The sequence below is a fragment of the Sinohyriopsis cumingii genome, chromosome 5 (genome assembly GCF_028554795.1).
Source record: "Sinohyriopsis cumingii isolate HCF-2022 chromosome 5, ASM2855479v2, whole genome shotgun sequence".
In the NCBI taxonomy this organism is placed as follows: domain Eukaryota; kingdom Metazoa; phylum Mollusca; class Bivalvia; order Unionida; family Unionidae; genus Sinohyriopsis; species Sinohyriopsis cumingii.
Genome location: NC_142965.1, coordinates 60,327,157 through 60,436,387, shown reverse-complemented (window position 1 = coordinate 60,436,387; position 109,231 = coordinate 60,327,157). Strand labels below are relative to the sequence as shown.

Sequence of the window (109,231 nt, the reverse complement as noted above, 5' to 3'; positions counted from 1 at the left end):
AAAGATTCTCTGGAGTGGCAATTATAGAAAGAGAATTAATAAGTCACTGACGGTACATATATAATAACAGAAGACTATTTTAAATAAAGGCTAGTACACATCAATGTATATATATATATATATATATATATATATATATATATATATATATATATATATATATATATATATATATATATATATATACCATCAGGCTTGATCAAAATTTGTATTAGAATTTACAAACTATCTTAATAATTATTTGTCGCAATGCACTATAGAAAATATTTAATAGGAGGTGATTTTAAAGGCATAGAGAAAATGTAGGCATGAGTACAGGTTTAAATGAAAACGGTAGAAAAATGATTAAAAATATGTTTAAGCTTTGATTAGTGATAATAGCTTAATAGATACATACAGAATTATCAACGATAATAGCCTAGTAGATACATATCGAATAGTCAACGATAATAACCTAGCAGATACATATCGAATAGTCAACGATAATAACCTGGTATATACATATCGAATAGTCAACGATAATAACCTAGTAGATATATAACCTAGTAGATGCATAACGAATAATCAACGATAATAACCTAGTAGATACATACAGAATAGTCAACGATAATAACCTAACGGATACTTACAAGTATAATCAATCATACTAACTGAATAGGTACATACAGAAACATCAATGATAATAACCTAATTGATGCATGAAGAATTATCACGAAAATAACCTGGTAGATACATATCGAATAGTCAACGATAATAACCTAGCAGATACATATCGAATAGTCAACGATAATAACCTAGTAGATACATACAGAATAGTCAATGATAATAACGTAATGGATACTTACAAGTATAATCAATCATAATAACTGAATAGGTACATACAGAAACATCAATGATAATAACCTAATTGATACATACAGAAACATCAATGATAATAACCTAATGGATACATACAGTATAATCAATGATAATAACCTAATAGATGCATAAAGAATTTTCACGAAAATAACCTGGTAGATAAATATCGAATAGTCAACGATAATAACCTAATAGATACATATAAAATAGTAAACGATAATAACCTAGAAGATACAGATAAAAAAATCAACGATGATAACCTAACCGATACGTACAAGTATGATCAATCATAATAACTTAATGGATACATACAGTAAAATCAGTGACAATAACCTAATGGATACCTACAGTAAACTCAATGATAATAACCTAATGGATACATACAGTATAATCAATGATAATAACCTAAAGGATACATACAGTAAAATCAATGATAATAACCTAATAGATACATACAGTAAAATCAATGATAATAACCTAATTGATACATACAGTAAAATCAGTGATAATAACCTAATGGATACATATAGTATAATCAATGATAATAATCTAGATGCATACAGCATAATCAATGATAATAAACTAACGGATACATACAAGTATTATCAATGATAATAACCTAATGGATACATACAGTATAATCAATGATAATAACCTCATGGATACATACAGTAAAATCAATGATAATAACCTCATGGATACATACAGTAAAATCAATGATAATAACCTAATGGATACATACATGTATAATCAATGATAATAATCTAATAGATGCATACAGCATAATCAATGATAATAAACTAACGGATACATACAAGTATTATCAATGATAATAACCTAATGGATACATACAATATAATCAATGATAAGAACCTAATGGATACAGACAGAATTATCACGAAATTAACATAATAGATACATATCTAATAGTGAATGATAATAACCTAACGGATACATACAGTATAAAAAATGATATTAACCTAATAAATACATAAAGTATAATCAAAAATATAAATATGATATATGCACACGGTATAATCAATGATAATAATATAATGGATACATATAGTATAATCAATGATAATAACGCAATGGATATATGTACAATAATCAGTGATAACTACTTCACGAAAACATACAGAAAAATCACTGATAATAACATAATAGATAGAAAAAGAGTAATGAATTATAAGATCCTAAAGATTACATACCCAATAATCAATAATAATCGATAATAATCGATGCATAAACAATAATTAGTTGCATGTGTGATTGTGTGATTTGGATTTTTAACTTTAACAATTTTTTCAGTCATATCTATGAAGTGGCGCAGTTTAGGTTGAAGACCAGCATTGGGGCATCATGCCTCAGACATGTTTCATCATGTCCCACCCAGTCACATTATTCTGACACAAGTGACGATTAATTAATTCTTGCAATTAGCATGTCATCGATTAATGTCTTAACGATAACTAATAGCAATAATGCGTATGTATCTGGGTGTGTTTCCGGTTTCTCGTGATGTCAAAACTTTTTTGTGTACTTATTTAATAGAGAAATGATCATAATCCAAAGAATAGAACCACATCTGCTATTCTCATGTTTTATCAACACAAGTGAAAATAAAAAGGAAATATAAACATTGTTTCATAACATAAAAGTATTCATTTAGATATATTATTGCAACATACTATAAACGACTTGAGTTGTTAACCATTAAATAACGTATTCTCCAGAAATTCAGAAACGAAAGAAGTACCCAAGTATGTGCAATTTGGCATATTTTCAACCATTTCAAATTTGTATAGCTAAACATAAAACCCCTTTTCTGCAGTTACCTTCATCAGTGGTCAGTGTCATGTTTAATGCGATTACTGTCAAAACAAATATATTTGTTTTTTTAATATTTCTTAGCAGCAAAATGTAAAATTTAAATGTTGGTGCAATAATATTGCATGTTCCAAATGACAACATTTTATTCTGCCAGACACTGGTTTAAGTTAGAATTATGGCTACTTTTACATGAAGAGCAGACAGCAGTTCAACATATGGTCATCCTCCGAAGTAAACGAAAGCATAAACATAAGCTATGTAAAGAAGCTATAAAAATACAGTGTTTCTGTACAGGTAGAGAGAAGAACATGTGTAATCGATTTTAACAAGATTATATCAGCTCTTTTTGGCATGAAAAACTTTGTCTTGAAACTCTTCTAGTAAGAGTAAGTCTGAATGACATAAATGCACTTCAGCAAAATTCTGAGTACATGTATGATATACTCGTTATAATGCAAGCGTTCGTCCACAGGGTTGGCGTTATAATGAGTTTTGGCTACGAAGTTTCTGACATCACGGATGCGTAAGAGTAATGATAGATAGGAAGGTAGTTAAATATAAAATTTAAAACATGAAAAATGTACAATAAAAATGTAAACACAAAACGATTTAATAATGTAAATTGGATTGTATTGAATGTAGTGGCGAAGCTATCCCCCAGGCATCCCCGGCAACTGTTGTGATGGGGCTAAAGCCAAACGATTACCCAACATTCTTTTTATTTGCAGGAGTCCCAGAAATAAGTTTTGCGAGCGGAAGGGGAAATGCGTGATTAAAAATCACAAAACGTAAAAGCTTTTATTGTTTTATTTAATCAATTTTAATAATTAGCAGATGTCATATTAAACACATTGCAGAAGCCCATGTAGCTAAACAGAAAATGTTAAAACGTCGAATTGTGTTTTTGTTTTCTGCTTTATTTTGGTTCTTGGTTTTTTGTGCTTGTTTTGGTTTTGTTTTAATTTAAGATAGCATCAATAGCGAAGCCGTTTCCTGTTATTCTCTCAAACTTCTTATCCTCATATCAAAGCTGTGTATCATTAAAAACATTTCTGGTAAATGCTTTACTTGGAACGAGTCCTCTTACAACTGCATCTCAGACTATGCTGAGAATCTGCAGTGAATTCAAGATTTCCGCTTATCAAATGTCCTTCAGCACCAAGGCGGACGCCGAAAATTGCAAGAACACACACAATGCAATTAGTGCTTGAACGATATATCAAAAGACTGATGGCAGATTATAATGCCTGGCAACATTAACTGGTCTTAGAACTAAGGTACTTAGTGAAGAAATAAATGTTATGCTGAAAAATGATGGTATGCAAGGATACGCTATGGAGAAGGAATTCTGCAGTCAGATAAATCCGTTAAAGGCATTGTTTGGCAGTTAGTGCGTTATAACCAGGGACGTCATTTAGCCTATATACGAAAATTAACAAGTTCGTCAAATTTTGCCTCCCCCACGAAAACAATTGAAACGAAGTCCTTGCTATTACAATCTCTCTAATGTGTTATTCAGCCTTAGCCAGCGCGTTGATATTTGCATGAATCAAGTAGTCCCCCCCCCCCGCCAAAAAAGTTGAAATGATGTCCCAAGTTATAACAAGTTAGTGGTGTTACAAAATGTTAGTGGCGTTATCACAGGTGAGTTGAGTTATAACAAGTTAGTGACGTTCTCACAAGTTAGTGGCGTTATAATAAGTTAGTGGGGTTAAAACGAGTTAGTGCTGTTGTAAAGATGATCGACTGTATATATACATTTCTATAGTTATAGAAGCAGTCGTGACCAAAGGAGGTGGACAAAATGGTGTGGATCAGAGCATCGTTTTGATGGTGGTTATGTTGCTTATACGTCTGCTGATATTGGATGGTACAATAGTGGCATTGTAAGAACATTTGATAAGGAAAAAAATAATCAACGCTTATAACACATACTTATTCAGCGTTTTCAAACCCCAACATACATCCCGAAAAAATGCCTGAAAAAAAGTTTAATATTGTCATCTACAAGGTACAGAAACGCTGAGTAATATAGTTCGAGATCCAGATATTTATTTTTCATCTCATTTTGGTATGAGAGGGCAGACACATTATAGAATTTTCCTGTGTATGAAATTCATCCGTGGATTTAACAATGTAGGGATCGGGTGTTCTTTCCTGGGTTTTCCTGGGTTTTTCCTGCACTAAATATGCTATCCGCAATCTATACTCTATCCTGTGATGAAAGGTGGCTTTAAAATTCCCCCAAACCCATACCTAATTTTAGAATATTGCTCAGGTAATGATGTTGTTCTGCAAAGTAATTCTAGTCCTATTTACATTATCAGACACGACGAAGATTTCGCAGGACGAATATCAAAGCATAGTAGTCCCAGTGCAATCATTTTACCATAAGATATAACATTAGGCTTACAACATGTGTGGCACGGCAAATAGTTTAATGATTAATTTCAGGTCAAAAATTAGAATATCTTCCTTATCGACGATTGCAATAGGGCTTAAAGCCCTCATGCCGCCGTTTTTCATATATTTCACCATTCATCCAATCTGACTAAAGTTTGGAAGAAACGTAATCATTTGTTGCTTTTTTAATAATAAAAAACAAGACTATCTGAAATTGATCGTTCTTTGTAATAATCAAGATGTTAGATTTAAACAACATTCCAATATTCAGTTGAGAATTAAGAGGTACCGCTTCTTAATTCAATCGCCGAAGTAGTTCGTAATTCCTTTCTTTTTCGGGAGTGTTCCAGAAGTAGTGAAGTCATGCAGTTGATGAATTCCGCAGTGACTAATCTAACAACAAAGTTCGCATATGATGGACAAACTGATTCGAGAGGTAATGTGAGATAGATATGCCCTTTTATATGCGCATCTAATAAGTTTGAACTTAAATAAGTTTGTACACATATCAAAAACAATATGTGTGACCTTTTTCCTTTCATTCTTATACAATTTATTAATATTTGTTACAGAATAATCTAGAGTCAATATCACATAAGGATCACTTACCGTATCCGACATAGCGTGGTGTTTGCTTCTTCTGTTCACAACTGTGATGTTATCAAACCTTGGGATCCAACTTTCGACTGAAATCGGTTGACCCACGGATGTCGCCGGAAAACGTAAGATTAGTTCGTACGTATGTGAAAAATGTCCTCGATTCTCAGGTCGAGTGAGAAGTTTACATGATTCATAATGTGGTGATTCGTTGACATTATCTCGTTGTAGGCCACCCAACGATGTTTAGAGCCAATATCTTTCAAGATTCAGTATTATTCGGATAATTTGAAATATACGACATTTTGCACGTAACGGCGGCATTAATAATTTATGTAAACATAATAACATAAAATATAGCAAATGAGAGACAATGCGAAATTTCGATCTGTTTTTGCAATTGTTCACTTTCAAAACATTTTTGCGGGAATATTGAACATCTTTGATGTGCTAAAAGAATACAAATCCACGCATGTAATTGGCGCATATCTTTACACGGAAGACAAAAAGCGTGAGCGCGCGCTTGGAAATACGCACCTGCGGATATAAAATCAAAAGTTATGATCGAGTCTCCATCGATTGAAAATATTTAGCTTCTAAATAAATCTGGGTTAAGTGACTTTTTCACATGCAAGTAGTGTAAAGAATTAATTTGCGCATCTTATGCTTGTGATAAATCCATTTCCTAGTAAGCACTGTGTTATTAAACCAAACATTGTAACGTTTTACGCTAAAATATAACTTTATATTATAATTCTCGCCAAAGATAATGTAAGTTATCTATTTTCGCCGTTGAGTCATCATTGCAGTTAAATCATTTGAACTTTTATATGAGCTGGGGCCTGCACAGTTGGCATTTAATGCAAGACAGCATACGATACCCTTCTTGCGGTATTTTGGATACAAAATTCGGTTTGCTACAACGCAGATACTTTTGTTTTTATAACCTCATGTTCCCCATAAGCCTAGAATAGAAGCGGACAAGAGCGGGCACTTTGCCATCATGCAAGAAATATAGAACAAACGTAGGATTTTACATCGCATACATCATCAATATATTTGTGCTGTTAAAATGATGGACGCATATTATAATCAGTTAACTTCAATGATGGTAATATTACATGTACAATACTCAAGTGTATATTATTATTATTATTATTATTATTATTATTATTTTCAGCATCAGCAGCATCTCACGCAATAAAGGGTTAGCACTGTAACGAATTGAAAACCTTAGCACCATCATGCCTGAAAATTTAATAAGAAGTTGCTGTATGCGTCTGAATGATTAAATTCAAATATGTTTCACATTTTGTTTTTCGCTGATGAACGAAGTTTTAAATGAAAGAGCGACAAAGCGGTTACGAATGTACTATACATCTTTGTTATTCAGATTTTTTAACCTCGTAGCTGCTATCCATTTGTAAATGTTTTCTACTTCTGCGGTATTTTGTCTTTTTATCAACAATCGTTCTACATGATAAACTTTTCCTTCCGTGAGTATATTTTAGCTGCGTCCAATGGTAATTTGAGTGACACTGTATCGATTGGCATTTCAATGGGGATCCGGTATAGCAGTAAGACAGCTTTGCTCAAGAAAGCACAATTTCAAGACATAGAGAAAAAATATAATATTACAAACTGTGAAGTAGAGAAAATAAAACATAGTGTTATTTCACTGTGAAATGGGACAAAATAGTGTTACTACACTGTTAAGTATGGAAAATAAAACAGTGTTATAAATCTGTGAAATATGGAAATTAAAACAGTGTTACTACACTGTGAATCCAGAAAGGTTAAACACTGTGAAGTAGGGAAAATAATGATACTACAATGCGAAGTAGGTGGAACTATTGTCATTACACTTCACTGTTAAGTAGGAAAAACAATATATAATGTTACTACACAGTGAAGTAGGGAATATTAAACATAGTGTTACTACACAGTGAAGTAGGGAATATTAAACATAGTGTTACTACACAGTGAAGTAGGGAATATTAAACATAGTGTTACTACAGTGTGAAGTAGACCAAAATAAAACTTAGTGTTACTACTTTGTGAAGTTGGGGGAAAAACATTGCGTTGCTACGCTGTGAAGTAAGGAACAGCTTTGTGTTAGTTCACTGTGAAGCAGGGGAAAATAGTGTTAATACATTGTTAAGTAGGGAAAATAAAACAAAGTGTTACCTCACTGTGAGAATGTTCATTCCAATGACCTATTGGATAGAGCATCCGCCTCGGATGCAGGTGGTCGCGGTTTCGACCCCCGCCGAGTCATTCCAAAGACTTATAAAAATGGTACTAGCGGGCACTCAGTATTAGGAGGTTAGTGTTAGGACTGGAAGGCCTGGTGTCAGGATAATGTGAATGAGTGGGACAAGATGGTACAGGTCTGCGGCATGACATCCCGTTGCTCGACACCACTATAAACGGCCACACTACATATATCGTAGCGATATGACTGAAAAATTGCTATAGCAAATCGCGCACACACGCTCACACCAGACCACACTATGGAATAAGGAAAATAAAACAGTGTGACTACACTGTGAATCAAGAGAAAGGGTACTGTTACTACATTGTGAAGTTGGGGAAAACAGTGTTACTATTGTGTAAAGTATGAAAAACAGCGTTACTACACAATGAAGTAAGGGACAACATAGTGTTAGTTCACTGTGAACCAGGGCAAAATCGCGTCACTACACTGTGAAGTAGGGAAAATAAAACATAATGTTACTACACTGTGAAGTATGGAATATAAAATATAGTTGCTATATCGTGAAGTAGGCAAAAATTAAACATAGTGTTTCTACATTATAAAGATGAGAAAAGAAGAAACTTTGATGTTACTTTTATATCAATTACGCATACAGTAAAATACAAAGAAGACGCAGGCTTCATAACATAAGTAAGCGGTATTGAAAGAAAATTAATTGTTTTTTGTTGTTGTAGTTTACATGAAAATTCGATTATTTTTTCAGAGTCATGCATGAATAATATAACATTTATATATTTTGCTTGTAACATTTTCTTATCTTATTATTTCCTCTAAACCGTGTATTATTTTCAAGCCCTTAATTTAATCTGTAGATGCGTGCATACAACCTATATACTCAATAATTTTGGAATATTAACCCATCTCCAAAGTTAAAATGTAATGGAACTCTTAAGGTTTTAACTAGAAAGTGTCCCGATCCTTCACAAAATTCAAATAATGCAGTAACAAACAAACGTTATACACATTAACCCAGATATACCGGCACACAACTGCACAAATTTGCATAATTCAAATAAAACTAAATCCACGTTTTCATGATGTAGTATATGCTTTCATATGCATTTCTCACGGTAGATTTGCCTTCAAATAAATACTTTTGTGCAGGCTACTTTTGTGGCGTGCATGCATGTACAAGACATTATTTCGCACCAACATCCTATAGTGTAAGACTGTAATTTACAGTCAGAGATAAAAATAGGCGGACCAAAGTGTGATATTTTCATGGGGCGAAGCCATCACCGGCTTGAAATAGCGCTGCGAATGATTCGTCCCATCATTCGAGACTTCTCGTGGCTAGTTTTCACTCATTCTGCTGTATACCTACAAGGCGGCATATTGCCAGCTGAACATCACTCTAAGACTTCGAGTAGAGTAGATTAAAATCAAGGTAAGAGTTTTTCCATATTTCGTTGCTCTGCTTTCTATAAAAGTATTTACTGTCTCAGTCTCATTCGAAAAGTACAGTACAAATTTGGGATGAAACATTGACATCTGGTGAAATAAAGTACGAGAAGGCAAATTGTGGTAGATTTGTAAACACGTATCACCAGATGATTGGTTAATTGGTTGCATTCTGATAATATTAAAAAAAAATGTTTTTATCCACTATATACCTGATGGGATTGTCGGATCGAATTAAATATGCAGTTAATATGAGGTGAAAATTTATAGATTGTATATTCCTTCATTGCCCTTTTTCTAATCAGATGTCATGTGAATAGCGATAAAATATAATATCAAAGAAATCGATTTATTGAACACCTGTCCTCCAAATTTACAATCAATTATTCAAAATATCTGTCTTTTCTAAGACCAAGACCAATGAAACATTTTCATTTATCGTTTTTATCGTCTAATATTTAGTCGCAGCTGTGTTTGCTATTAGGGAAATGGTTTGTATATTTATTCATTCATCACTTTTAAAAAAAAATTTTTTAAAAAATCAGTTGCTATAACGGCATTCAGGTTTCGATATAATCCGTTTTCCTTTAATTCATTCCAGCGGAATTTATCCATGCTTAATTCTATTTAAGGAAGATATGGTCTGAATTTAAAATGGTGATACCATTATGTATATTGCATGTTAATACTGATAATACAAATCCGAGCTCTGTGTTATTTTAATCGAGTCCATTTATATGCCGAAGTTCGAAACCGATCAGTCACTAGTAAAGCTTTGTAATCTTATGCTAACATATGAATAATGATTGGTCGAATAGGCGAAACTTAGTTACGTAACTTTATCAACCAAGATGGCAGTAGGCACCAATTAATATTGAAAGTCATTTGGGTATTAAACTTCAATTTGTCACTATGTCAGCAGTTGCCAATGTCTAACAGCCAATCAGCTCACGATCAGGAGCAAACGTTATTTTAGATCTCTTTTGCAAAGCTCTCGCTGAACGAAGCGAGCAATCCGCTCCTTTTTAATTTGAGATTTCAACTTTAATATGCTTTTCCTTCTCTTTATTATTATTTATTTTTTGGGGGGTGGGGGTGTTTTTTCTTTTTGGTCGTTTCCTTTTTCCTTTATACTGTGGGATACCTAAGCTTTCAGTGATGCATATATTTAAAGAATTAGTGGGTGAGTTTCAAGGGAGAGGACGTGAATATGCCAACTTGAACTTTTCTTTACCTGTTGATGTCTCCCCTATAACAATTACTGCATCTATTACTTTTTATCACCATGACTTCCTCGTTCCTCCCAAAATACTTATTATTGACAGACATTCTGTCTCACTAAGAAATATTTTGAAAGTAGCTTATGACTTGGCCTGTCAAATAAACTAAACGCATGATGTAGGCAATGGTCCTGACATTCGCTATCCTGGAATCTAATATTGGAATCTAATACTGGAATCTAATATTGGAATCTAACATTAGGTACAGGTAGCTAATAATGACGATCTGTCTATATCATACCCTCATAAACACGTTACCAGCAGGTCGACGGTCTTACGGGCTCTCCATTTGTGGCAAATGTGTAACTTGCACCCCACCCCCACCCCCCGATAATTGGAAAGAGATGGGTATTAGCTGGCAGTCAGTTAAGAAAAGAATGAATGAGTAGGAAATATGTACAATTAAAAGACAAAACAGAATCTCTCTCTCTCTCTTTCTCTCTCCTGTCTTTAATATCTAAGTTGAAAGTTGATAGTATATTGCCATATATGAAAATCGACGCAATTCCAATACGATTAAAATTAAATCTCCCAAGCACTGACCAATCTTATCTTCTCTCTCCTACTTTTGTGTTTCATGCCTTTCACAATATTATAATCTCTTGACAAAGGGTGGCATTTGTAAGTATTGTCTTTGTTTCCGTACAGTCAAAAGCATTTCAAGTAAGCTAAATTTAATACATTCTTGGGGATTGGTAACAACACAAAAGATAAAACGCATATATGACAGAAAACAATATAATTAGATTGTGCTCGAAAATAATAATGAGCCCAGAAACTATCTACGGGTGATTTCTTCTTAGCATTAGTATACTGTTTTTGTGAATATTACTGAACCCTCGTTGGGTGACTCTTCTTGTTAGAAATCAAATGCTAATATTGGGAATATGAATCTCTCCTTAAATGGATTCCTAGAAGAAACAACAGCAATAACAATAATAATAATAATAATAATAATAGCATGTCTTTGAAATAGTTCTGCCACTGTTGTGTAATATTAAAAATACTGTTGTAGCGCAGCATAGCACAGGATCATTAATAAAACATTTTCAGTAGGTTTTATTGGAAATGTTGCTAGACTTTCAGGATGATCAATAATTTCGTAGACTTTAATTATCAACCACTTTACAATTATATTTGATATATTAATTAGAAATATCCATCCCTAACCTAGTTAATATAATTACGTTTACCATGTAGCACATCATAGTTTCCGAGTACCCCACCAAACATCAAGTACATTGGAGTTGCCCTAACGTTCTGGTCAAAAATGAGTAAAAGTCCTTCACTAGACCTGACTAAATTGTTATTATTAAACTTACATATACGCATGTATGTATCGATTGTAAGCTTAAAGATTTGTAACATCAACTCAATTAGGGGATTTTATCATAATCTAACACCGGTGATCATCTTGGGTATTTTGAGAGAAAAGGATTTATATAAACATATTTTAAGGATCTTGTCGTATCTTCTTGCCTTAGTATTTTATTTCATATAACTTTTACAGAATTCTAACATATGCATCGCTTATTTTGCACGTTGTAGTACTGTGTGTGTTGCTTTTATTTGGAAAACATTATCGTCCTTAATTATTGGTAGACGAGCGCAGTTCTTTATATCTACATTTCCCAAAATTCAATTTTAATCCTCGCTATATAGTCAGTATTGTGTGACGTTAAATCCTGTACATAAATATACATACATATCGCCTCTCACAGATTTTTGTACAAGTAGTATATAGTTTTAAGTCCTGGCGTTTCTTTTGAATAGCGCTTCTTTTACGCGAGATTCCCTACATGCAAGGTCTATCACAATAAGCCAATTATGTACTCTTTATTATGAAAGATTTGAAAATGAACGTGTCAACAAAATTTGAATTATCAAGCCTTCGCATACTTGGTCCTGCAACCATTCGGTTGTCTTAACATTCCACCGTCACATTGACTGATGTTTACTGGTTCAGGTAGAGGCCGATAAAGCAGCCTCACGCCTGTATGGTACTGAATGGCGCTTTAGGGACTGATTTCGCCTAGTCATTAAAACCTCCACAAATCTGCTGACAATCTTGTCTGTACAAATCGGTATACATTTATACACTTTACCGGTGTTTTTGGCGGCTGTTGAGCTATCGTCGGCTGAAGGGTTCTTTTGGCGATATGTACATAACATTTCCGTATCAAATTCTATTTTTGGCGACTTGTAAATCCACGTGAAATAAATAGCACAACCATCTGTCATGTGGCCATTTAAAATGTCGCGCTAGGTATGGCTATTACCAAATACTGGTATTTGTCTAAACGGTCTGTGTGTTCCGGAAAGAACTGTACGCAGCAAAATTGCACATTTTAATACACAATTGACATCAGATCCATATTTCGTCCATCAGTATGAACACAGATTTGGGGGGTCGATTTATCGGACTAGTTTAGGTAATACTAAAGTAATGACCCAAATAATTTAATTAGGGTGTTATCGTATCTGACAATTATTTTATTCATCATTGGCTTTTATTAGGAAGGGGTCTTGGTTATTGCTGGAGTTTTTATTGCCTTTAATGCTAATTCAAACGTATTAACGAAAATCGAATCATATTTGCAAGGATGCTGCTATATTTATATATAAAGTGCAATAAAGACCAAAATATACGTTGATATCATACAACGAAAACGATATCAAATCATTAATTCGGTGCTATCTTTTTATATCTTTACACTATTGCATACAGCGCTGTGCAACAAAAAAAAACCACATGATAGTAACTGATTTGTTTAGCATATTTATTTAAAGGAGAATGTAAATAAGTGGTAAATAATAGTACTTGAGAATTATATCACGTTGTCTGTGTTGTACTCTCACTTATTTATTCTAGCTAGTGCTGCCTCTGGCCCACAGTTGGAGTTATCAAGTGGTGAAATTGATCCCTGCACTAGGCATATTGGTGTGCGCGCATAATTTTGTTTCGGTATCACTACAAAATATATGACGAATACAAGCTGGAATAGTTATAATTTATTGTCTAACTGAAAAATACCAGATGTTGACCTGTGCATCTTGATATGCCTCATTTTTAAAATAAAATAAACATTCTGTTTAAAAGAAACCCACCTGCAAATTAGCCAAGCATGGATATGTTGAGATCAGCTGAATGTTTCGTACACAACTACCTTGACTTTTCCTCTTTTCTCTTTATCGTGTTAACAACTCGTGCTGCTTGTGGCGTATTTGTTTCTTCAGTTTTTGTTTTGACAAAAGGAAAATATACTTTGATACAGTTTGCTAAATGCTCTATATCTGAGGGAATATTTCCCGAGTCGTGCTTTTATTGGAATGAATGTATGTGTCTGTTTATTCAAGAAGAATTTTTATTTCGTAGTAAAACGTCGAAGGTAAACGTGATATAATGTATATAATAGTACAAATAAGCATATCAGTATTTGCAATAGTTGTTAATATGCACATCGTTGCATTCAACAGTGTTAATATGCACGGCATTGTATACAACAGCGTTAATGTGCACATCATTATGTACAATATGGCTAATATGCACAGCGTTGTATACAATAGGGCTAAAATGCACAGCGTTGTATACAATAGGACTAACATGCACATCGTTGTATACAATGGGGCTAGCATGCACAGCGATGTGTACAATATGGTTAACATGCACATCATCGTATAAAATGCAGCTAACATGCACAGCATTTTATACAATATGGCTAACATGCACATCATCGTATACAATATGACTAATATGCACAGCGTTGTATACAATAGCGCTAGTATGCATATCGTTGAATGCAATAACAATAATATGCACAACATTGTATACAACGCTGTACAGAGTTGTATACGATGATACTACTAATATGAACAGCTGTATATACGATAGCGCCAATGTGCACAGCGTTGTATTCAGATGTGTTAATATGCAAGGCATTGTATACAGTTGCGTTAATGTGCACAGCGTTGTATTCAGATTTTTTAATATGCAAGGCGTTGTACACAGTCGCGTTAATGTGAACAGCACTGTATTTAGAAGTGGTAGTATGCACGGCGTTGTATACAAGAGTGCTAATATGCTAACGTTTCACATTGCATACAGCCAATACTTGTTTCTTAAGAACTCAATTCTTCATAAATACGTTTAACTCTGATTGGCATACATTATCGCATGCAGGTTTATAATGTTGTTTCAGAACTGCGATTAGTGTTTCAAGTGCTTGCCATAATCTTAGCGCCCATTTCACCAATAAGCCCAATTTATCAGAGACAAACATCGAGTGTAGATATTACATGTGTTAAAGAAACTTGGGTGGCACAAAATGCCAGAGTACGTTTTTCTCTTGTGAGGGATAAATCAAGGATAATCTTATCAAAGCATTCAAGAGATTATGGGTATGAAAAGCGTACAAGCAGATGCAGAAGGTGCTAATGTTAACGGGATCTTCTGGAGTTTTTCTTTCACGAACAAAACTGCCATTTGTTTCCTGTGCATAAACTGCATTCCACTTACATTTCTGCTTAGAAATGATGACCATAGCCAGAATAAAATGCATACGTGTCATATCCTCAGGATCACGTAAAGTTAAAATAGCACTTATTGCCAATTCAAAGTTATGATAAGTGTGAGCACGATAAAACAAAAGCCCAGATAACATGACTTGAAAAAAGTGGCATGGACACTACTAGCTGCATCCGGGTATTTGTATTAAGTCTGCATTATTTTCCAGTTTTCATCCACAATGAGAAAAATACAAAGGAGGGTGGAATTTACGATTAATAGGAAACTTCCAAATTCTGCTTTATCTTGTTCAGTGTTCTGTATTTAAATTATGCATATAACATTACACACTGCTTAACCTATTATTAGTAAACATGCAGTGTGATGTATTATATTTAACCATGCAGTGTTACGTATTATAATTATACATAGAGTGTAAAGTATTATAATCATACATGCAATATCATGTATTATAATTACACATAGACCTTCAGTATAATATACATACAGTGTTACGTATTATAATTACACATAGACCTACAGTATAATATACATACAGTGTTACGTATTATAATTACACATAGACCTACAGTATAATATACATACAGTGTTACGTATTATAATTACACATAGACCTTCAGTATAATATACATACAGTGTTACGTATTATAATTACACATAGACCTACAGTATAATATACATACAGTGTTACGTATTATAATTACACATAGACCTACAGTATAATATACATACAGTGTTACGTATTATAATTACACATAGACCTACAGTATAATATACATACAGTGTTACGTATTATAATTACACATAGACCTACAGTATAATATACATACAGTGTTACGTATTATAATTACACATAGACCTTCAGTATAATATACATACAGTGTTACGTATTATAATTCCACATAAAGTGCTACTATTAGCATGCAGGTGCAAGGAGTTAGATGTAGATGGAACAGTCTACATATAACCTCATTGTTTGTTTTTTTCTTCACTGAGAAATACTCAAAAAGAAGCAGCTTACGAGGAATGGCTTAAAAAGAAGGTATCGATCCTCTGTCCACATTCTAACTGCGACATCTACCTCGAACAAAAATATTTCAGCCACATATGTTGGTCGTCTTACTTATGTGGTCGACCCAAAGGAAAACTTTTTTTACAAGTCGATCGCAACAGAGGAATCACAGAATCAACAACGTCTTCAAAAAGACTGACCAACATATTCTAGTGTATGTATGTATGTATGTATGTATGTATGTATGTATGTATGTATGTACACCTTCCTCTCCCCACCCCAAAAAAGAGGCCCACATCAACAACACAATCTTGTCTTTCCTTGGTGGTGAAGGTTGCGAGTTGTATCAATCATTAGCAAGCACAAACATTACTTTGCAACTAAACCTTTTTTCATTATGTTTGTATATTTGTATCTTTCATAATACAACAAGGAACTGTATACATGAGTCAGACTTTGTAAGGCCAACAATTCTTGATTTATCACATTTCATAGCTGGAAGCGCATGACCGGAATTGACGTAAGGATACACCACATTCCTTACATGTGACATGAGATTATATCAAAGTACTATCATGGTTATCTGTGTTTCGCCGTTAATCGCACAGAGCAACCATATTTATCTGAATCGGATCTTGACAATTATAACTGGTTGAAGGACAACCTTGCCGTTTGAAATAATTAATATAAAAAAGGTTATCCAGCTTGGTGACTGGCTGCTTTTTTTCCTACACCCGAGAGTTTGGCCTTTCATTAGAACTGCAGATAAACAGTTTGGAAAATCGATTCAGTCGGAGTCTACTATTTTACCAAACAGGTTTTCCTGCTCTGAAATATGATGATAGAATGCATTTTCTCCATATGTGGACTGTACTATGAATATAACTAAGAATGAATGCTCGCTATCTTTGGAGGATTTGGACCCCGTCTGCAATTCGCTCTCTTAAAAGTGCTATCAATTATCTCTCTATCTGAGTCATTGTAATTTTATTACAAATGTTTCTATCACATCAAGCTTTTAGTAGCGCTATCTATGCCTTACAGAACCTGCTTAAAGCTCTATATTACATTTGACAGGCAGGAGCCAGTACGTGGCGGTTGCTTACGTTAAAGGCACAAAAAAGATAGATGCGCCGTGTTTTGATTCCTGTACCGTTTATCTGGTGCATTACATGCTCGACAAAGTCATCACTGGTATTTGTAGAAGCTCAGTCATTTCTCCCTGGATGCAACATGCGCCTCTTGTATGGAAGTGTGCGTGTGTGTGTGATTTGGGTTCTTAACATAGCTTTACAAAAAAATTTAGTCATATCGCTATAATGTATCCAGTGTAGCAGTTCATAGCGATGTCTAGCATTGGGGCATCATGCCACAGATATGTAGCATTATGTCCCATCCAGTCACATTATCTTGACACCAGGCCGACAAGTCCTAACTCAAACCTCTTAATGCTGAGCGCATAACGAGGCAGCTGTTGGTACTATTTATTACGTTTTTGGCATTACTCGACCAGGGTTCGAACGCACGGCCTCCCGCATCCGATGTTGACGCTCTAGGCCACCGGAGCGTTGTGTTTGGATATGGGTCAAGGTACTGTTTTCCTTACATTATTTGTTTATTAAGTCTTTAAGATACAACACTAATTACAAGATAAAAAGCGGGGGGGGGGGGGGTTGAACTGGCTCCACTAAATGACCAGGACTAATACAAGAACTAATCTTCATATCATTGCCTGCATCAATTTTCACATAAACGCACAAAAAGACAAATGTCAAACACGGGAAACAAAGCTCTGAGTACTGTAGTTAAAACTTAGTTCACGTTGATTCATCGAAGGACGATGTTATATTGCACTGAAATTTAATCATGATTATGATAAACATGGATCCAAAGCGCATTTTATGGTTCGATAACGGAAGGGGTGTACCTGTGTAGCTCATGCTCATGTTTAAGATTGCCCTTTGGGTCAAACGGTTTTTTAACAGGCACACTGTTCACCAGAATTACTATAAATGTATGCAAATTTAAAGCCATTACTTTCTATAAAAAAAATATTGCTTTCCATAAGGAACGAACTAGGCTCCGAATGTTAAGAATAATATCCTTGTTACACTCCTTGTTATCCTCCTTACTACCCTCCTCTTAATATGTAATATTTTTGTCTTATTGAAAACAACTTAGTCTACCGTGTAGACATAAATCATATTTACGACAACAACAAAATTCCCCTCCAAAATAATTTTGGAACACCACTGTTTTCAATCAGCGTAACAGATTGTCACGATAGGTAATCGTTTTTCAGACATTCCAAACCCTGGAATACGACCTCCACAAACAAGTCCATCGCTAAAAATTGTAAGAAATTCTAAGCCTTCCTTCTGCACCCTTTTCCCGCTTAAATCTGTCGGCTTCAGGCTCAACCTTCGCAACAAGTATGAATCAGGTGTATATTATCATGTATGCTTAATGTTGACAACAAATGTGTGTGTGTGTGTGTGTGTGTGTGTGTGTGTGTGTGGACAGAGATAGAGAGAGACGGACAGAAAGACAGAGATAGACAGACAGGGACACAAGCAGAGAGAGATGGGAAGGGACAGCGAAAATCGATTGTCATAAAATAATAAATACTATATTCCGTAGCTACTTCTTATTTGACTGATTTGATTGACGTATTAAGCACTAGTTTGATAATGGCGACAGCAACCAATGGATTGTTCCGTATTTGGAAACGTTAGCTTCAAAGATAACAATATAATTCAATTTTCATTGCCATGAACAATAATTACATCCATGTTGATCCCTTTTCCAGTTTTGGCAAAGTAATAGGAAATATGATTCAGACTGAATCTGTTGCGATAATTGCAACGTATAAATGCATTCCACAATAGGAGTACTTATTCAGATTCAATCTATTGCGATAATTGCAACGTATAAATGCATTCCACAATAGGAATACTTATTCAGATTGAATCTATTGCGATAATTGCACCGTATAAATGCATTCCACAATAGGATTACTTATTCAGATTCAATCTATTGCGATAATTGCAACGTATAAATGCATTCCACAATAGGATTACTTATTCAGATTCAATCTATTGCGATAATTGCAACGTATAAATGCATTCGACAATAGGAATACTTATTCAGATTGAATCTGTTGCGATAATTGCAACGCATAAATGCATTCCGTAAAACCGCATGAAAGCTGTGAGGGGTGAATTAAAAATGGGGAATTTACTATTGTTAAATAGTTTACTCGAATGGTCCTATTGATATCATACGTCTCTATTGGGAATTCAACATGACCATTTAGATGAGATTTCCAAGTTTTATTAGGTATTCCTGTCATTGTTTGATGATGAATGTATGCATATGAATCGGACCCGCAAACCTTCTCTAGATTGTTACTGTACAGTGCCCGATAAACAAGAGATGGGGTTTGTTACTGTAGAGTGCATGATAAAAAAGATCAGACTTGTTACTGTACAGTGCCTGATAAAAATGATATGGAAATTGTTACTGTATAGTGTCTGATACAAAAGAGATGGGGCTTGTTACTGTTCAGTGCCTCAAAAAGTAAATGGAGCTTGGTACTGTACAGTTCCTAATAAAAAAAAAACAAATGGATCGTGTTACTGTACAGCGTTTGATACAAAGGAAATGGAGCTTGTTAATGTCAGTGCCTGATAAAAACGAGATAAGTTTTCTAATGTACAGTGCCTGATGAAAAAGATATGGATCATGTTACTGTACAATGCCTGATACAAAATAGATGGAGCTTGTTACTGTACAGTGCCTGATACTAAAGAAATGAGGGTTGGTACTTACAGTGCCTGATACTAAAGAAATGATGATTGGTACTTGCTACTATACAGTGTCTGATAAAGAAAGATGTGCGCATTATACTGTACAGTGCTTGATACAACAGAGACGAGGCTATTGCATGCGGTTGCATCCAAGACTTCTTTTTAAAAGTTTGAAGAAATAACTCGCATGCAAGATATCTCCCTTAAGGATAATAACTGGTGAGTTAATTAATTTTTTTGTTGCAACATTAATGCATGTGCATTACTCAGAGCCGCAATAACCCAACAAGTCAAGCCAATTCATATCTGTTCACAATATTGCAATAGGGTTTACAAATGTATGCACCATTAAAACCAGCGTTTTCTGTATTTAAAATGTTCTAAACTGTCCCTGATCAGTGATCATATATTATTCTTAGTTTATATTTGCTGAGTTGCTGAGTGGATTTAAGTGTCGCTATTTCATTTGTATTAGGATCGGAAGCTGTATCGGTAAAATACGGTGACTGATTAAAGGCAGATGGTCTTCTAATTTCAACAAGTTCCAGGAGCTTTATGTCGTTTTCTCTCTGTTTTTTTATACATAATTTTTTGCTATTCTGTTTCTTTTTTATTTCTTATATTGCGAACATTGATTTCCTAACAGCGCTTTGTAGTAATAATATGCGACTTGTCGAAATTTTGCTCTGTTGGGACTTGTTACTTGACAAAGTTTTGCTCTACTTTGACTTGATGATGTTTAACTATGTTAACACTTGTTAATGTTTAGCTCTTTTAAGACTTGTCAATCCTTTTCCTCTGTTGAAAATTGAGACATATCGATATTATGCTCAAGTGAGAATCGTCGATGTTTTGCTATCTTGAGACTTCTGACTGTTCGGCTCTGTTGAGACTTGTCAATATTTTGCTCTATCCAGACTCGTCTATGTTTTGCTATCTTGAGACTTCTGACTGTTCGGCTCTGTTGAGACTTGTCAATATTTTGCTCTATCCAGACTCGTCTATGTTTTGCTATCTTGAGACTTCTGACTGTTCGGCTCTGTTGAGACTTGTCAGTATTTTGCTCTATCCAGACTTGTCTATGTTTTGCTATCTTGAGACTTCTGACTGTTCGGCTCTGTTGAGACTTGTCAATATTTTGCTCTATCCAGACTCGTCGATGTTTTGCTATATTGAGACTTGCAGATGTTTTGCTCTGTTGAGGTGATGAACAATGCGGTATAGCATTTGGTCTCACTGCTATTATAGCCAACATCGGAATTTCGATCGATTGTTGAGCAATCTCGACTATTTACACGAGCGTGCCACTGATTAAAACGGATACGCAAACAAATAAGAATCATGGCATGTTTTGTGTGTTAACCATCATAATTCGATTAAATCGATGTAACCATCTCAATGTGGTTAATCGTCTTCAAAGATAATCAGATTATGTCAGAATCCCGAGTAATTGTTTGTAATTGTGGCTGTGTCTAGATTCTTTGGAGCTTCCCAGAAACCTACCGGTACTTAGTCACGTCTGACTGCAAGCGCACAGTAGATAATACACGCTTCAAAGTAACTCAGTTCTAAGAGTCTGGTTTGGAACTTTAGAAAACTCTTGCATTGTCATTAAAATGTATATTATCGTATAAATTCATTTGTTATTGTCCGTCCATCCCATGATGTTAATTAGCGTCAGCATCCGTTACCCCATCTCCTCTTTTGTCTTTCCTCTTCTTTTTCTGGTCTGTAGAACAAATGTAAAGCTTGCTTTTAGTCGCATTTATCACAAGTTCAGACGTTTAAGAAACAAATACATGATCGGTCATCGTATAAGTAGCAATGAAGTATTATTCAGCTGTTTGCAAGTTTATATTTGCATGTCGAGAGATGTATTACAAGTCGATAGAGAGGCAATTAATACCTTCATTTTTAATAACACTAATTGTTTAGTATTCGCAAAAATCCCTTGTACATAAAATAGTGTGTACATTATAAATGGGGGATATTTAAGTCTGTATAACAAATATGAAAAATAGGATGCAAATAAAAACAAGATATTAAAAATAATTTTAAAGATTTAAACTGCACATTGCATCGTCGATGCTAGAAAGTGGCAGTGCTAGGAAACAGTTTCAAAGACTAATTTGATCCATTTACCAATAATGGAAACTCTCATATTCTAAACGTATGTCAACGTTTAGTATTAGGGATGAACAAGACCGATGTTGTTGACACCATAGACACCAGATAAAGTGAAAATCATAACTATCCACTTTATTAAGAATCTGAGACAGGGGGATGTAACGCCAGAATAAAAAGTGGAGCTGTGTCCTGTACTTTTCAACAAAACAGGTAAAGTGTGATGGAAAGATTATATTGTATGCTTGGCACACAAACGATTGCCAAAACATGATTATTATAACTGATGTTCCACGTGTGAATATGGGACTTATATCATTATCATGCATAAAGAATACACGGTTCTCTTTGAAGTAAGTATTGAGCAGAACGTGGAAATGAGAACATTGATGTTTATTCCCTGCGGAAAACACACACACAAAACTAGATACGTGTTTGTTCTTGGTTAGCGGGGTTTAAAAAAAAGAGTTTATACTTTCTAGCGATAAACAAGATGTAATAATTCACTGTATAAAACAAGTTCTTCGCAGATGGCAGTGAAAACACCTCAAAACATGTATTTCCATTGGTTTGCAATACTGATATACGGATCAAGCGTGCGTATCTTGGGAAATACAGATCGTGTAACGTTTAAAGTTATGTAACAGGATTCCTTATTTGACGTGCACGACTAAAAGGCAAATGTAAACATTACTTGCGTATTCACGGGAATATCTGCAGATAGATTTCCCGACGTCGTGGTATTTTTATTGTACTGTAGTCATTTTGTTTTCACTCAGGAATCGTCTTATACATGTTGACGGTATGTTACATATTGAACAATATAAGCATTCTTAAAACTATACAATTCATTAGTTACCCCATATATCAGGCAGTTGGATATTTCTAGACACAATCATCTGAATATTTCTCGTTAATGAAATCATAATAAACTAAAATAAACACATCATAAAGACACATACAACTAAGATAGAAATGTCACACATAATTGTTATACCATCTCGTCAATTCTTGGGAATGTTCCCTTTCTAGATGGCATAAGTCGAAGTTTTCTTTTCTTGGTTACAGCGTGTGTATACTGTGATGTTGGCATCCGTTAGTCTCGAGAGACGATGGAACTGCGCCCATGAGAGATGTCCCGGTTGGTGGTTGTGCAGCGTCTGCTGTGAGTATGTAGTCCAATGCGGGAGTGGCAGTCACTGCTGCACTTGCTGCACTTGAAGGTTGCGTCTGGTGTTGGTTGGAGCTGCTTCTTCTTCCTCTGCGATCTTCTTTCATCAGCTAGCAAGCGTAGCTTGCCCTCTCCGGCTTTCAGACCAGTGATCAGAGCATGTCGCCAGCTCGATCTGTCCAGAGCGAGCTCTTCCCAGGTGTTGACATCGATATTAAGGGCTTTCATGTCATTCTTGCAGACATCCTTGAAGTGGAGATGTGGCCGTCCAATTGACATTTTGCCAGAGACGAGTTCCGAATATAGAATGTCTTTGGGGATCCGTCCGTCATCCATCCGACGTACCTGGCCCAGCCATCTGAGGCGACGTTGGCGGAGGAGTGTGATCATGCTGAGAATCTTGGCACGCTCTAGCACCTCGTTGTTTGTTACTCGATCGTTCCAGGTGATCCCGAGTATGCGTCGGAGGCATTGCATGTGAAAGGCGCTCAGTCTTTTCTCTTGTGAGGCGTACAGAGTCCAGGTTTCACTGGCGTACATGAGAGTGCTTAGCACGCAGGCACGGTACACGGTGATCTTAGTGTTCAGGGTCAGCATGCTGTTGTTCCACACTCTCTGCGACAACCTGGAGAGAGTTGTTGATGCCTTTCCAATCCGCTTGTTGAGCTCAGCATCGAGCGAGAGGTTGTTGGTGATGGTAGAGCCGAGGTACATGAACTGACTCACCACCTCAAGTTTGTAGTTGTTGATGATTTTAGAATTGTGATCCATAAATTGCTAAGCAAACCTGATTGGTATGGAGAATTCTATCTATATGTAAAGAGAGGGTATGTATAAGTTGGAATTATTAAGGTTGCTTTGCTAAAGACTTCAAGTTCGACGTGTAACAATCTTTCAAAACCTTAGCATGTGTAGCAGTAATATTTGTTCAAAATACTACCTATTGACATACGACATAGTTTATACTCAGTTCCACAATGGAACCGATGAAGTCCGTGAATGAATAAATTTAGTAATTAAAACGCATATACGAATTACCCTGCAGACAGAAAATATTTCCTTCTGAATGAATGAATGAATGAATGAATGAATAAATGAATTCGCCCTTTAAAATAAAAAATGGGTACCAAGTATGTAGAACTAGATCCAAAAGGATTACTCAGTAAATATAAGTTATTCATGACGGGAAATCAGAAGCTTAAAAGCATCATGTGATTCCACCACCACCACCGCAATCCCAAAACAAAATGTCGGATAATTGCATGTGCTAGCAGCTGGTCTCGAAATTGATGTATGTTAATTACGAAGCAACGAGTACACCAAAAAGGCAAGACAAGGTATTTCTTATCAATACTGAAGACAGGCAATATGTAAGTTACAGGGCGAGCAGTCAGCAATCGATGTCAATGATCTTGTCTACATGTTCTTTATCATGAAACACGTATTTATTATTGACCACTGTATGCGCACAGCTACGATGCAAGGAAAACTCCGACTAACAAGGTTCCGTCGCTTCTTGGAACATCAATTGCTTCAAAATAGTAAATCTCACTGAATCGTCAAGGATTTAAACTAATTACGAATAAATAAATCTTGCTAATTGATGAAGTAAATGATATCAAAAATTAAAATTTTGTTTTAAATTACCTTTCCAATTATTTCTAAACAAAGGGTACAGATTGTATTTTTACAGTTCAAACCTGGAACAAGGTGAAGACCCTCAAAAGATAAGGCAAGGAAGAGAGGAAAGACATTACATACCCATTTAATATTTACATGATTGATCTGACGTTTGATGCTGATATACATCGGTATCAGAAACACAGATTGGCTCTAATTTGTTATCTTCCATGACGTCCGCGCGTTTGTATTTTTAAGCCACTGTTAATCTGCTTTATAAATAAAACATGTTCATGAATTAAAAAGTGCGACATTCGCACATAAAAGCGGGACTGTAGTGGCTCCATTCCTACAGTCCCGATCAATTAAAAATCTCGACCTTCGAGACTTAACCAGTCTCGAAAGCACTAGTTGCGTAGGCGACTTAAATTCTTTAATTGATTGATTGATTGCTTTATAAATCACAACTCATTTTGAAATGCAGGTGTACTGTATAGCGAAATATGTTTGAAACGCGTTTCAAAGGCGGTATATAATAAATACAGAATCGCATTCGTGTTTTATTCTGAGTCTCCGGAAAATAGCTAATTTGACATGGTTTATGAACGCGTTTGATCTAATGACATCAACATATTTCTACGCCATATCAAACTGGTTCTTTCCTCCAACTTAAACAAATCATATATGTAGTTTTGTGTATATATCTGAATAACATTAACACTCATGCAAACATAAATTCCTTGAAAGCATTATCTTCACACACACACACACACACACACACATGCTCATACACACACGGATCCTTGATAACATTACCAAATTTTAGTGAAGATTTTTACAAAATAAATTAAGCATTCTAAGGTAAGTCAGAAACGAAGAAAATTATCCCTTATGCCACCAAAATCGACAGTTTAAGAAAGCACCAGCATCAGATAACCCTTATATTAAACGCGATTAACAATTACCGTTTTTTTTTTTCTTTTTATGAGTTCGCCAATTTCTAGGAAACTCGTAACAGTCGAGGAGAACTGTAGAACTCATTATGACCTAGATTTCGAGATCAGATAAGTATACGATATATTAGGAAACGAAATAGTTCGGATTCCCTTGGTGTTGTACGACACATCATCAGAAATAGCTTATTTCGGGCCATTGCAATTGTAGGACACACGGTACTAATGGTATGGAAAAATGGGAACCATCCTGGAAATGGGTGAACATAAAATAGAGTATATATGGGTTAGGCTGACCAGAATTGGTTAATAATGTAAGTTATGTTGTAGGTAAAAGAATCTTTTGAGAGCTTAGCCTAGTTGTAAGTGAAACAAATAGAGACATTGTTTTGTTGATGGAATTTCAGTCCTTTAACAGTCTTGAGTAGGAACATATATTACTAAAATTAGTACCTGACTCTTTGGTACGGAAGTGAAAGCACATAGATCAAACACATGCAGATTCAGAAAATGCCGCGGCTATTATTTTTTCCTCTTCACAGAAGCTGACATCCAGGTTTCGTCTATACTGATAAGTATAGGTTTGATCATGAGCACTCCAAAATTTTAAGTTATTGAATTTTGAATATCATGGTGTTTGCATATGTTTACTATGGGAACTGAATTAGTATCATGAGTCACCACTGAGTCACAACGACTTCAGGGAACTTAATAGAGCCTGATGGTGATTCGCTGACATTTCAGGACGAAGCCACGCATTGACAAATGTATTAATATTGTTTAGAAATATGTTTTGTATCCTGTTAGTTTATCAATACACAGAGGTTTTCAATCGCGCACGCTTGCAGTATAAAAGAGATTATTGATGATAGCAGAGAATCAAAATGTATCACCTATTTCAGCATTTACAGTTATATCTACATCAATCGTGCCTCGCACATGGTAACATAGTGTACGTACAAGAAGGTATACAGAGCACTGGATTCTGGACCTGTGATTTGTCCCGTTCGTAACAGAAAATGGGTCATTTGATCCCTAGAATGTGTGATGTGTATATTATTGATAATGCTTACGTTATTGTTGTGGAATAGTAAGTACTGTATGTAAGAACTAACCATTACATTTTTCTCAAGAAACATTTAGGTTTTAGACTTAGTTTAGAGATCGCTCCGGTGGCCTAGTGGTTCGAACGTCCGCCTCGGATGCGGGAGACTGCGGGTTAAAGTCAAGCGAAAAGACTTATAAAATGGTACTAACAGCTGCCACACTAGACGCTCCGCATTAATAGGTTAGTATAGGTCGGCCTGGTGTCAGGATAATGTGACTGGGTGGGACATCATGCAAATGTCTACATAATGATTCCCCAATGCTAGTCATCACTATAAAATGCCACACTGCAGACACCTTAGCGATATAACTGACATTTTTTTAAAGCAATGTTATAAAGCCAAATCATACACACCGACTTCGCTTACTAATCTGAAATTTATGTTTTGCTCAAGTGTAGCAATCTTACATAAAATCTACTTGAAACATGTCGACCAATCAAATGTCAGTTATGTTATTGACAACTCATTTATGATAGGAATTGTATAGTGTTTAACACGTTCGAAATCAGAGTAAATATCGTGACATTAAATATGTTTCTGGTAAATTGTGACCGTTCATCGTGTCGCCAAGAAAGAAAAAAGCCCTACGTTTATATCATAAACACGTAACTTGCAAACAAGAGTCCAGTCACAGTATGCATTGTTCACGTGTACTCAAAAAACGATTAATCAATCGTTGCATCATCCGAGTAGCTCTAATGCTCGAAACATGTGAAATACCAACACGTTTCATTTTGCAAATAGTGTCGTGAACGACCGAGACGTCTGCAATGTGAACGAAGTAAGGTAATTTGTCAAGTTTATCTTTGTAGTTTCTTGTCACGACTGGAAAATATACCACCCGAGGAAGAAAAACCTAATCACGATAGCAAAAATTATATAACTGACGAGTAACCTGTTTTAATAGTGTTGTCTTCTTTCTCGTGAAGAAGAAAGAAAATGGTTTCTAAAGCTGTACTGCTCTGGAAGATCTGATAGTGTACAATTGCACATTTCTACTCATAACCGGATATTTAGTCATAATCTGTCAAACTGTGTCACTTGTTAGGATGAAAACACTCTTTAAAGTTATAATTCATCGTCAGTTTGTTTTCACACTGTAAGTCATCAATGCTTAGGTTTAATCAATCACCGTTATTCTTGCATGTTCATAACATAACCTGATTATCTATAAAACGTGTATAACTGTTTCACCTTTGTGACCATAACTTATTGTGCAAACATTCCTACAATTCTCTTTTGTTTCAATTATGATAGGGTAGAGGGGGGCAAAACGCACCGTTTAACAACTTTTGGTAATTTATGGCATGATTTACATGATTGTGTTCGCAATTGGACAATTTATTTACAGGATGCTTTACGTCTAACGTAATGGAATGACGTTTGGTTACAACGAAGAAACTATTTACGAGAAAAATGAAAAATGGTAAAACTTTATAAAGGGGCATTTTGCCCCTATGGTGGGGCAATAAGCCCCCTCCAGGGCATCTTGCCCCACAATGCATTCAACATCTGTAAAAGTCTGTAAAACTACAGGGATACTATTGAACTGTAAAATCGAGGATTATTCCTATATGGACATTTTATACATGGCAAATATGCTAAAACTATATACTGTTGCATCATTCAAATTAGCACAACAATGCGGAATAGCAGGCAGCTACAACAATGCTCAAATCTAAATAGCCCCTAATTTCCATAACTAATGAAGACAAAGACAAAGCCCAAAAGTAGTGAATGCTCCTGGAAAATTCTTTATTACTGACACTTAGCACAGAAAAATTGCATATTGAGGGTGGTGCCACATGATTCACGGCACCACCTGGAACATTTCTTACATTGCGACCAGGAATCTTCTATTAAGGGATCATCACTTTCTCCATACTCAAATTCGCAGTTTCCACAAATGTTGTCTTTATTATATGTTGTGTTTGCTGACAAGGCAAAATCATGTTTAGCAACTGACTTTGGACCCGAAGCCTTTTTTCCCTTTTCATGGTCCTCTATACAAGTTGTCTTCATAGTCTTATATGGTTTTCTACCTATCTTTTTGTCCTCTCTACATGTCTGTTTCTTTTTCGTCTGCATTTCTTTCTGTTTTGAAACTTTGGTTTCATTCCGTTTGCTCCAACTTGCCTGTACAGTCCTATAACATTTGCCTTTTGTATTTGTTATCGTCTTTCTTTGCTTTTCAATAAGCATCTATTTATATGGTGATGATGTTAAGTTCATGGCTGATTCTGCCTTTCGCTTTCTTGTGCGCTGACTGGATATTCTAGGCTTTGGCGAAAGTTTAAACAATATGTTCATAAATGCTGAATCGTCTGCACTTTTGCATTCGTTATCAGATACCCCCAAGGTAATACATTCCGTTCTTCCAGCAAGAATAACTTCGTCAAACATTTTCCGATTACCTCTCTCCTCGACGGTGATGGCAGAGTGATGTGTTTGTTGATTATCAGGTGACTGAGTATAAATTGTTTGGTCTGTCTCTGGATTACCCGACCCATCCACAATGGCAGAACTTCAACCGTTTTGCTTGGTTCAGTCAATGTTTTTGCATTGTCAGAAATGATCATAACCTTACTAATCCTTCGAGGATTTCACAAAAGAAGTGAAATGTTCCAGCCATTGCAAGAAAATATGACTGACTGTCCACCCACTTGGGCTACACAAGCCTAGTGATCCGGCTGGTGCGTCATTCATCAGTGATGGAACCATTTGTTTACGTGGGTAGATAAATGCTGGCGATGCAAAGGTACCGGTCACATTCATGGCACATATTACAGTAATAGTTTGACCACGTTAACCGCTTGTAACTTTACCAACTGATCTAACACCTTTTGATGCAATGATGTTTACTGGCTTGTGGACAGTTCTAATGTCCGTTTCATCCATGTTCCATATTCTGAGACCATCAGCAAGTGTTGCGTCAAGAGATTCCTTATATACTTGGTAAAAATTAACTACCTGTGACCGGTTAAAGCCCATGGCTCTGCTGACACTGGTTGCCTCTGGAGCTCTGATGGCTAGATTTGGATGTCTTTTCCTAAAGCCTTTCAGGATATTTTTTTTAATATTCAGATGAACCGCTAAGTTGTATGCCAAATGCCGTACGTCAGTTGTGGTAAGTCCAAATAATGCCTTTTCCATGGACTGGATGTGCTCAACTAGAAGTAACTCATAAGCAGGCTTGAAAACAGTAGTCTTCCTTTCCAGTTTTGACACTCCAGGTTGAGAAACCTTCAAATCTATATGTCTATGCAAAGTTTTAGCTGGAATTCCATAATTCCTGGCAGCAGCTTTCAGTGAAATTCCAGAATGAATTGCTTCAAGAGCCGCTTTTAGAGCTAATGTCCCATAATTTCCTCGATCAGTTTTCCTTCTGTAAGTTCGCACCATCTGCAAAAAAATATAGAATAATTTCAGGCATATGAACGGTTAGTTAAAAAGTGTTTAACATTTAAACATTTATGGGGCAACACGCCCCCCTGTAGGGGGCATTTTGCCCCTATCGTACAGCATTGACAATTTAACAATATGCGGAATTAACAACTGCTGCGAATCATGAAATATTATACATAATGCATCTCTATACTGTGTTGTTTAAAAACATACATACCCTGTTTTCTTTAGGTAGTTTCAGTCAAAAATACTGCAAACAAATGGATGGAACATTTTTACAGGAAGATGCCAACAAAGTAATAATCTTGCATAAAAACCATGCGTGCGGCTGCATCCAACAATGGCCGCCATTCACAAGGCCTATATAAACTGGGCAATCTTGCTGTATAAAGACCAGGTCATTTTCTAGCGCAGGGGCGTCAGGATGGCTTGGGGGCGTTTTACCACCCACCCCGGAGGCGTTTTGCCCCCCCCCCCCACTTGAACAAACTTCACAACTTTTTTTGTCTTTGTTTTGTGTTGTGTTGTTTCTCCTATTTGTTTTGTTTTGTTGGGACGTGGGTGTTTTTATTTTAAGCCGATCACATCTATTTAGGCATTATGGGATTGCGAACTTCAAGCAAGATTTACTTACCTCCGAAACTGAAGAGCTTTACAACGTGTAAAACAAGACCCCCGAAAACGATCTGACAACGAAAGTGCTCCAATAAGCATCGGCAAATTTAAGCTTTACAAAAAACACGTTTTATCAATGATTTGTGCTTAGTTTAATATTACTTTCAAGAGACTGACTTAAAAAAAAAGTCATGAAAATTAACAAAGTAATGGGGCCACGTGTTTAGAACTAATGTCTTGCTCTTACCATACTGACGTGCCCTCGGAGTTGGTCGGCGCAGGTATATTATCTAAAATTGGATAGTAAATCGCCAGATAGCAGAGTCGCTTATCTAGCGACTATGGCACAACGTGATATTGAACTGTTACTTGTATTAATGAGGGAGGGGGGAGAGAGGAAGGGAGGGGGAGGGGGGGGGAAGAGATTCTAAACAGTCTATCATTTGCCTGAATAACAATGTAAAGAGTTTGCTGCACATTTACATATCATAGACGAATTTGGCACGAAATGAATGTGTCTTGGGTACATGGAATTGCACGTTTAAATTCTTCCTCAGTGTCTAGTCTATGTATATCGCAGGCACTTTACGCATAACGTATGTCAATCGCAGCTTGTAAAAAATCATGGGAAACATGGAAACGAAGTATATTTTAAAATTCATGCATGTTGATATATATGTAAATTATCAGTATATACTTCATTACATTGTAGGTTATTACGCAAGGGGACATTTACACGTCTTCAATATAGATCCGCACAATGGAACCGGATTTAGGGACAATAGACTAGAAAAGGTTTTATTTATTTATTTATTTATTTATTTATTTTGTTTTGTTTTTTATTTGGATTTCTTTTTTTTGTTTTTTTTTTTTTTTTGCTTATTTTTTTGTTTTGTTTTTGACCTAGTTCGAGGCGATGAAATTATTCTCAGAATGTTAAATGGAAACATGTCGTACTAATCAAGTTGTAGCGTTCCAGAAGAATTACCTAGATATATAGATTCGACTATACTCTACCTGTCATGATGCAGTTTCCCAAGAAAAGATCTATTTGGATTCCACACAACTGGCCGAACCTTTTTCAACATTAGACGTAGGCACTGGTGGTTGTTCTACAGAAAACCATCCTGGTAACTGAATGAATCATTTCCGCTAAAACAGATACAAAACTACGTCCTTGCTTTGTAAGACAAATGAGCCCTTCGTTATACTTGGAGTTGATGGTATGCATTGTTGTACAAAAAATCAATGTTTCGGTTGTTTAGGACTCGCGCAAAGCTTGCTGTAAATGCAAATTTGTGTTCGGCATCTGAAGGATGATGTCAAACAACAGACTAGAGACTGAAATGGAATTCATATTTGCCGTCTAGACAAACCAAACACTTGACGAGAGAGAGAGAGAGAGAGAGAGAGAGAGAGAATGCTATTAAAAGTTTCATTGCTGCAAAACATCATATGCTGGCACAAACATTTTATTTTGACCGTTTACATGCAATGATAAGAAGATATGTCCAGAATAACACAAATGACGTTTGGTATCCGACTTAATTCTTAGTTTGTAGAAAGAGTCAGATAAAAAGAATTTCACGAGTCTCTGTTTCCTCAACTGCAACTTATAACAATGACTGCAGACTTTATTTTGACTTCTGGGGTATTTGTTTAAGCACACCTTGCATAGAATATCAGTCCGCACAAAGCAAAATATTTAGAATATTGAAGACCAAGATTGTACAAACCAAAGTAACCATGAAATATAATTATTTTAACCATTAAAAGAAACATCTAGGCTAACTTCAGTAACAAATTTATGGACGCAACAAAGATAGCGTGCGTAGCAATGACGTAAAACTGTATGATTCACTGTGATTCAATCATGATCACTACCCTCAGGGGATTTGTACTGAATTGTTATCAAGAGCGAGGTTCCAGTGTTTCTGGCGAGATCTTAGCCTGAGACGAACAATAATCTTAAATAACACGAGCCCGGCAAGGACGAAAACAAGATTTTATATATATATATATATATATATATATATATATATATATATATATATATATATATATATATATATATATATATATATATATATAAATGTTTGATGTTTTACGCTGAAATAGTTGTTTTATTCAGGACAAACACTTGTGTGGTTACTTTCAGAATTTGTAGAGAAGGTGAATTTTTTTTAAAGCTTTTGGCGAAAAGCATCCATTTTTTCATCTGTCGCCACCTTTTCTATGCGCATAGAAATTAATACTGCATGCATGTAATACATATATCTTAGTAAATTATTTACACCAAAGACAAGCAAGGCGGGAGATGAAAGGTAAGGGGAAACAAAGTTTGCTCTCGTATATTAAATAGTCTCTTTTCTACATTTCATTTGCATTCTCTTGCATTTTTAGTATACATGCTGAAGTATTTGGGTTATGAAAAAAATGAATTCTGACCTCGAAACTGATAGTAATACTCAGTCTCTCAGTATCAGTGGATTTTAGAATCAAAACGCAAAATACCCACGACAACAAAAATCAATTAGATATTCCATAATTTTCCATCATCTCATCCTACTCCCAACAAAATTACATCAGAACATTTTCATTAAACTTGAATAGGAGTTTTTGACTACGGATTTTATTAGATTTACAGCCGTACGTTTTCTAAACTTCAAACGACCATTGCACATTAAAAATATCAAGCTTTCAATAACATATATAATGTTTGCTCACGTGGCTAGTGGTATAGATTATCGGTTAATCCACAGATAATAATTGTAAACGACCCCTGCAGACAAACGATATTTGTATGTATGTCTGTATGTGGATCTATCTGCATTTACTTGTCTTTCTCTATCTATATATTTATCTGTATAAATTAACGAATAAGAACGAAATTTGAAACTATACGAAATCGTATTTATTCCATGTATATATATTTATGACACAGGTGCTACATTTACAATATTTCTCAATTTCAATATCTCCGAATATGGAATGTACCGTACTGGTTACGAAACTTTCAGTATCAATGAACATTAAAACTCGAATATCATAATTTTGGATTGTACAATACTGTTTACAAAACTTTCAGTTATAGTTATATATATTATAGTTTGGATTGTATTATATTGTATTATATTGAAACCGCTCCGGTGACCTAAGTGGTTAGAGCGTTCGCCTCAGATGATGGAGGTCGCGGGTTCGAATCCCAGCCGAGTCACACCAAAGACTTATAAACATGGTACTAAAAATGATTCGCTAGGCGCTCAACATTAAGAGGTTAATGTTCGAATTGGTTGGCCTGGCGCCTGGATAATGTGAATTGATGGGACAGGTTGCTACATGTCTGTGGCATCATGTCCCAGTGCTAGACATCACTATTTACTGCTACACTGCAGAGAGCGAGCGATATGACTGAACAATTGTGAAATGTACCTTAAAAATCCAAATCACACACACACACACACACACACACACACACACACACACTATGTATATTACTATACTGGTTACGCAACTATCAATTGCATTAAACACCGAAAATCGAACATTATAATTTTGTATTGTACCATACTGGTTTCATTTGATTAGATAACTTCCATACGAAAGATGAGCCTTCAGTTGAGTAGACTACGACTTTCAAACCTCTTTTAAACCTATTAAATACTTTGCTAATTAATATCAACAACTGTGTTTTAATTAGTAGTCAAGTTGAAGAATTTCTTCAGTACGGGAGCAGAATAATTAAGTCAGACTAAGTCAGACTAATGAAGTAAGTTAAACGTAATATGCCTCTCACATCTCTCCAAAAGATTTAACTCACTCTTAAGTTATAAAAGATGCATACATGTGTCACGCACACACATATACACACACGTACGTATGTATGTATGTATGTATGTATGTATGTATGTATATGTGTGTGTGTGTGTGTGTGTGTGTGTGTAGTATTTTTCACCCTGATATAAACCATTTCCCCTTTCCAAGACAATTCATATACATTATCATAAAGCGTTTATTCTGAGAAAGTGTGAGCAGAGACGGATTGAGTTTAAGGCATCGTGATGCTGTTTCTGATATATTGTGAATACAAATAGATCTCGGTAAATCATGCTGCGAGACTTAACATCATTGTAACAACTTACAAGGCTATTGTAACAAAGATCTAACATCATTGTAACAAGGCTATTTGAGTTACTGACTGAAACTGAGAACCAATTTAAATTCATGTTACATGTTTCTTTGTGGAGAATCGTAGTCGTGCCAGTCTATTCGATCGACTGAAGCTATGATGATTCCGAAGATTTTAATTTGGATCTAATCATAGACACGAAGATATTAGTGAAAAATATAATTTAGTTAAGATTAAAGTGAACATGCCCAAAAGATTTTGGTTTATCGCAATGTTTTTGCCATCTTTAATAGATTTTAGGGTGAAGCAGTTTGTGACATAGCCGCAGATGTTACAAAAACAAGTTACAGTTTCACATTTCCACCTGACACTCAGCAGTTAATGCATACGAGAATAAACTGACTGATTATAACGCAATGGAGTATGCTATTTTACAAAGACTGTAAACAAAAATAGATTTCGGATACAGTCTGAAAAATTTACATAATTACACCAATCTTACTTAGCATAAAACTTAATAAAAAAAGTGAAAACTATTTCATTTTGAGGATATATAGATAGGTACGTACATATGTCCGTCTGTCCGTCTGAACATACATACATACATACATAGAAATAGCATATCTAAATGTATATCATAAACATCACCTGGTGATTTGTCGATGTTTCGTTCCAGCTAGTTGTTGAAATATAGAGTACTCTTGTTTGTAATCATATGTTGCGTATATTGATGGGAATATTCCACGTTTAATTTGTTATTAGAGTCGGGATGGCAACACCGGTCACTGTTGCGTGTAAACATAACCTTCAGCGAGCCTGTCAATCATCAGTCGGATACGCAAAGGTATCGTTTATGTTATTGTTTGTTAACTAACAGGGTTAAATTGCATTTAAACATAAACTTGTCAAAATAGCTTTTCTTCTCCGAAGAGCAACAGATTCCGGGCCTGCTCTTGATGTAATTACTGTAACAGGTGCTTTGAAACTCTCTGTACAGATGTCGTTTACAATTCTTCCGAAACACATGAACCCATGTTTCAGATCACTCACATTCGCAGCTATTTTAACCATTACCATCGTCTACATCATCAGCATCGATGTTGTTGTCGTTGCCGTAAACGGATTTCATCGTAATTTTGTTCCTTTTTTTTTTTTTTTGGAAGATCTGAGCAGTAGTAATATGAAACCGTTTTTTTTTTTATAAATTAAAACTTCTAGAATAATTTAAAGTAATTTTTAATTACTGCTCAAAACGTAAAAGGTGTCTATCTGAAAACAAGAGCCATGTGCTACGTTTAAGAAGAGACGAGCACTTTTCTTAATGGAAGCTAATCCATCATCCTAGGCAAGACTTATGCATTTTTCATAAATATTTTGTTATGGACTTTGCGTTTCTTTTGACTAATAGAAGTCAGAAAATGAGCCGTGACTAAGAAAGATAGTGTAAAAACGAAAATAATTCTAATTTAAATAATTTCCTCTCACTGTTATATTTTAGGCATATATTGCCTGCCGTAGTCACTAAACGTTTTATTGGGGCCCCGAGTGGCCGAGTGGTCTAAAGCGCTCTTCGTTACGGATCACTGCCATCTCACCTCTGTCTGCGGCGGTTCGATTCTAAGATTCAGCCAATGTGGGTATGTGAGAAAGCTTGCCAGTAGCTTCTCGTGGGTCGGTGGTTCTTTCCGGGGTTTTCCCGGGTTCTTCCTCCACCATTAATACTGGCCGCCATGTATAGCCTATCGTGTGCTGACAAATGGCGTTAAACCCCACAACAACAACAACAACTAAACGTTTTATTAACTGCCACTTTCATTTTCAGTCCGTACTCAGTTTAAATCGTCGAGTGAATGAACCAGGAAATTCCAACAGAAAAGTTTATACAGAACCCTGCTTTGGAACAAGGCCTTATTTTTTCCTTCTTGATATTGTTGTTTCGTTTGTTGGGGGGGAGTGGGGGTATATTTTTGTGGTGGGTGGGCAGTTTGGTTTCTTTTAACGTTCATGTAAATTATCATCCAAAACAGCCTTAATCAAATTTCAATTCAGAGACGAAATTGTGGGGTTTTATCTTGAGAAGTATTAAAAACTGGAGCCATGGTAACGGAGGATAGTTGAGTAAACATTCTTTGTAGGGAGAATATGGAGTACATGTGTAAGAACCATGCCCGGCCCTAGGATGTGTGGGGCCTAAGGAAGCGTGCGGGGCCCAAGGTAGCAAGCTGTGAGCGCGGGATCCAAAGCACAAAAATTGCATTTATTGAAAGCGCGGGGCCAAATGCGGTTTCCTCGTTCGCCTTGCCTCTGGGCCGGGCCTGATAAGAACGAATGTAAAAGGCATCACGTGATGCTGCATAATCATACAATATGCTGAGGATTTCACTGGCTGGTTTTTAGCGGCACGTTTAACACAGCACGTGCTATATCATGCCGAGAATATATGAGTTAATAACCTTTCTAAAGGACACAAAGAGACAGCCGAACCTTCCTGGCCTGGACAGATATCGACTCATATTATCATGCTACAGCTTACTTGTAATAAACCGCTTTCGTGTATTATTAGACATATTTTGGCTTCATTGCAGTTCATAATATCACACATGTTATCATCCACGCTATCACTGTTTTCTAAAAATGTAATTCTCAAAAGAACGTACCTCAAAACGTGCAATTCTCAAACCCGTCTGTACATTGATGCCAACACACATAGAGCTCTGATATTTCTTCCAGCGTGATGCATTCGTAATATACAGGTGAAACCGTTCGAAATGCAGAAGTTGGTTAAAGGTGTACAATCTTCAGAACACTGTCTGGTTGATAGAGTGTATACGGTTTGAGCTGGACCGTACACAAAGACGGGCCTGTAATCTAAACAATGCGTTCTTGTTCATTCCTGAAGTACGTTGTTCGTGTTGTTGTCGAGACAATTACTTCTTAATGTGTTGTGGAGCGCAAATTATGTATCTGTACTTACCGGTAAATGTTATGGACCTGAAGGAAGAACCAAGAACCAACCATAAATAACTCTTAAACGTACTACTTGTTGTCCAGTAAAAGTGCCGACGCAGCATGAAAAAAAGAGAAGAAAGAGAGCAAAGATTGCATATATATATATATATATATATATATATATATATATATATATATATATATATATATATATATATATATATATCAGTGGCGTAGCTAACGTGGTAACAGGTACAGCCGTGCTGTGGTGCCCGTCCGTCCTGGAGGCCCTGCCCGGCCCAACCAGGAAACAAATTAGTGACAGTAAGGAGGTGGGACTCAAATAGTACTAATATTAGTACCCTTACTCGTTCCTCGTGGACAGGATACTAACATGAGCATATACGTGTTAATGGAGCAATCCGGGTGCGATTCACACCCGGCGCTCTTTTAGCCTAATAATAACACTTTAAACATATTCCTTGCATGTAATCCAATAAATTGAGTAGTCCTCTTATTTAATACAGGAAGTATCGAAAATCATTGTAGAAATAGTTGTAAAATCTCGTTTACCTTTTTTAGCCGATATTTTCGTTTAGATGTCAGCCATATTATTTCAAATAGTGATTACTTCGGTTCTCAGCCTCGTTTGTTTGTGTGCCATATTAGGACAATGACGCCTTATTTGGAAATGTAAACAAATCGTAGTAAAAATTTGGCGCCGTTAGGGTCAGAAATTCTGCGCATTAAAAGTAAATACGGTTTATCGGCAACTTTTAAATTCCACCAAGAAGCGATTATTCGCACTTGATTCATAATAATATAGCATAGAATATCCAAATATGATCTGGCAAGCTTTACGTAGAAAAGAGGTAACGGTGAGAGTCTCGCGTTATCTGTCATGGCGGACAGAATGAGGTTAGTGTAACCATGCCAATTTATTTTATCGTGTACGGGCTTAATAAATTCAAACTAAGCCAAACTTCTTTCACAACATGATTATAATTATGTAGTTGATTTCTACACTGTTTGTTTTTCTCACTTTAGTGATGATTTTGTTTTGCTCCATTACATGATATGGGATCGGTTCGTAGCCTCAACCACAACAAATCAAGTTGAGGCTACGACATCGTAGCTAGGACTCAAACGGTTCAACTTTTTTGACATTTTAGTCTAAATGTAAACACATTGTAATCATGATAGCTTTAGCCTGGCGATCGTACGCTTTAAGATGTTTATAGCGGATCAGATGTTTAATCCTTGGACTTATTATCAAAACACAAACATCTTATGTAATAGTCATGCATTTTCGTTTTGGAATTATCAGGCAATTTTTTTATATATTTTGGTTGTTTTCCTTGTTGAAGGAATATGCAGTAGCGTAGTAACGTGGGGGTGGGGGGCAGACGATTTTGGGCGCCAAAAACCTTTGGGGCTTCATCGTCGCCCCGGGCTCCATTTACCTTTAGTACGCCATTGGAAATATGAACTGTTACATACAATTCTCTCTTGACCAGTCAAATCTTTCTTCCACGTAAAACATCAATGTTTGAATGAATCGAAGACCTTTTGCAACACTAACAAACATAACTTTGTCTGTATATATATATATATATATATATATATATATATATATATATATATATATATATATATATATATATAACTTCAATTCGTTTATTCTCAATGGCATGTATATGATAATAGTGTCTAGGGCCGGATTTAGTCAGGGTGAGACCCTATGCTATGGGAAATTGTTGAGGCCCTTTTTGGCTGTACAATAAAATTCTTAAACTTTGAGAGGCCCTCCAGAGACTCTAAGCTGTAGGTTGTTTAACTTGGGTTTAAATTCGGCCCTGATAGTGTCATATTGAAAATATTGTACAGCTGTCAAATGCTTTACGTCCGACCCTAAACAGAGATTCGTAAAAGTAATCAACCGAAGCTGTAAAAGAGAAAAAAGAAACGTTTTAATGTCTAAATAACAATCTCTCATACACGCTTCAAAAACAAAACCTATGTTCGCCTTACCCAATAAATGCCCTAAAGTCTGGTAAAAAAAAAAAATCATGGACAGACTGATCTTTATCATAAAATGTTATAATACCTGTGAGAATTCTAATTGGTACCTGTGTAGTCTCATAGGCACGTGCCAACTTAATGACGTTACGCGACCTAGTGTTAGTGGAACGATGAAAAACGTTAATTATGAGACAGAAATATGCCGTTTCCGTTTCCATAAATCAGTTATAAAGGAAAAAGATATATAGTATGTACGCTGTATCAATGAGATACCACGATATGTATACATTTTTCATTAAAAGAAAACAAGGCTTGCCGAGTTTCCTTCAAAAGAAACATTTATACAACGAGTACATATATTTTATTAGTATCACATACAAATACATATATTTGCCCTTTGAACGAAGTTCATATTTACTACAAGCAGATGTGTATACTGACCTTGCAAATGAACTCCTCACATCCCCGAGTGTGTCCACTACAAGATGTAGTTCTATGCCGTTTGTAGCTATTCATAATCACCTTTGCATATTGATAAGTTGATTATTTTAATGATGAAAGTTGAGCATTACAACCAGTTGGTTATTCACATGAACGCTTAGTCGTTAACATACCGGCGCAAGGAAATAAATGTGGAATAAAAACTAAGCGAAATGACGAACCAACAAGAGGTAACTGAAATATTTTTAAATGATTAACAGTTGATCTAAGTCATTATTCTGCTTTAGTAACGTACCACCGACTATATACTCTCTCTCTCTCTCTCTCTCTCTCTCTCTCATTCTTTGGTCCGTCTGACTTAACTTTTACCATCATTCATAAGTCCAGAGACATCGTGGGCTGAAACGAACGAAAATCCTGTAGGTTCGTCATTTCATAGATTTTAGCTCATATCTTGCATCGATGGTCCAAAGAGAGAGAGAGAGAGAGAGAGAGAGAGAGAGAGAGAGAGATGGGGTGAGAGTATATAGTCGGTGGACATTTTCATATTTTATCAATAAATATTGAGTTTTGAACATTATAATATGTTTAAGAAACAACAACTAAACATGAAATATATCACAGTATGTGCACAACGTAACCGAGAAATGTACCATATACTGTTGAAATGGTTTGTAACTTTGTATAATTGATAAACACTGTAGACAAATCCCAAGGAAAGTGCACACATATCGTTACGACGAACCATATTCTTCTAGGTTACTTGGTTTAATTTCTAATTCAAGTTTTTAATCCAGCCCAAAATTATTTTCTTTCTCACTCCACATTTCTGAGAAGTTTGTTCGTTATGCATGAGAGGGGAGGGTGGAACAGAAAGCAGAAAGGATTGTGATTGAAAATGTGCACCATATTAAGTTCATTTATAAATAGATAGATAGATAGATAAACTGACTTCGGCCTCGAAGATCATTGTTCTGATTCTCCGCCAAAATCATCAAAATAAATTTCCATCCGTCCATCACGCAATATGTTTATATATGCGTATTATTGCGTGATGGACGGATGGAATTTATTTTGATGATTTTGGCGGAGAATCAGAAATGATCTTCGAGGCCGAAGTCAGTTTATCTATCTATCTATCTATTTATCTATCTATCTATCTATCGTTCATCTGAATTTTGTAATTTCCTAATATTATTCCAGTCTGAAAGAATATCGTCTGTAATCATTTGTTTACAATCAATCCAATTAAAATTATCTCTTACTTCCAAGAATCGCAAGGCTGGATGTAAAGGAGGTTTTAGAACGACCTTTGTCTAGTTTTTTAGTTTGGAGTGTTTTCTGTTTTCGTTCGAGAGAGAGAGAGACGGGGGTAGGAGGTAGTGCGTTCTCATTATAGTGTTACAATAGCAAAGTAGCAAACGCTTATCATATAAAAGATTTGTAACTGTAGGCCAGCTTGTATACGCAATAATGTGTATAGAACAACCTTTGTGCAGCTAGTGTTTATAAGTGCTGACCGTAAGTCATTGCAAGAACTGTAATGAAGACAAATGTTCGGCAGATATTTTAGTTTTTGTTTTCTCATCAAAATGATCTGGCCACACTCGGCAACATTGGGAAAGTGGAGAATGGTGATGGCGATGGTAAGTAATTACAAAATAGGGTCTATAGACGTAAAACATTGATTGCTCTATTGATTGATGGGTTTTTAACGGCACGTCAACACATGTAAGTTATAGAGCCAAGGCAATTACAATAGTCTTTCCAGAATCCCATCACAGCTGCTAACCAACGTTTGCTTGCACACTACATGCGTATGTAATCTTCAACGGAAGGAATGTGCAACTTCCTCCAGCACGCGGGCCGGAATAGCGACTTAGAAATTTACACCCTGTGATGTTAACAGGCGGATAAAAGCAAGTCGCGGTCTGACTTCGGTAGTACTTTGCACATGTCTGTTCTACCGTATGTTAATTACGTGAATCGCGCAATCGAACACTGGGTAAAATAATTATTTTTCCTTACTGTAATATGAATCATGCATTGACATCATCCAGTCCCTGTGTCATGCTAATTACATTTACGGACAAAGCGTAACAGTACCTATGGAATGCAGAAGTTATTACCTCCAAAGTCTACGAAACAGATTTCGGGATATGAGGTGTCGACAGTTGCTGGGATCAAAATGTAAGGCAACAAACAGGCCTTGTTAGTCCTTTTTTTTTCTGGCAGTCAAGGACGCAATCATGAAGTAGCACCCATGTGATCATTTCTAATGACTTAACCACTTTTATATTTTGGCTAGCTTACCAATATGATTTTGAGATAAGAAATTACGATAAATATAGAAGCGGCATCTATCATAGCTACAGGTTGTTTTTATTCATATTTCTTGTACTAATACTCACAAAGGGAACGCACAAGATATCGGCAATGATGTTTTCCCATCTCTCTGTCTCTGTCTCTCTCTGTCTCTGTCTCTCTGTCTCTGTCTCTCTGTCTCTCTCTGTCTCTCTCTCTCTCTCTCTCTCTCTCTCTCTGTACAGTGCACAGTTCTTGACTTACAATCCCTGTTAAATATGACTCCGGTAAACTTTGTGCTAAGCAAAGTGTGTGTGTGTGGGGGGGGGGGGCAAAACACAATTCCTGGCTTACTATTCCGGTTAAATATGATCGAAATTGTGGTGTGGAAACACATAATCGGATGTGGGGCTTGGGTGAGGGTCTCAAAATGAGAAACGTTTGTTAAAGATGAAAGACTTTGGTTCAAGACCGAATACAACTTATCCACGCCCAGCTAAAGAGTGGCGATCTAAACAGTGAAAAAAATAACCTGATTGCATTTCAGAGAAGATTCTATGCTCAGAAAAAAATTTCGTTCAAGTTTTATTTTCAAACACTTCGCCTCACAAGGGTTATACAAATTCCTTACAAAGTGGCAGTGAAAGGTGCTTTATAAAACCAAACAGTTCAGCTAAATAGTTTCTGTTTATTTTCGTCTCAAGGAAAGAATATATACTAAAAAAAATCTGACAGTTCACATCATCTGCACGCGCTCATGAAGATGAATCTATACTTAGTTGCTGGGGTCACATGGGTTTCCTACGTAACTCTAATTACCGATTGTATCGCCCAGAGAATTTTCAATAGGTCTTTTTTCCTCGGATAACTGGTATTGTAAAAGAACAAAATAATGTTAAGAGGTTAACAAGATGGTAAAAGCGAAGCACTGTGTTCTTTTGGGTTTCTATGATATCGAAACTTATATGTAGCATTTCAGCTCGATTTAGAACGTAGTCAATTTTTAATTGTGATAATGTTTTAAAGTTGTTGCCCCACTATTATTTCATGACATAGTGTAAGTCTGAATATCCACACGTCCGGGACGCTTACATATAAAGAGACTAAGTCTGAATATCCACATGTCCGGGACGCTTACATATAAAGATACTGAGACTGAATATTCACATGTCCGGGACGATTACATATAAAGATACTGAGACTGAATATCCGCAAGATTTCACACGTTTATAATTAGTGTCAAACGTATGCGTATTGGAATGTTATTACCATATACTTGTCTTTCAAAACTGTTCAGTCACGTTTTGAATATGGATTACATTGTGAAAAGTAAGACGCCTACTCAAGGATGCAAATTATCAGGTAGTAAAATACTTCTGACGTAATACTTCACGATTTATATAGTAGTACATGATACAAATCAAATGTTCCATGGAGATGAAATAAACACCTGCACGTCTGCCATATTTTGTACAAATACTTAAGTGAAAAACCAGCTGTTCGGTTTACGAAAAGCTGGCTAGTGTCTTTGTATTTCTTCTGGTGAAAAGCATGATTAAGTTAATGGCGTTATGTGAGCAAAGCATCAGTTTGCTGACTCGCACTGTCAGCCGGATCCCTTATAAGCAAAACCATCGTTATTCTATATGGAAAGTAGACACTGGATTTATTCTGGAATATACATGATAAGCTGTACTGTAAGCGACCCTAAAAGTCCTGTCTGCTAGGGAAGGTTCATTGAAGAAGTTCCACTCAACAGTAAAGTCAACAAAAATGTTTAATGAAAGCAACATAACTCAGAAACTAGAAAGCTGTCACCAGTACATAATATTTATTGGAATAAGACAAATATACTCCTGCAAGGAAACACTCGTTGCTTGCACTCTTCTATTGTAATAATTAGATACTGACGTTAATTTTCGATGTTTTGTTTCTGGATCATTTCAGTAAAATGTCTCAGCACATAATTGTCTGTTTCAATGTTAAATAAACTAAATAATAATTGGAAATCATAGAGTGACCCCAACAGACGAGAGTTGAAGATTTGCTTTGTATTCGTTTAACCCAGGTTACCGATGTGGTGGGAGATAACTGCACGACAATATGGAATATTAATTTGCTTACTCAAGCATTTCCTACGTAATTTTCCAAACTGCTTTCCTCAGCATACTGTTAAAAACCCGGACGTTCAATGTTCAAATTATTGTTAAGTTTTCGCCTAAATAATGTTCAAGTAATTCAGAGTATTATATTACCTTGTCAGTCCTATACTATTATTATTATCTAGAAATTTATATATGTTATTACCTAAAAGAGGTGTTGGACTTCACAGGTGTTACTTCTGGTTATGAATTTGGCCGCGCTTTGCAGTTATTTGACAAGTCCCTTCTTCCACTCCAATATTTAACCTTCGGTTTTTAACCACGTAACAGTACCGTACCAATCAGAATTAGCAGACCGAATACGCCAACGAATCATATGTGACAAACCACAGGTGCTCGACGCGAGCTTGATGTTGAGAAGAAAAAAACCCAAAATAATCCAAAGAAAAAAATCATACAGAGTGACACAAATGCCTTAGATTACCCCCATGACCCGTTCTGACATTGGACCCTCTCTATCATAATATATAAGAGAGAAGGTACGGAACTTCCAAATACTTCTTTCCACCCATGACCCTCGATTTCCTTTTGCTATTTCCGTTTTTAAAGGCACACTCCATACTATATTGCTTGTTTTACTCCTGAGATATTTTTCTATTCATCGAGCCATTATTACGGGCTCCGAAATGTGCGATTTTTGCGAATTTTTTACTCTGAGACAAGTCCGAGCTCATGTGATAATAGTTGTGATCTTTTGAGCCAATCATATTTCGGCATTGACGTGTATGCCGCATAGTTTACCTACTTTGAAAATAGTCGCATGTATACGATATCTGTGCAGTGAAGAAGACAATGTCTAATTTTTGCATGGAACAGGATTCCTAAAGTTGAATCGAGTTAATGGTAAGTAAAAACTTACTTTTGCATCTACCACTGTTCTGTGATTCAAGAATGGATGCATTGTAGAGTCGCAAACATGGTACGTGTTGCTCTTGTCACCGGTTTTCAGATGTGCACGCACTTGTCTCAGAGTAAAAGTCGCGAAAATCGCAAGTTTCGGAGCCTGTAATTTCAGTTTGGTACAACGCAGAAAAGTCAATTATGGCTTGATGAATAGAAAAATATCTCAGGAGTAAGCCAAGCCATACAGTATGGTCGTGTGCCTTAAAAAACGGTAATAGCAGAAGAAAATAGAGAGTCATGGGTGGAACGAAGTATTTGGAAGTTCCGTACCTTCTATCTTATATATTATGATAGAGAGGGTCCTATGTCAGAATGGGTCACGGGGGTAGTCTAACGTATTTTTGTCACTATGTATGATTTTTTCCTTTAGATTATTGTGGGTTGTTTTTTTCTTCTCAACATCAGGCTTGCGTCGAGCACCTGTGTGACAAACTGGCAATCTTCAGTCTAGCTCAAATCTTGCGATATCGACCACATATGAATAAGGTTCAATATATTTCAGTATATACAACATTCTCACATCTTATAGTTTACTCTGAACAAAACTCTGAGACAAAAACTCTATATCCTAATTCATCTATATAGTTTACAGTAGCAGAACAACAGTTCTATAATGGATAAACTGTGGCAAACCAAAATACAGGGTATAATGATACTAAAAGAAGTGCGGTTGCTGGGGAGGTTGCAACTATACACAAAACAAATTGCATTACTCAATAAATCTGACAGTTTTTATATAAAGTCAATATATTTCAGATATTACTTTCGGCAGTAAGTTCACTGTGACTTTGTCTGAGTGTAAATATATGTGAGTCACATACATGTAATATCGAACAATCGAGGTCACGGGTCACACATGAACAAAAATAGCGTCCATAAGAACTTGACTGGATTGTTGAAAATGTTCGTTTACCGCGAAACACGAACAACCTGAAACTTAATGTTTAATACACGTGTCGTGATGTTCCCATTTAGCAACCACATGATGGAGAAACACATTTGGTATTAATTGAGGTAAAACAAGCATGTAATTTGCACAAGAAACGGTGCTGAATATAAAATGTCAAACCTGAACAAGCCAAGTGTAATACAATGATCAACAATGATGGACCGCAGGAAGTCTGAGAACATGCCTATGATTTGGCGCATTATCGAAAATAGGGAGAAGCTATACGTACAAATTCATGTAACCACAAAGAAACTAACTTGCCACTAGTACATGCTCTTACACTGCCCAAGGTCCAATGAGCCAAACATGTAACACCAAAATCTTAAAAAGAAACATCTCTAAAAACATGTATATTTCACATGCAGTAGTAAATATCCACCCCAACCCCATTATGGTGCACAGATGGTTAATCCTGAGTCTACGACAATATGTTACATAGAATATACACAGCTATGTGCACACTTCCCTAATCATTTATTCGCCTGAGTCATGAGTCATTAATATAATGCTGACAGATGTCTTTGTGCACTTAAATTATTGAAATACTTAATAAATATTTTAAAAAATTGGCATGAAAACAAAAATTCTTGGGAATGGAAAAAATATGCACATGAAGTTAACAATGAACGATTTTATGTGCATCAATAGCAATAAAGAAGGTACATCAATCTGCAGCGCCGAAGACATGAATACAGCTGCAACTCTAATGGTTTTTTTTTAACGTCACAGAATAAATAACTAAATAAAACAGTAATTATCTCAATGATGTACGGTAAATAACTGCATTATGAACTCACAGAATAAATAACTAAATAAAAACAGAAGATACAAATCTGAAACATAATGTTATAGTCTGAACATTTCGGCGCAAAAAAGGTCACGTAAAATGTGGAGAAAGAATCATTATATCTAGTAAACCCTTTTAATATCAAGGAACTATTTTTTATATAAAAAACACACACACAACCGCCAACTCCCACACCAGGTACTATCTATCAACGAGGCAGGTTCTGACGCTAGGTGGTCTGGTTACAGCATACGCTTAACAAGGCAGGAGGTGACGTTACGTGGAGTGGTTTCATTAGAAAGTCGCTACACTGCTGCAGTTAATAGTTTTATACAAGTCATCCGTCTAAAACTTACATCAAAGCGATGACACCCAATCGTTTGTCAGTGCTGTGGATTCTAGTTTTAAGATCCCTATTTTGGACCCCAGACTTTGGGGGAAAATGTCTACGTAGTGAATGTGAATTAGCGATAAAATAGGTACCTTGCTGTGTCAAAAGCCATGTTAAATGCATCATAAATATTGGGAACTATGCATCATACGGTAAATGGAAAAGTCATACGCATATTTGTGGAAAAAAATATTTGTACAACTACTTACATTTTAAAAAAATAAATATTACATACTGCATAGTTTATCAGATGAAGTAGATGAAATGGATTTTTTAAACTATTTATTGTTATGCCAAACTCTTTAACAGGACGAAAGGAAGACAAATCAGCACTAATTTCTTCTTCAAAGCAATGACTTGAAGATATTTTGTACGGGTGTTATTTTTGTCTATACAATATTTCCCAAGGTCACACTTTACTATCGCTCAAACCATTACCAGTATCATTAAAGACAGAAAACGATTCTTATATTGGCAGACACGGTTAGTGCTTCAGTACTATGTACAGAACGCTATTTTTCTGTTTCTGTTTTAATTACATCCATAAACACTTATCCTAAAAGTGCATATTTTATGGTGACAAGGGCGTGAATGGTATACCGCTGGCCACAGCGAAAGTAGTCAAGGCCAATTGCAAAGGTCAGATTTCCATCTAAGTTGTAAACACAGGCATCTGTAAACAAAACTGAAGAGATGCGAGTTTTATTTTATGGAGTGAATGAAAGACAACTTCTAATGGAGCGAAATCTTTGTGGATATTTGGCAGCAGTCATTTTGTCATGGTCAGCGTGACACGTAGCCATTAAGATTGACGTATGGGCTAGGCTCGCAATAAATTGGTAGCTTGCGATGGTTTACCTCTCTTCTTTTAGGGCAGATTGAATTTTAGTTAGAGTCCGTACGGATAACGGTCCGGCAGATAGAAGAGAAGATATTAACGTAAGGTCAAGTAGCGTAAAATGACAAGATGAGAAAAGCTAGAATTAATCATGGGCCAGTGGAAATAGGTGTCATAAAATGAAATTGTCCAGGAATAGTAATTAATAAAGACGGACAAGAGAAAATTATTTTGACTTCGATGGGAGTGTTAAAAGTTTGGCGGTCAGAGAAAGTTAATCTTGACTGACTAAGTTAAAGGAGGGAGTGTGTTTCCCAGACCATATTCAATGTTTTAAGTAAGTTCCCTTGCGAAATTCGGCAGTGCAAGATTTTCTGCATAAAAGGGAGATCTGAGGGACTCCGAGAAAATTAACAAGTATTTTTCTCGCTTAATAAATTCTCAAAGGGACGGAGGTCTGGAAGAATTTGGGAGAACCGGTACCAGAGAGAGTGATTCGGCTGAATAGAAAGAGCCTCAAAAAGGCACAAAAATATTGTCTCAGTCGCATACTGTATGTTCATTGATGTATGTTTGCAATTATTTGTTGAATTTATTCGCTTTAATTTATGCTTCAATTTTCTTGAGTTCAGAAGTTGATTTTGCAATAATTGGCCTTGAATGTTATACGACTCATGTATCCTAAGAATGTTATACAATATATCATTGGTATGAATGTGTTCGGATTTAGTGGTTAGTATGCAACAGAAGTCGTGTATTATAGGAATTTTGTGCATTATGCTGATACGAATTGTGAGAATTAATTAAGGTCTTAAAAGATATGTATCATGTATGTTAAGAATTTATTTTATTATGTTTAAATCAATCGCTAATTAGTAAGTAATGTAGTTAAGTCAAGACGTGAAATCTGTTAGTTCATTTCTGTAATTAAGTTGTGAATTCTCTTAACCTTAGAAAATTGGTGTGTCGACCGACATCGCTAAGCTAGTAATTTTCAGTCTATAAACGGGGTGTAATAGTTTATACAAGAGGTCTAGTCATGTCATGATTCCAGTTAGGAATGCGGATAGCAAATCAAGGAACACACGTCAATTTTATGATAATGTGTGTGTGTGTGTGTGTCAGTTTGCAAACTAACCACATTAGCTTAGTGCTGTTGTATTACGATCAGACGACATCTGACATAAAAATAGTGAGAATATTCCTCAATCCAAGGAGAAATAAACCTGCCAAATATTTTAGATTTATATGAAGGAAAATAAATAGCTCCCTACATGTGCTACACAGTAGGAAGGAGTAACGACTACAAAGAAGTTACGATTGCATATCCAAAGAAGTTGAAGAGAGAGAGAGAGAGAGAGAGAGAGAGAGAGGGGGGGTTGTGGGGTTTTTTTTAACGCCATTTTTCAGCACGATGGGCTATACATGGCGGCCAGTATTAATGGTGGAGGAAGAACCCGGAAAACCCGGGAAAGAACCACCGACCCACGAGAAGCTACTGGCAAGCTTTCTCACATGCCCACATTGGCTGAATCTTAGACTCGAACCGCCGCAGACAGAGGTGAGATGGCAGTGATCCGTAACGAAGAGCGCTTTAGACCACTCGGCCACTCGGGGCCCCAGAGAGAGAGAGAAGAAGAAGAAGAAGAAGAAGAAAAAGAAATATGGCAACGCTGACCTGTCACTAACAGAGATTTGGAAATGACCGGAAGCAAACAGGTTATGCTGACATGCCGGCAATTTGAGTCCCATTATTCACCCAATTCTTTGATGAAATTTGTTTTATCATTATAACAGAATGGCTGATTTCATTTCGCATAAATTTTGAAATTGTATTTCTAATAGTAAGTGTGTTATTCAGATGTCATGTTCAATTTCATTTTGTTTTTGTAATTGTTATATTTTGCACACGGGGCTCGTGTTGTTCTATTCGCTATCTTTGTTCAGATCTATGCTATTCCATCTATTAATTTCATATTTTATTTTATTGTTTGCTCGACCTGTGAAATACCTATATAGTCGATCATCTAAATAACCAAATCATCACAACAGTTAGGGCATCATATCACTCACTGAGAAAGTTGGGGTAGCATATCACCCACTCACACAACTATTGTCAATATATATATATGTGTGTGTGTGTGTGTATATGTAGGTAGGTAGGTAGGTAGGTAGGTGTGTTTGTGTGTACGCGTTGCACGATATCTACATTATTTCACATTAATGATATATGGTGGTATGTACGTATTTACGTATGTATATATGGATTTCTGTATGTGTGCTCAAGTGTGTGTATGCACGGATGTCCGTATGCATGTATCATTGTGTCTACTTGTATGTTTATGTGCACGAATGACAAACGACATTTTCTTGACGGATTTTCTTGACGGATTTTGCATCGAAGAATGATGAAAACGGTGATGCGGTGTACACTTTTAAGGAGAATATGTGTAAGCGAACTCATCTGACCACGATGCAGATCTTAATGCAAATCTTGTTTATATTCGAATGGGATTCACTATGGCAATTACATGATTTGTTGGTGAACAACAAAAAGCCTGCCCTTTAAATAATCCTCTTGGCAACATAATTGATGAAAATTAAATTACTGAATGCTATTTATCAAAGTCTCATTTATCTTTTTAGTAGAATTACAATCCGACTACAAGATCTCTCCTTTTTTCTTTAATTGCAAAAGCCTCGAATAATTACATAATGTTTATGTCATTTCGGAACCTTTCCTTGCATTCAAATTAATATTTTAATTTCATGCAAGTATGATCATATTACAAACCATGCACTTACCCTTTTTGGAGTGTATTCGTATTTCCAGCTGTAGTATATTTAATTTCTTCTTTTTGTGGACAAGCTTATTGTATATTTATAGAGACTACTGTATTTTATTTTACCCGTAATTACAATGAACCAGGTATGGTTGTTAAAGGTACGCGCGCTTTTCAACTATTTATGGATAATTTTGCTCGCTTCTAAATTAAATGTTTCTGAAACTGGTCCGGCCTTTTCAGATACAACCGCAAAGTGAAGTCGTTATGAAAATTGCCAATTACTAATTCAAACTTTTGAACCGATATACGGTTTTGAACCGATATAGAGATGAATCTAAGTAACCTGACCATGGTGGAAATCCAACATTTTATATCTAAAAGAACATTGTTCCTATTTTAATAGCCTATTCAAAACCAATATCGGAAAAGTAGAGCACATACCATTTAGCAGGTGAATAGAGCATAGATGTGTGATAATCTAAAGCCAGACTAGGGATGCTACAATATTTATATAAATATTAAAGCATATAAAATCAGATATGCACACAGATTAGAAGCTGATATCCAGGGAAAATCACTGTGCATCACTTATGTTTCGCCGAACCCAGCTGTTATGCAAGCTAACAAATAAATGTAGGTACAAAATTATAAAATGTAAGTATCAGATTTTAAAATCCATTTATTCTCTTAAATTAGCTGTGAAAACATAGCAGACCTGCATAGCAAAGGAAATCTGGATAAACGGTCTTCTTTCAACAACGGCCAGGTTAAGTACCCCACGCAGGACTTCGTAACAGGTACATCAGAAATTTAGTAATTAGTAGGCTGTGAAATGTACGGATGTTGTATCAGATATACAGATATATGGGTGAAAATGCGGCTGTTTTTCTTTGCGAAAAGAACATGCGGTATCGTTTGCACGTGTCTCATGAAGCTGTATCTTATCGTACATTGCAGAATCACAGTAAAGACCAAATATTAATTAGCGATTATATATCGCTCGTAGCTCTCATTAATTTCGAAGACCACGAAAAAAGATACAGTTAGATCCCATGAACAATGTTTGGTAGCTTAAAAGATGTCCGTAATGTACAGGAAGGTTAATGAGAAGGGCCAGTTTAATCTTTGTCTGGAGGAATAAGCAAATATATTTCTCGATGATTGTGCAGGCCTCCTGAGGCTGTATTATAAAAGAAGGCCGTTCTCCATCAAATATATATTCCACTTTAAAAGTTTCTTAATTGATCTGACATGTGTAAATTATTCAGGAAAATGCCACCAAATTTATGTGTATTACCATGAGAAAAGGACATTCTTTAAACAAATAAATACTCATTGCATGTAATGACTGACATCCCTGGTAGAACACAATTAATGACCATGTCTTTGTACATTGCTGAAGGTAACAACACACATTTGCCGTCTTTTATGTAAAACATCTGTGATACAATTACTGGCTATTATACTTAAAATGTAGATCTGTGCACGCTCTAGGACAGAAGCAGTTTGACCAGGCAATTTACTTGTATTTTAGATGGGAACATAAACGAATTTTACGCGCACGAACGTCAACAATGACTTCAAGGCAAAGTACGCGTGTATACTTAGCAACCTTTTCTTCTTGAAGGATTGATCACTTGATGCTTAATGAACTTTTGAAATTATTGTACATAAGTAACGCCGCCTACTGCAAGAAATTCAGAGTACGCGATACACGTGCCAATTTAAAAAGTTCTTGTGTCATGCTCAGACCCGTATATTTGTGACATATTTTACGAACCATTTGCGGCATGATGCCCCAGTGTTAGACATCACTATAAACTGTCACACTGCAGACATCGTAACGATATGACTGAAACATTGTAAAAGCTACGTTACAAATTCAAACCCCCCCCCTCTCTCTCTCTCCCTCTCTCTCTCTCTCTCTCTCACACACACACACACACACACACACACACACCATTTTGGCCAAAATTTGTTTGTGTGGGGACATTAAGTATACTTGACAGCATGAATTATTCCGACGACTTGAATCGGTGGTTTAACATTTTTCTGAAAGGCCATTGTATTTTACCACCCTTATTCCGGCATCGAGTTCTTTTACGTTCCCTTGGAGTGAATATTAATAGTAGAACTGCGTTTCAACAGGTAGCATATCAGTTGTTTCCCACGGAAAGCTAAAGACAGAAATGAATTGTATGATTTGAAAGGAAACAAAAGGAACTGGCGGCGAAAATATCAATTCCCTATTAATGCTATCAGGTCACACTTGTCGGCACGTTATTGATGCTGGGTATTAAGAATCAAATATGATGTCTATAAAAGCCTGTCTTGAACATGTATAGCGTCTTAAACCTCCAATGGAACCTCCAGAAAAGGAAAACCATCTATCCAGTTCACTTCGGATATTTCAGAGATTGGATTTACTGTACGAATGACCGAGATGTTATGAATAAAAACAAAATAGATCGATCATTCGTATCGTCTCTGTCAATCCTTGTTTTGTAATTAGCCAAAGGAATCGCTATCCGAATGATTGACATTCATTCGTGGTATTATCATTATGACTGACCTCGAAGTTGCGAATGGAGCACCAACACCCTTGTACCTCATCCGCTGTAATTTTCTCTAGAAAACGTTGCTTCTAGCATAATCTTGTATATTACAGGTGTCGTATTTATATGAAGAATTGATTTTACTGTTGAGTAAACGGCCAGACCTGGACCACAACAGATAGCAAGACCTAGCACTACCTTAGGATAACACGCATTGCATTACCTCATGGATAACACATCTTGGACTGCCTTATGTATGTATTATTACCTTAATGATAACACATCTTCCATTACCTTATGGATATAAAATCTTTTTATCTTATGGACAACACGTCCTGCTTTACATTATGGATAACACGTCCTGCATTACCTTATGGATACCACTTCCTGTATTACCTTATGGAGCCACATCCTGTATTACCTTATGGAGCCACATCCTGCATTACCTTATGGATACCACTTCCTGTATTACCTTATGGAGACACATCATGTATTACCTTATGGAGCTACATCCTGTATTACCTTATGGAGACACGTTCTATATTACCTTATGGAGCCACATCCTGTATTACCTTATGGAGCCACATCATGTATTACCTTATGAGCCACATCCTGCATTACCTTATGGATACCACGTCCGGTATTACCTTATGGAGCCACATCATGTATTACCTTATGGAGCCACATCCTGCATTACCTTATGGATACCACTTCCTGTATTACCTTATGGAGCCACATCATGTATTACCTTATGGAGCTACATCCTGTATTACCTTATGGAGACATGTTCTATATATTACCTTATGGAGCCACATCCTGTATTACCTTATGGAGCTACATCCTGCATTACCTTATGGATACCACTTCCTGTATTACCTTATGGAGCCACATCATGTATTACCTTATGGAGCCACATCATGTATTACCTTATGGAGACACGTCCTGTATTACCTTATGAAGCCACATCCTGTATTACCTTATGGAGCCCCATCATGTATTACCTTATGGAGCCACATCCTGTATTACATTATGGATACACGTCCTGCATTACCTTTTGGATACTGTTATGTATATTTAATTTGCATTATTTATTGACATACTACATAGCTATAATTCTCTCTGTGAGTGTGGACTAAATTTTCAGATCAATTTGAATGTAAACATGTTTGTCTCAGTCTGAGTCTAGGACATCAAAAGACTTAATATATCATCACACTCAAGGTCACTGGTCCAGTACTAGGTTCGAGACTGCATACACATCAACACATTCAATGTTGGAACTTATTTGGAATACAACTGGATTTTAGTTGGAACTTTACACGTTTGGACTTGTAATAAAACTTTTTGGGACTATTTGGGATTTAATTCAAAATAGTCCGAATTCTTTTAAATTTTGACATTGTATTCTAGGGAAATAAAATATTTGCTGCATTTTACGAAACGTGATGGTTTTAATGTTACTTGGTTTTAGACCATCGAGTCGTAACAATACTGCTTCCTTCATTACCTTATGGACACCACGTTCCGTATTTCTTATGGTTAGCACGACCTGCATTACCGTAAGAATGGCATGTTCTGCTGCTGTTCAGAGAAGGAAAAAAAAAAACGTTGCAGATTGTTGCGGAAATATACTAGGTGCAGGTGACTGTTATTCTGTGCACATTTAGACGATGCACGTATATGTTATCTTTATTATTTGAAACAGCTAGCTTAAAGCTATAGCGAATAGGAAATATACGAGTTACTTGCTACACTGGTAATGTCGTCTTTTGTGGTTTTGATGTTGGTTTTTCTGTTTTATTTCTTTTTTTACTCTTAAACTCTGAAAGGCACAGACACACACACACACACACACACACACACATATACACAAAACACACACACACACACACACAATGGAGTTAAGACTGACTACAGGCAGCTGTGTATTAATAGAGTGAATGGACTCTTCACATCCCTTCTCAGTGTGTGCGCTACAAAATGTACTTCTGTACATTTTATCCTATATTGACAATCTTCTGTACAAAATGTAATTCAGTACATTTTGGCCTATATTCACAATCTTCTGTACAAAACGTAAGTCTGCACATCTTAGCCTATATTCACAATCTTCAGTACAAAATGTAATTCTGTACATTCTTGCCTATATTCTTCTGTACAAACTGGTAAGATGCTTATTTTCTTTTGGGATTTCTAGATTTAGACATACTGATTAAATAAATATAAGACACATTTATGATATGAACATGAAAGACGGTTTAAAAGAAGAATGAAGAGTACCACAAAAACAGCATAGTTAGTAGTAATAAGGGATACCCTACGGACAATGGGAATTAGCATTACAGAACCCCTTGGGACAATCTACGGACAAGGGGAATTTAACATGGCGAAAAATCGTGGGACAATCTACGGACAAGGGGAATTTAACATGGGAATAAATCGTGGGACAATCTACGGACAAGGGGAATTTAACATGGGAATAAATCGTGGGACAATCTACGGACAAGGGGAATTTAACATGGGATTTTTTAAAATTTTTTTTAAAAAAAGGGGTAGGCAATTCAAAGACTATCTCTTTTCGAGAAATATGGCTGGCCCTGAAAAGGGCCTTTGGGTTTATGTTAATGTATTCATAAACATAAATGGCACCGCATTGGTCTTCTTCTTCTCCTTAGGCTGCGTCTTACTGTTGGTCCGTACATCAGCACTCTTTTCAGGCATCCTTGTCTTTCGACGTAGATCCTACGTATCCACAGGCTGGTGTTGGTCCTGTGGACAACGGTCCACTTCGATCGGACATACATAAGCAAGTCTGTCCGAAACATCATGGAAGACACAAGGGTGGATGACTCAACTGTAGTCCACATCTTGAAGCGACGAGAATAGGTGAATCAATGCAGTGAACGGCGCTTATTTATAGGGACAGGAGGGATTGAAACGGATTGAGTTCATTCACCAATCCGAACACGCGTTACAGAATTCAGTCAGCCCGCATCCAATCCGAAGAGAGCAGTCTGTGACGTCACGTAGTCAATATAGATTCGCTAGCGCTTGTGTGCAGTCAATCTATGCGACAGTGATTCAACATGACGGAAACTCAGAAAACGATCCATTGGGCTGCACCAGCAGGGGAGACTGCCCAAGGGAACTCGGACTTACTTTCAGAAGAAGTGAATTGGGATTTTGTGGATTTCCTCTCCTCGCAAGAATTTGTTCCGGAACCTTCGTTAGCTTCTTCATTACCGCAAGTGGAGAATTTTAGACAGAGACAGAAAGAAGAATTGGAGAAATTTATGCAACGACAAAAGGAAGCGGAACAAGCTTTTCTCCTACAGCAACAGCAACAAGAAGAAGAAGAGGTAAGAAAAAAACAACAGCAGCAACAGCAAGAAGAAGAAGTAGCAGCAAAGAAACAAGAGGGTGAAAATCAAATGGCCACGGTACTGTTGGACATTTTAGCGGAGTTAAGAAGTCTGAAACAAATGTATCAGACTTCATTATCACGACCGAAGAGAATACGACCTTCCCGAGCTAAACACGTCAACCCTGTGACTAAGCCTACCGTACCACCCTTAGTGATTTCAACCCAATCATTATCATCAACATTACGCAGTCCAGAAGTAGGCCTTGGCCGTGGCAAAGGCATAAGGCAGTTAAAGTTGATTGCTTAAACTCACCCCTGCACCATGAAGAAAAAAAGGCCCTTTTCAGGGCCACCCACATATCTCGAAAAGAAATACAATTTCAATTTGCCAATAACTCAAAAAAAAAAATAACCCACCCATTTTACCCTTATAGTACGTGTCTGTGTATGAGTGCGTGAGTGTAGCTTCTTATTTTAAAATCATAACTCAAAGACACTTACCTTATATCATTCATTTATTCTTTTCTCCATTTTTTACAATTCAATTTACAATTCACAACACAACACTTTAATTAAAAGTTTATTGACTTCTTCTTTCTCCTTGTTTAGTCTCTCTCTTTTTTGAATTTCTTCACCGTCTCACTCTTTTCCTCTTCTTCTTCCTCCTCACTGTCTTCCCTTCTTCTTTTCTTCTCCTGTTTCTTTTTCTTCACCTGTCTGCTTTCTTCCTCTGAAGAATTCCTCTCTTCTTCTGAAGAATCCCTCTCTTCTTCTGAAGAATCCTTCTTTTCTTCTGACTCCTCTTGTTTCTTTTTTGGGCAATCTGGAGACCAATGTCCTTTTTCTTTACAATAATAACAGGTATCTTGACTTTTGTCTTTTTTAGTCCCTGTTTTTTTTCTTTTTTGACGGTCTGGACACTCTGAAGACCAATGCCCTTTCTTCTGACAGATATAGCAAGTATCTTGACTTTTATCTCTAAAGGAAGGAGAGTAGTCCGTAGGCTGGTCTGAAGAGAATTTTCTAATGACCCCTCGCAAAGCTCTGACGAAACGTTCCATCTGGTCAGTCTCTTCCATCGTTGTGTTCGGCTTGAGAGTGAAATGAATAGTGAAAGGACAAGACACACATCCTTTTATATACGCTGGTCTGCTATGACTATAAAGTAGTTTATGGTGTTTGAACTTGAGTCATTTGACTTTTTGCTTTCAAGATGAAACGATCCCATTCATTCGAGAAGAAAGAAGAAGAAAGTAAGAGGCAGAAACGTGATCTATCGCCTCGTACCAGGGCTGAAATCTTGGCACAAATTCATGCCAGTGATTTTGAAGAGGACATGAGTGAACCAGAATCCGAACCCTCTAAACCAAATTCACCACCCTTAGTCAACCCTGAAAAGTACTATTCCATTCGAGAGACGGAAAAGCGCTCCTCTAGAAAATTTAGAACCACGGCTTACAAATACACGGTGAAGTTTAAAGATTTCAAGGCTGAAGTGCCGTTAGAGAAAGCAGAAGTGTTCATCACCGAGGTGTGGGATTCTTTGCTCACTTCACTCAAGCAGCAATGTCAACCCAAAGAAGACGATCGCTTGAGACTTTCCATACAACACGACGGTTTGAAATCCCCTGTTTGGATCGAGTTTAGCACCCCTGCAGAATTGACTGCTTCCAAAGTCATGGACAAGATTCAACACGTGCAACAATCTAATGACCAGTTTGACATCACCGATGGAAAAGCCACACTGGACATGACCCACGTCTCTCCTCCTCAAGGGACTGGACGCAAAAAGATGTTATTGGTAGACGACCTTCGCAACACCAAAACAAGTCTCGTCCGAATTAACAACCCTCAAGACCAGATGTGTTTAGCCCGTGCCATCGTGGTGGGACGAACCTATGCCAACAAGAACGACACGGTAGAATGGAAAAGAACCTGGGACACTATTCAACGTTCCGACCGAGCCAAACAACGAAACGAAGCAGAACTCTTGTTACAACAAGCCGGATTGCCCAATGACACACCCTGCGGCATTCCTGAGATGCAAAAATTGCAAGATGTCCTAGCTCCACGATACACCTTGAAAGTGCACCCTCAAGAAATGCGCGGACCTCTATTGTTTCGAGGCCAAGATTTTAAGGACGGAAAATACATTCATGTTTATCATCACGATGACCATTTCGATACGATTACCAGTATCACCGGATTTCTGGGATACGGTTATTACTGTGAGAAATGTGACCATGGTTATAATAATCGAGAGCAACACAAGCATTGTGGATTGAAATGCTCAGGATGTTTGGCCTCTTCACCCTGTCTGAGCGAAGAACCAGTGCCTTGTTCCACTTGTCTGCGCACGTTTGTCAGCCCTACCTGTTACCAACAACATCTGAAAACGCAAGGTTCACAGAAGAAATGTGCTTGTCAACTCCTGAGATTGTGCCCTACGTGTGAACAAGTCATATGTACCAATGCTGCCAAGGCACACGTATGTCGAGGAAAGAAAAAATGTCACATTTGTCACCACATCGTGGACTTGGAACACCAATGCTACGTGCAAAAATACCAACCCCCACCAGAGAAAGAGGACGGTCACAAGAAGAAAGGCAATTTCATCTTTTTCGATTTCGAATGCATGCAAGAGACTGGCATTCACATTCCTAATTTCTGCGTGGCTCATCGAGCGTGCGAGAAGTGCATTCAAGAACCTATCTTCAGTCATTGCCCTCACTGTAGCAAGATACCAGGAGGGCGTGAAAAAATCTTTCGGGGACCAAACACGTTAGCCGATTTTGCCCAATGGGTCTTAGACCCCATCGACAAGACGTGGAGCCAAGAGGACATCGAACGTTACGGAGATTGTCATCGTCATGCCACGGTGATGGCTCACAATTTATCCGGATACGATGGACAGTTTCTTTTGAGGTACTATGCGGAACAAGGCACCGAGCGTCCTAAAGTCACTTTGAACGGAGCCAAAATCATTTTCATGCAAGTGGGACAAGTACAGTTTAAAGATTCAATGAGTTACTTGGCCATGCCTTTGAGTCGAATGCCTAAAACGTTTGGAATGACAGAAATGGCTAAAGGGTACTTTCCACACTTTTTCAATACGGAAGCCAATCAACATGCCGTTCTACCCCATTTACCTGAGGCTCACTATTACGACCCCGACAACATGCGTACCGAACAACGAGAAGCTTTCTACGCTTGGTACCAGGCTCATGCCTCGGACCCTTTCGACTTTCAGGAAGAAATGCTAAAGTATTGTCGTTCCGACGTGGACATTTTACGACGTTGCTGTGGAAAATTTCGAGAACTGTTCATGGAACACGGAGGGGTCGATCCTTTGAAAGAAGCTTGCACCATTGCCAAAGCGTGTTCCTTAGTGTATCGCCAACGATTCATGCCTGAAAACACCGTGGCTGTCATCAGTCCTCAAACGACCCACTATGTCAAGCGTCAATACTCGGTCAAAGCCCTACGTTGGTTACATTACTTGTGTGACAAGGAAGACAAATGGATTCAGCATGCCCGCAACGGAGGAGGCGAAAAGACCATCGGAACGTATTCGGTAGATGGCTGGGACTTAGAAAACCCCAAGATCGTGTACGAGTTTAACGGTTGCTTATTTCACGGATGTCCCGTCTGTTACCCTGACCGTGACACTAAAAATCAGTTTTTGCAACGAACCATGGAAGACTTGTACCAGGACACTTGTCAGCGACGCCTAAAGTTGGAACAGGAAGGATACCAAGTGGTGGAAATGTGGGAACACGAGTACGATCACCGTATGAAAACCGATCCCGAGTTTAAACGCCTCGTGGAAAGTTACCAGTTCATGGACCCGCTGAACCCGAGGGATAGTTTGTACGGAGGAAGGACCAATGCCACCTGTTTGCTGTACCAAGCCGACGAAGAGAACGGAGAAGAAATCAAATACTTGGACGTGTGTTCGCTGTATCCCTACGTGTGCAAATATTGTCGTTTTCCCGTAGGGCACCCGCAATTGTTCACGGAACACATCGACCTGGTCAACATTCGACAATACGAAGGCTTGATCAAGTGTAAAGTTTTGCCTCCCACGATCCTATACCATCCCGTCTTACCTCACCATTGTCAAGGCAAACTGATGTTTCCTTTGTGCCGTACTTGTGCCGAAACGTGCAACCAAGACCAGCCTTGTCATCACAGCCAAGAAGAACGGGCCTTGACGGGAACCTGGGTCAGCGTAGAATTGTTCAAAGCTCTTGACATGGGATACCAACTGTTAGAAGTGTACGAAATTTGCCACTTTCCCAAGACACAACAATACCGCAAGGGTGACCCTACTCAGAAAAGCATTTTCGCCGACTACGTGGATGCCTTTTTGAAACTGAAGCAAGAAGCCAGCGGCTATCCTTCCTGGTGTCACACTCCCGAAGACCAAATACAATTCAAAGAGAAATACTACGCACAAGAAGGCATCACTTTAGACCACATCGAGAAAAACGAAGGCAGGCGATCGTTTGCCAAAGTGATGTTAAATTGCTTGTGGGGTAAAATGGCACAACGACCGTGTTTACCCAAGACGGAATATTTGACAGAACCTTCCCGCTACTTTCAGATGATTCACGACAAAACCAAATTCATGAAACACGTGGACGTCGTTCGCGAGGATTTGATCTTGGTCAATTACGAAGAAGATCTGGACTTTGTACAAGACGACCCCTTTGGAAATGTCATCATTGCGGCTTACGTGACAGCCCATGCTCGCTTAAAATTGTACGAAGCTTTAGAACTGTTAGAAGAACGCGTCCTGTACTTTTACACGGACAGTTGCATTTACATCCATCACCCGATTCAACATCACCCTAACATCGAAGGAGACCGTTTAGGAGCCTGGACAGACGAACATCCCGACGACAAGATTCTAAGTTTCGTCAGTGGCGGTCCCAAAAATTACGGCTACGAATACCGTGACAAACACGGAGAAGTGCACACGACGTGCAAAGTGAAAGGACTGACTCTGAATTATCGTACCAGTCGAGTGGTCAACTTTGGGGTAATGAAAGAAGCCTTGCAATCGGGAGAGGATGGAAACTTTAAAGTGACCACCTACCAACCGAACAAGATTGTACGTTTACCCACTCACCACATCGTCAGTCGACCTTTGGAAAAAGTTTATCAAATCGTGTACCAGAAGCGAGTTCGACTTCCCAATCATTTCACCTTACCGTACGGTCACATCGGTATTGGTCTGTATATAAAAAGGAACCCTAGGCAAGATCGATAGTTCATTGGGACTACCAAGACCGAGCGAACAAGATGAATACTTTGAAAGAGACATCGTTCCAGTTTGGGGATTGTAAAAAAGTTGTATCTTCCTCTAGTGTGACTAATATTGGATGGATAAGACCCAGGCATTGCGACGGAAAATGTCCGGAAGGAAACTGCGATTGTCCATGTGGTTACCATTGTAATTGCGTAACGGAGTTTGCAGACGAGTGCGATTGTGAGCCTTGCGATGGATACGATGCTGTACCTTGTGACCTGAGCGATGCCGTAAAGCATCATGGGAACTTTAGTGCCCCTACCCCTATCATGGAAAGTGATGCTGTGCGTGTCAAACCTGTGGGATGCGAAAGCGATGCTGCTCGTCCTCTTGGACATTTTACTGGGTTTCGTTTTAAAGGGGAATGTCCACCTTCACGTCTACCCCCCTACGGATGTCATCCAGCCCTGAGCAAACTCCTACCCATGTCACTCAACCCTCATAGAAACGAACCTGTGAAAAACGAATATTCTTTTCCTGTGCGTTTGTCGGAATACTGTGACTTTGAAAATCGTCTTCAATCGTTCAAAGGAAAATGGCCAAAGTATCTGGGAGGACCGACCCCCGAAGAATTAGCCAGAGCCGGATTTTTCTACTTGGGCGAAGGAGATAAAGTCAGGTGCTTCAGTTGCGATGTGACACTTCACCACTGGGAACCGCAAGATTCGGCCTACGTAGAACATGCTCGATGGTCACCGAATTGTCATTACTTACCCTTAGTGGGACCGAGACATTGAAGTAACTTCTTACCATAATCATCTGTTCATGAATACTTTACAAGAGAACATTCGTGCTTTGCCTGTGGAGTTGAGAGAACGCATTTATCGAGAACTGGTCAAAATACAAGTGAAACGTAAAGAACAATTGCATCCGATACGTCACCGGTGTTTGAACCACTGGTACCTGAAGGCTATACAAGGACTGATTCAATTGAAAGTGTTCCATTGGACAGACATTGATCAACGACCTCCTGGTTATAAAAAGGAATGGTTTGGTATGGACGATTTTATCTACTACATTGTAAACGTACTGCATCGAATTCCAGAGGAAGAGTTAACGAATTACCAACATCTTTCACACAATGTCAACTTGGTGAAAGAGGAAACTTCTGAACGAATTGTAATGTGTAGATTAGTGACTCAACGATTTAAATTCGACACTGAAGTGAAACCATGTTTGTGCAAAGAGTACATTTCTTGTGTCAGACCAAAGAGGATTTAGTATGACCTATTCATGGATACTTTACAAGAGAACATTCGTGCTTTGCCTGTGGAGTTGAGAGAACGCATTTACCGAGAGCTGGTGAAAATACAAGTGAAACGTAAAGAACAATTGCATCCGATACGTCACCAGATCTTTAACCACTGGTACCTGAATGGTATAAGAGAACTGATTCGTCAGAAATTGTTTCAGTGGTCAGACCTTGTTCAATACTTCCAAGCCCCCGATGATCCACGTGTTGATCATTTTGGTTACTTCGAGATTCACCTACAGCAATACATTGAGGAAGACAAGGTAAAGGATTATCAACATATTTTACGTGGAATCTACTTAGAGGAAGAGGAAACTTCTAAACGAACTCTGAAGTTTCGGTTACAGTATGCAAGATTTAGATTCCCTACTGGAGAACGAAGATCTCTGGCTAGAAAGTACGTGTATTGTTTCCGAAACAAAGAGACTATAAAAACAGGCTGCCATGCCACGACTTATGTCACATGTTATCCAACAGATTCCGTGGAAGGAACTCAATGACCATATTCAAACCGTGGATCATTACCATCGATTATTACAAGAACTGTATCCATTCAATTTTGGACGACAAGTGGTGTGTGTCTTAGTGACTTGTTTTCTGGGATTTCGTTTACCAGCCGATTCTTTGTGGACTCTTTACGATCAGTACTTACCACCTCCATGGCCTTAAATGGTCACGAAAAACTCCTTTTGCTCAAAGCCTTGCGGTTTCATCTGGATACTTCTCGACCTCTACGGGAAAAAAAGATTCGTCAACTTTTAGCGACCCAAGACGTGTATGACGATGTGTGTGTAGCTTGTGACTTACATCCCCATTGGACAGATGTCCGTGCCTGGAAAGAATGGGATTTTGAGGCTTGGACCCAAGAAGTGGCCCAGTATGCACGAGAGTTGTTCAAGGAAAAAAGTTACTTTTCAACCCGTGTTAGTGACGGTGCCAGAAGAACCCGTCACCCAGGACAGGACTGTCGTGGACAGACCTGAAAGACCCTTTCGGGAGGACACTTGTGTGACCTTACCCCCTGTTGAACTGGTTAGAACATTACCCAAAAGATGTGATTGTTGTACAGACACTTGTGTTTATTCCACGTTCATCGTTATCATGTGCCTTTTATCCTTGTACTTAAGCCTTTGGCTTTTATGTATTTTTGTCTTTCGTATTCATGTTTGATAAAAAAACATTCAATAAACGTGTTCTGAAAAAGTATATAAACTCTTGTCTTGTTCGTTTTCGTGTCACAAGTGACATTTCTTACACCATGGCTACCTCTGCTGTCTCTACTCCCTCTTCCTCTACTGTCAAAGTCATCGACGAACACTTAGATCGTGCCAGTTGGGAGGCTTTGTATCTTCGCCATCCCTTTAACATGCTCATTGCTGGACCTAGCGGTTCAGGCAAAACCGAATTCGTCAAACGTTTGATCGAACATAAACATCATTTGATCGATCGGCCCCCTCAACGGATCGTGTGGTGTTACAAAGAGTGGCAATCGGCGTACAGTCTCTTGCGAGAAAGTCAAGGCGATTCCATCGTGTTTGTGGAAGGCATTCCTAAAGAAGACGACGGCATCGTCTCTGACTCCCGTCAAACCCATTTGGTCATTTTCGACGACATGTTAGGAGAAGACGAAGAAGAAATTAAATTGTGGTTCACGCGCAAAGGGCATCACCGTAATGCCAGTGTCATTTACATCACCCAAAATTTGTTTCAACAAAGTAAAGCCCATCGCACCATCAGTCTCAATGCGCATTACGTGGTCTTGTTTAAAAGCCCTCGAGATAAATCGCAAGTGCAAGTCTTAGCCAAACAGTTAGGAACGCCTTGGCTGACTCAGGCGTACGACGATGCCACTCAAACGCCACACGCCTATTTACTCGTCGATTTGAAACCTACGACCCCCGAGGATTTGCGATTTCGTACCCACTTGTTTCACCACTGGTGCCAAGACGGAGGGCCTGTCCTGTACACGTCTCCGTCCTCGACTTCATTTCACTCCCCATCAAAAAATCTATAAAAACCTCAGACCCTTTTTCGTCTGTCTCACACTCAGTGCGAACATGACGTCCCTTCAGTCGCATCTTCCCGTCAAATTGATTCGTGCCTTGTATGGCATCAGTCGAGAAAAAGATCCACAAACACGAGCCCGTGTCTTAGAAGCTAGTCTCAAAGAAGTCTTACGATGGTTTACGGTGACGGCACGTCAATTACTCCAAGGAATCATTCAGATTCCTCATCAAACCCAACGCTTTTTCGATCGAAACAAAGTCGCTTTGGTCCAACTGGCCGATCCCCGCATCGACACTCAAACCAAAAAACAAATCATTTTGAAACCTGGAGGGAGCGGTACTCTAGGAGGGGTCATCATTCGCTCACTCTTAAGATGGGATCCTAATGCCCCCAAAGTTATCCCCAAGACAAAAGTCCAACGAAGCCCCAAGAAGAAAAAGACCAGGTCCCCAAAGAGAAGAACTTCTCCAGTGGCGGGACCCTCCTCTTACCAGACACCACCCCGAAAAAAGAAAAGAAGCCCCCAGAAAAAGAAACAGAGAAAAAGTCCCCAGAAAAAGAAAAGTCCACAGAAGAAAACTAGTCGCAAGAGAGGCACTGCGGCCAGGACGCAACCTTACACTCGCAAACCACGACCTGCCACAGCAGTGACTGCGTCTCCAGCATCCTCACGTTCATCCACTTCTCCGTTAATGTCACCCAGAACTGAAGAGTACTTGGAGACGTTGATCACACCAAGAACATCTCCGTTGATGACCCCCAAAAGAACTTCCCCAGTGGCAGGACCCTCCAATTTAGTGGCAGTGGCTGCTGCTCACAAAGTACCTTCTCCCAAAATCAAAGTCCAAGAAAGATCGGGCATGTTACAAAGTTTACTGGATTTGTCCAAGCAAGAACTGGCTCGATTTAGTCCGTTGCGTACCCCTGCACGACGTGTCATGCCTGTCCTCAAACTGATAAAACGTAAAGACAATCAGTGGCGACGCGTTCCAGTATAAAAAAGGCCTGTGACCAAGTAGGGTATCAGTGTTCTTTTGGTGCTCCTAAAGACTCAAAGATGTCACCCTCCAGAAAACCCCAAGGAAAGAAAAGGAAAGGACTGCCACCACGTTTAGCCAAACATGGGGACCTGTTATCTGTCCTGTCCAAAGCTTCTTCACCCCTACGAAAAAAACTAATTCAAACGGCCTCCAAAGAGGTCATCGATACCGTGTGCGAATGTTGTTTGAACGTTTTGAAAGGCACGATCCCTTTGTCCAAACACCAGAAACAATGCTTAGGCAAACATCGTCACGTTCTTCGCCAAATGGTTCAAAAGAAAATTCCCATTCGTCAAAAAAAGAAGATGTTGGTCCAACGTGGAGGTATTTTGCCTCTCTTGTTAGGCCCCATACTGAAAGGAGTCTTGGGAACCATGTTGGGAGGACTGATGGGAGCAAGATAAAAAGGCCTTCGAAAGTCCCAAGATCTCAGAATCGACCCCTGACAACCCCATGGAAGGACGAAAACTAGCTTTAGTGCCTTACAAACGATGGATGGAATACCATCGGTGGCAAGAACAACGCACCCCGCATTTACCTCCCAATCCCCATTTGAGCGAGATGTCCCAGTTACAACACGAATTGCAATCCTTGATGGATCGCCAAGATTTGTCCGAAACAGAAAAATCGCAAAAGTACGGTCAACTCTTGCAACGACTGCAACTCTTTCACCAGAAAGCTTTAGACGAAACAGCTTTACCCACTCTAAAAGATTTTAAGACCTTGATGAAAAGTCCATCACCATCATCATCATTACCACCACTACCATCCCCAAGGGTCACCAGAGATGCTACCCCACAAAGACCTGAGGAAGAAGAGATGCGCGAAGTGTTTCAAACACCGACAGCAGCTCCCATTTCGAGTAAGATTGCAGCATCCTTGTTGACCCCGTCCCCCACACCCCAACGAGAAGAAATGAAAGCTTGGGTTAAAAAGATGATGTCCACACCTCCTTCGACAGAAGTGAAAAAGAAAGAAGGGAAACCAGAAGCGAAAAAAGAAAAGAAAACCAAAGCCATTCCATTGCCACCACCACCACCACTACCTTCGACTTCTACTCCCGTAGCCCATCGGACACGTAAATCCGTTTCCAAACCACCCTTTCGACCCACCCAAAGTAGCATCACCGAAGAGTGGGTGACTTATTAACACGCCAACACAAAATAAAAAATGGAAAAAGTCTTAGCCAGCATTTACTACGATCCCTCCCATCCTGCAGGTTACGCAGGAGTTCAAAAATTGTATCGTGCTGCCAAAACTCGACTGAAAAGTCTCCGTTTACCTCAAGTGCAACGATGGTTACAAGAACAAGCTACCTACACTTTACACAAACCCATTCGACGCAAGTTTGCCAGAAGTCGCACCCGAGTGGAAGGCATCGATCATCAATGGCAAGCCGATTTAGCCGATGTCTCTCATTTGGCCAGCTACAATCGTGGCTACAAATATTTGTTTTGTGTCATCGACGTCTTTTCCAAATTTGCTTGGGTCGTACCCTTGACTTCCAAATCGAGCAGCGAGTTAGTGCAAGCCCTGCAACGGGTGTTGAAACAAAGCGGTCGTCACCCTCTTCGATGGCAAACGGACAAAGGCACCGAATTTCTGAACCAAGCTTTCCAAAAAGAATTAAAGAAACGTGACATTCATTTTTTTACCACCGAGAATCCCGAAACCAAAGCCAGCATCGTGGAACGTTTTCAACGCACTTTGAAAGAACGCATGTGGAAATATTTTACGCATCACCACACTCTGAAGTACATCGACATCTTACCGCACCTGGTGCAAGCGTACAACCAATCTTACCATCGAAGCATCGGACGTGCCCCGCAAGACGTGACTCCCGACAACGAAGTGCTGGTGTTCGAGCGCCTGTTCGGTACGTCCCCGACGAGGGCTGTCCCCGAGAAAAGTGGAGAGTTGACCGTAGGAGATTGGGTGCGCATTGGCAAAACCAAACGCACTTTCGACAAAGGTTACTTACCTAACTGGACGACCGAATTGTTTCGCGTCACTGGACGAGTGCATGGCCGTCATCCTGCCGTCTATAAATTGGAAGACATGAACGGAGAAGTACTCAAAGGAACGTTTTATTTGCCCGAGTTACAACGTGTCACCAAAAAAGAAGACGACGTGTACGACATCGAAAGCATTCTCGAACGCAGAACCCGTAAAGTGGGCAAACGACGTGTCAAAGAAGTCAAAGTACGTTGGAAAGGATATCCACCCAGTTTCGATTCTTGGATCGACGCTTCGCAAGTCATCGACTATAAAAAGAAGAAGTGACCATCATGCCCTTTCACACAGCAGCAGACGCAACTACGTCAATCAGTCCTTCTTCCCCTAGTTCTTCTGTGCAAGATTTACAAAAACAACCCTTGTGGGTGTGGTGTGGAGAACGTGTGCCTAAAACGCAAATCGTCTTTTTCTGCCAAATCTTCGTGGTGTATTGTGTCATCGGGGCAGCCATTGCCAATTTGAGTTTGCAACAAGGAGACAAACAATTGTGGACCATTTTATTGAGCAGTTGCATCGGTTACCTGCTTCCCAATCCCTCCCTGAAATTCTCCTCGAACGGGAACGTTGTGTCCAGTGCCAGTCACCACTCCAACAACAACCACAATCAGAACCCCATTTTGGGCGGAGACACGCCTCTGACATCCATTAATAACCCCTCGGACAGCCACAGAACTCTGGAATTATGAGTCACCAAAACCAATTTTACTTAACCTTACCCAGTGACAGTTCCATGGAGGTGTTTCCCAAGAACACGTTGTGCTGTTACACGGCCAAATTACCTCAAGCCATCCCCTTAGATCACGAAGCCCATTGGGAAGTGGCTTTAGTAGAAATGATTCACCCTACACAAATCAAAAACATCACTGAAACTCAAAACTTTTTTGAGGTCGAAATCCTGAACCAACAATTACAAGAAGCCATGACTGACATCGGGTTTTCAGGGATCACAACAACATCCACCAGCAATCCAGCCTTCAAAATCTACACCGTGAAAATTCCACCAGGGTTTTATTTTAGTGGCCAACATTTGGTGGACACTATTGCGGACAGGTTCGAGTTCGCCTTTGCCAAAGCCCTGAACAGAACCAAAAAAAGTGTCACCCTGGAGTACCATAAAGTGGCTCGTCGCTTACTGATGAAATTTCAGGATACCCAAACGATGTCCATCAGTTTCAATCGTGACTTGTTTGATATTTTAGGTGGAGACACAAACATGGCTCCAAATTTTAATCCGAAGATCAACAGCAATACGGAATTTTACAAGTTTTTTAGATTCCCTATAGAACTGAATCAAGGACTGAATTTAATGTTCGTGTACTCCGATGTGGTGGAGTATAACGTGGTGGGACACACCTCTGTACCGTTACTGCGTGTCATTCCTTTCAAAGTGGATAATACCACGGTCAGTGACCAGGAAGGTGGAAACACTTACCACGTCCACCGCGAATTTGTCCATCCTCACTATTTGCCTGTCAGCAAGTCGTATTTGGACACGGTCAACATTGCTATAAAAGGAGATTTGGGACAAAATATTCCATTCACCAAAGGAAAAGTCACGGTGAAACTCCATTTTCGAAAACGGTTCTCTCACGACTCGTAAGTAAGTCATGTATCCAGTGTACCAAGGGGTTGCTCGACAGCGAGGACACGGTTTAGGAGACATGTTAAAATCGGCCTTTCGTTCGGTGGCCCCAGTGTTGAAACCGATGGTGACACGCGGATTGCACGCTTTGAAAGATGCGGCACTGACGCAAGGCAAAGAATTTCTCCAAAATGTCATCATTGACAAACAAAACCCTAAAGAAGCCTTCATGAGGGCAGGCAAAAATGTCTTGCTGCAAACGGGCAAAGACATTTTGGGCCGACGAGACACACCTATAAATGCCCTGCACGCTACCGAATCAGGCATTCAGCAAGGACAAGGCAGAAAAAGACGACGACGAAGAAAACACCCTTTCACCAGACTTCAAGCGAGAAAGGCCAAGAAAAGAAGAACCGTTCGAGACTTAGACGTTTTCGATTATTGAGAAAAGAGACAAAAAAATGATGCACCGAGAATCTTGCGCTTGTTCCAAGACGGAACTGGATCTGTTTGCCATGCCCCCCACCATGATGACGATGCAAGAATCCCAATGGGTGGAATTTCATCCCGTCTCCTCATTGACAGCCTCAGCTCCCATCGAGTTTGAAATCAAAGGACAGCCCGAAGATTACATCGATCTGAATAGCAGTTACTTGTACTTGAAAGTCAAAGTTGTCGATGAGGACAATTCGACCCTAGATGGCGATGAGGTAATAGCTCCCGTCAACAATTTCATGCATTCCTTGTTTAGCGGAGTGGACTTGTACTTGAACAACAAACTGGTCAGCAGCAGCATGGATACTTACCCTTATCGAGCGTACCTGGAAAATCTCTTGACGTACGGAATAGATACCAAGAACACTCATCTCAATGCCTGTGTGCTATGGGAAGCTGACGAAGCAGGCCAGTTTGAAGAATTCGAAATTGATACAAAGGATAAAACTAAATCAACAAATGATGGATTTATAGAACGAAGAAACAGAATCAAAAGTGGAGATAGTTTAGAACTGATGGATCGTTTGCATTTGGACATGTGGTTGCAAGAGAAGTATTTGCTGAACGGGGTGAATGTCCGCCTGAGACTGAATCGTAGCAGTACCGCTTTCCATTTGATAGGTAAAACTGCTTGCAAAACTGTCATCGAGGAAGCCAGGCTCTACGTACGACGCGTAGAAGTGTTACCTAAAGTGGGTAACGACATCAGTCAGACGTTGAGCAGAACGACCGCTAAGTATCCGATCCGACGCGTGGAAGTGAAAACCTTCACCATTCCCAAGGGACAACGATCCATGATCGAAGATCATTTGTTTCAAGGACAGCTACCCAAACGTTTGATCGTTGGTATCGTCGAAAATACAGCCTTCAACGGAGATTTGGGTAAAAATCCTTTCAACTTTCAACACTTTGGCGTGTCCAAGATCGAAGTCAGTCGCGATGGCAAGACCTTGTGTACCCGACCTTTCGAACCTGACTTTGAGAAGAAGAATTACTTGAGATCGTACTTGTCCCTGTACGAAGCCACCGGCCAGTTAGGAACCAACACCAGTCACGGTATTACGTACGAGGATTACGCAGGAGGCTATGCTTTGTGGGCTTTCGATTTCACTCCTGACCAAGGCAGCGACGAGGGACATTTCCACCCTATAAAATCCGGCCAGATTCGTGTGGAAATTCAGTTTAAAGACCGAATCCCTGATGAAACGGTGAACGTCATTCTGTATGCAGAATTCGACAATACCATAGAAATCAACAGTTTGAGAGAAGTCATTCTGGATTACTAGAAACCATGGAAGACTGTTATCCCTCTTTACAAAGTGGAGAAACTTTGGACATGAAATGTGAGGAGACTGTGGAAGAAGAAGTGATCATGATGAAGTCAAGATGGCCAGAACAAGAAGCCCATTTAGTCTCCTGTTTTGCCAAACACTTGGTCGACAAAATGACGGAATTGATCAAGAAAAATTGTTATGGATGTCAAAACGATCATCCCAGTCAAATTCAACACGATAAATGCCTGATGTTGAGCCAAGAAGAAAAATTGGACGAGTATCTGGACGAAGCTTGGAGTCTCATCTCGAACAAAGACGTGTTGCACCAGTGGTATAAAGACTTGCGTGAACATTCTTGTCCACCATTAACCACTCAAGAGATCCATCGTATCGAAGCTCTCCTAAATCAGAGTGAGGAAACAGAACGAATCACCGTTTATTCGTCAGACATTTTCAAGCAAAAAGTCAGGATCGAATTGATGACTTATTATTACCTGTGAAGAAGAAGAAGAAAAAACACAAATCAATGGATACCTGGGAACTTTATTACCTTTTGAACCACAGTTCGTATACGGCTTCTTGGAATCCTGTCGTCTGTGCTAAAGATGAACTCCCTCATCGCAAACCTAAAGACCATCAAGCTTACGTGATCAACACGGACGACAGTCATCTCCCAGGAACCCACTGGGTAGCCGTCTACTTTCCTCAAGAAGGATGTGTGGAATATTTCGATTCGTACGGATTGCCCCCTTTGGAAGACGATATCATCGACTTTATGAGAAGAAATGCTCAAACCACCCGATTCAATAATGTGAAATTACAAGGCACAGATTCCTTGGTGTGTGGACAGTACTGCGTGTATTTTCTGCATCATCGCAGCCTGGGCTATTCCTTAGAACATTTAGTGACTCATTTCGATCCTCGTTCTTCTGCTAGAAACGATGTGAAAGTAGATCGATGGTTTTGTGACCATTATGCTTATCTTTTGTCTCAAGCTAGGAAACGTAGTGTCCATCAATGGCCTAATGATTTCCAACAGTGGAAATCACAATTTCATTCACAACGTTGTCAGCCCTGTTTAAAGTAGATTGTTATTTGAGAAAAAAATGTTGGTGATTTGAAAAAAATTTGTTTGATGTTATAGTGTTGGATTATTGTTAAAAATGTTGTTGTTTAGTGTTAAGTGATTTTTGAATAAAAAATGTTGTGTTTTGAAAAAAATGCCTTTGTCTTTTGTTTAGCTATAAGAATGTTGGATTGATGCTCTTTCATTTCTTACTATCCCTCTCATGAACGTTGCGGCTCGAAAACCGTGTGGGGATGTTTTCCTTCACGTCCGCGCTTTCACTTTAAGAACCGGTTTGTTCCCAGTCTAACCATCCATTGTCGACTCATCCTCCTACGAAGATGTGCTCCAAACTAGCTAAGCTCAACGAAGCCTACGTGAATTTGCATAGGGTCAGACACAGTCTGATACCGAAGCCAGAAGAAATAGAAAATGTGAGAATGTTAAAAATCACTGAAGACCTAATAGAAGAGCTCTTCAGAGAAGAAGTGAACAGGGAAAAAGAAGAATGGACAGAGAAGTACAGACTTCAGAGACAGCAGCAACAACAGCAACAAGAACAACAACAGCAGCAGCAACCTGAAGCTGACAGAGGCTTTGTCGATTGCCGTATCGACACCAAAGAGTTCTTCTTCTCTTTCCGAAGAAGCAGACCTATTGCCAGAAAGTCTATAATCAGAGGACATCGCATTCTTAGAAACTAAAAAAGAATGCCATAGCAAAACAAAAAACAGCCCTTTTCAGGGCTACCCAATACTCTAGAAAAGAAATAACTATTAATTTGCCAATGCGTATAGGTAGAGTAGTGTGAAAATAAACACTAACTCTTTATTAATAGTGGAAGTGTATGTGTTGGTGTGTTTGTGTTGGTAAGAGCTCAAGTAAGTTGGTGGAGATAGTAGATTAAAATGATATCTTTTCTTAGTGTTTGGGGTGTATATTAGGGGTTAGATTGGATTGAAGTGATTTATAAAAAATTTTTAAAATAGTGATGGGTAGCATAAAAAGTGAGTGAGTGTTTCTTTTAGGTCCGCGCGTTGTTGTTGATTTTGGTCATGATCTAGGTAAGATGAATTTTATGTTATTAGGGGGATGTTTTCCATCACGTCCGCGCTTTCAGTATAAATTAAAAACTAATCGTCAGTTGGGCCCATCGTCGACCTGTTAACAGCAAGACAATGAATACAAGGATTGTGAAGCTGCTAGAACTCCAGATGCACCTGGAATATGCCAGGCGCATAGTAAACGAACTGTCCGCGGAGGCTATAGTAGAAGAAGCAAAAATAAAGAAGGAAGAGGAGGAGAGAAGAGAGAGGGAAGAAGAGGAAAAGAAAATAGGAGAGAGGATGACTTATAAGATACAAGAGACAGAGGATTGGGGTGCTGAAGCAAATCATCCCGCCTCTGCACTCCCCAGAAGAAAGGTGAAAGAAGACTGGGGAAGAAGATGTGTGTGTGGCGCCAGACCTGGAAGGTGCAACCATTAGATAGGTGCATCTGGAGTTGAAAAAAACAGCCCTTTTCAGGGCTACCCAATACTCTAGAAAAGAAATAACGATCCATTTGCCAATGTGAGTAAGTAGAGTAGTGTGAATATAAACACTAACTCTTTTTAAAAAATGTGAGGGTATGTGTTTGTGTGTTTGTGTTTGTACCCGCTCACGTACGATTGTGAGGATAGTAGATTATGGATTTGTTTATTGTTTCTTAGCGTATGTGTTTGTGTGTTTGTGTTTGTAAGAGCTCAGGTATGTTTCTGTGAATAGTAGATTATAGGTTTTTTAGTGTTTCTTAGCGCATGTGAAGAGTATAGTTGGGGTTATATTATATGAAATGAAAAAGTAGGGGATGTTTTCCTTCACGTACGCGCGTTATTGGGTCATGATCTAGGTAAGATCCATTTTATGTTTTTTAGGGGGATGTTTTCCATCACGTCCGCGCTTTTTGTATAAGAACCCACAGTTTTCGTGGTTCAAACCATTCTGCAAAGAATAAAAAAAGAAGATGGCTTCAAACCACCTTAACAAAATGGAAAAATTGCAAAACGTCATGGACAATTTAGGAATGTTTGAGCAAATGTTGGTTAACCTAAACGAGGATCACTACTCATATAGTCCCCATAGAGTGAAGATGGAGATAAACAATTTACGAAAAATGAAGGTAATCATCAGTGATCTGTTGAAAGAAATAAAGGAGGAAAAGGAGGATGAAGAGGAAAGGATAAGGATGAGAGAATGGAACGAAAAAATTGAAAAAGAAGAAGAAAATGAAAAGAGGAAGAAAGAAGAGGAGGAAGAGAAGAAGAAAGAAGAGGAGGAGGAGAAGAAAAAAAAGAAAGAGAAGAAGAGTGTAGGAGATAAAATAAGAAGTTGGTGGAGGAAAAGAAGAAATTAGAAGAAGAAGAAGAAGAAGAAGAAGAAAACCCAAAGGCCCTTTTCAGGGCCAGCCATATTTCTCGAAAAGAGATAGTCTTTGAATTGCCTACCCCTTTTTTTAAAAAAAATTTTAAAAAATCCCATGTTAAATTCCCCTTGTCCGTAGATTGTCCCACGATTTATTCCCATGTTAAATTCCCCTTGTCCGTAGATTGTCCCACGATTTATTCCCATGTTAAATTCCCCTTGTCCGTAGATTGTCCCACGATTTTTCGCCATGTTAAATTCCCCTTGTCCGTAGATTGTCCCAAGGGGTTCTGTAATGCTAATTCCCATTGTCCGTAGGGTATCCCTTATTACTACTATAGTTAGAACCATTCACTTTTCGTATGTGTGTGTGTGTGTGTGTGTGTGTGTGTGTGTGTGTTTGTGTGTGTGTGTGTGTGTGTGTGTGTGTGTGTACCGGTGGGGATTGGGAGAAATTTTGCAATAAAGTCATGTTTGTATTTTCCATTCCTATGTTTCTCTTTTGGTCACTTTGTCTGCTGCCAGACCAACCAACAGAGAGAGTTTCAGAGATTTTAAAGATTTAAAAATATTTTTTAATGAAACTTATTAGAGTTTTTCTATTAAAAAAAATAGAATCATATTGATTACAGTATGTGTGTGCCTCCTAACTATGTGTGGACTGGCTATACCAAGTTTGTTTTGTGAACACCATAGAAAAATCGCGTGGAAAAGTGCAAAACAAACCATTACGACGACCAAGACTTTTTTAAGCTTAATTGGTGGAAGATTATTTTCAAGGGTTTCGTCAAACCCAAGTGTTTTTATTTCCCATTACCTTTCATCTGCCCCGTGCTTGTCTTTGGTATGAATAATTTACTAAGATATGTGTATTACATACATGCATTATTAATTTCTGTGCGAATAGAAAAGGTGGCGACAGATGAAAAAAATGATTGCTTTTCGCCAAAAGCTTTTTAAAAAATTCACCACCTCTACAAATTCTGAAAATAACCACACAAGTGTTTGTCCTGAATAAAACAACTATTTCAGCGTAAAACATCAAATATTTACATTTTTTTTATTAAAAAAAAACAACCTGTTTTCGTCCTTGCCGGGCTCGTGTTATTTAAGATTTTTGTTCGTCTCAGGCTAAGATCTCGCCAGAAACGCCTGGAACCTCGCTCTTGATAACAATTCAGTATAAATCCCCTGAGGGTAGTGATCATGAACGAATCACAGTGAATCATGCAATTTTACGTCATTGCTACGCACGCTATCTTTGTTGCGTCCATAAATTTGTCAGTGAAGTTAGCCTAGATGTCTCTCTTAATGGTCAAAATAATTATATTTCATGGTTACTTTGGTTTGTACGATCTTGGTTTTCAATATTCTGAATATTTTGCTTTGTGCGGACTGATATTTTATGCTTGGTGCTCTTAAACAAATACCCCAGTAGTCAAAATAAAGTCTGCAGTCATTGTTATAAGTTGCTGTTGAGGAAACAGAGACTCGTGAAACTGTTTTTATTTGACTCTTTCTACAAACTAAGAATTAAGTCGGATACCAAACGTCATTTGTGTTATTCTGGACATATCTTCTTATCACTGCATGTAAACGGTCAAATAAAACTGTTTGTGTCAGCATATGATGGTTTGCAACAATGAAACTTTTAATAGCATTCTCTCTCTCTCTCTCTCTCTCTCTCTCTCAATACTTTCGTTGAGAATGTAGTTTCGTATGTTACCCCTCCCCCAAAAAAGAACTATTCTAGTTATTTCTTTAAATATGCAAGTGGGCAATGTATAACAAAAACAAGGCGATGCCAAGTTATATATTACTGAGAAAATATGCGTGACTCAGAATGTGACTGAATTCATTCATTCAGAAAGTCAAGTCCTTTATTTAGTCAGTCATCTTGTTTATTCATTTAGGCAGTTCCTTGTTAACGAATGAACAAAGCAAAAAACGGAGAGTATAGTTATTAACAGCATAGAAACACAGAATGAACTACCTCGTTAAACTAGATGAACAGTCAGATGTCAGATGTACACCTTTATGAAATATACAAAGAGTCATATAATCTAGATGGTCAACATAAACGACCAAATAATCAGCAATCTGCATTTTTCACTCAGTAAGATATATAATCACAAATAAAAACCCCACAGGTATGGCTAACCAAGTGATGCATACAATTATTTGCACCACTGGATTTCTTTAAGGTTTTCAGATATTTCTTATTTACGGACAATATCTGCCATGTACCCAGACTGTTAGAAGCGCCAAGTCCTATACAGAAAAGAAGAAAATATTTGAAAACAATTTTAGAGCAATAAAATATATTTGATGTTAAAATGTGTTATTTTACTTCTTCTCATGCCAAGTCAGACTGTTGTAAATCACGTTCGGGTCGATCCGTGGTTGCTTCCGTGTCATTCATCTACACACGTTCGGGTCGATCCGTGTTTGCTTCCGTGTCATTCATCTACACACGTTCGGGTCGATCCGTGTTTGCTTCTGTGTCATTCATCTACACACGTTCGGGTCGATCCGTGTTTGCGTCCGTGTCATTCATCTACACACGTTCGGGTCGATCCGTGTTTGCGTCCGTGTCATTCATCTACACACGTTCGGGTCGATCCGTGGTTGCTTCCGTGTCATTCATCTACACACGTTCGGGTCGATCCGTGGTTGCTTCCGTGTCATTCATCTGCACACGTTCGGGTCGATCCGTGTTTGCTTCCGTGTCATTCATCTACACACGTTCGGGTCGATCCGTGGTTGCTTCCGTGTCATTCATCTACACACGTTCGGGTCGATCCGTGTTTGCTTCCATGTCATTCATCTACACACGTTCGGGTCGATCCGTGGTTGCTTCCGTGTCATTCATCTACACACGTTCGGGTCGATCCGTGGTTGCTTCCGTGTCATTCATTTACACACGTTCGGGTCGATCCGTGGTTGCTGCTGTGTCATTCATCTACACACGTTCGGGTCGATCCGTGGTTGCTTCCGTGTCATTCATCTACACACGTTCGGGTCTATCCGTGGTTGCTTCCGTGTCATTCATCTACACAATGGAAGTATATCAAATCAACAGAGACAAGTGTTTCAAAATAATCATGGCGTTGGTTGTCTTAAAAGGCTAAAGTAACTGATGCAAGCGAGAAAAAAGTAGACATGCAAAATTTTTGCTTTCTAAGAGGACCTAATTTGCCTATATTAAGAACACACACAGACACACACACACATACACAGAGACACACACAGACACAGACACACACACACACACACACATACATATATATATATATATATATATATATATATATATATATATATATATATATATATATATATATATATATATATATATATATATATATATATATATGAAAGGCTATTGTAACATGTATTACCAGATGTTTATTTTTCTGGAGAATGTAAGAAGTAATCATTATTGAACAAACGTACAACGAGTATGTATGCCTTTGATGTAATACAAATACATATTTTACTGTAAGCACATAGCTCAACATTTTATCTAGCTCTTCACAACATGTTCCATCTGTCATTCTTTGCATTATCTATGATCAATGACCACTGACGAACAGGTTATTACTGTTTCTCTGCGTATTATGGCCACCAGCCAGTTTTGGTTGAAAGCTTAGCATTTTCGCTCCGACATTTTTCTGCTTTGGGGTAGGAACGGGCATTTTTCATACACATCAGAACTTTATTCCTAACAGCAATATATTGGAAGACGGATTGAAAACATGTCATGCAATGTCGTCCAATAATCGCCGACTTTTGAAGTTAATTTTGTTTTCTTGACGTACTTCGTTCACACGAGTATTTCGTTGCTACACAGTAAACAAACGATCTAACTGGTGGCGATTCCCACAAGCACTTATTTTGCACTTTCAGATTATTTCATTGACGGTAATAAGTAATTAAGAATGTACAGTTAGTTGACTTTAATCTATGTAAAACTGGTTGAGTTTTTGTCGTAAAAAAATGTGAAGAAAAAAAAGCTTCTTTTACTAATTATTTTTTCCAGAATAGCTGTATTTAACAGAATGATTGAAATACTTAAATTTTTATTATTTGTAGCATTGCAGTATTAGAGTATTTTAGTCGCGAGTTGGCACAATATGCATACAATGAGCCACTGCGGTTACTCAGGACACGATGGGTACCGGTGAGTGCGGGGATACGTGCTCTTAGATAAAAAGAGTGATTATTATTAGTAGTAGTAGTAGTCGTCGTAGTAGTTGTTGTTGTAGAAGCAGCAGCAGCTGTAGTAGTAGTAGTAGTAGTAGTAGTACTGTGTAGTAGTATTAGTAGTAGTAGTAGTGCTAATGAGATTGTAAAATAATGAAGCAAAGGCAAATATTGTTAATTATACCGTTAGGTGATAGGTATTTGACGAGACATCTGTTCTTTCAGAATTTGTCAAAGAGCACATAATTAACAGACTACATAAACTTTTTTTTGTACTAGAAACATAATTAATTATTCAATCTGAATCGAAGTCAACAAATCCAAATATTCTGCATTTCAACCTGCCACAAACTTGGCTAATAATACAAGAGCCAACAAAGTTTGTGGTCCATTAAGGAGAGTGACATATTAGCTGGAAGCTTTCCAGGTTCTTTTCTAGTATAATACACTTCTGCTAAATTATGAATTGTCAAAATATTTAATAATTTGAAAATTTGAAAACACAGGAAAGAAAAAAAAATTGCCATAGGTATAGAAAACATGTTTTGCCTCCTTCTAAAACTGCCAATGCATACAGTACAATCTTAATCATTATTTACTTGTTTTTGAAAATGTAGTACTCTCTCTCTCTCTCTCTCTCTCTCTGTTACCCAAGTCGAATTGTTTTAATCTGCGCGTCATGAATAAAATATTAACCTCTGTGTATGATGTAGCTTGTTAAAATAAAATTACACGTACAACATTAATCATATATTTCTTTCAAACAACAATTTAAAGTCCATGTATGTATATATTGGTATTATTGAATGTGGTGTATATGAAATGGTGGATCTATATATTCTCTGTTATATAACGTCCTAACTGCCCGTCTCAGGTGACGTCACCGTTTCTATTTCTATGTATATTTTTACCACATAAATGTAGCAAGCATACTATTTTCGCGAGTTTCGCTCGCTGAGTCCTCTAAAATTGTGTTATTTACAGTATAATTAATTCCTCGATTATACAAAGAAAATCATTGTATTTCAGTTCCTGTGTGCGTTCTTCCAGACTACTGTAACGCTAGTAATATGAATCAAAGCACTATAAGGGTTTAATTCAGAGTGTCACTGCACCGCCAGAAATGCAAGCTATAAAGATAGTGTATATTGGAGGTCGGGTAAAACCCATTAGAATAAATGTTTATTATTTATAAATACATAAATACAGAAACGTATGTATTACGTACAATATTTCAATACCTAAATAAAATGAAAACGAAAAACTTTAACTATTCAAAACCAACTCCTTTGAATGAAAAACACTGATACCTATCTATTCATTACATGTAGCTCCAGGCGGTTATCATTTCAACTCTATTTTCTGGAAAGTTGCTTACCTCGAAAAGAAACACACACACACATACGCATGCACGCACGCAGACACACATACATACATACATGCATGCATGCATGCATCATTGCATGCATGCATGCATGCATGCATGCATACATACATACATACATACACACATACACACATATACATATACATGCATGCATACATACATACATACATACATACACACACACACACACATACATACATACATACATACATACATACATACATACATACATACATACATACATACATACATACATACATACATACAATAGATTTTCCTTATCATTCTTGATGGAAAATAAGAATGCCGAGACGGTTATGAAATGAAACAAAAATCACACGGGTCAATAAGCTTTTTTTTTTCGTTGAAGCACTGTAAAAGATGTTCCATCTATGGAAGTAAACTCTTTCTTCTTTAAAAATATGATTTGGTAAATTCTTGACAAATTTGTTTTCTCTTTATTCAGATCTGACATAATGGATTTTATGGACAGTCTCTTGCCAGAAAAATGGGAACCTTCAGAAGTCAGCAAGAAGGAGGGTTAGTAATTTTATATTTTAACACTTTAATGGTTGCGTACTATAATAACACGCATAATAAGTACTGGACGGGGAGCATTATTCAATCAAAGTAAATTTCAAATGAACACCAATGAAAATCAATTTGTCAAAGTCCTGGATAATTCGTATATTGTAACCCCAAACATGGAAATAATAGTCGTTATAATTTGCCATACTAATATTCATTTGTGCTTTCTCCTGTAATTATTATTGCCAGTTTTAAGATGTCGCTAGCTATACTTTTGTTTCTGTATTTGTGAGCATTCACTGCATTTCTACAATATTCCTACATCTTGAATAATTTTAACCCGTCTTTTTCCATTCGAAATTCAATTTTTATTTCATGACAATTAATATAATTCGCATGAGCTATTGGTGCTAAAAGATAATTTATTTGGTTGCTACGTAACATAATGCAATTTATTCATTTATGTGGATACTCGTTAGCTGAAATATGTCTTTAAACGGCCGCTTTACAATAGCAATTACGATATAACAAACAGTCCATAAAATACCATATTTAACCGTGTGTATTGCCGATCACTGTTTGAATATATAGACCCAGATATGCTGCACCACAATGCATTGTTGATACACCTTTTTAGCTTTTAATCATGTAGGGATAGCTGCTCCAGCATTATAAAAATAAAATGAAACCCTTTTATAGTATTGCAGTTTCTAAATAACTCAATCTATCAAAACCAGCTATCGATTAAAGCCACCAAAGGCGGAATGCTTGTTTTCTAAAAAAAGAAAATAAATTTGTTGTTCATTCTGACGAAAATGTTTTTGGTAGATATTCAGAGGAAATTAATGAAGTCATTGGTTTAAAATTTAAATATCCAATAACTCGGACAATTTTTTTTATCCCCTCCCCTTCAAGCTTTTGAATTTATAATATAACACTAACATACTTCTAAATAATTGTATGATTTGCATGTAAACATTAGATCATCTGATATACGATAGACTTTTCTCGCACTTTACGTACTCATTCGAAAGAAACGCGAAGGGGGTAAAGAGATTTCATAAACGAATACAGTGGCACTAGCTTGTCGTAAAGTTTTGCCTGCTTTACAATCACCCTCTTCCTCTCTTAATCTTTTTTGTTGTTGTTGTTGTTGTTTGCATTTCTGTTTCTTCTTCTGCTTCTTCTTCTTCTTCTTCTTATGATTTTGATATGTATATGTCTAAAGCAATTGCAACGTTTCCTAACGTACATAATTCTAACTATTATATATACTTATTTTGTATTTGTAGGATTTAAAGAATACCGCGTGATGAGAAACCACAAGCAAACAGGCCCAAACGCTTTCACGTACCTGGTTGCGGAAGAAGATGGTGATCCGATTCCCGTTGAGATTCAAGGTTGTGCTAAAAATAAGGACCCTTTAAAAAACATACTCTGTCTTGAGCTTAAACTTGACGCGGACAGAAAGCAAGTAATTGGGATTGATCTCGAGGGCGACTGTGTTCAAATGAAGGCTTAATTTTTTAAATTATTTATACGGTATAATTCATTTTGTCATCGACGAAACATTGGGCGCCCTTTATGACAGCATTTTGTGATTATTTTCCTATCTGCGTGTTTATATTTTTTTACCTCTTGTGATGACCTGTGCTGTGTGAATGATTTTAACGATACTGATTTTTTGTGGTTTTACCCCATATAATTTGTAATGAATCAGCCTTTTTAAAACAAACTATTCGAACAACTTCTACAAACCTGTAAGACCGCAAAGAAGGAAAACTAATCTGTTATGAGGCTTTCCTTTTATTATTTCATTTGAAGTTCATGGCATTTTGATTGTACAAGTGGTACCATTTTATGAACTTTATTGTTCGCTGTCCAGAATAAAAAGGTGCGTTGTTTTTGCCGCGATGGAAACTGAACAATAGAGAGAAACCCCTGGTCTATCGCTAGGCAACGAATAACCATTGCATTTTCCTGTACTGTACATTGAACCCAAGACCATAGGAAAGCAACATTTGTGTGTTACCGCCGCACTGTTGGGACCTAGAACCAATACCTTCCTTTCTGTGAGCCGTAACTGACATAAAGTGTCAGAAAGTTCGTGCTCTTGGATTAATTCAAGCACAAAACCCATGCGGTATCAACACTTAAACAGAATTGTAACGTATATATTCACATGCATATCCATACCAACTTCAAACAACATAAAGCACACTCAAGTCGTATTCTACACTGTTTGTTCTACCGATTAGGCCTATCCACGTGTACAGAACCGGCTCTGTCAGTTTATAATGCTCCGGAAGATCAAGGTCAATGCGTTTGCATTTAGACCCGACGTAGATACAAGCACTTGGAGTAATGTTCATACAGTTGATGATAATACAATGTATCAAAACTTCTCTATTGGATATTTAAATTTTCATTGATATGTGCAACACATTTTAAATAAAATCTGGCTTCTAAAAGGACTTAGGAATTACCTTTTTTATTCCTTAATATCTATCATGAAAAAAGGGAGTGTACGTACAGATATTCTTCTACAACCCAAAATGAATTTTAACAGCATTGTGCTTTACCGATTGACGTTTGGACGTTTTTCTAAGGCACGCGTTTGTATATATCTAACTATCTATATGTATGTATGTATGTATGTATGTATGTATGTATGTATGTATGTATGTATGTATGTATGTTTATCTGCGTATACATCAGTATTTGTATGTTTTCTGAATGTAGACCTATATGCAATGTATGTATGTATGTATGTAAAACTACTGACTAACTGATTATCACTACTTTATACGAAACTACATTCAGTCTTTTCAGATTAATCAGTAATGAAAGAAAACGTACGATAACATTATTCATTATTCATTATGCAAACATCAATCATGACAGTACAAATAAATAGATAAAACGCTTGGCATTTGAACCCCGGGTATTGTTCGATTCTCAATTCCATTTATGTTTTTAAATATGTGCAAGCACAGAAGGTACCAGACCATATGTATCATATTTAATTGCATTTAGAACATTTATTAATGTAGATATATGTATACAGAACATGCCGAAACATATGCAGTTTCAGTCTCGCACGTGCAATTTTCAATATACTACTGGTTACTTTTTTAAAATTGTTAGAATTGACATACGTATATTCCCGCTAATTTTTGTAAGGTGAAGTAAGGTTTAGAATGTATTGTAAAAGTAAATATACTTCCTATTTTTTCTCACCTGAATCGAATGATGTAAAGCAGCAGAAATCTTCTATTAACACTGAAACTGAATGGTTGCAACAATATCACTATATGCAAAAGAAGAATGATGTAATGGAATATAAAATATAAATGGACGGAGGGACAGACAGGTTAATGGTCGGATGAATGAATGGATTAAATAATTATGACGTGAATTACATACAAAATATTTTAATAATTACAAAATCCATTACAAAACACACACACACACACACACACATATATCTTTTAAGAAGTTGAGTTTCCAAAATGGTTCAGCAGCGTTCGAAATAGAAGATATTGCAAATAATTAACTTACACCGTGAACACAAAACGAAATCTCCAATTACACATACGATATGTAAGACTATATATATATATATAGAGAGAGAGAGAGAGAGAGAGAGAGAGACATACATACATACATACATACACACACACACACACACACACACACACACATATATATATAATCCTCTGATATTCAGACTATTAACTTGAGAACTTGAGTAGACAAAAATAACTCTTACCAATACTCGATGATACTTTTCTAGTAACCGGCCTAATGTGGCAAACCAATATAACAGGATGTTAACTAGTAACGACTGTCTTGCATTAGTAATCCATTCGTGGAGTGCGTAGAAGTAAACAAACTGGACAAGGTACCGAATTAAATATGATCGTGCGAAAATAAGTATATAAATTATGTACTGGTTCCCGGTCTAATTTGTCAAACCAATATAAACGGTAATTAGCCAGCTCAGTCTCAGCTCTAGTCAATCCGTTCACGGAGTGCCTAGCAGGAAACATAATGGGTAGGGGGCCGAACTAAAGGCCGATGTGTATTATAGGAAAATAGGTTCACTAAGATGTTGGGTGCATGTTATCTGCAGTGTCTCAAGCACAGGAAGTGTGACCAAGTTTTCATCATATTTCCAAACAGAATAGGCTTCTTATGGATCCCAATATTTATTTAATATCGATGATCAGTCTTTACAAGGGACGTCACTCTTGTAAAATTAATTTGATGGTACTTTGCATTCTAGCAACCAAACAAAAGCTAATATCAAAGCTAATAAACACTCAAAGACATAGTACGACCGACGGTACCTGTCGTCGCGCAGTTTGAAATGGCTGACGTATATTGAAACAGTTTTTGATATAAGCAGTACAAATTCTAGTAACTATTTCACCGTTGTTTTTTTCTTCTCACCTCTACTAAGTAATATTTAAAACATGTTTTGAACAAATAGAAACTTAAAGTTTGAACTTTTGCCATTCGATCACCTCACCACATCATACGGATGTAAGTACGCCTATGTAGCGATTGCTACTGGTGGTGTGGTATTATGGGGTTGTACCTTCTTACAAGGTGTCCACTTTATTTGGCTATCGTTATCTTGAGGGTGATTGCCCTCGGTATTGTTGCTGCCTGGCTCGAGTAAATATTAAAATAAAGTGTGAAACCTACAGATATAATAAACAGAGATCTGAGCAGATATACAAAACAGAATGACACGAGCCCCCGTATATGGTATCACGGTACCAATTGTTTTTCCATATACCTCAATGCTAATGTTTTGTGAAATAAATATACTTTCTGTCCTACTTGGGCATGCATGTCACACACTGTCATATAGAACAATGCTAGATTGTCAATTTGACAATGACATAACCAGGTACTCCATTGCATTTAAGAGAGATAACTCTACTGGAACTAGACAGGGGTAAGAGTTATCTAGTCACAACAAGCACATTTTCAGCCATGTGTACCATATTTTAAAAAAATCATAAAAAATACAAAATATGATCTAGATAGAAATTAACACAAACTCACATGTTGCCAAGAGGCTCAACATTTTTTTAAGCCAAACAGAAAGTACAACTCTTACATAATGCACCAATCACAGCTAGTGTTGTTCTTTAATTCTGAATACAATGTTCCATACACCTTAAGCGCCGCCCACCTGGACTTGCGCAATTGGTACCGTTATACCTATAGCAAACCTTAATTTTTCCAATAATCTGTGAAATAGTTCGGGACTGTATAAGTAACAAATATACTTAGTCTCACTTGTGAAAAACAATTTGATGAGGTACTAACCTATGTCTTATATGAATGTGTATAGAAATGTCATTGAGCTGTTTGAACTATTGTTTTCATACTTTTGCTTCACCATCAAAATCATCTTTTGAAATAAAATGAATTCTTTCAACTATGACTTGTATCTTATTCCTATCAGCACTTATTGAACTTCACATAGGTGATATGGGATAAATCACATTATGTCATATTACGTAATAACTAGGTCAAAGGTCAATGTACCAAATAGTATGTACCTGTCCTACTTCAAAATGTACAATTCACCTAAAAGAAAGGAATTTATATTTGTTTGGTAGGTGCAGAACTTAACATCAGAGACAGGTGGACATGACCGAATCTTATTATAAAGTATAAGCTTTGACCACTTTACACTATCTGCAGATACAAGAGGTCACTAACCACCAGTCCTGACACAAAGGTCCACCTACCCATCCTCTTTGTAACACAAATAGTAAGCTTTCCTCCTTTGTAATGTGAACAAAATTGTTTCAATAAGCCAATCAGTCACCAAATATAGTAAATCACAGCCTCTAAGTGGTTATGTTGGATTGGGGGGTGAACTTAGGGGAATAAAATACAGAAAAATGCCAAATATAAACACTAAGTATAGCACATCAAATGGAGTTAAAAACAGGAGGAAAGTGTTTATCTAAAAGGGAGAGGTAGCTTATGATAAAGGAATTAAAGGAGGCAAAATCAGCAATGCTGAAAATGAGAAGTGAAAGTTTGATGACCTTACCTTGGACAAATATATGGGGCAGGGCCCAACAGGTCCAAGGACAGCCCAATGGCAACTGTGCTATAACATCCCTTACAGGTACCCAAATTTCAAGTGAAGTTGTGTTCATTTCCATCTAATATGAAAGGGTGAATAATTTAGATAATATAGATACATATAAAGTATATTTCTTCTACATAAGAATTTAATAATAATTGGCATAAGATAGAGAGAAACTTATCTCAGATCCAAACAGAAGATACCTTATCAGTTTTCAAACTTGTAAACTTTACTGTGAGAAATTATTAAATTGCTTCTACTTACATTTGCATCAAGATAGAGGGCTAATATAATACTTCACAAATCTTCTCTTTATTTTCATAACCAGTTACTGAAAATGTGAGATTTTATTTCCTTAAAATGTTATGACTGGTGTAAGGGAGATAACTGAATGATATACATAAGGTGTGGTAACCTCTAATACAGTATCCATGTAATATAGATGAGTTCATCAACAACCTGTATTAACTTCATTGCAATTAAATTATCTCAAAACACATTACTGATAAAGTGAGAACCCAACATTTAGACTCCTATATTTAGTGGAGACCTCAAGAGTCATGTAATTTTAATTTCTAAGATGACGCAGCTCTTTCATATCGCATAGTTCATATTTTCTACAATGCCAGCATGTAGAGTGCAGCCTTCCATAACCATGCAGATATCATCTTATGCCAATTTGGATTCTTGTGATGAGATGCAAAGTTTCAAGAACAGTGTGGATTTGAATGGAATGAATACGCACTGTGTGACTAAAATGGTTATCATTCTGTAATGTTGGACCAAACATGGAAATTCCACAAGAGCAGCTTGACACAAAGAAATAGGATTAATTGAAAGTCAATAGTAGATTATAATTGGGCTTATACAAGTGCCAATGGCAAATGCTGACTTAAGGAAACTGTTCTTGTTTGTTGGTATTCACTGCTACCTCAACAAAAGGGAATGCAAGAGAACTGAACTAACTACATGAACAATTTCAAAGCAGGAAAGTGTAAAAAAAAAAGGACAATTAGAGCAGGACAATTCAAATCAAAGTGGGAAGAAATACCATATCCTTAATAAATTACCTAAAAATTACTCATGCCAGAACATCCTACATGGTACAAGTGATCTATCTACAAGTGTACTTAGAGTGTTCTCTATCCTGGTTTATGGCATGCCTTACAAGAACAAGATAGCTGTTTTTGTACACATGATTTTTCATCTTTTGCAGGTAAAATAGCCAATATTTGGCCAAAATCAATTATATTATGTTTACATAACTTATTTTGTTGCATGCATTCCAATCTAGGAGGTAACAGCACATACATAAAGGCATCAGGTAACACAAGCCTATATCTATCATAGCTATAGTTATCAAAAGTCCCCATCCAAAGCCAACTTGTGCTATTTTCTGAAGATTTCATACATTTTATTCTTAAAGAACTTTCAATATTTGGCCAAAACTGTTCAGTACACATTTGTTTTCCTACATCAAACTAGTATAGTTCATAAATGCCGCCCACATGTATGCGTTTCTATGGATACACTGTGAGGCTATTCTTTCCTTTAGGTATCACGGTACCAATTGTTTTTCCATATACCTCAATGCTAATGTTTTGTGAAATAAATATACTTTCTGTCCTACTTGGGCATGCATGTCACACACTGTCATATAGAACAATGCTAGATTGTCAATTTGACAATGACATAACCAGGTACTTCATTGCATTTAAGAGAGATAACTCTACTGGAACTAGACAGGGGTAAGAGTTATCTAGTCACAACAAGCACATTTTCAGCCATGTGTACCATATTTTAAAAAAATCATAAAAAATACAAAATATGATCTAGATAGAAATTAACACAAACTCACATGTTGCCAAGAGGCACAACATTTTTTTAAGCCAAACAGAAAGTACAACTCTTACATAATGCACCAATCACAGCTAGTGTTGTTCTTTAATTCTGAATACAATGTTCCATACACCTTAAGCGCCGCCCACCTGGACTTGCGCAATTGGTACCGTTATACCATATGGAAAACAACAACTTAATCAATTACATAAACAACCGTGACAATACATTACATTAGGAAGATAACATCGTTTTGGAATAAATCTGTCACCGATTTTCAAACACAAATATACTTATATAAATAGCCGATCTGTTTTAAATGATATAATTAGTTCATCATATAATCGAGTGAACAATCGAAGCCATTGCCTTGTACAACTTCATAACCTGCTTGTTCCGGTCCACTCCAACTTCACAATGGTGGTTCCTCCAGGTCCTTTCGCTTTTTCCCTTTTCCGACTTACCTACTGTCTCGCCTCTTTTCGGCCCTCAAACTTTGTGGGGGTAGGTGGATACGCAAGTGCGTAGACACTTGGATATGTAGGTACGTGGATACGTCAACGGATGCTTCAGTGGATACGTCCGTTGATACGTCCGTGGAGCTATTTCCCCTTGTGCTTTCAAGACTTTCCAGACATCCGGTCCCTTTAACCAATGTTTCTTCCATATTCAGTCTCTTATATTTTCACTCTTGCAGGAACATTGCAGACTGACTAGATTTTTTATATGAGGAAAATTTAACCCAACAAATTTACGCGTTGGACACCACGCCCCTTATTTAACGTAAACAATCACGATTAGATAGATTTACCGCCGTCTATAACCAGGAACCAAAATTAAGGTCAGCATGACTTATAGAATTCCAAACAACAGATCTGGAAAATTTCAAATCTGACAGTTCCGATATAAAATCGAAGATACCTTTCCCTTTCCAAATCTTCTAACGGTTAAGTAAAGGAAGGCTTAATTAAGAACCCCTTCCTCTCCCGACACAGACATTAGAAATCATTGCAGTATAGCGATTTAACAAGCATAATTTCCCCGTAAATGTAATTAACTGTTCTCTGGCCCCAAGTTAATGCACTCTTCATTGATCGACAGAAATGTGCATCCTTACAGCCTGATACAAATGTATGGACGTCTCAGAAACAATATACATATAAATACGCAACATGATACAATACACATGTAAGTAAACCTCAGAGTATAGTACACGTAAGTACGGTTCAGAAAATAGTACACATGTATGTACGATTCATAGTACAATGAACATGTAAGTACGCCTAGGAATAAAATAAACATGTAAGTACGATTCAGAAACTCATACACATGTCAGTAGGCATCATAATACAATACGCATATATATGGACGCATAAGTGTACCAGTCTTTGGTATACAGAGGGAATAAGTACACGACAGAGTCAAAGAATGAGTCATTCACAAACTCTCACCCCACACACTGTGTTATGAATCAAATCCATAGAGTTTTACTTGACCAATTTTCTTTGTTTTTCATTACCCAGTGGATCACTGAGGTACGAGTTTATTTCCGGTATGTAATGGTTCTGACAAACATGCCCCCAACATGGCACCATGCAAGTAAGGAATATCGTAACAAACAAATCAAAGAGAGAGAATAAAATTATTCGAGAAGTGTTACGACTTTATGATCATAAATAAGTAACTGACAGAAGCAAAAGCAGCAAGTTTTATCCAGCTAAACAAATGATTCAATTATTGAAGTTATTAATGAACATTTGAGAGGAAATTACAGTATTGCGAAGTGAATCCAAAATAATCGTGAAAGATTTATATTAAAGTCCAAAGGAAAGAAAAGTTCCGTATAAACTTCAGAACCAGAAATATACTAGTCCGCCAAGAATCGCAACGTTGTCAAGATGGCGTTGTCCAGAACTCCTTTGAATAATGCACAATAGTTCCAAAATAATATTATAGTCTGAAAATGAGCACTTTCTATTTCTACTGAACAGTCCAAACAAATGTTTTCCACTCAGATAATATATGAGTACAACATAAAACGCATCTGCAGACTTTATATTACAAAAGGAACAGAAGAAATAAGAATGACTCCAAAACAGAAATGAATGTTGGTTGTTTAGTTCTCTCTTACAACTATATTACACAATATACCCCCACGTTACATATCATACTACTCATTATAGTGTGTTAAAATACCTATTCATGTGACTTAATTAATTCAATATGAATTAACTTAACTCTTCTAAGATACCACCTGACTGACCTGTCCAATGGGAAAAAGGCCGACTCTCGTAAACATTTTTTCCTAATAATTATATTATTACTAACTGTAAAGACGTACGTACGCATGACATTTCCTACGCAATTTTGCGTTCTTTTATATCTTAAAACAGACCGCATGCTCGTAAGCTACCAGCTAAAAATAACCTGAACAATTTACAGCCATGAATAAAAATTACAAACATTAGATCAAATGATGTACAAAGAGATACAAAAAAATATAAAGATTCACAAATCGTTTTAATTTATCATTCAAGTTAGAGCTTATATATCAACAAGAACCTGAAGAAATACGGAATTATTTCATTATTCATAATCTCTTCATAGATAAAATATATATTTGTCCTTTTTTCCCCGTTATATACATACCTGAAGTAAAAGCGGTGGAAACATTTTAAATTATGCAAACGTTTTTATTCAGATTTAAAATAGATGCAATTTATGATCTTTCCAGATACATTTTTTTTTCTTTTCTTTTTCATCGTGATATCTTGGCGTTGCCATCACACAACAACAGAAACGAATTAAGACTATAACCATGTGATAGGGAAAATTTACTGTAACTCTAATTATAACGACACTGCTAGCTGCCAATATTCTTGTTTAGGCAAAAATAATGTCAGGTTATGACGCTTATGTTGTTTTTTTATAGATAAAAATAATGGCGGACGATTGACAGATGACTGCATATACAATGATTTTACACAACACTGACGACTTAACCTGCATATATAATGATTTTAAACAAAAATGGTGACTTTGAAGGGCAAAAGATGAAAACTTACATATTAATTTTACAAACATATGTTGGTAGGTGCATACGAGTTACCTACCCTGCCTGCGATCAGTTTATGGTTGTAAGAGTTACCTCCCTTGCGTCGATTATATTTTAGGGTTACACGAGTTGCATTCATTCTAATTTTTGCAACACAAATTTGCAATACTGTAAACTTGGCAGCGTATTAAATTATTTGCATAGCACTTGTACATAAACGTTTCTGTATGTGTTAGTATTACATGGTCTAATGCTTCACGGAGTTGGTCACTCTGTCTTTTCTCATCCATGCGACAGAGAAATCGAGCTGTTTTGCTAATCTTACTTTTTTTTATCTCAGCCTAGTCATCTCAGACCAGTCGTCTCAGTCATGGTATCCACGCGCTCAGAACTACTTTTTAAAAAAGAAGCACTTGTTGTCTTCTGCTGTGCCTGACATAGTTGTTCTAAAATAAAAAAAACAACATCAACAACAACAACAAATATGTAACAAAAACATAGTAACTTAATGTCGAGAGAGAGAGACAAAGATACACATGCATACGATGTCGAGCGTTTTGGTGTTATGCTAGTTTGTTCCACACAGCAGGGTCAATTATCCTATATGCAGGCCTAGCACAGTACATTTTTAGGTCAGCGTCATTAAAGGTAGCTAAAGCTACCTAACTAGTTTTAAATACTTCATGTGAAATAAAGTATATACTGCTAGCTACATTTAATGACGCTAACCTGAAAAATCACTGCTACAGATAGGATAAAATGCTCAATGCTGTGTGAAATGAACTATGACAGAAAACACTGATCCATGCACACAGACTATAGACCTATACACTTCATAGCCTCCCAACTCTCTTAACAACTACGGAAAACGTAGTAACAGTCAGAAATGTGTTATGTTAAACAAGCTTTATTTTCATTTTTTTAAGCATCTCCATTGTGCCCCAGATGAATAAAAAATATACCTACAATACTTAATAACAAATAATGCACCTATCAGCCACCGGGAATCATTTATCTGTCAAGACATTAATCCATTAGCAAATTTCACGGTAGCACTTCCCATATTTCCAAGACAGAAAAATAAATGTTCAAAGGATCCATGAACTTGAAAGTTTAGCACATGGCTATCCTCTAGGGTCCGTATTTGGAGGGTCTTTTATACACAGGGGTAATTTTACAATCAATATTAAGTACACCACAAGTATGTCACAAACAGTTTCACCTCCTCCGAAGATAAAGAGAGTTATATAAGATAGTGACACAGATCTCTAATTACCCCGTGAATAACCCAAGGATGGACACTCATGCTGCATGTAACTTTTCGGTATAATAATAGCCTATACCACTGTAACAGAGGCATGGGCCCAGTATCGTTTCATTATAAACAATATAATTTTCTAAATCGGAACTGATGAAAATCAAACATTTTCTTGTAATAAATATTAGCTATTTATTGTTAATTTCATATAACATCCATATATTAAATGTGATAATACCTCAATACTATGCAACGTTTTACATCGTTATTTTTAGGCTCACGCATAAAAACTGTGTGCTTAAGATGACACGGTCACGCCACAGTCCTCATAAACATATTTATATTAATGCACCGCATGTAAACATTTGCACGTGAACTATATTGCAAAAGTGAGACGTTAATTTTTATTTTCAAGGAAATTATTGGGTGATAAAAAGAATCTAGATTGGTTTTGGACTGAGACAAGGAAATCACAGTCGCGGGGTTACATTATATGTCTCGTGGGGAGACAAATAATGTAACCCATGACTGGGATTTCCTTGTCTCGGTCCAAACTCCAACATAGTTATATATGTCTTGACATTTTGCGCGGTGCGATACTTAAAAAGTGTCTGCCATAATACCCGATGTAAACGCAACCTAAAGATTAAGAGGAAGCTGACATGGTTATGGGCTTGAAGCACACGGTCGAAGCAGTTAACTGTTGCGACTGTGTTATGCATAAAGTTAAAAGTCATATGGACATGCAAACCCATTTACTGATATACATTTAACAATTAATTTCAATTTTTAAAAATGACTCGTAATGTAGTTCTAACAAAGTTTATTCGGTCGTGATTTTTGAGTGATCTGCACAATAATTGTCACTTTATAACTTTCAGACGATAATAATCGATCGCTATAGACTTTTACAATGGTAGTTCGGCATTAGGCTGGGTCAGGAAACTTTATATTGGATGAAACATTTATTAAAGCAATAATGTAAGGTCGCGTGAACAAGAAGTCGAGCGCATTTTCGTTTATCTCCCGTATGATGTTCAACTATGAATGGGATAGAGGAGAGACATATATTGTTTGGTACTTTTTTAACTTATACATCCGACACTTCTTCAAAACTATAATTTAGCATAAGGCAAAATAAAACTAAAATAAATCTTAACTGAGAGCCGCGCATCCACTGTCTTTTACGGGTCTCTGTTTATGTTTGTAGTACAACTACTTTACAAGGGGCCCAGAGTGGCCGAGTGGTCTAAAACGCTCAGCGTTACGGATCATTGCCATCTCACCTCTGCGTGGGTTCGAGTCTCGAATTAAACCAAAGTTTCCCGTAGCTTTTCGTGGGTCGGTGGTTCTTTCCAGAGTTTCCCGGGTTAGTCCTCCACCATTTATACTGGCATCCATGTATAGCCTATCTTGTGCTGAAAAATGGCGGTAAACCCTATAAAAACTACAACTTCTTTCCTACAGGGCGCGCTTTCCCTGTTACATCACAACCCGACATAAATAGGTTTGAACGGAATCAACTCGTTTAGGTGATTGAGTATAAAACTGTGCACGTACGTGATCAATGAATTTGCCGTAAAGAATTTATCGAGGAATTTATACAATAATCTTTAACAGAATTTTGATGGACAAGGAGAGAACAGAGTGAATAAACGCCATTTTTTAGGTATGTTTAATCAAATGACACATAAAGGTGCAAAAAGTGATTTAGAGAAGTCGTACATGACCTATGTGAGTTGTACTATGACGGTGGAGTCATACGTCGCCGTATTCAACTAATACCTAAATACGCTTTATGTATAGTCATATCTTCACCAGATGCAACGCAATATTTTTATACACCAAAAACCAGAATGAAATGGATGATCAAAGAAAAATGAAATTGCAATAAAAGAAAGATAATGCCAAATAATGAATTTTTTAATTTAGCTATAACATATATTGTAAAAGCTATGATCGACTGTGGTCATGTGATCACAGTCGAACATAGAACCATGATTGCCAGTATTATACAATGAAAGAATATAAGTGCAAATAAAATACACATGAAACACTCCGTAGATTTTGATACGCTTTGACATTTTGACTACATTTCATTTTGTATCTGTTTAAAAATTTTGACTACTTCTATATGTCGGGATTCAGAGAGGTCTAGTAAGGTAATGCGAATCAATAAAAAGGAAAAGAGAATCTAAGTCATCGCTTCAGGATTGTATCGCTTCCCTACTCGATATATATCCTGACGGTGGATACGTATATAAAGAGTTACGTCCTTAGGCTCTTAGAAAGCGTACCAAGAAAAAAGTAAAGACAAGCTTTGCAAAATTTAACACATAATTTATTTCCCTAGAAAAACAAGGTAAATGAGAAACGGAACTTACGGTTTTTACGAATCAAATCCAACAATAATAAAAAGAATTAAAAAATAGAAGTCCTAGTGATATAAAGATCTAATGAAACTGAGTTTGAATACCGATGAAATCCAAAATGGAAGGCGATGACGTATGATGTGTCAAAAGTTCTTTATTGAATCACAGAACATAGTATTCCAGTTTTCTAATTCTGTGTAAATTTCGAAAAATGTCTTTCTCCAAGAATTAATTTAGAGCACTATTATATTCAGGGAAAACAAACTTGTAATCCAAATAAATTAAATTGAACAAAATATTAGCCCAAAACTGGTCACAACATAAAACACTTTTACTTATCAAGTGTTAAGGCAAGAATAACCATTATTTCTCAAAACATCCGTAATAAATCTACAACGTAAAACAGATGTCCGGTTGTGGATCATTCATCTGGAAAAACTAGAGTTTGTAACAAATGATACATATTATTTGTCACGAACTCCAAGTATGGCCTCGAACCCACTTTATAAATCTTACTCTGAGAAGGAATAAAAGTAAAAATAAAACAAAGATGTTTGCTACAACTCTTACTGAATTTGAATCAAGGTTAGGAACTACGTCAGCATTATATACAAAGTTTCTATTAATTTGTTTAGGTAAAAAAAAGTTTTACAAATCAGTCAGAACTGAACTCTATTCCAGTAAATAAAGTTTCATTACAATAGCAAGTAATGGAATACAAATTTTGAAACTAACTAACAAACAATTAAATTAAATCAAATATAAATCAAGTCAAATATACATAACACTTACCTCATAAAGAAAAAGAAACATTTATGTAATAAAGTTCTCTTTTTAACATAGATTAATTATATGTGAGGTTTAAAAAATAACATAAGAAGAACTATCATGAATTATACAAAGTATACATGAATTAATATATTTTTAAACACGGTAAAGCACATCTGGTATTAAATTATCTTCTCAAACTAATATTGCTTCAACCCCAGCATTACTTGCGTCAACATACAGTTTAAATGATTGGCTGAAATTTGGAGCTGTAAGAGCTGGCGCGCTTTTAAGTGTGGCTTTTAACTTATCTAAAGCTTCCGGACATTTTCCAGTCAAAATAAACTTGTTTTTCTTGCTCAATACATTTGTCAGGGGTTCAGCAATTATGGAAAATAATTCCGATAGTATCCAGCCATACCTAAAAATCGCATCAGTTGCTTTCTACTGACAGGCACAGGGAATTTAGAGATACCCTTGACCTTAGCATCTATAGGTTTAACTTGCCAATGTCTCACGATATGTCATACAAATGCTACACAAGCACGGCAGAACTCACGTTTGAAAAAATTAATTGTCAAACTTGCATCAGTGAGTCTGTCAAAGGATTTCCGAATTGTCGCTAAATGTTCTTTCCAGGTGTCGTTGTAGATCATGACGTCATCTATGTGAGCATCACACTTATCTAGACCAGAGGTGATCATGTTCATTAAACGTTTAAAAAGTACTTGGCGAACCCTTCATCACAAACGGCATCACTTTATATTGTCAAAGTCCATCTGTAGTCACGAGTGCCGAAATTTCCTTTGCTCTTTCCGTCAGTGAAATTTGCCAAAAAGCCTTTCAGGAAGTCAAATTTGGTGACATGCTTGGCATTTCCGATCTTATCAATGCAGTCATCGATTCTTAGTCATGGAAATGAATCTGTTTAGTCACACTGTTCACCTTCCTATAATCATTTCACGCACGGAAAGTTTTATATGGTTTTGGAACAAGTATGCATGATGATTTCCAATCACGTTTACTGGGCTCCATGAAATCATTTTCCCAACAATACTGAATTTTTTTCAAGTATTCCTGTTTGAGAGGGTTCATCCTGTACAGAAGTTAATTTACAGGCGTGGAATTTACAACGTCAATGTCAGGGAAAATTTTGTTTGTGCTTTTATGAACATCTGGAAATAAGTGCTCATATTCAAATAATAACTGTTTAAGTTTATTCCTTTCTTGTTGTTGCAAATGTGAGAGTTTCTTGTCCAGATCATTCATAATTTCTGAAATCGGACGATTTGCCGCTCCAAAATAAGTCCGATGGTATTCCTTCGCTTAAATCTTCACTGAGTGGGACAGGTACAATAAACTGATTGCATGACTAACCTGGCTATCTCCCTCAATATACTGGTACTCCTTTACTTTATTTATATCCCAGGAGCGCTAATATTTTAATTTAACTCATTCATTTTCTTCTTAACTTTGTGCGGGCCGTAATATCCAATCTGAAGAAATTATTGAAGATTGAGCAAGAGAGACAGAACTCTATTACCAGGCGCAAACGTTCTCTCCATTCTAGTTCTGTAAAACCAAAATTTCATATTTAACTTGAATTGCTGGATGCCAAATTAAAGCATAATTGGCTGGAAAATTCCAGATATCAAATATGATCTTTTACTCAACTGGACAGGTTTAAGAAGGCCAAATTGAGATTATTTGTTTTTCTCAAAGCTTTTACTATTGTTTTAGAATTAATATTCCTCAAAGCAATTGCTTCTGGGAACCCTGTTGACGCAAACATTATGGTCAAATATTATTGGTTACCTGACTTGGTCTTAGGTACGGGACCTACACAATCTACCTTTATTCTGCTAAATGGTTCATCAAGTGCAGGAGAAGTTTGCAGAAGAGCCTTATGTATCTTCTGACTGGGTTTTCCCGCCACTTGACAAGTATGACAAGATCTGTAGTATTTACAAACATCACTTTTAATTTTTGGCCATAAGAAGTGATTCAAGATCTTGTGGTAAGACTTTTTAATCCCTAAATGATCAGCCAAATGAATTTCGTGGGCCAGACTAAGTATTTCCTGTCTATAAAATGTTAAAACTACAATTGTATAGTTCACTGACCACTCGTCACCAGCAGGTACCTCGGGAGGTCTCCATTTTCTGATAAGAATTATATTTTTAATGAAATAACAGACAGGTACTTAAGTGACTTCAGTTTCACTAATGGCCCTTTGAAACAAACAGAAAATCTCATGCTCATTTTCCTGTTCGACTACATGTGATTTTCGTTTATCACCCTGATTACAATAAAGAGAATGAGTCGTTAAAAAAGGATCACTGTGATCAATATATTATGATTGATTCAAACAAGGAGCGAAAGTGACCTCATCAAAAGCCTGTCTCATACATGTGTCAGCTAAAGGAATACTTTCCTTATCAACATCATTCTCAAGAGCTTTCTTTGTCATATCTCTAAAAACTGCACAAGCTGGATATAAATCAGGTTTAAAAAATCTCAATAGACTTGTCAGTTGCAAGTAGATTAACCACAACACTATCTCCAGCTATTTAGTTGTCTAGTAATATACGAATGTCCTCAATGGGTAAAGCTGACACTCATCCGACTGTCACGGGTCCTGAGATTAAGTCTGAAGACAGATTTACACAATAGAGAGGAGCATTAACAAAGCTGCACTCTACTCCCTGAATAAGAACACTTTCATTAGAAGAAGACGTTTCTGAAAAAAGACAAAGTACCTGACAATAAAAGACTCTAAGAAGCTCTTGTGTCCCTTAAAAGTGTAATATGGATGGGATTTGCCAAATCACCCAAGAGTAATATAGAACCCTTCGATATGAATGGTTCATATTTCTCCATAATAAAATGTTGGGTTAATAGACCCAACAAATGTATTGCTTTCAATACATGACCGTGACCTTGACCTCTTATAAATAAGCGCATTTAAAATAGGTCTGTGTTGATTATGTTGCTTATTTTTCAATTTGTAGCAATTAGAAATAACGTGCCCCTTCTTCTTGCAATAGGTACACTAGGAAGAGATAACGATTTCTGATAATTCTTATCAGAAACCTGATTCTAACAGTTGTACCAGATTGAAATTTAGAAGATCATATATTCGGCTGAAATAATAGAAGAATTACTTACAAAAGAAATTTTATGAGCTTAGGAATACACGTCAGCAGGACGAGCAACATTTTCCAAGATTTCTACCTTATGCTCATCTAGAATTTGTTTAATGTCACTATGGATACAGTTTCTGAACTCTTCATTTGTCTCATATTTTCATATTATTGATCAACTTTCTTTGCTATACACCATCTATCAAATAACTGCTCTTTTTCTCTTGCAAATTCGACATGAGTTTGTCCAGCTTCTTTTTTTTATATAGATTATGAATTTGTGACGACTAGCCTCAGGACTAACTCATAATCCTTTAAGATGCGGTCCTTATGAATTTGTGACGATTAGGAGTAACTCATAACCTTTTAAGATGCGGTCCTTATGAATTTGTGACGATTAGGACTAAGTCATAACCCTTTAAGATGCGGTCCTTATGAATTTGTGATGATTAGGACTAACTCATAACCCTTTAATATGTGGTCCTTCAACAGATCATAGTCAGCGCTCTGCTGTATTGATAGGAATGCATAGACGTCACGGGCTTTGCCAAAAAGTGCAAACTGTAATAATTGAGTCAAATGATTTCTTTGGTCATTTCAAATTTTCAGCAATTTTATTTTTCAAAATAAGGAAAATATTTGTCTACTTTTTTCTCTGAAAGGGACACTAAACTAATATTCTTAAAAACATCAAAACTTGAATTTGTATGTGTAGTGGGAACGTGTATTTCACTTGCAAGCTCTGTTTATTTTACTCTAAATCTATAATCCTTCTCTCCTTTCTCTCTCTGCATTGCATTTGCATATCTCTCTCTCTCTCTCTCTCTCTCTCTCTCTCTCTCTCTCTTCCATATTTAATTGCATTTGTTTTTTCTTCTTTCTTTAACTACATTTGTTTCTTCTTTCTGTTATAACATTTGTTCTATCTCTTTCTCCAATTGCAACTGTATTTATTTTTCTTCTTTATCTTTCTGAAGTTCCAGCTTTCTTAACTCTAATTCCATCTTGTATTTTTATTTTAATTCCTCTTTTATGTCAGAGTATAATACAGGCTTACTGATCGAAACCAAAGAACCTTTATCCAAAACACACTTTTCTACCAAAGACTGGATCAAAATATTTAGTATTTCTTGCTTCTTTAATAAAGCTTTTGAATGAAAGATCATATTTTCTGGCACTCTCAAGCAATTCATCTTTTTTCAAAAGGTCTGACTGTTCCTGGGTAGGATTTGAAAGATTCATCTTTTGATGACATTGTAAAGAAAACCTGCCGTTTTCACTAAATATTTCAAAAATGTGAAATAATACATGGAATTTAAAACATTTCTCAGAGTTTTCTGACATCTTTTACCAAAATTGATATATTCCAAGGATAAGCGAGCCATTTTCTTGGGTACGTGTTTAAGCGTTTAAGCTTTCACAAAACATACTAAACAAAGTGGAGACAACAAGCTTTGTAAAATTTAAAATATAATTTATTTCCCTAGAAAACAAGGTAAGAATGAGAAAAAACTTACGTTTTTACGAATAAAATCAAAAACTAATCCAACAATTAAAAAAAGAAGTCTTCGTAATAAAAAGTCCTAATGAAACTGAGTTCGAATCCCGATGAAATTCAAAATGGAACGCGAGTACTATGCTGTGGTTAGCGTCGTACTGATGTGTCAACAGTTCTGTCTTTGTCGAAGACTTAATTTAGAGCACTAGTATTTCCAGGAGAAGAAAAAAAACTTGTAATCCAAATAAATTAAATTAAACAAAATAATTAGCCCAAAACTGGTCACAAGAAAAAATAATTTAACCTCTCAAGTGTTAATGTAAGATTAACAATAATTTCCCAAAACATCAGTAATAAATCTAACACAGTGCAAAACAGATGCCCGGATGTGGGTCAATCCTACATGTTTTTTGTCACGTATGAATCTTACTCTGAAAAATTATTTAAAGAAATATAAAAAAGTTGTTTACTACTGTTACTGGTTCTGAAACAAAGTTCCAATACAATAGCATGAGACGGAATCAAAAAATTTAAAACAAGCAAACAAACAATTAAATTAAATTAAATCGAATATAAATTAAATTAAATATACATAATATACACACGGGGACCGGTATATGTTTCTTTTGCGGGAAGTTATAGGCGTTGCTCACGCAGGGCTATGCTAACGTGAAGGTAAGACAAACCTGCGGGGGAGTCGATGAAAACCGGAATATGGACATACACTAGATCAACGTCAGGGAAACACAAACATGCTTACTAACTCTACTTATATATACGTTTGTGTATGTATTTATGTATGCATGTATGTATGTATGTATGTATGTATGTATGTATGTATGTATGTATGTATGTATGTATGTGCCATTTTTCATCACAAGATAGGCCATACATGGCGGCCAGTATAATTGGTGAGGAAGAACCATGGAAAACCCCGGGAAGAACCACCTACTCACGCGAAGCTACTCACGTACCAACGTTAGCCGAGCCTGAGACTCGAACTCTCGCAGAGGTGATATGGCAGTGATCCGTAACGGTGAGCTGTTTAGACCACTCGGCCATTCGGTGCCCCGTGTATGTATGTATGTATGTGTGTGTGTGTGTGTGTGTGTGTGTGTATGGATGTATGTATGTATGCATGCATGTATTTTCTTTTCGAGTGCCATCGCAGTCTTATTCCCCCCAGAAATATCATCGATTATATTAATGGTAATGCGTCAGACAGTCGCATCGATAACGTCGAGGCCGGGTCATGGCAGACAAATAATTTGCTCGGAAAGGTTTCGAAGCATTAAATGACAGTGCGTTTTGTGCAAGCGACAAATATTGAGATGTTTTTTTTATATCTCCATTTGTAAGGCTGGTTATTCTTGTCACGGAATGGTGTAAATGTTATTCATTAAATACATGTACTCGGGTTTCGTTTGTTTCGCTGTACAACGATGCCCGAGGGTGATTATGTATATGGTCTATTGTATTTCGAAATCGTGAGTACGATTCGCCCTATGCCACACGTGCAAGGTGTTTTCGATAGGGCAAAACGAAAAGTCTAAACGTATAAATACTTTACTGTATGTAAAGGGTCTTTACAATACTAATGGTTTTGTCAGCAAGCGGCCTGCTTAAAGGATTCGCACAACTCCAGCTGTAGGGGTAGGTAATTTTTTGGTCTTAAGTGATAACTAGTGTATCACCATATTTACCTTTGCATGTTTGTTACATAGTTTTCTTTATACAGCATAATGCGTGCATTTTTTTTTATTCTTGTTGCGACGTAGTACAAGATTTATATTGGTCATGTAAAGCTACATTTTGTTTAAAGAATTGTTTACTATAGTCTTATCGAGCAGGGGGGTTAGGTTTACTATTGAACCTGTCATTTTGTAATTGCCATAATATAATCTTTATAACTTACCATGTATGACGTCCTTATGTTATTATGTCTGTATCAAGTTTAGTACACTGTATCTGGTATATTTTCAGCTGTCTGAGGGTAGGAATATCCGGGGTGCCCGGTGTTGTCTGTAGGTAGGAATATCCGGGGTGTCCGGTGTTGTCTGAGGGTAGGAATATCCGAGGTGTCCGGTGTTGTCTTAGTGTAGAAACGTCCGTTTGTCCGGAGCGTTTAAGGTGCCGGAGTGTCTAATGTCAAGAGTGACTAAAGGTGACCCAGCTGTAGAGCCGTCCAAGGACCAAGGTGTCCGGAGGGTCTAATATTTGGAGTGTCCGGAGGGTCTAATGTTCCGAGTGATCATAGTATTCTGAGGGTCCGGAGTCGGTAGCAGTTGTGAAATTGATTCGTAGGAGCTGTGGAGCGGATATGTTGCACGGATAACGGAGTGGATCTCCATACATGTATTTTATTAGCTGTAGGCTAATTTTGGGTTAGTAAGACCCAGTGTATCATTCAGGACTGGAAAGATAGATGGTATATCCGTTCTTGTGTTTAGCAACATAATTTCGCTACCTGAGAGAATACATTTTTACTATGAGTAAAAAGCTTACATCGTTTACTGAGTGAACTATATTCATCTTTCCATTATTGAATCATTTGTGAATCATTTATCCTGTGTTTCATTTGTGTTACTGAACTAATTTATTCGTATTTTTTTCCATCTTTTAATCTGTGCGTTTTATGTTAAATAAATCCAATATTTAGATTATAAATACGCACACATCTTCATAATCTACTGCTCATATAAATCACCATATATCTGTGTCGTCAAAACGTGTTCTGTTGTCAATCCGAAATATCCCACCCGGTTATCTTGTTACAATTATGTTACTATTTGACGTTCCATTTTGCTCTATTGTAATCGAATATGTAATAAGTCTTATTCGTCCACTGCGGCTGCAGGTTTTGTTTTTCTTTTGTAGAATAAACATAAAGTTGTATTATTGGCATGTGTTATATCTTTGTCCTCGTCTGTTGTCATTTTTAATTCTGTCATTTGAAGAAACAATAGATATTACAGAACACTTCCTGTATATGCTAACCATGGGGCTGGAGAACTAGATGAACTAACACACATTAAACACAAGCGTCTGATCACAAATCAGACCAACAAAAATGGTTTTATATTTGTGTTAAGGTCTCGGTTGTCGGTACTGCTCGAGATAATATGCAGTGACACGAGCATGTATAAAGGCAATTTCATTTCATGGTATCATCACATATGATCTTGTTTTGGAATAGCTAAATGCAAAATTGGTCGAACAATTCACTAGGAATACATCGAAGCGGTTAAATCACGGTGAAAATAGAAGAGGTAGCACACGTAAGTACAAGAAATAAAATCACAACGCCCCATGCAGGCGATACATTACCAATTCAAAAGCAATTAAGATTCCAGTCACTAAACAAAGCAGGAAAGGCATTAGATATCACATTCGCCCCATACAACATTGCTGGACATGTACAATTGACATCTTTCTCAAAAAGTAAACAACGGGCGTTAAACTTTTAATTGCTCATAGGCGTCATAGAATTGTTATTTGTATACTTTTGTACATTACTGTTATCGTGTATTTTGTTTTGCTCAGATCAGGATCAACTCAACAAAAACGGCTGTCATTTTTTTATATAATAGCGTCAGCCAACGTGCTGAAACCATCATACAAACTGGTCATCATATTCAGATAGTCCTATTTTATTTAGTTATCGTGTTCAGAACGAGGTGGCCTAAACCAATGAACTCAACTTGAACGTATCTTTTTTTTCGCCATCATATTTGATAATATTTATGACGACTTTTGTATTGATAACCGTTGCACATTTTTAGTGAAGGCGAAGTAGGTACATTTTAGATATCACAATTGCTGCCACCCGAATCGACCGAACTCCTTGGCACTGTTTCCGTAATGGAATCTTTCATGGGTTTTATCATGGCTCAGTTCAAATAAATTAGAGACTTTAACATACAATTCGCCAAGGTTAATATTATAAAAAGCATGTTTCTTGATAACTTTAGCTTCAGCAAGCAGGCGAACGAGTTACATGCCCTTTCTGTCGACCCGGACTATTTTTAGTTCAGGTCGAATGGTTTGGTAGTCCTCTTGACACAACCGGGCCTTGTTGCCAAAACATATGTTAACGTCTGTTGGTAATCAAATAGTCGTCAATGTTGTCTGAAAAATAATTTATTTGCTTGCCACATCGTCTTGGTTATCTGTATCACTATTTTCTGCTGGCGTCATCCCAATACTCTTGTGTATCGTATTATTGTATTTGGCAACAAGTGATGGCAGTTCATTCAGATACTTTCGTTTTTTATTTCTTGTGAAATGATTCCAGACAGCATTCAAAACAATCGTGGTATTACCTTGACTTAATTATACGTACAGTACTTATGATTCTGTTTCCCAAGTCACATTTCAAATGTGTTGATATACGATTTTCCACCGTAGCGTCTACTTGGTAAATTTGGCTCGTGGCTTGGATGTGGCTGATCATTAGCATCAAGTTGTTTCTCCAAAGGATTATACGGGCCACTTATGCACTTACAGTCTAGTCGCCTTTTGGCTTACGACGTTTCCAAATTAGTGCAGGACGATCTTCGTCATTAGCTTATACTATAATGGCCTGCTGTCTTGTTTACTTGAATAAAACTATTGTCTAAGAGGGCGTGCATTATATACCAGCAAAGTGTAAAATCAGACACAAAGGTGTATTACATTAAGTATCCAGGACTACAAATGTATCATGGAGACAGCCAAAAATGGCTTTGACAAAACGGGATTATGCTTTTGCACACTCAGCACATATCGATTTCACACCAGAACGATTGTTCTTAGTTGGTTATAAAGCTTGCTCATGGTTCTGTCTTATTTCACTATAAATACCAAGATGATATTATTACACTCGAATTATAGACAAAACGAACCAACCAGTCATGATGATGTTAGACCAAACATGATATCATTGCCTACCATAAATTAGCCCGCTGACTACGTTTGCTCAAAACTAACATGTCTTTGTCGAATGTAGACTGATTCTTGAATTCGAGCAATATGTCCAGATATGACCTCATAAAGTAAATACAAAAGTGGGTGCAAACTGAATAATGTAAATGCATCTTTAAATCATGTTTTGCAACATTGTTCGTTCTTATTTCGTTAAATAAGACGCTGTGTTAAAACAATTTTATTTTAAGCAAACTGTAGTGCAAAGAAAGCTCTTACAATCATCAGAAAGACTATAAATAACACATCTTTGCAAGTATTTTGTTCACATAAGCTGCATAGTTTTGCATACATCAAGGTTTATGTCCTAGATGGTTTTACATGAGGAACTGTAACATGGTAGGCATAGGAGTAGTATATGGGGCCACCCTAGCAACAAGGGGAATTAGCATTACAGAACCCCTTGGGCCACTCTAGCGACAAGGGAAATTTGACATGGAGAAAAACCCTGGGTCACTCTAGCGACAAGGGGAATTGAACATGGAAATTGAACATGGGAATTTCACCGGGGGATCAGTGGGAATTAAACATTGGTAACGTCATAGGTTTATAGGGTCAAAACCTTTTATAGGGTGAAATGTATTTATAGGGACAAAGGGTTGATAGGGACAAACATAGACATACAGAAACAAACAAATACACATTCAAACACACAGAAAAGAGGACAGAAATATTCTAAAGAAAGACTCAGATAGAATAGAGACTCGATAAAGAAAAGTCTGTTGTATGGGTTCAAAACATTTATTCAAGTACATATATACATGGGCTCTCTGGCCTGTGCTTTGGTCTAAGCACTATCCATTAAATACATAAACATTTGAACATAAAAGAAACATATTTACGAGTTGTTTAGTTATTGACTCTAGTAAACTAATGTTTAAAATTAACGTTCACTCCTTTCTAAAATCACTTCATATGCAACGAATTTACATGAAATGTTCGTTTATAAGAAAAAGTTAAAACAAAACAAGTAACAAACAATCAAATAAGAGAAAGTTCGTGTTTGTCTCTCTATCCGTTACACACGTTGTTTAAAATCTGGTCAGCTACCACTTGTGTCTCAGCATAGATGTTTCCGATCTCGTATTCCCTGTCAGTCGTAAATCTGCTGTTACGTCCATCGTGCTAGGTACACTTATCGGTAAGCAGATCAAGAGCAGTGATCGTCTTCTTCCCATGGAGGTACAACATATGCCATATGAATAGTCACTTTTCCATCGGTGATGTCAAATTTTTCTCTCACCGATCGCACGTCTTCAATAGCCCTCAAAAGTTTGGAAGAAGTTATTTCTGCAGGTGTGCTAAATCCGAGACATACAGGCGAGTTCAAACTGTCGTGATACATAGATAGGCTCAAACGACCTTCATCTTCGACTTGCAATGACAGTTGAGTTCCTCTAACAGTGAGTCAAGTAGATCCGTAATGAAACCTGATACTTCCTCGGCTGGAACGTCAGACGCGAAGTCTTTAAATTTCACCGTGTAGGTGTAAGTTGTCGTTCTAAATTTTCTCGAGGTCGCTGTCTGGGTCATTTGGATGCTAAAATACTCCTTTAGGTCTATTGAATCCTTTCCCTTCTTGAACGCACTTTGCTGTGACGGTATGGTGGTGAAACAGGTCAATGATGTTTGTTCCTTCTCTTTTTTCTTCTGCGTAGAGTTATTCATCTTTCTCGTCGCTTGTCCTTGCAATGAAGTGTCGTTCTTGGATGTCGTCCCTTTTTATACTGGGTGATATCAGCATGTCCATAAGGTAAAGTTTTGTGGTCTGGAAGTTTCACTGGTTGCACGTAGTTTGTCATGGCATTAGTACATAACAACTAAGATGTGGTATTGCATTGGTGATGTGATCGTGAGGCATAGAATCACACCCGAGTTTCTCGTTGGACTTGAGTCTTACGCTCTATACTTGCTGTTTGAAAGGATTCATTTTTGTCGATTGGTCTTGGTAGTGACATTGAACTATTGGTCTTGGACGTTGTCCCTTTTTATATGCTGACCAATATCGATGTGACCGTACGGCAACGTAAAGTGATTGGGAAGTCTCACTCGCTTCTGGTACACGATTTG

General features: G+C 37.2%; 2 protein-coding genes across 4 annotated transcripts; one reads left to right on the top strand and one right to left on the bottom strand.

Moving 5' to 3' along the window:
• Window positions 1–9,199: 9,199 nt before the first annotated feature.
• On the top strand, window positions 9,200–84,616 carry LOC149799263 (uncharacterized). Of its 2 annotated transcripts, none has more exons than XM_089958571.1 (3): window positions 9,200–9,356; window positions 82,081–82,154; window positions 83,435–84,616. In XM_089958571.1, the coding sequence occupies exons 2-3, from the start codon at window positions 82,091–82,093 to the stop codon at window positions 83,662–83,664; spliced, it is 294 nt and encodes a 97-aa protein (XP_089814697.1). In that variant the 5' UTR covers window positions 9,200–9,356; window positions 82,081–82,090; the 3' UTR covers window positions 83,665–84,616. The 2 variants fall into 2 exon arrangements, with proteins under 2 accessions (XP_089814697.1, XP_089814698.1); XM_089958572.1 differs by lacking the exon at window positions 9,200–9,356 and adding an exon at window positions 17,611–17,777.
• Window positions 28,705–38,077, bottom strand: LOC149799264 (uncharacterized). Of its 2 annotated transcripts, none has more exons than XM_089958569.1 (2): window positions 37,780–38,077; window positions 28,705–30,375 (listed from the first exon to the last, which is right to left on the bottom strand). In XM_089958569.1, exons 1-2 carry the CDS (start codon window positions 37,828–37,830, stop codon window positions 29,779–29,781), a joined length of 648 nt encoding a protein of 215 aa, XP_089814695.1. In that variant the 5' UTR covers window positions 37,831–38,077; the 3' UTR covers window positions 28,705–29,778. The 2 variants fall into 2 exon arrangements, with proteins under 2 accessions (XP_089814695.1, XP_089814696.1); XM_089958570.1 differs by lacking the exon at window positions 37,780–38,077 and adding an exon at window positions 32,011–32,152.
• Window positions 84,617–109,231: the final 24,615 nt, after the last annotated feature.

Excerpts from the sequence above, each read along its gene's own strand:
- LOC149799263 (XM_089958571.1), top strand. The coding sequence starts at position 82,091 with ATGGATTTTATGGACAGTCTCTTGCCAGAAAAATGGGAACCTTCAGAA. Across the intron at positions 82,155-83,434 it reads AGAAGTCAGCAAGAAGGAGG|GATTTAAAGAATACCGCGTG; the intron begins GTTAGTAATTTT and ends TTGTATTTGTAG.
- LOC149799264 (XM_089958569.1), bottom strand. The coding sequence starts at position 37,830 with ATGTGTGTTGGCATCAATGTACAGACGGGTTTGAGAATTGCACGTTTT. Across the intron at positions 30,376-37,779 it reads TGAGAATTGCACGTTTTGAG|ATGGTGCGAACTTACAGAAG; the intron begins GTACGTTCTTTT and ends ATTTTTTTGCAG.